The following is a 144179-nucleotide window of genomic DNA, read 5'->3' on the forward strand; positions in this document are numbered from 1 at the left end:
AGTAAGTTCGTCGTATTCATGATTTCCTCTTCAAAGTAACATACCATACTTATTATTTAACACAAAATGACATTAAAAATTTAAGTTATTCATGAGCAGCTAGTTGAGAATATGTATAAACTTCAAATGACACGACGAACCGTCTCGTTCTGCATATGGATTTAAACCCAGGTCATGCAGACTAAGCAAAGATTTCGTGACTGACGGAAACTAACAGTCATTCATGATTAGGCATACAGAGAGTGATATACCTCGATTTTAGACAGTATCAATTAGCAAATACCAACTTTAAATTACATAAGGCAAACATTTTTAACGGACGCGAATTCCTACCCAGCACCTATTGTCCCTGTTAACGAACTACGAGAGATGTTAAATATTGCTTCTTAACAAGCAACTTACTTGAAATGCCGTAAGGTAAAGCTTTGTGTTGGACAGGGATTCGAACCCAGAACCTAATAAGGTAGATATTGAAGCACATCGCATTTTCGCGGCAGTAGCTAGATGTTTTAACTGAAATGACGAGACGAAACATTAATTTTTTCCTTCCCAGGACTCCAACCCGGCACCTATCGCTGTTATATCCTAGAGAAAACGAACGTTAAATATGGGTTTGTTGCACCAGCAGCTACATGTGAGCATGTTTGAACTAGAAATAATATGACGAAGAGTTCAGTGCTGACTGGGAATAGGGCCCCACACATATCGTTGTCGACTACACACAAAGAGACGTCAGCTACCGAAATTTTCTCCACCAGCAGCTAGGAACAACATCTAGAACTTACAGTGATCTCGCAAATAGTTGGGAGTCAAAAACGTTAAATATCGTTAGTGTTGACAACGAATGAAAATACATTAAAAATCGAAATTATTATCCACCAGCAGATAAGTGTTCTCATGGTAGAGCTTGATAATACATAATGAAATCTTTAGTGCCGGGCCAGGATTCGAACCCATTTACGCGCAATATGTGGAGATGTTGAGGAATCTGCAGTTTTGAACAAACAACAAATTGTAGCCGAGCTGTATTGTCACGAAGGGAACAAATTCCGCGTTAAGGTTCAAAATGGCTGTGAGCACTATGGGACTTAACTGCTGAGGTCATCAGTCCCCTAGAACTTAGAACTACTTAAACCTAACTTACCTATGGACATCACACACATCCATGCCCGAGGCAGGATTCAAACATGCGACCGTAGCGGTCGTGCAGTTTTTTATTTTTATTTGTTTGTTGTGCTCGACTATCAGCGAGGCATGAAAACGTCTGTGAATGAGTTTCTTAGTTTTTAGTACACTTACGAAAGAAATATGAAAACAACTATGAGAGTCACTGATTTATGATGCTTAGTTTGTAGCCAGTTCTGAGTATTATTAGTAACTACACTCCAGTCCCTAAACCTAGTTCCAGAAATGCGAATCCGACGCATTACGTATTCCAGGCCGTAGCAGCCGCAACTTGGAGACACCAGCTATGGTCACTTCCCAGCCCGCTATAAGATCACATCGCTTCCTCTTCTTCCTGCTGGTATTGTAACTGAGATTTAGCAACAAGGCGATGTATGTTTGGCAACTCTGTGATTGACGAGTTACTTCCTGGTGTGCGCGGAATTAAGCCTCAAAGTTCACTTGATTTTACCTGTCATTTCCATTGAATAATCTGAGTTATTCTTGAGGTGTAACAAAAGATTGTAAATTTACGGTTTTCAGCCCAGGACAGTCGTTGCACGGGGAAATCGCAAATAATCCCATCCTTCAAATAGCGGTTTACGAGTTCTAGCCACTATTGGTGTCGTAAGAGGAAGCTAAGACACATACTTCTCCGCCAGCTCTGTGGTAACGTGCTGACCTGTGATTCTTCTTCATGTGCCGTCTCCTCTAAGAAGGTTGGCTGTCATCATGGCAATTTCTGATCTTGATTTGGCTGATCTAAGGAGTTCTGACGTTGAGCAGTTGTACCAATTTTTTAAATTGTCAATCCAGGATGTCCGTCTTCTACCCCTCGTTCTCTTCCCACAAATTTTCCCTTCTAGTATTATTTGCAATATTTTGTAATTTACTCCCCTAATAACATGGCCTAAATATTGTAGCTTCCTTACTTTAATAGTTTTAATTAATTCTTTTTCCTTTCCCATTCTTCTTAGGACATCTTGATTAGTAATCCTCGACACCCAACTAATTCTAAATATTCTTCTATATGCCCACATTTCAAAAGCTTCTAAACTGTTCATGTCCTTTTTTTTCAATGTCCACGCTTCCATTCCGTATAGTAATTTTGAGAATACATAGCATCTTAGCAACCTCATTTTTGTGTTTAAACAAATGTCTCTCGAACAGAATGCATTTTTCATCTTATTAAAGATACTTCTGGCCTGTCCTATTCTCGATTTAATTTCTTCTGAGCTTTCAATCTCCTCATTTACAATTGTTCCGAGATATTTAAATTTACGTACTTGATCGACTCTTTCCCTATTGATTGTAAGATTTTCTTGTTGGTGTGTTTTAGATATCACCATTAACTTAGTCTTGCTTACGTTAAGAGTCAAGCCAAATTCACTGACTGCAGCGTTTTTATCCTTCTGTGAAAGAGCTACAAACAGTCAGATCAAACATCGATAAGGAAATCGCAAGAAAATACTTTCGGCTCATAGTGCAATGGTGAAAAACTTACAATGCTGCACAACAGGTAACGCCCCTCTCCGCTGCTGACAAGCAAATTTTGGGTTTATAGGAATACATAACTTTATTTATGAAATGCCACATTTGCATACCTCTTGAGTATGACACAGAGGACCCAATAAAAATCTAAGTGAGTAGTATTTTACCAATTCGTGACAATAGAGGCACGCTTGTGTACAGATACTCAGTTTTATTAAAACAGACTTTCGTCGTAAGGTTATCGTGGGTAGTTTTATTTCATTTTTTATAATACAGTTCACAATTTTCGTAAGGTTTCCTTTAATGTTGTTAAAACTATAGCAAACATGAGAGAAATTAATCATCAACGATATATGCGAATTCTCTGATGTTATCTATAACTGTCTGAAAATGCACATGCAGTTTATTGATTACATGCATGTAGAAAACTTGTTCTGAGTTAAAGCTCTCAAACAAGGTTTTATGAAGAATAAAATGCCACTGCCGCACGACAGATAATGTAGAAAATACTTTTACGACGTATTCTGGCACGATGCGCTCTCCCCATACATGCATCTACTGTCTGGCTGTCTGTTAAACCTGAAATGAACAAAATGTCGCAGAAGTTAGCCCTTCTTCCACATACGACTATTTTGGGTTGAGAAGTGAAGGGAATTATGTTAAAAGTTCCATTAGATTGATAACTTAAGTAGACAGCAGAATTGAATTTTGAAAAATATAGCAGTCAATGTACTCGAGACATCTTATCTACCGCTCGTGATACTTAGCATCACGCTACTAAATGACACGTAGCTGTAACAACTCCAGCAGTCAACAACAATTCCTCCGAACTTCTGCATTCCACAGCGCTGTGGGATAATGCATATGGCGCCCGCATCTCGTGGTCGTGCGGTAGCGTTCTCGCTTCCCACGCCCGGGTTCCCGGGTTCGATTCCCGGCGGGGTCAGGGATTTTCTCTGCCTCGTGATGGCTGGGTGTTGTGTGCTGTCCTTAGGTTAGTTAGGTTTAAGTAGTTCCAAGTTCTAGGGGACTTATGACCACAGCAGCTGAGTCCCATAGTGCTCAGAGCCATAATGCATATGGCCAGGTCAATACTTATGAGAGACAAACAGTTATACATTTTCTTTTGCACTCCACGACGTTTTCAACAAACAGATAGAACAATAGAGTAGCTCAAGTGGAAAGGAACACTTTCTATCAAAATTTCTGCATCCTAGACTGTTGGCAGTTCTGTGTAGGTGACAGTTACGTGATTTTGTTTCGGTGATTACAAAATAAAGTTGAAAGTATGCACTGGGTAGCCGAGGCAGCTAGTTCATGGTGATTCGGTCAACCAAGTAAATGAATTTACTGAACATGCTGCTAATTGATACAGGGAGCCTGTGTGTCAGAATTCTCAGCCAGTGTGGCACAACAGCGTTATGATAAAAAAATGAGCGACGGGGGAGAGGATTTGGCGGTGTGTTGTGCTGATGATAAGTTCATATATCTATAGTCTGGGTTCGATTCCCACTTCGGTCAGTATTTTTAGATAGAGAGAGACAGATTCCATTCTCTTCTGGCTACACCAAGTGAAGAAGATATAATGGCATTGTGGTTTGAAATTCACTTTAAAAATGATATTCCTTCTCTACCAAATAGACGTTAGGTTGAGCCACAATAAAGTCTGGAGTAGCGACATGTAGAAACTTAATCACCGGTAACCTTTCTTATACTAGTTATTTATTTCTAGTGACGAAACAAACGCTATGTAGGCTCACAGGACACTTATTCCATCTTTTATCTGAGCTTCTGTATGTCGATAAAATTGGTTCTGAACTGGGAATGCAACTTTGACCGCCCTTAACGCGGAATTTGTTCCCTTCGTGACAATACAGCTCGGCTACAATTTGTTGTTTGTTCAAAACTGCAGATTCCTCAACATCTCCACATATTGCGCGTAAATGGGTTCGAATCCTGGCCCGGCACTAAAGATTTCATTATGTATTATCAAGCTCTACCATGAGAACACTTATCTGCTGGTGGATAATAATTTCGTTTTTTAATGTATTTTCATTCGTTGTCAACACTAACGATATTTAACGTTTTTGACTCCCAACTATTTGCGAGATCACTGTAAGTTCTAGATGTTGTTCCTAGCTGCTGGTGGAGAAAAATTCGGTAGCTGACGTCTCTTTGTGTGTAGTCGACAACGATATGTGTGGGGCCCTATTCCCAGTCAGCACTGAACTCTTCGTCATATTATTTCTAGTTCAAACATGCTCACATGTAGCTGCTGGTGCAACAAACCCATATTTAACGTTCGTTTTCTCTAGGATATAACAGCGATAGGTGCCGGGTTGGAGTCCTGGGAAGGAAAAAATTAATGTTTCGTCTCGTCATTTCAGTTAAAACATCTAGCTACTGCCGCGAAAATGCGATGTGCTTCAATATCTACCTTATTAGGTTCTGGGTTCGAATCCCTGTCCAACACAAAGCTTTACCTTACGGCATTTCAATTAAGTTACTTGTTAAGAAGCAATATTTAACATCTCTCGTAGTTCGTTAACAGGGACAATAGGTGCTGGGTAGGAATTCGCGTCCGTTAAAAATGTTTGCCTTATGTAATTTAAAGTTGGTATTTGCTAATTGATACTGTCTAAAATCGAGGTATATCACTCTCTGTATGCCTAATCATGAATGACTGTTGGTTTCCGTCAGTCACGAAATCTTTGCTTAGTCTGCATGACCTGGGTTTAAATCCATATGCAGAACGAGACGGTTCGTCGTGTCATTTGAAGTTTATACATATTCTCAACTAGCTGCTCATGAATAACTTAAATTTTTAATGTCATTTTGTGTTAAATAATAAGTATGGTATGTTACTTTGAAGAGGAAATCATGAATACGACGAACTTACTACGTGCATTACCTATCTGACGTAATAATGAGAGTGGTAACATTTCAGGTATGTCATTTATTGCAATAAATGTAAGCTTACAAGCTTATCTGTGATAATGTGTTCCCTGATATTTGTAGTATCGTAGTATTACTTTACATCTTGAGTTATTGCGATACAGAGCAGTGTTTTCTAGTGGCTACTTGATGGAACCATTTTCAATAGTCAAACGACTGTACCAAGGAGCGATTAGAGGACCTGCTAGACAGTTGCGTTATGTGGGTTGCATGCGAATCAGGTGAAATGCAATTCAGGTCTTTCGGATACTTTTGAGCATGACTGTACATCTAGTTTGGTCACATGCTTCATCTTCCTTTTGAATTTCATTTTGAGGTTTTCAAATAGTATAAGTCTGAACCTGGCTTTCTGAAATACCGGTAGTTATTTAGTTTCATGTTCAGTGTAGCATTTGCACAATAAATCGTAATTATATGGATCGAATCAGTTTAGATTAACATCAGTTTTTTCATAAATATGCCTCCATGCTGATCATTTGTTAGTTTTTTTTTAGTTTTTTAAATTAAAAACAGACAGATGTCAGTAATTCCTACCAATCATCATTTACACAGTACAGTAACAGGTACTCCTCTGCGGAATAGAAGGACTAACTAAAAGAGAAACATTTCCAGTTTAGTTTCAAATTTTACTTTGCTCTCTGTCAGTGAGTAAGTGTGTATGTGCTACAGACAACCTTGATGTGGTGTAATGAATGTCATTTTTTCTTCTGGTATTGTAGTCAGTATTCCCTTTGAAATGAAGTGGATTATTTCCAATTAAAATCATGAAGAAACAACTACACTGCGAAGCGGAGAGACTGTTACACCCCAGGCATTAGGCAGGCACGACGAAAAGAATTTTACAATGAAATGAACACCCTTAGCTGCTTACAGGCGTTGACACACGACCGGGACTCGAACCCGGTATCTCCTGCTTACATGGCAGACGCTCTATCCATCTGAGTCACCGAGGACAAAGAGAATAGCGCGACTGCAGGAATTTATCTCTGGCACGCCTCCGGCGAAACCCACATTTTCAACGTATTATCCCGCACTACATTCGTAGTGCCCCCGCCCATTATGCTCATTACTAGTGGCGCGTTGCCGATTCGCGTAAGAGTTCGGGCACTGTTTGTGCATTCGCACAGAAGAAGAAGATGGTCATGTGGCCGGTGATCCTTAACTATATATATGCTAACCATACCATCTTAATATAGAAAAGAATTTTGACGAATGTTTTCGGCCAAAGCCTTCTTCAGAAAGGAAGCAAAGCACGCACACATGCACAAGTTCATACAGTTATACACACAACACAACACAACTGGCACACACACACATACACACACACACACAAACACACACACACACACACACACACACACACACATATGACTGCTGTTTCCGGCTCTTCTAGCCAGAATCTTTCCTAAAGAGGGATAAACTGTGAACAATGAATAATTAGCGGCGGAAGGAATTTAGGGCACGAGATGCTGCACCAACAATCAGAGCGAGCACGTAACCGTGTGTTGTGCGGGGACGAGGCCGTTGGTACAGTGTAACCCTGATGTCTGAACGTTTACGGTTTGGAATGCAATGAAAAACATAGGAAAGTAGAGAAAGAACGGACACTGAGTAAAGTAAAAATTTAGAGGATGGTAACAAATGAAAAAACTGCCATGAAAAATAAAACAATGGGACGTCCAGTTTGGAATAATCGACAATATTCGCTGATTCTGGCTACAGCAGCCGGGGACAGCAGTCATGTGTGCGTGAGTTTTGTGTGTATGATCGTATGAATGTGTGTGTTGTGTTCTCGTTCCTTTCTGAAGAATTGGTTGGCAGAATGTTTGTGTGAATACTCTTTTCGTAGCGCCTGCATGCTGCTCGACGTGTCTTCTTTATGGTGAGTAGCACTCTATTCTTTTTCACAATACTGCTAATATTCCATCTTGTACTTTCTGTGATGATGATGATGATGTTTGGTTTGTGGGGCGCTCAACTGCGTGGCTATCAGCGCCCGTACAATTTCCCAACCTTTGCTCAGTCCAATTTCGCCACTTTCCTGGATGATGATGAAATGATGAGGACAACACAAACACCCAGTCATCTCGAGGCAGGTGAAAATCCCTGACCCCGCCGGGAATCGAACCCGGGACCCCGTGCTCGGGAAGTTGTACTTTCTCTTCCACTGTTTGATATACTGCAGAGAAGTAGTCAAATTGCCTAACATCTTACACAGATGTCTGCAAGATGATCGTTGGTGAACACCAAAACACCAAATCATGTTCTCGCAGGACGTTGTGGACCAATGAATATCTTCTTTCTTAGAGATACGTTACCCCAAGACGTTATTCCATACGCCAATACTGAATGGAAATATGCAAAATACGTCGACTCACTGATTTAACTTTTCCCAGGATGTGCAATGACTCCAAGTGCAAATGTGAGTGAACTAAAGATGTTTTAGAAGTTTCAAAATGTGTTATTTTCAGTTTAAATTCCTTTCCATTGGAAAACCTTAGAATTTTGAAGTTTTCATCCTGTCTATTACTTCCTCACTATGTTACACTTATCATTGAAGCAGTACCTCTAAATGTACAGGATTGAATGTCTTGTGTCTCTCCAAAATCGAGGGTGCTACCATTTCCAGCAAACTAGTCAGTTTATTATTTCTTCTGTTACTGTATGTATGCGTGGATTGATTATAATACTAGTGTCTTACTCAAAAAGAACTAGTTCTGCAACTATCTACATTTGATAAAGTTTTACAGGTGTCTGATGAATAAAATCAATTTTGATGCATAAAAATTGCTTTGTTGGACGGTATGTCATAAGTTCTAAGGACCATTTCCGAAATTTCATTTATACAAGATGCTAGTTTTTCCCAAAATGATATTCTAGAACACCCAAAAGATTGAAATTAATAGCAGTATAGTGCCACACAAAAAAATTCACCCGCAACTACTGAAACAATGTTTTACATTTATTCTTTGAAGTGAATATAATTCATCTGTTCTGGATAACAGGAAACAAAGGCAAGAACTCTTTATTAAGTTCTTTTACCAAATTAATTAATTCCACATAAATGCCGGCCGGTGTGGCCGTGCGGTTCTAGGCGCTTCAGTCTGGAACCGCGTGACCGCTACGGTCGCAGGTTCGAATCCTGCCTCGGGCATGGATGTGTGTGATGTCCTTAGGTTAGTTAGGTTTAAGTAGTTCTACGTTCTAGGGGAGTAATGACCACAGATGTTAAGTCCCATAGTGCTCAGAGCCATTTGAACCATTTTGAACCACACAAACGTAAATAGCATGAGCGACAACAAGGAAATGACATCACACATACCACAGTATATGACGAATGAGCTCCTCTCACAACCTGTCCAAGTACAATCAAAACTGGAAAGGTGGCTGTACTTTACGTAAGATGTAAGAACATCAAACAATGGAAGATCCTGGACGGAATATTGACAAGCAAGCAGGATACGATGCTGAACCCCCCCCCCCCTCCCCCTCCCCCTGCCCTCTGCCGAGAAGTGCTGGCAGAGTCGTGTAGCACAAGTTCCATGTTAGGCTGAAAGGTGACAATTTGGTTGCGAGTTTACCATTTTGTCTCATGTATCAGATTCACATATGGGAAAATATTATCAGCTATGAGAAGGAGAACACTGAAATTAACTGGCCCTTAAAAAGTACAAGTTTGGTTTAGTCTAACAATTTTTTTGCATGTAATGCATTTGTTGCACATTTTTGCAGAGTGTGTTTGCTGTGTCAGCAAGTATCTCTTGGCAGTCGCTTTGATCAAAGTACATGATTGTTTAATGGATGATGATCCTTCGTATGTCCACCGAATTCAATGAACACTGGTCTGAACAGAATATAGCCAAGTATCTCTGACATGCAGATTTTTTTCTGGGACTTTCCAATTTCCGGCACTGTCCTTTGTAAATGTTCTTTTTGCACAAAGACAAATGTCTACATCATTTGAAGGCGAAAGTAAACCACCTCTGTTCAGCCTGTGCGTAAGAGAGTGAACAGTATGACTGCCATCTCCTCGCAGCACTGATAAGCATAGCTCACACCGAAGTGTATTTTCTAAGTGCTGAACAACAAATTCTGCAATGTCATCATCGTCATCGTTTAAAACTTCCTGGCAGATTAAAACTGTGTGCCCGACCGAGACCCGAACTCGGGACCTTTGCCTTTCGCGGGCAAGTGCTCTACCATCTGAGCTACCGAAGCACGACTCACGCCCGGTCTCACAGCTTTACTTCTGCCAGTATCTCGTCTCCTATCTTTCAAACTTTACACAAGCTTTACAGCGTCCCTACTGCAAAAATAAGACCAATAGTACCTCGGTCCTTCCTGAATCAATGTTGTTCTTCCTCAAGCGAAGGTTCTACTATCTTTTTGAGTCTCAGTTCTATGATCTTTTATAACAGCTTCAGGTTGTGTGACAGCAGCGTGGTGCCTTCTGTAATTTCCAAATTTTCGTCGATTGATCTTTTTGAACGGACGGATGCTGCCTCCTTTAATCTTCTGGGATTTTATTTTCTTCCCAAATCACCGATAACACTCTATACAGCCAATTTAAACCAAATATTCCAGCTGCCTTTATCATGTTTGAGCTGAGATCATTCAAGCTTGTCGATTTTTCATTCCGCATGCTCTTTAATGCTGTTTCCACCTAACGCCATGTTAATGGATGCCTGTTGGTTAGGACTTCATTAATTACTCTACCGTCTTTGATGGCTGTTTTTTCCCCATCTCCATTTAGCAGCATGTTGAAGTACTTTTTCATTTCATCCCTGATCCTGCAATGTACACAACAATATAGGCCGCCACTTCAGAGAGAAACCACCAGATGCAACATGGTCATGATCACGAGTCATCAAGTGGCTCTCCACATCTACTAACTGTGAACGATCTGAAGTGACATTAATGTGTTCCACAATAAATCAGTATAGGAATTTCCTTCAGAATAGGAATTTCCTCCCGTGTTACACAGTTGCTTTTCTCCGACCCACGAATTTCAGTATGTGCTAACAGTCTCATGTAGGCGGACATGAAATGACTACGAATGGCACTGAAAAACGTTTCTAAATAGTCCTGAGAGTATTTGAGTGGGAAGAAATTTCATTACGGATGCAGAAGACTGAAGGTCAGCTAAGGTTGCGCAAAGGTGTAAAACAATTGAAATAAGGAAACCAACAAAGCCTGTCTTCCTGTTGGAGCCTACAACTCTTGGACCTTGAGGTAATGGAGACACTGTAAGGCTTTGACGCACTTCTGTGAATCCAACAAAAATCTTTCCACAAAACTAAAGTTTTGAACGGTCAAGAGCCGGTTCCACTGATTATGGATAAGGCTTCTCGAATTCAGCACGTGAAAACGGCGGTTGAATATGCGGATGAATTTGTTCGTTGTAAATGTATCGTTCAAACCAGGTACCTTCATGCCACAGCGATATTGCATTGAATCTGCGACAAAGTTACTGAGCAGGTGGGCTTTTCTGTTGTCTCAAAATCTAGTGTTTTTCCGATGTCGTGCGGTTTGCTGGGCCGCAATTGGCTCGCTGCTTAATATCTGCAAGAAATAACTTTTGTGATGTCGCGTACGCGTGGATAGTGAGTTTCGACATTAACATGTCTTCATAAGTTATTGTTTAACCGCGGTAACACCACCGGGTGCAGTTAATAAGCTCTAAGGAGCGAAGACGAAAAGTACGCATTCTGAACCAGCGAAAAACGCTCGAGAACCGAACTGTCATTCCTTCATTACAATTCAGATTAATGAAAAACTTGTGTTCTATTTTTAGTATCACTAGGAGATGCTGAATAAAAAACTAAAACCAAAACTTCTCTGCTATAAGGAACCATTCGAGTGCAGTATGGACGGTATGGCCTATCGGCGGCTTTCCAGACAGTGGAACTGCTACTTGTCTTTCAAGTACCTAAACTGACACCACGAGTCTGAAACAATCCCATCCCAATCCTCCTACCAACGAAAAATTCCTGTCAGTACCGTGAACTGAACCCGGGCGCTCCATATGGCAGTGAGACGCGTTGCTCACTCAGCTGTAGAGGCGGACAAGATCCGTTGGAATACATATCGAATATTGAGAAACAGAGCATAATTTCTTGCTCATAAAATAGCTACGTGAAGTTGAATGAAAGCTATGAGAAAACAGTGTATAATTCACACTTTTTCGAAATTATGACTTCACTTTTACTTTACAAAGCCCGTCAACATTTATTCACCTCGTAGCACTATTTAGTAAAGGCCTCACGATACGATTTCTTTTATATGCTGTTCATGGAAGCTTCGCTGGCAGACAGAGATGCGGAGAAGAACAAACGATGAACAAAAACGTCATCTTGACCTTTTTGGAAGAAAAAGAACGTTTTAATAAGATTTAATTGGATACTGAAATGTATAGATTCGGGATTCCTATTCTCAAGAGATACATATGTTTTGGCTGCACTATGGAAAGTTGTGTTCTCATGGATTATTTCGAAAAGCTTAGAGAATCCTTCTCCATCATTTCAGCATTTACCAAGTGCTTGTGGTGTGTCTTCAAGTGCAACAAATAAAGTGGTCACTCGAACAATACAACAAATTTACTGTTGTCAGTCACCGTTTATTTATATCTGCAACACGTTTCAAAGTGAACCATGTTAAACGGTTCGAGATTTCCGCTGGGATCGATAGACTGGTTTGTCTTCATAGAATGTCTTTGGTGGGGCGAGGCCATCGAGACACAGGCGCTCGCGGGGAAGGATGGCAAGTGGGTCGTGTGGAGCGGCTACCCGGTGCATGTGCTTTGGTGAGGCTGCTGGCCGCAAAGGAGCGTGCGTGTGGGAAGGAAGGCACATGCACAGTGTTTCTCTAGTTCGGAGGAAGAAGACAACACGCCATGGTAGCCATCTTACGTAAAATGATGATGAGTCGCGTTTGGAACTTTTGAAACTCTTAGCCATTGAAAACGAGGGAACCTATTTCGTTTTCACTCGGTGAAGTGGCCTTGTTCTAGAACCTCGTAGAACTGGGTTGTGAAGCTGATCTTCTAAGAGCGAAAATAAGTTGATTTGGTTTGGTGGAAATATGGCACGAACTGTAACCTGCTATGTGGTCGAGACGGACCAATTTTTCTGGTAGTCAGCCCTGAAAAGTGTGGCACGAGTAGCTCAAAGGCACGACAGATCCAAGGGGTGAGTAGATATTAAGTAATTTTAAGTAAAGTTAGTCTGTACTTTGAAAAAGGTTGTCTTTTTCAGTTAACTGTAACATCTCAGTATGTACGGTTATAAAGTACACTGGAATTTTTCTTAGGTCAGACTGGATTTTATTATCATCTTTTAATGAAAGAGAACGCTTGACTTCTTTTCCTTTGCAGTCATTTTATTTCTTCGTCTTATCAGGAGAGTAGAGGATAGAAATGATGCATTTGACGCTCTTCAGTTAAGTCATTTTGGAAATACACACGTACAAAATTAAAGTATTAAAAGGATGAAGAATTACATGGCTTCTCCAAATTATTTAAAAGAAAAGTTGTATACTGGAGATATCTAAAAATTATTTGCTACCCTTTAAAACAAATTCTGATGGCAGTTTTTGTAACATGAAAGAAGCACTTCACTAAACTGTAGGACCCACGCCAGAAAAGGATAAATTGAATGTAGGAGTATTAAGTGCTGCTACGAGGGATGAGTAGTAATGGAAAAGACCGCATCGTTATCAAAACTTGTAGGGCGACTCACTGCGTCTCGAGTGGGGAGATTGGTGATGTAGTCAAAGCGACATTTTTGTAACGGATAGCTATAAAACGAGCTCCGTTTGAATAAGAGCGCCGACTGTTGCACAGCAAATGAAGCAACGGTCGCACTGCCAATTGAACTGAAACGTGTTATTTATCGAATAAGGAAAAATCGTAATTTTTTTGTTTTATAGTTCTGTGGTGTTCTGTTTTCGGTTTTAAATTTTCTCATAAGCTTTCTATGAATAATGTAGCGGTTGGTTCCATGACCGAATAGCTTTCGCTCACATATTCCCATTAAAATGGATTAATATAAATTAAATGACAAAGGCAAGAGGAACTCTCATATTAACGATGTTTCTGTTGTCACTAGTCGAGTTATGCATGCCAAGCTATGTTACATATCGATCATCTGAGGACATTCTGTTGTTCCACCTACTACCCCCATCTATGACTCTCCAATCCAGATAGATAACCAGGCCTTCAACAACATGTAGACTTTCTTCTCCCCTTCCCCACCAACCCACAGATCTTACACCTACACGTTTTCCATACCCTGTTCCAACAGCACTGCCTACAGTCTCATCTTGAAATCCTGCGAGACATTTATCGTTTATCTAGATTTAACGAGAATCTCCTCCTCTCCACACCTGGGCTTCCTTAGTCTCACTCGTCTCTCCAACTGTTTGGTTTAGGGTCTTCTTTGAAACCATCCTCTTCTTTCCCTCTCTCAAACAATCTCTCGTTCCAACCAAACCACCCTTTATCCGTCTTTAAACTCACTACATCTACATACACACACTATATAAAAAAAAGACAGTGCATCTCGAAAGAATTATCCTAATGGGACACAAATCGATAATGTGATGTACATGTAAAGACAATTGATTACGATTTCAGAAAAATTGGATGATTTCTTCAAGAGGAAGAGGTTCACAAACTGAGTGAGTCAGTAAAGCGTTGATACAGCTCTGGCCCTTATGCAAGCAATTGTTCGGCGTGGCATTGATTGATAGAGTTGTTAGACTTTCCCCTGGGGATTACATATCAAATTCTGTCCAACTGGCACGTTAGATCGTCAAAATTCCGAGATGGTTGGAGGTTCCTCCTCATAATGCTCAAAACGTTCTCATCTGGGGAGACAGCCAGCGACGCTGCTAGCCAAGGAAGGGTTTAGCAAGCATGAAGACAAGCAGTAACAACTGTCGCCCTGTGCGGACAGGCATTATCTTGGTGAAATGTACACCCAGGATGGCTTGGCATTAACTGCAACCAAATGGGGCGCAGAATATCGTCGACGTACTGCTGTACTGTAAAGGTACCGGTGGTGACAACGAAGGGGGTCCTGATATATAATTAAATGGCACCCAAGACAATCAGTCCAGGTTGTCAGGCCATAGGGCTTCCGGTAGTCAGTTGGATATCCCACAGCTTTCTGGGGTGTCTCGAGACACGTCTTTGAAGGTAATCGGGTCTCATTTCGATGCGGGATTCATCACTGAAGACAACTCTGCTCCAGACAACGAGGTTCCAGGCCGGGGACGTGTCTAGCTCACGCTTCAGATGGCGGTGGGATATCAACCTGACTGTCTCCCGCTACACAGCCCAACAACGAGGGGTGATGGTCTGAGGTGCCGTTTCTTTTCACATTAGGACCCATTTGTTTGTTATTCGCAGCACCCTTACAACACAGCGATAGGTCGACGATGTTCTACGCCCCGTTTTGTTGCCCTTCATGGCAAGCTACCACGGGTTTACATTTCAGCAAGATAATGTCCAACTACACATTACCTTGGTCAGCAAGGTCGCCAAATGGTTCAAATGGCTCTGAGCACTATGGGACTTAACATCTTAGGTCATCAGTTCCCTAGAACTTAGAACTACTTAAACCTAACTAACCTAAGGACATCACACACATCCATGCCAGAGGCAGTATTCGAACTTGCGACCGTAGCAGTCCCGCGGTTCCGGACTGCAGCGTCTAGAACCGCATGACCACCGCGGCCGGCAGCAAGGTCACCAGATCTCTGCCCAGTTGAGAATGTCTGAGCATTGTGGGTACGGCAGTCTAACCATCTCAGGATTTTGACGATCTAACGCGCCAATTGGACAGAATTTGTCGCTGTATACCTGTGAAAGACATACAAAAGCTCTGTCAATCAATTCCAAGCCGAATAACTCCTTGCATAATGGACAGATGTGGACCAACGTGTTACTGAAATGCTAAATTTGTGAAGCTCTTTCTATTAAATAAATTTTTGTGAAATTGTAATCATTTGTTTGTATATGTACATCACATCTACCGATTTTCGCCCCATTTGGATAATTCTTTCGTGGTGCGTCTTATTTTTGTCTTAGATTGTACTTCGCAGACCACTATACATCTCCGGGTGGAGAGTATTTTCCTAAGATTCTTAGCGATTTTCCGTCCAATTCTATTTGCGTACAGAGAGGGACAAACGACTGCTTGTAGGCCTGTGTACGCGCTCTAATCTCTATTATTTGATTCTCATCAATGGAAGCAGAATTGTCACTCAATCTTCGTCGAATGACGTTTTCTATATCTACTCGTCAGGATTTCAAGAGCAGAAGAACGTCTTCAAAAAATGGCTCTAATCACTGTGGGACTTAACATCTGAAGTCCATCAGTCCCCTAGACTTAGAACTACTTAAACCTAACTAACCTAAGGACCTCACACACATCCATGCCCGGGACAAGATTCGAACCTGCGACCGTGGCAGCAGCGTGGTTCAAGACTGAAGCGCCTAGAACCGCTTGGCCACAATGGCCGGAAAGAACATCTTCTTTCTTCCAGACGTTATCGTAGTAGTTTCCTGAGAATCTTCATTACACTTTTGTATTGGACCTGTTCTGATCCTAGCCGCGCGCCACTGATTTCGTCCAGTTCCTGCTATCACGCGTGCTGGTAAAAACTCCGAACGATATAACAGTCATCTGTAATTTGTCACTCTCACCTCTTGTACGCAATTAACTTAGTGCTACACAGGAGTTTCTCCAATCTAAGTTTTCTATTCCTTTGAGTTCCTTGTTCATTCATTTTATGTTTTCAACCCAAGTTATGCTGCTCCTTAGTATTACCCTTAAGTATAAGACAGAGCGACTTATTGCAGATGTATGCAACTGCTTTGCTAAGGGGTTACTGTCAGGTTCTTCCAACCAAACCCCTCCCAAAAAATTCCTACAAAATGCCTCTAATTTTTCCATTCTATTCGTAAAGTTCATTATCATAATAAACGTGATATATATAAAATTACAAAATCATAGAAATTCCAAGTATGTTTCAAATAAATCACGAAAGTCCGCTCGTTTTGTTGATTACACCACCAAGTAAGTCATTTGCATTTTATATTTAGAGAATACATTTTAATATTCGCTTAAACCCCCGCTTCCACATTTATATATTTCAAATTGTTTGGACAGAGAACGGATACAAATGTTACCGTTGACAGCCCATTCTCAACTGACTGAACCTGACGAGGAATATTAAATGGATATATAGAAGAAATAATTAGCTATTATCAGGAAGAACCATCGAGTGTTTATAGTCCGAGACAAATACTGCATCTTCATAACTTCCGCAGCCAATATTCATAAACGCAGTATATGAATTAAAAAACGACAGGCGTTCAAATGCTGATGAAACTTAGACGATCAAAATGTACGACATTAGCAGTGACAATTGCTTCGGTTTAGACTGAATTATTGATTTAAATAATGAAAACCGCACCAGTTACATATTTTTTCATACTCAGCACGACGCATTTAGAGAATTTCTCATTGTCAAGAACATTTGTTTACATAAGTATTTTTTGTAATGTTTGTATGTGTTTTTCTGTCTCTCTTCCACTGCAGCCGTGTTATCGAGGTTGTACTACAATCGGAAAATCGGGCAAAATAAATCTTGGGATGATTTTTATATGCTAATGTTAGAAATAGTATTTTTGTCTGTCTTCTCCATTTCTCAGAATATCACAGACATGGAAACGATCACTGATACTGCTTATTTTTGTAATCAAAATATGTTACAGAAAAATTACGATAGTATTGTTTCACAAGGAGTTTGTATACAGAGGTGTTACCTTTTCTGTGAGTTATATTATTTGCAAAGAACTGTCAATTACAAAAGCTTTTTTTCCCATCAGTGACTACTACTGGCTTTTCTATCGCTTGTATGTAGTATTGTATTTTGTCTGAAATGTTGAAATGAGTCTATGAAGAAATGAAAATATTTATGGAAATTACTACAGTTACATACTGGAAAACATTTGAAAAATTTAAGTGGTTCGCTATCTAGTTTGTCACTGAGAATTTTTTTCCTTCCTCTTTGTGGTGTAAAAATATTTCCAGCTCCTAAATTACATCCATTATGAGAGATTTTTGGAAGTGTTGGAGTATCTTAAGATATTCATCTATTTTTTAAGTCGGTGTCCACTTTTTTTATGTGTGTTGCTATCGCTGATTTTGTGAATTGCTTATCTGTGTAACAGCTGATGTGTTCAATATATCTAACAAGAAAATTGCTGCCAGTCTGCCCCAGGCAGTAGCTTGAGACAGTTTTAGTGCGATTTTGTATATTCTTAGCTCTGAGAATTCTTTTTTTTTATTGTTTAAGGTGATCATAATTTCTGTTCTAATCTGTTGTTTGTGAAGAAAGCTACTTTCGCTTGATGTTATCTAAGTGGGTTTGCTATTTTTTGAGAAAGATTGCGTATATAAGATAAGGTGGCCATACATTTGATTGTATTGTTAATACCATCTAAAGAACCAGGAATTTCATTCTTTACTCGCATAACTAATTCACAACACACACAAAGAACACTGAACACCCATTCAAGAACATTGAGGAAGATCTTAAGATACTCCAACATTTCCAAAAATCACATACAATGAAGGAGATGGAAATTTTTGTACACCACAAAAAGCAAGGTGAAAAATTTCTCTGTGACAAGCTAGATAGCTAATCAGTTCATTTTGTTAAATGTTTTTTCCTGAACTGACAGTTTTATGCAACTTTTGTCACCAATAGAAAATGTAAGTCTTCTGTCTGAATACAAACTCTTTGTTAAACAATACTATCGTAATATCTCTGTACATGTTTTGACTACAAAAAAAACCAATGTAACTGAACATTTACACGTGTGTAAAATTCTGTGTAATGGTGAAGACAGAGAAAAGAACTCTTTCTAACATTAGCATGTAAAAATCATTCCAAGTTTTATTTTGCCCGATTTTTCGATTGCAGTATAACTGCTAAAAGACGACTACAGTGGAAAAGAGGCCGAAAATCACACATACAAACAGCGCAAATAAATACCTATGTAAACAAATGCACCATGCACCTGACAACTACTAGCACGACTATCCATCAGTCATCATGTCGTCCCATCAAGTGCAAAAAGGCAGCTAACAGGGCACGGTTACACTGGTTACATTGCATACTGCCTAAAAAGGAAGCCTTTTGACGAGAATACCGCACTATTCAGTATAGAGCGACAAAGAATGATTACAATAGTGATTTTGTGGAGAAGATCAATAAAGAAGTCCCCAATAAGGAAAGATCCGCTTGCTCTTTCCATTCGGCGGGCACTACTGGTTCAGCCACAATGTGAATTCAAAAATGGTTCAAAATGCTCTGGGTACTATGGGACTTAACATCTGAGTTTATCAGTCCCCTAGAACTTCGAAGTACTTAAACCTAACCAACCTAAGGACATCACACACATTCATGCCCGAGGCAGGATTCGAACCTGCGACCGTAGAAGTGGACTGAAGGGCCTCGGCCGGCATTGTGAATTCCATCTGATCAAAGTAGTGTCACGCCACCAGTATTCTTTACCCCAAGGAATGTTGGTAGTAGATAAGGGCATAGTGAAAAGGCCGGATACAATATACACTCCTGGAAATTGAAATAAGAACACCGTGAATTCATTGTCCCAGGAAGGGGAAACTTTATTGACACATTCCTGGGGTCAGATACATCACATGATCACACTGACAGAACCACAGGCACATAGACACAGGCAACAGAGCATGCACAATGTCGGCACTAGTACAGTCTATATCAACCTTTCGCAGCAATGCAGGCTGCTATTCTCCCATGGAGACGATCGTAGAGATGCTGGATGTAGTCCTGTGGAACGGCTTGCCATGCCATTTCCACCCGGCGCCTCAGTTGGACCAGCGTTCGTGCTGGACGTGCAGACCGCGTGAGACGACACTTCATCCAGTCCCAAACATGCTCAATGGGGAACAGATCCGGAGATCTTGCTGGCCAGGGTAGTTGACTTACACCTTCTAGAACACGTTGGGTGGCACGGGATACATGCGGACGTGCATTGTCCTGTTGGAACAGCAAGTTCCCTTGCCGGTCTAGGAATGGTAGAACGATGGGTTCGATGACGGTTTGGATGTACCGTGCACTATTCAGTGTCCCCTCGACGATCACCAGTGGTGTACGGCCAGTGTAGGAGATCGCTCCCCACACCATGATGCCGGGTGTTGGCCCTGTGTGCCTCGGTCGTATGCAGTCCTGATTGTGGCGCTCACCTGCACGGCGCCAAACACGCATACGACCATCATTGGCACCAAGGCAGAAGCGACTCTCATCGCACGTCTCCATTCGTCCCTCCATTCACGCCTGTCGCGACACCACTGGAGGCGGGCTGCACGATGTTGGGGCGTGAGCGGAAGACGGCCTAACGGTGTGCGGGACCGTAGCCAGCTTCATGGAGACGGTTGCGAATGGTCCTCGCCGATACCCCAGGAGCAACAGTGTCCCTAATTTGCTGGGAAGTGGCGGTGCGGTCCCCTACGGCACTGCGTAGGATCCTACGGTCTTGGCGTGCATCCGTGCGTCGCTGCGGTCCGGTCCCAGGTCGACGGGCACGTGCACCTTCCGCCGACCACTGGCGACAACATCGATGTACTGTGGAGACCTCACGCCCCACGTGTTGAGCAATTCGGCGGTACGTCCACCCGGCCTTCCGCATGCCCACTATACGCCCTCGCTCAAAGTCCGTCAACTGCACATACGGTTCACGTCCACGCTGTCGCGGCATGCTACCAGTGTTAAAGACTGCGATGGAGCTCCGTATGCCACGGCAAACTGGCTGACACTGACGGCGGCGGTGCACAAATGCTGCGCAGCTAGCGCCATTCGACGGCCAACACCGCGGTTCCTGGTGTGTCCGCTGTGCCGTGCGTGTGATCATTGCTTGTACAGCCCTCTCGCAGTGTCCGGAGCAAGTATGGTGGGTCTGACACACCGGTGTCAATGTGTTCTTTTTTCCATTTCCAGGAGTGTATATAAGGGCTCCGGGGCTTATGAGATTGTCTGCAATGACAGCCCCCAAAAATGTGCAAGTCAGACTGGAAGCAATATCAGCTATCTCAGTTCATCTAAAACAACGAGCCATTCTATTTCCAATACTGAGAAAAATTTGCATATTATATTAAAGGAAACAGAAAGAAATGTTTTAAATGCTTTGGAAGAAAGACGTCTGATGAAGGCATTAAAGCGAGCCCCAGGTTCAACTCTGAATAATCACGTTGAATCGAGACACTACAATATCCTATCGAATTTTTGTTATTTGAACTATCGCCAATAACTGTTAGGATGATTTTATTTCGCAAGAGAATAATACGCAAATATTACTCCATTGGTAATTTTATAATACTGAGGTACTGCTGAAAAGCAGATTACATTTTATTTTTCATTTCTACCTACAATAAACTACGGATTTTTAAAGTTATGTAATACGGTTCCCTTCCTTCGGTTGTTTTCCTACTCATGATTTCCTCCTTGCAGCTGATCCTGCGTGTACATTGGTTGCCTCTTAGTCAACGGGACTTGCCGCCTTCCAGTGTGTTGCTAGCCTCCACGGACTGCTTACACCTCATCGACGGTTATCAATACAGCGGAAGTTTGCGCATTACACGTGATTTTAAGTTTTACTTTACTGATTTTATACAGCTAGTGTCTACCGGATTTCGTAATACATCCTACATTGTGCTATTCGGTAAGCTACTTTCCAGATTTCTTCCATTCTTGACGTTTTGATTCCGTACTGGATTATTATTTTTGGTTTAATATTTCCACTGCATTATAGTACTATCCCTAAACGTTTGTTAGTTTCAGGCATTTAATTCCTGTTCACAGTAATGTTCCACTCATTATTAGTGTTTCACCCGCTTCTTTCTAGGCCTGGCTCGTTCAGTAGCCAGGCTTTGCGCATTTTGCAAGCATCTTTTGGTTCTATCCAATTTTATTGTGACATTCCACCATTGTGGTTTGACTTTTAACGTGGATAACTTCCCGAAAGCTGGGACTCTGTAATTATCCACTTACGTTATGGAAATATAACCATTGTGAACACTCGTCATTGTTTCTTGTCAAATGTCAATACTATGGTCCTTTATTTCTACCATTTAATAAAATTCACATATGATTTGTATTTTTGACAGATAAACCTGAAAATGCGTCTATTCTGACGTGAAACCGACATTTGCGAATAAAGCACCTTCATACAGCTATGCGGCCGGCCGCGGTGGTCTAGTGGTTCTAGGCGCGCAGTCCGGAACCGCGGGACTGCTACGGTCGCAGGTTCGAATCCTGCCTCGGGCATGGATGTGTGTGATGTCCTTAGGTTAGTTAGGTTTAAGTAGTTCTAAGTTCTAGGGGACTGATGACCACAGAAGTTAAGTCCCATAGTGCTCAGAGCCAGCCATACAGCTATGCGGCTTTTAGAAACACTTCATGATTGGTTCAAATGGCTCTGAGCTCTATGGGACTTAACATCTATGGTCATCAGTCCCCTAGAACTTAGAACTACTTAAACCTAACTAACCTAAGGACAGCACACAACACCCAGTCATCACGAGGCAGAGAAAATCCCTGACCCCGCCGGGAATCGAACCCGGGAACCCGGGCGTGGGAAGCGAGAAGGCTACCGCACGACCACGAGCTGCGGACACACTTAATGATTCTTGAATTTTTAATTGTTGTAATTTTTGTGATAAATTGAACGATTACTGAGTGTTGAATGTTTTTATTGTTACGCATTTAAAATACTATTTCGCCGTGTTTCTTACCGTATTGATGAGCAGACATGAAGTACATTTCGCATCTACATGTACAGGTCAGTTACATTGTCACCAAATTTTAACGTAATCGAGAAAATGGAAAAGCAGAAAGAGAAAGCGCAGCACTCACTGAGAAAAAAGATATCAAAAGGCTGCAATTTCATGAGCACTGAGCGTTTCACCCAGCGAAATTTCAAAGGACATTTTCGTCGTAGGCAAGTACAAGGTACAGCAAGATTAACGGTTCGACAGCAGAAGCATACACTGAGCTGACGTAAGTCATGGGACAGTGATATGCACATATACAGATGGCGGTAGTATCACCTGCACAGGGTATGAAAGGTAGTGCATTGGCGGAGCTTTCATTTGAACTCAGGTAATTAATGTGAAAAGGTTACCGAATCAATACGGCCGCATGACGGGAATTAACAGACTTTGAACGCGGAATGTTAGTTGAAACTAGGCGATGGGATATTTCATTTCGGAATTCGTCAGGGTATTCAATAATTTGTGGTCACAGCGACAAGAGTGCGCCGAGAATGCCACATTTTGTGCATTACCTTTCACCGCGAACAACGTAGTGGCCGACGCTCTTAACTTAGCGACCGAGAGCAGCGGCTTTTGCGTAGAGATGTCAGTGCAAACAGTGAAGCAAAACTCTGTGTAATAAATGCAGGAATCAAAGTGGGGCATACGACGAATCCATCAGGACAGTGTGGGGAAATTTTGTGTTAATGGGCTGTGGCAGCAGGCGACCGACGCGAGTGCAAGGCTAACAGCACATCTCCTCCAGCGCCTGTCTTGGGCTCGTCAACATAACGTTTGGACCTTAGACGACTGGAAAACCTTGGTCTGGTTCAAAATGGTTCAAATGGCTCTGAGCACTATGGGACTCAACATCTTAGGTCATAAGTCCCCTAGAACTTAGAACTACTTAAACCTAATTAACCTAAGGACATCACACACACCCATGCCCGAGGCAGGATTCGAACCTGTGACCGTAGCAGTCCCGCGGTTCCGGACTGCAGCGCCAGAACCGCCAGACCACCGCGGCCGGCCCTTGGTCTGGTCAGATGGGTCCCTATTTCTGTTGGTAAGAGCTGAAGGTAGGTTTCGAGTGTGATGCAGACCCCACTAACCCATGGACCCAAGTTGTCGACAAGGCTCTGTGCAACTGATGGTGGCTTCGTATTGGTGTGGGCTGTGTTTACATGGAATGGACTGGGTATTATGAACATTTGGTTATTTGGAGATCATTTGCAGCCATTCATGGATGTCATGTTTCCAAACAACGATAGAATTTTTATGGATGGAAATGTGTTGCATCGCAGGACCACAATTGTTTGCGATCGAGAAGTCGGTTCGCGCACAAAATCCTGCATCGGCAACTCTTTCGCAATTATGGACGGCTGTAGAGGCAGTATTGCTCAATATTTTTACAGAATACTTCTAATAAATTGAGTCCATGCCACGTCGAGTTACTGTACTACGTCGGGCAAAAGGATGTCTGACACGACTTTGCCACCGCAGTGTATTTGGTATAAACTATACTAGGAAATACACTGAGGTATGCAAGATAATTGTCTGTTAAGCTTACAGCTACTTCGGGATTTACACGATTCTGACACACTGTATACCGGAGGGTAAGTAATTGATCTGTGTGCCACACGTCTGACAGTTTGTGTCCCGATCAAGACAGACCAGAGGGGGCCCGCATGTTGTGGAGTTAACAACAAATAGACTGGACCAGCAAGAATGTAGAATTTAATGTCCACAGATGAATCAGACGAATCCAGCACTGGTTTCTCCTCTCTCAATTTCTGGCAGGGAAGTGGTAATCGGCAGGGTCACATGGACGTTATAAAATGAGATCAGTTTGTAGGTACGGGAGTCCTGGTAAGGAAAATATCATATTGGATGGACTTCACATTTTCGTTGACAGTCGTAGTAACACTGATAAGGTACAAGGCCGCAGATGAGAGATACAGTGAACATTTGTGCACCTATCGACAGAGTTACATAACCCAGACTACCTTCTCATGGAAGAAAATGCCGCCGGCCGCGGTGGCTGAGCGGTTCTAGGCGCTTCAGCCCTGAACCGTGCGACTGCTACGGTCGCAGGTTCGAATCCTGCCTTGGGCATGGATATGTGTGATTTCCTTAGGTTAGTTAGGTTTAAGTAGTTCTAACTTCTAGGGGACTGATGACCTCAGATGTTAAGTCCCATAGTGCTCAGAGCCATTTGAACCATTTTGAAGAAAATGCCAATCCTCATCGAACTGATCTGTTGGATGAATTCGTCGCTGATAAGAATAACCATCGCCTGCGAGGCGAAAATGTGGAATGCTTTGGTGATATGAATTCAAGCTCATCAGGCACCACAAGGGCGCTCCAGAACCTCTTTCTCAGCAACTGAATCGATTATTAGCAGAGTTCCTGATCCATCTCATTGCAGAGGCTTTGGTTGTGTTGACTTCTATGGTCATTGATGAGGACCTGTTCTTGTCAGGAATGCGATCGGCTCTCCCACGTATTCGTTGTGCGTTCTACGGGTTGGCGGAAAATCCGTCAGAGGAGAAGGCGGCTGCAGCTAGACAGACGGCCTTCAGGAAAACTCTCTATTGCTCCACTAAACTAGAGAAGATGCAGATGCACACAGTCCTATTGTGACGCAGCCTAGCGTTTACATGTGTTGCTGGTGGCAAGTGCGGTGACATGGCGCCGTCTGGTACCGGCGACCAGCTGAGGTCCAGCGCAGCTTACCTGCAGGCCGAGGTTAGCAGACCAGGTGTGTAGGCGCAGACTGCGTCGTGGAGGCAAGGTATCCTGAACTCGAACTCTGGTCCTCTCCGTAGGAGTGCCGGCTGGCGATGATGACGGCTGTCCAGCGGATGCCTCGTGGGGGGGGGGGGGGGGGGGGGGTGAGGGGCAGCAACACGGTGGCTGTATGGTTACGGTCGCTGGCGCGAATCTGCATGGCGGCTCGATTGGCGCGTATACGAGGGTTGTCCCCAAAGTAAGTTCCGATCGGTCGCGAAATAGAAACCACAGTGCATAGTCATCGCTCCGACTTCGAGTTTTGTCGTAGTGTTGTATCAACTTTCCAATATCCTCGTCATAGAAAGTAGCTGCTTGTGCTTTCGGCCAGCTATCTGCACTGGAAAAATTTTGTCTGCGTAGCCAGCGGTTCTTGTGAGCAGAGATGAAACTCACTATATTGTGGGTGATCAAACATTTCTCATCGGAAACGCTGCAGGAGCGTCTTCAGTGCCCCTGCAGTGTGCGGCCGAGAATTGGCATGAAGAAGGAACTGCTCGGCAGTTGTGTTACGTGGGATGCATGACACAGTCGAAATCTCTAACCAGGCTCTCATACTTGGCGGGAGACACTATTCCCTACGCCTCTTTATGTGCTCATTGTTCACTCAAAACTGAAAAGAACGGTGCTGCACGATCGACGGGCATACTAGAGACATTGCCCAACACATCTGTGCAAAGCTTTACCGGATTTTGCCAGTGGTTTCCATTTCGCGACCGATTGGAACTTACTTTCTGGACAACCTTCGTAAATAACGCCCCAGCGACCGTTTGCTCAGCTGCCTGGCAGCGAAGGCAGGCACCGTCAGTTGGTGCAATGCCGCATCGAGGAGTCGTTACGAGGGCTTGCTACTTGCCACACGTTGACGTATCGTGTGGAGCGCTCAGCAGATCGGCTCTGAAAATTTCTCGAACTGTTCGAAAAGTTCATATCATAGTTCGGGAAATCTCGTGTTCTATTCGATCTTTTGATCGGCCTGCGTTCTAGTGTCTTTTGTTGGTTTTTTTCAATGCTCTGTGGTTTTTTAATAATGAAAACAACTGTGAAGCACGGACTGAAATATCTTGTAGGTTGCAGGTTGCGAGTAACAACGATAACTAACAAATAAACACAAGCTTTTAATCGTGATTCTGTCCAGTTTTCGAACTTTCGGTCTAGTGATATCTAGCGCTACCATTGCCAAGACGGAGCTTGCTGCTGCAATTCATTATGTTGATGTTTGAGAGTTTCGATTAGCTTTCTTGATTGTTTCATCTGGATGATGCTGCCTTGTCTCAAACTGATTAAAGTCTGGTAACGTTATTACCTGTTGCTTTAAAACGTGAAAAGAGATGGAATTGCTCCTTTACATGCTACCTGATAAATCAATACCGTCACTCATAACAAAAATGGTTCAAATGGCTGTGAGCCTATGGGACTTAACATCTGAGGTCATCAGTCCCCTAGAACTTAGAACTACTCAAACCTAACCAACCTAAGGACATTACACACACCCATGCCCGAGGCAGGATTCGAACCTGCGACCGTAGCGGTCACTGGTTCCAGACTGAAGCGCCTAGAACAGCTCGGCCACAATGGCAGGCCACACATAACAAATAAAATACTAAAATACTGTACTGGGTTCAGTCAAGTAATATTTTTTGGAGAATATTTTCGTCTTTCTCTGTTAGTGTATGTCATCTCTATTGTAAATTTATTCAAACACAGCAGGAGTTTGTGCAGTGGTACGAATTATTGCTATTTCCTCCAGTGTGTCACGAAATTGTCAAATTTCAAATTTCAATCAAAGCCATGGCTTATTGTTATGGGTAGTTCGTAGTTTCTTGCGTATCCCCTGCGAGGCAGAAGTCACGTAATTGTTCGAAGAAGTTCGATACTGTATCGAACGCTACAGCGTATCGGGAGATTTCGAGCCCATTCGAACGCCAGTATCGTTCGTCCAACCCTAGTCGTCAACCGCTTGCGTTCTGGACGGTAAGTGCAACACCGTGTCCCAGATTTCCTCCTTGACATCGCGGTACTGCGTCTCTGTCCCAATGTAGAAAACATGTGACACCACTACAATAATGGTAACCAGGTACACTCCATTTGTTTTGCGATTTTAATTTCCCTGGTTGAGACTTTTATTACGTTGCATTTGTTTTCTAATTACATATGTAGGACACAGTAGTGATGCAAAAGTCTTTTGATTAAACCTCATCTTTTCCTGCAGCACTTTTGCTACCCTGTTCTGGAAATATACCCTCATTTTTTATCTTTTGGAGATGAATATACTATGAGCTGGTCAGAGGTTCTACATGAATAGATCATATTATGGGTTTTGAACGTAAAAATTCACGACATTACGGTAGAATGAACTTACAGTTTGAAGCGGCGGCTACTACACTCATGTATGAGAATGTGTAATGAGGTGTTGCTTAGTTTAGTGGCAGCCATTCTTACAACTTGACAAAGAGTGTAGATAATTGAAAGTTTATGGCTTTGTAAAATGCGGCATGCTATCGGTTGTTTCAGATTCAGTGTTGCGTTCGTGGCTGGCACTAACTAAATGATTTAGATACTGAACATTTCGTGGCGAGAGTGATAGCAACTATACGGGGTGACTCAGCTTCCCCTACTGCTGTCATTTTATGCAACCCGCAGTGATGTATCTGGTCTTCAAAAACCACATGTGAGATTTTCATACTGTCCCGCTCGCTATGCGCAAACTATTAGTTCTACAGAAAAAATTAGAGGGACCTTTTTTGTAAGAAATTTAATATAGTTAAATTTTGTACTGGGATTTTTAGTGTTTTATCTACGGCACTACCTCCTACTATTGTATAGAAATATGCGACTGCACGAAATGTTTCCCATATTCGACCGTTTTTAATATTCATTGACTAACCTTGTTACGCAACCGGCTCAGTCGAGCACTTACAAATTGTAAAACTGACGTCTGTGTAAATTTTACCTAACGATTTTGTGAGTTGTACTCGTCAGGCCTTCTGGCTACGAAACTATTGTTCTCGTAGGAGTTCAGTTTGGACAGAATTATCACCGTAATTAGTCTTAGCGTAACGTTTACGAAAGTCGTTTTTCTTTCTCATGGGCACGTTTAAATTAATAATGTTAACAAAATAGCCGAGTATGCTGCAGGTGTAATAGCCCAATCAACAGAGACCAGGAAAGGTCGAATGCTGGGTATAGCGCGGATAGTCGGAAGTTTTTATACAGTGGTACCAGGGAGTGTTAAGAAAACTATACGAGAAATCCTGATTGGTGAGGAATGAGTGTAGGATTGTAGGTGCACTTGAGAGTGACTTTTGTACGTTTTTCTTGAATAACTTGAAAACCGTGGCCTACATTAAATTTCCTACAAATAAAGGCCTCGTTCATTTTTCCTGTGGCGGGCGAGAGAATACGATAATCTCGAGAGTGATTTTCGGAGGTCAGATTTAACTCTGCAGGATGCATAAAACGAAAGCGGTAGGCGCAGCTAAATCAAAAATGTTTATGTTTACGGTCTCATTTATGTCATTCAACGGAGACAATTAAACTAAGAAATATTTCTATCACTGTTAATGTATCCTGCAGGAAATACTATGAGGCTGCTGATAGCTGTAATAAAAGCTCGAACCAATATTTCTCCAGAGACCATCCATCATGAGAGTATTTAGTTAATGACCAGAAGTGTCGCTGCATCTCATGGAACTGCAGAATGTGTTACACCATGTTGGGCACTTGCCTCAGGGATTTGTGTCAACCGGTTGATACCTGCGAAAGAAACGACAATTTCATTATTATATATCAGTGATCAACTAAAGTGAAGATACAGTTTTAAATTGACTCAACTGCAGTTACAATTTTTAAACCAGAGCTGAAACACGTCAAGTGATGACATACGTTTTATTTAATAATCAAAACATCGCTTTTTACTGATTGTTGTGACCGGTTTCGGACGGATTAAGCCATCTTCAGATTTTACAGTAGAATACAACACTGTTTTCAATTTCTCCATTTCGAATAGCAACGACTTCGCTTATTATATGGAAACTATATTTGTTGCTATGCGTTGTAAAAGAACACTAATATGTCGGAGCGAAGACAAATAGTTAGAGAAACACAGTTTTTGTGTAGAAAAATGGGGATAATGTAGACATTGCTAGTGATAATTCTCTTGTTTTTTTTAAAAAAAAAACCAAAAACGTTTAACTGTACAGTGAAAGTAATTGCAAATATTTTTTATACTTATAACTGCTATATGCTACAACTACTACGAACAACATAGTTAACGCCTTATTGTAGCCAAGACAGACACGAAGCCCACACCCACCAATGTAGTATAAGTCTATCTGCTAACTAACTCTGCAGACCATGAAGAGATAGAAGGAATTTATGATGAGGCAAAACAGATTATTCATATACTTAAGGGAGACGAAAATTTAATAGTGGTGGGGTACTGGAATTCGGCAGTAGGAACTGGAAGAGAAGGAAGAATAGTAGGTGAATATGGACTGGGGAAAAGAAATGAAAGAGAAAGCCGCCTCGTAGAATTCTGCACACAGCATAATTTAATCATCGCCAACGCTTGATTTAAGAATCAAGAAAGAAGGTTGTGTACTTGGAAGAGATGGAGACACCAGAAGGTCTCAGATTGATTATATAATGGTAAGACAGATTTCTGACACAGATTTTGAATTGTAATATAGTTCCAGGGGCAGAAGTGGACTCTGACTACAATTTATTGGTTATGAATTGTAGATTAAAACTGATAAAATTGCTAGAATGTAGGAAATTAAGAAGATGGGATCTGGAAAAAACTGAAAGAATGAGAGGTTTTTGAAAGTTTTAGAAGGAGGGTTAGGGAACGATTGACAAGAACAGCGGAAAGAAATACAGTAGAAGAAGAATGGGTAACTTTGAGAGACGAAATAGTAAAGGCAGCAAAGGATCAAATTGGCAAAAAGACGAGGCGTAGTAGAGATACTGAATTGATGAAAGGAAAAAAATATAAAAATGCAATAAATGAAGCAGGCGAAAGGGAATACAAACGTCTAAAAAATGAGATTGACAGGAAGGGCAAAATGGCTAAGCAGGAATGGTTGGAGGACAAACATAAGGATTTAGAAGCATGTATCAGTATGGGAAAGAAGGTTACAGCCTGCAGGAAAATTAGTCCTTTGGAGAAGAGAGAATGATCTGTATGAATATCAGTAGCTCGGATGGGTAACCAGTCCTAAGCAAAGAAAGGAACGCTGAAGGGTGGAAGGAGTACATAGAGGCTCTATACAAGGGAGACATTGTTGAGGACAGTATAATGGAGATGGAAGAGGACGTAGATAAAGCTGAGATGGTAGATATGATACTGCGAGAAGAACTTGACAGAGCACTGAAAGACCTAAGTGCAAACAAGGCCCCGGGAGTAGATGACATTCCATTAGAACTACTGATCGCTTCCCTAGATGCTACATAGTCTCGAATATATACAGTGATCCAGTACTGTCAAATGCTTTTTTATTCCAGTCTTTGATCGCAATATAAATTCCTTTGACGATGACCAGTTTCAGTCAGTCATGACAATTCAGGTCTGTTCTACACCATGTCCTAATGTGATAAAGCCGTAACAGCATCGTCAAATCATATAAATACACTCAGCACAGGACCGTCATGTAGATCTAAAATACACTCCTGGAAATTGAAATAAGAACACCGTGAATTCATTGTCCCAGGAAGGGGAAACTTTATTGACACATTCCTGGGGTCAGATACATCACATGATCACACTGACAGAACCACAGGCACATAGACACAGGCAACAGAGCATGCACAATGTCGGCACTAGTACAGTGTATATCCACCTTTCGCAGCAATGCAGGCTGCTATTCTCCTATGGAGACGATCGTAGAGATGCTGGATGTAGTCCTGTGGAACGGCTTGCCATGCCATTTCCACCTGGCGCCTCAGTTGGACCAGCGTTCGTGCTGGACGTGCAGACCGCGTGAGACGACGCTTCATCCAGTCCCAAACATGCTCAATGGGGGACAGATACGGAGATCTTGCTGGCCAGGGTAGTTGACTTACACCTTCCAGAGCACGTTGGGTGGCACGGGATACATGCGGACGTGCATTGTCCTGTTGGAACAGCAAGTTCCCTTGCCGGTCTAGGAATGGTAGAACGATGGGTTCGATGACGGTTTGGATGTACCGTGCACTATTCAGTGTCCCCTCGACGATCACCAGTGGTATACGGCCAGTGTAGGAGATCGCTCCCCACACCATGATGCCGGGTGTTGGCCCTGTGTGCCTCGGTCGTATGCAGTCCTGATTGTGGCGCTCACCTGCACGGCGCCAAACGCGCATACGACCATCATTGGCACCAAGGCAGAAGCGACTCTCATCGCTGAAGACGACACGTCTCCATTCGTCCCTCCATTCACGCCTGTCGCGACACCACTGGAAGCGGGCTGCACGATGTTGGGGCGTGAGCGGAAGACGGCCTAACGGTGTGCGGGACCGTAGCCCAGCTTCATGGAGACGGTTGCGAATGGTCCTCGCCGATACCCCAGGAGCAACAGTGTCCCTAATTTGCTGGGAAGTGGCGGTGCGGTCCCCTACGGCACTGCGTAGGATCCTACGGTCGTGGCGTGCATCCGTGCGTCGCTGCGGTCCGGTCCCAGGTCGACGGGCACGTGCACCTTCCGCCGACCACTGGCGACAACATCGATGTACTGTGGAGACCTCACGCCCCACGTGTTGAGCAATTCGGCGGTACGTCCACCCGGCCTCCCGCATGCCCACTATACGCCCTCGCTCAAAGTCCGTCAACTGCACATACGGTTCACGTCCACGCTGTCGCGGCATGCTACCAGTGTTAAAGACTGCGAAGGAGCTCCGTATGCCACGGCAAACTGGCTGACACTGACGGCGGCGGTGCACAAATGCTGCGCAGCTAGCGCCATTCGACGGCCAACACCGCGGTTCCTGGTGTGTCCGTTGTGCCGTGCGTGTGATCATTGCTTGTACAGCCCTCTCGCAGTGTCCGGAGCAAGTATGGTGGGTCTGACACACCGGTGTCAATGTGTTCTTTTTTCCATTTCCAGGAGTGTATGTTGTAAAACAGGCCACAACGTCCACACAGTCATTTTGCAACTGGCGATATTGTACAAAACCTACTGCACAGTACAAAACCTACTGCACTTCAGTAGGTTTTGTACAGTATCACCAGTTGTGCAAAATGACTGTGTGGACGTTGTGGCCTGTTTTACACCATATTTTAGATCTATATGACCATGCTGTGCTGAGTGTATATGTTTTGACGATGCCATTACGGCTTTATCACATTAGGACATGGTGTAGAACAGATCTGAAGATGGTCATTACTGAATGAAACCGGTCATCGTCAAAGGAATTTATATTGTGATCAAAGACCGGAATAAAAAACAATTGACTACTTATAACCTTGGAAGAGCCAGCCATGCCCACACTCTTCCAGTTCGTGAGCAAGATGTATGAAACAGGCGAAATACCCTCAGATTTCAAAAAGAATATAATAATTCCAATTTCTTTGGAAAGCAGGTGCTGATAGGTGTGAAAATTACCCAACTATCAGTGTAATAAATCATGGTTCCAAAACGCTAACACGAATTCTTTACAAAAGAATGGAAAATCTGGTAGAAGCCGACCATTGGGGAGACCAGTTTGGAATCCGGAGAAATGTAGGATCACGCAAGGCAATACTGACACTACGAATTCTCTTAGAAGACAGGCTGAGGAAAGGTAAACCTACTTTTATAGCATTAGTAGACCTAGAGAAAGCTTTTCACAATGTTGACTGGAATACACTCTTTGAAATTCTTAGGGTAGCAGGGCTAAAATACAGGTAGCGAAAGGCTATTTACGACTTGTACCGAAAACAGACGTCGGTTGTAAGAGTTGAGGGGTGTAACAATGATGCAGTGGTTGAGAAGTGGATGAGATAGGGTTGTAGCCTATTCCCGAAGTTATTCAATATGTACATTGAACGAGAAGTAAAAGAAACCAAAGAAAAATTCTAAGTAGGAATTAAAGTTCAGGGAGAAGAAATTAAAACTTCAAGATTTGCTGATGACATCGTAATTCTATCACAGACGGCAAAGGACTTGAAAGAGCAGTTGAACGGAATGGAAAGTGTTTTGAATGGAAAACAGTACATGAATATCAACAAAAGCAAAACAAGGATAATGGAATGTAGTCAAATTAAATCAAGGGCTGCTAATGGAATTAGATTAGTAAACTACGCACTTAAAGTAGTAAGTGAGTTTCGCTATTCGGGCAGTAAAATATCTGATGATGACCGAAGTAGAGGTGATATAAAATGTAGACTGGCAATGGCAAGATATGAGTTTCTGAAGATGAGAAATGTAACATCAAGCATAAATTTAAGAGTCAGAACGTCATTTCTGAAAGTATTAGTATGGAGTGTAGCTATGTATGAAGTGAAACATGGATAACAAGCAGTTTCGACAAGAAGAAGGTTTTGTAATGTTGTGCTACACAATAATGTTGAAGATTGTATGGGTAGATCACGTAACTAAAGAGGAAGTACTGAATGGAACTGGGGAGTAAGGAAATTTGTGGCATAACCTGACTAGAAGAAGAAATCGGTTGGTAGGACATATTTTGAAACTTCAAGGGACCACCAATTTAGCATTGGGGGGGGGGGGGGGGAGCATTTGAGTGGATGGGGGAGGGGGAGGAGGGGGGCGGGGAGTTAAATCGTAGATGGAGACCAAGAGATAAACACAACAAACTGATTCAGAAAGATATGGGTTGCAGAGGTTACTCGGGGATGAAGAGGCTTGCACAGGATAGAGTAGCATCGAGAGCTGCATCAAACCAGTCTTTGATCTGAACACCACTACCACGAAAACAACTTTTACGTATGGTCGTTCACCACATTATGTGCAGTTATTTTTATAACGTCGACACAGTCGGTTGAATTTCGAACACAGGTGATGCTAGTAGTACTTATTACATATTTAGAAAATTTTATGTAAGGCGTAAAGAGTTGTGAAGTCAATAAAAGTTAATATGATTTCAGTTTCTGTTTTATTATCTACTAACTGGCAAACCCTGCATTGTCCGGATATTCATTTTGCCAATTTTCTATTAGAAACTGTGTTTGTAGTGTCATAACGAGAAAAATTCGTTCCCTTGAATTCATGAAAATACCTTTGAAACTAAAAGTCGTGCAAAGAAATAAGCATAATGTACAGATGTGTAAGTACAGTACCCCCATTAAGAAACATAGTATTACTGTACGCTGGGTGCAGATACTTCGCGTGTCTACAACACGATTGTAAACATTTCTACGGCAACGTGCTTCATATTCTATAGACGGCCATTGTTTTCGTCTATAGCCATTTGCGCTTCGCAGTTGAAAGTTGTCAAAAGTGATTCCAGGTCTTAGGGGTTTCCGTAAGTTGACTCGACTGCAGGAGTGTCTTAGTAGTACAGAATAAATGTATGAAAACTTTTTGCATGGTGCGGCAATTTTTACGCATCTCAGTGTTTGTCATCACATCTCTTGAACTATGTGTCGTTGAATGATATATTTGTCTAGATACAACAAAGAAGTAATACATTTAAACGTTATATTTGATGCGGCAGTTTTTCGTGCATCTCATTGTTTATGACGTCCTATCTCCTGGTACATATAGTCATACAGTGATATAATTTTGTACGTACATTCAGCGGAATATGTAGTACTGTCTGCTAAATTTATTTCGAACAAAGTTTGCAGCCCAGAAGTAATAAATTTAAACGTCATCCATGAAGCGGCTGTTTTTCACGCATTGAAATCTTAATGACGTCATAGCTCATGAACTATGATTGGTAGGTTGTACTGACCTCATACACACACACACACACACACACACACACACACACACACACACACACATATATATATATATATATATATATATATATATATATATATGGATGCACTTCGTTCCATCGATGTATCCATGTTTGTATTGTATGATGATGAAGAAAGGGAAAGGGTGAAACCCGCTGTCGGGGCACAGCCTACTCCTCTTGATTAGCGCCAATGGCAGTGTCGAGCTTAACGGCATTTTATATAAATTAAGTAAACTACCTAACTGTCTCTTCCAAGTCCATTGCTGTCTCTGACAGAATTACAATCAACCTCAAAGTTTTTATTTCTTCTCCATGGATTTTAATACCTACTCCAAATTTTTCTTTTGTTTCCTTTACTGCTTGCTCAATATACAGATTGAATAACATCGGGGAGAGGCTACAACCCTGTCTTACTCCTTCCCAACCACTGCTTCCCTTTCATGTCCCTCGACTCTTATAACTGCCATCTGGTTTCTGTACAAATTGTAAATAGCCTTTCGCTCCCTGTATTTTACCCCTGCCACCTTTAGAATTTGAAAGAGAGTATTCCAGTCAACATTGTCAAAAGCTTTCTCTAAGTCTACAAATGCTAGAAACGTAGGTTTGCCTTTCCTTAATCTTTCTTCTAAGATAAGTCGTTAGGTCAGTATTGCCTCACGTGTTCCAGTATTTCTACGGAATCCAAACTGATCTTCCCCGAGGTCGGCTTCTACTAGTTTTTCCATTCGTCTGTAAAGAATTCGTGTTGGTATTTTGCAGCTGTGGCTTATTAAACTGATTGTTCGGTAATTTTCACATCTGTCAACACCAGCTTTCTTTGGGATTGGAATTATTATATTCTTCTTGAAGTCTGAGGGTATTTCGCCTGTTTCATACATCTTGCTCACCAGATGGTAGAGTTTTGTCAGGACTGGCTCTCCCAAGGCTGTCAGTAGTTCCAATGGAATGTTTGAAACGTCCCCTTAGAACAATTGTACACGACTGTGCTTAAACTGACACACAATATTTTTTAGCGCAACGCAATCTGACTTTCAAAAATCCCTGCAAAAGAATGGCCGTGACTAACATTAATCTATACCTTTCACAAATCACTTACCTCACCAAAAATCTCCGTTACTCGAACTACTGCAATACAGCGAGCGCCACTACTGCCAGCTAAATAAAAGATTCAAACTACGGAAGGCACTAACTACTAATAGGCATAGTTAGCAAATGAAAGATTTTGATAGAGAACAAACAATGTATTTACCTTAATAGTGTTGAAAAAGCATAATATACATAGCAGTTCATAATATCCATTCTGTACTCAAAAATCCGCCATCTCATTTCCCACATCCACCACTGCTGGCGGCTCACCTCGAACTGCGCAACGCTATGCGCTGTTCACATCCAGCTGCCGCTGCCCAACACTACAATGGCAGACAACAATGCAAACTAGCCACAGACTGCACACAGCACAGCCAGTGATTTTCATACAGAGAGCGCTACGTGGCGGCGGCGTTACCAATATAAGAACCTAAACAGCCTACTTACATAGCCTACTTACATGTTGTCTACTCCGGGGGCCTTGTTTCGACTCAGGTCTTTCAGTGCTCTGTCAAACTCTTCACGCAGTATCGTTATCTCCCATTTCATCTTCATCTACATCCTCTTCCATTACCATAATATTGTTCTCAAGTACATCGTCCTTGTATAGACCCTCTATATACTCCTTCCACCTTGCTGCTTTCCCTTCTTTGCTTAGAACTGGGTTTCCATCTGAGCTCTTGATGTTCATACAAGTGGTTCTCTTATCTCCAAAGGTCTCTTTAATTTTCCTGTAGGCAGTATCTATCTTACCCCTCGTGAGATACGCCTCTACATCCTTACATTTGTCCTCTAGCCATCCCTGCTTAGCCATTTTGCACTTCCTGTCGATCTCATTTTTGAGACGTTTGTATTCCTTTTTGCCTGCTTCATGTACTGCATTTTTATATTTTCTCCTTTCATCAATTAAATTCAGTATTTCTTCTGTTACCCAAGGATTTCTACTAGCCCTCGTCTTTTTACCCACTTGATCCTCTGCTGCCTTCACTATTTCATCCCTCAAAGCTACCCATTCTTCTTCTACTGTATGTCTTTCCCCCATTCCTGTCAATTGTTCCCTTATGCTCTCCCTGAAACTCTGTACAACCTCTGGTTCTTTTAGTTTATCCAGGTCCCATCTCCTTAAATTCCCACCTTTTTGCAGTTTCTTCAGTTTTAATCTGCAGGTCATAGCCAATAGATTGTGGTCAGAGTCCACATCTGCCCCTGGAAGTGTCTTACAATTTAAAACCTGGTTCCTAAATCTCTGTCTTACCATAATATAATCTATCTGATACCTTTTAGTGTCTCCAGGGTTCTTCCATGTATACAACCTTCTATCATGATTCTTAAACCAAGTGTTAGCTATGATAAAGTTGTGCTCTGTGCAAAATTCTACCAGGCGGCTTCCTCTTTCATTTCTTAGCCCCAATCCATATTCACCTACTACGTTTCCTTCTCTCCCTTTTCCTACACTCGAATTCCAGTCACCCATGACTATTAAATTTTCGTCTCCCTTCACTATCTGAATAATTTCTTTTATATCATCATACATTTCTTCAATTTCTTCGTCATCTGCAGAGCTAGTTGGCATATAAACTTGTACTACTGTAGTAGGCGTGGGGTTCGTGTCTATCTTGGCCACAATAATGCGTTCACTATGCTGTTTGTAGTAGCTTACCAGCATTCCTATTTTCCTATTCATTATTAAACCTACTCCTGCATTACCCCTATTTGACTTTGTATTTATAACCCTGTATTCGCCTGACCAGAAGTCTTGTTCCTTCTGCCACCGAACTTCACTGATTCCCACTATATCTAACTTTAACCTATCCATTTCCCTTTTTAAATTTTCTAACCTACCTGCCCGATTAAGGGATCTGACATTCCACGCTCCGATCCGTAGGACGCCAGTTTTCTTTCTTCTGATAACAACATCCTCTTGAGTAGTCCCCGCCCGGAGATCCGAATGGGGGACTATTTTACCTCCGGAATATTTTACCCAAGAGGACGCCATCATCATTTAATCATACAGTAAAGCTGCATGCCCTCGGGAAAAATTACGGCCGTAGTTTCCCCTTGCTTTCAGCCGTTCGCAGTACCAGCACAGCAAGGCCGTTTTGGTTATTGTTACAAGGCCAGATTAGTCAATCATCCAGACTGTTGCCCTTGCAACTACTGAAAAGGCTGCTGCCCCTCTTCAGGAACCACACGTTTGTCTGGCCTCTCAACAGATACCCCTCCGTTGTGGTTGTACCTACGGTACGGCTATCTGTATCGCTGAGGCACGCAAGCCTCCCCACCAACGGCAAGGTCCATGGTTCATGGGGGGGGGGGGGGGACTTGGAAGAGCAGTTGAACGGAATGGATAGTGTCATGAAGGGAGGATAATGGAATGTAGTCGAATTAAGTCGGGTGATGTTGAGGGTATTAGATTAGGAAATGAGACACTTAAAGTAGTAAAGGAGTTTTGCTATTTGGGGAGCAAAATAACTGATGATGGTCGAAGTAGAGAGGATATAAAATGTAGACTGGCAATGGCAAGGAAAGCGTTTCAGAAGAAGAGAAATTTGTTAACATCGAGTGTAGATTTAAGTGTCAGGAAGTCATTTCTGAAAGTATTTGTATGGAGTGTAGCCATGTATGGAAGTGAAACATGGACAGTAAATAGTTTGGATAAGAAGAGAATAGAAGCTTTCGAAATGTGTTGCTACAGAAGAATGCTGAAGATTAGATGGGTAGATCACATAACTAATGAGGAGGTATTGAATAGGATTGGGGAGAAGAGAAGTTTGTGGCACAACTTGACCAGAAGAAAGGATCGGTTGGTAGGACATGTTCTGAGGCATCAAGGGATCACCAATTTAGTATTGGAGGGCAGCGTGGAGGGTAAAAATCGTAGGGGGAGACCAAGAGATGAATACACTAAGCAGATTCAGAAGGATGTAGGTTGCAGTAGGTACTGGGAGATGTAGAAGCTTGCACAGGATAGAGTAGCATGGAGAGCTGCATCAAACCAGTCTCAGGACTGATGACCACAACAACAACAACCTAACAGTCAAAAGAGCGAGCCCGTACGAACCTCTCTAGAATACGAATTGTATGTTGTAATCACTGTGTCCTCTTTCAAGACTTTACTGGTTGATCTTAAATTGTAGCACACCATGAATAGTACTGTCACGGGATTGCGGCAATACTTAATTTTCGATTGCAAGGAACGATACCAGCTAACGTCATGTGCGATTCGGGGATCCGTGGCCAATTGAAATTAGCATTTTATCTATTAATGCTCCTGTAAACGATCAAAATTGTTTGTCGAATTCTCTGTTTCGTTTCCACGGGTTTGTCAAACAATCGCGCAGATGCACAGTACCAACAAAGTTTGACAGATTCAATCTCAGTTTTGTAGCAGCTGTCGCGAACTATTTTGTCAGTAGTGGAACTGACTATCAATGTCCTCTCTTTGCTACCAATGCAGACAGACTGTGTATAAAGAAGGAAAAAAACAAAGAGCTGGTCCAGAAAATGACTGAAATTGAGAGATAAAAATACCCGTGAAAACGTAACGAAAGTTCGTTAAATGACCACGACGCAGTAACATATACATTGTCCGTGGAAGAATCGGATACCTTCTATTTTTTTGATTTTTTTACAGTCTCGCTTGTATGTTCTGAATTTTAATTTTCTTAATGCTTCCTCCGTAAAATACGGCTGGGAAAGATGCAACACCTCTGTCAGTTTGGTATCTGCCAGTGCTCTTTTGTTTTTACTCTTAAAATCTTTTGCTCGTAGTTTTCACAATTATGGAAACTCACAGTGAGAGAGACTTTTTCTCGCTAAACATGTGCGACGAAACATCAACACAAACAATGTCCGACATCTTGTCTAATCTACCTTCAATAACAGTTTCTCTCGAACACGTCACTCATGCTCTGTGTATGAGAAGTACGTCAAATAAAGCAGCACACTGTAAAATAATTTTACAAATTAGTAAAGTGTCACAAATTGTTCGATCGTTTACAGGGGTCTTTAGACTGCTAAATTGGTTCGACGGAACCTGTCGTACCTCAAAGTGTATCCCGAATGTTACGTGTTGCTGACGTGTACTGGACGAATTAAGAGATGTATTCTGTTCGCAAACAAATATAAAATGATTGACATTTCACACGCTTCGCATGAGGGCTGTGCACACAGGTTTCCTCCATTAGATATAATAGCGAATAAATTACGTGCAAGCTGAGAGTGTGGTGTATCTAATGACCTGAATGCCAGTGAGACGTTAAAGAAGGATTTCATCTTGGAACGGACGTAACTAACCGGAGACTTTACGAGCACGATTTTCCAGAAGTTGTCCTTAGCGTGGTCCAGGAAAGTAGGGGAGGTGGCTCTTAGAGCGAAGTGCTACTTGGCGCCCAGCGGCACTTCGCCGACAAGATCGTTTATAATACATCAAGGGTTTCACCATCGAGCCGCTTGTATCTTGAGATCCATGCTCCTGCTAATGTATTCCGAGAAGGAGCACTCTTTCTAGATGAAACTGATATACACGACCAGGCGCTTCAGCAAGTGCTACTTTCTTCTTTCCTGTCTGCCGGATACAAAACTATAAGCAGCTTCAGTAGCAAAGTTAGTTTTATGATGTGACTGAGACTAAGGTACTGACTTTTTTCTAGTACGAGAGCAATACTGTTTGTGTTTCCAGTGATACTGTTAAATGAAGAATCAGTTAGCAGTAAAAGCATGAAACAGTACTGATACAAAAAATGGTCTCAGGTTTGTTGAACAAATTTCATTTCTATTTTTTGCTCCAAATAGATATTTGGGTGTAAATCCAAATATACAGGCGTTACAGATGGAAGTGAAGGTGAATGAATGTTCCCTAAACTGGTTTCGAAAGTTACTTATAAAAATGCGAGCATATTTCAGGAAAGCGAATAAGAACTGTACTCAAGTCCATTGTTGAACAGACTCTTCTTGCGCACGCCGTATCGTGAAACACTGATTTTCTTCAGAGTGAGGCTTGGTAAATGTCGATACGTTTGTAGAAGTTATTACTGAAATTATCTTGATCACAGAAATCACTAATAAGATTGACCGATTTAAACTGCTCCCCTGCCATCATCGGAACTAAAGAACAGAAAGGACAGAATACAAGTAGTTACTGTAAAATATAAGAAATAAAATGTAAATACATTATGTTTGTTACAGAATAACATGTCACAGTAATGATCACAACCTCAGAAACTGCCTGTCGTGCTTCTGTGTCGCGTTTGTAACAGCGAGGTGAACTGTACTAATAGAGAGCACAGATGCAAGCTCGGCTTGCATAGGCTAGGAAAAACATATATGTATATGTATACTGGTGGAAAAAAATTGCAGCACCAAGAACAGCTTGTGCTACAAAAACGAAAGTTGGTAGGCGTGTTTCTCCATCTGAAAGATGATGTCTATCAAAATATCGCGCCAGTCGCCTAAGAGTGACGCTAATAGCGCCAGTATTAAGACGAAAATCCGATTTTCTTTAAATACAAGTTGTAAGGTACGTGAGCGTCAGTTACCTTTGAGACTGGAGGCGTACAGACCATCTGATGATTTAAGTTTTAAGTTACATGATTTACTTGGACGTAAACGTGTATGGGCACTCCGTGCAACAATCTCTGCCGACTGAAGGGCTCTGATAGCTCTCCAGAGTGGAAATCGTCAGACTGGAAAAAAAGATACAACATTTGGCTGTGTATTCCGATGAAGGATATGTCGTGGAGGCAGACATGGCTTATCCTACCCATTTGCATGACGCCTGTAGTGACTTACCGCTCAGTTCAAGGCATCTAGTCGAACACAGTGGTTCCATTCCCCCAGCTGATCGTAACACTGAGGAATAAGCAGAGATAGTACATTCTGCACTACAAAAACCTACAACAACGTCTCAATTTAGGGATGAAGCTTATTAGTCACAGCACCATCCCTCTCAAGCAGTTACGCTAACTGTGTAGAATATTGACGTAAATACCAAAAGGAGGCCCGCATCTCGTGGTCGTGCGGTAGCGTTCTCGCTTCCCACGCCCGGGTTCCCGGGTTCGATTCCCGGCGGGGTCAGGGATTTTCTCTCCCTCGTGATGGCTGGGTGTTGTGTGCTGTCCTTAGGTTAGTTAGGTTTAAGTAGTACTAAGTTCTAGGGGACTTATGACCACAGCAGTTGAGTCCCATAGTGCTCAGAGCCATTTGAACCAAAAGGAGGGCTTTTGCGATGTCTGATTTTGAAAAATTTTTTTTTAATTTAATGAATAATCCTGTTTTCGGCAAAACCATGAACAAATCGGCGAGGTTGCTGGTGGAGACACTCACGTCCGTCGCATCTCGCTGTAGGTACCTGAAATACACTGTCCTGCGTCTCTCAGATGATGATGTTCCCTCTGCACAATAGAAGCACTTATAGTGGTTTCGCTAGACTCAGGATGTGGATTTATGGCTGTAACGGTACAGAATGATCTTAGTTGACTCGACTGCAGGAGTGTCTTAGTGGTCGAATAATAGCGTGCACGTTTTTTGAAGGGATTCCATTTTTAATTCTAGTAATTTCCTTTGTGATGGTTTACAAAACATGTTTATACAATTACTTATCATCCATATGCTCCATATGAGGATTACAACGGTCTTACAATCGTGTATCGAGCTAAAAAAATGACAATTCATTTAACAAACTCTAATCAGTGCCCTAATTTAACTGATAAGGCACATTGTAACGTGATCAGAAGGATCCACGCCCAGAACACAACCGCTTATCTCCGCTCTTTCTTCCCGATAGCTGCTTTGTTACCTTGACACAGGGTATGAATCTGCTTCCCTGTGGTTTCGGCCAATCAGAGCTTTCCACTTTGTTGCCTATATGTTGCCTTCTGGGATCCACCAACGGCCGTCTCCTTACGTGGCTGCCACTACGGACGCTATGCAAGACGTTCTCTGTCCCCAGTTTATTTGACCTGTCTCTCGCACAATCCAGTGGCAACGTATTGCCCAGCATTGCGTAGTCTTAGGTGTCACTCACTGAGTATAAATGCGACCAACAAACATTACGACACAGAATTACAAGAAGTACCTGCTCAAGGGCATTGGCAGTGCTCTACATATGGTGTGTCAAGTAGTCTTTTGATCGTGAGGCAGCTGATAGTCAACCTGTCGCATCATGGTGAAGAATGGTTCATCTGTGAGGATGGGATTGGGCTCCTCATGTTATCAAATTTTTCACTTGAATGATTGAGTGTGCAGATGTGTAGTTATTTGTAAATACTGGTTGTGTGTATGGAACACGTGGCTGAACCGCATGTCATAGGGGGTAGGCTGTATGCATATGTGTGGTTAGGGAACACACTATTCAGGGTTGTCCGCTGATCGTGACCGGGCCAAATATCTCACGAAATAAGCGTCAAAAGAAAAAATTACAAAGCACGAAACTTGTCTAGCTTGAAGGGGGGAAACCAGATGGCGCTATGGTTAGCCCGCTAGATGGCGCTACCATAGGTCAAATGGACATCAACTGCGTTTTTTAAAATAGGAACCCCCACTTTTTATTACATATTCGTGTAGTACATAAAGAAATACGAATGTTTAAGTTGGACCACTTTTTTCGCTTTGTGATAGATGGCGCTGTAATAGTCATAAACATACGGCTCACAATTTTAGACGAACAGTTGGTAACAGGTAGGATTTTTAAATTAAAATACAGAACTTAGGTACGTTTGAACATTTTATTTCAGTTGTTCCAATGTGATACATGTACCTTTGTGAACTTATCGTTTCTGAGGACGCATGCTGTTACAGCGTGATTACCTGTAAATACCACATTAATGCAATAAATGCTCAAAATTATGTCCGTCAACCTCAATGAATTTGGCAATACGTATAACGACATTCCTATCAACAGCGAGTAGTTAGCCTTCCGTAATGTCCGACATGCATTGACAATGCGCTGACGCATGTTGTCAGACGTTGTCTGTGGATCACGATGGCAAATATCCTTCAACTTTCTCCACAGACAGAAATCCGGGGACGTCATATCCGGTGAACGTGCGGGCCATGGTATGGTGCTTCGATGACCAATCCACCTGTCATGAAATATGCTATTCAATACCGCTTCAACCGCACGCGAGCTATGTGCCGGACATCCATCATGCTGGAAGTACATCGCCAATCTGTTATGCAGTGAAACATCTTGTAGTAACATCTGTAGAACATTACTTAGGAACTCAGCATACATTTCACCATTTAGAGTGCCATCGATAAAATGGAGGCCAATTATCCTTCCTCCCATAATGCCGCAGCATATATTAATCCGCCAAGGTCGCAGTCATCGGGGATTTTCGTTGCCCAATAGTGCATATTATACCGGTTTACGTTACCGCCATTGGTGAATGACGCTTAGTCGCTAAATAGAACGCGTGCAAAAAAATCTGTCATCGTCCCGTAATTTCTCTTGTGCCCAGTCACAGAACTGTACACGACGTTCAGAGTCGTCGCCATACAATTTCTGGTGCATAGAAATATGGTACGGGTGCAATCGACGTTTTTGAGATTCCCGATTCTCGCGCAATTTGTCTGCTACTGATGTGCGGATTAGCCGCGACAGCAGCTAAAACACCTACTTGGGCATCATCATTTGTTGCAGGTCGTGGTTGACGTTTCACATGTGGCTGAACACTTCCTGTTTCCTTAAATAACGTAACTATCCGGCGAAGGGTCCGGACACTTGGATGATGTCTTCCAGATTACCGAGCAGCGTACATAACACACGCCCGTTGGGCATTTTGATCACATTAGCTATGCATCAACACGATATCAATCTTTTCCGCAAGTGAGGCGTCGTTTAGCATTTACCACCCTGATGTGTGGCTTATGAGCAACCTCTCGACCATGAAATCCAAGTTTTCTCACCTACTGCCTAATTTCATAGTACTTGCAATGAATCCTGGCGCAGTTTGGAATTCCAGTTTGATGGTCTGGATAGATGTCTGCCTATTACACATTACACAACTGTAGGCGGTCTCTGTCAGTCAAGAGACGAGGTCGACCGGTATGCTTTTGTGCTGTACGTCCCACTTCACTGTCGCTTCTGAAGCAGTGGACCTAGGGATGTTTAGGAGTTTGGAAATCGCGCTTACAGACATATTACGCAAGTGACACCTAATCACCTGACCACGTTCGAAGTCCGCCCCATTCGGCTCTCTCACGACGTCCAATGACTACTGAGGTCGCTGATATGGAGTACCTGGCAGCAGGTGACAGCTCAATGCACCTAATATGAAAAACGTTTGTTTCTCTGGTAGTTCGGATGCTTTTGATCACATAGTGTACGTTCTGGGTGGTGGACGTCCGCTTCGATTAACTTTTGAAGGAGTTTACATTGAAATCTGATGGAAGACAGACCTGTCTGTGCTAATGTGGGTTATTCGATCAAAAGTGTAACTGATTCTGAGCGGTAACAACCGCTGTAGTACTTTTGTAAGGAATTAGTTTTCACGAGGACTGAATGTGCTCCAGTGCAGAACTCTAGCTTCTTCCGGTTGCACTACGGGATTGAGAACAGACAGAAATGAGTTTCTACTGGTTCTCTCTCAAGTGTTATTGTGTAAATTGCCATACTGAACTCTGAATTATTTTGAGTTGTTAATATTTCATGTCCTCTGATCACTTTTTCGCGCATCTTGGATGACAATTTAGCTAGTGGATTCTGTTGCTGTTCTCGTAGCCCTTTCAACTCAACTCCAGCGCATTTATAAAGCTACTTTCTGCCTATATTTTAATTTGATAATGTAGTAACATTTTCCACTTACTTGAAGGGGCATACACACTAGGCCAACTAAGGTCAACGAAGACTAAGGAAGACCATCGAACGTCAGTCGAACACTTTGTTGATCGAAATTTGTTTAGTATGTATGGGCGGCAAATGGGAACGAACGAAGCAGTTGGCCTTGATTGCGGTTCGGTCTGCTGGCGGTAACATGAAAGCGTTGGCAGCTGGGTGGCGTTGGGATCACTCTCCTAGTGTGGATTCCCGATCGAATGTTCGTTGGTTCAGTAGCGATTTGTCGTTTCTCTAGAACGGACGTGTACTTAAGTTTTTGAGGACAGCCACAAGTCGCACATAGTACATTCTATTTTAATTTAACAAGAGAATCATCAGAAAGTCTTAATTTACAGTTTAAAGTACAGTTATTGGCTGTTGAATTAAAGAGGGAAACCAGTCAATAAAATATATAGAACATACTGAGAACGACTTGTGGCTGTCCTGAAAAATATGATTTCAACGATCACTGGCAGGCAATGCCTGCTGTCGCCAAGTGTGCGTATTTATTGTATTTAAAAATACTAGAGTATAGAGTGGAATATGGAGAAAGCATCAAACCGGATAGAGTTTTATCGTGAACGGGAATGTTTGTGGATCCCTAAGGACTGCGACTATAAAAGCAAACTGAAAAGACTGGATTCAGCTATTAGAGAGTGATTTGCACGACGTGGAAAAGAAAATGTTGTCTTTATTAACATCATTTCGCCGTAAACGACAAAGAGAGAGAAACGAAAATGGGATTGACTATTAACATTCTGTCGCAGCTACAGCTTTCCTTAAAGAGAAATGGCTCTGAGCACTATGGGACTTAACATCTATGGTCATCAGTCCCCTAGAACTTAGAACTACTTAAACCTAACTTACCGAAGGACAGCACACAACACCCAGCCATCATCCTTAAAGAGATATTATCTTTGGAAATTTTAGAGCCTGCACAATTCAATAACAATCGAAATACGCTGCTTTCTTTAGGAAAAACATTATGAAATAGCCCATATTCCAATTGAGCTTTAAGGTCTGACATAAATTTTGTCCTATCACACTGCTCCCTATATTTTGAATGAGATGTCGTGCATTTGTGTCGTCTTTTCTTCTTCACTTTCTGATGACCGTATTCTTGCCGTAAAATAAATGCTGCACGTGCGACGACTGCTAAATCCTTCTCTCATAATATTATGATTAGATCACTACTTTATATCAATGACAAAAAGGGAACAACTTCAGTAAGTTATCAGAGCCAACTGCTATGTCACATGGCCGAATGCTTAGCCCCCAAGCCCATCGTTTGATGTGGATCAGAAGCCGAACACCAATGAATTGGCGACGAAAGTTCGATTGAGTCCAGTATCTGTCGTTCGTTGGCCTTGTCGCCCTAGTGTTTACGCGCCTTGAGATGTACTTTGTTGAATAAATATTATTTAACATAATTGTCTGCCACCTAAATCAATTACAGACGTTAGAAAAGAACCCTTTTCTTAATTATTCATTTACCTTTTATTTAATGTCCATATGTATATTATTAATTGTCAATTCTAGCGAACGCATAGACTATTCGACTGCAGGATCATAACGACAGGTTATTATTTGCTGCGTGTAGATTGCAAGATCCCCTCGCTTCTTAACTGATACTGTTATTACTCAGCTTAGCCACGAATCTGTAGAGGAAGGTATATGTGACGTACAGTATACTGGTCAGCATTTCCACGCGGAATTTGCGAGTGTAAGTCGGACCTTCCTTGGTCCGCCTTGGTGGGCCGTGTCGTCGGATTTCCTCCTACGTGGACGCGGTGCAACTCTCGTAAATGTGCAGGTTCTTCATTGGCGCATTGGATGTCTCTGTCGGCGGAAGCTAATTATCTGAAATTGCTGTCGATCAACTTCGGGGTATCTATTTACTCGAAATTAACATTCAGAATGCCGTAATATCATTTTTATTCCTATTAGATCAACAATGAAACACTCATGCCACAAACTACTCGTAACCGAGAGCATGGCTACCATGGAACAAGACAGGAAGAGCTCTTAACGCCCACTGCCGACTTTGGCGCGCAGTCCGTATCTCTTACTAGTTTCGTCACAGTTCGTGGATTTACGATCAAGTTCGTATTTACTAAGATATGCATTTGTTAATGAACGGGTGTGACTTTTAACGAGGCAAAATTATGATAAATAGTTTTAAACATCCAGAGGCTCCTCCTGGTATTCATGTTGTCATAAATGACTTTAATTGTTAAATATAAATAAACAAAATCGGTGACTTTGGCGCCAAGGTGGCGGTACTTCCCGTCATGTATGTTTCCCAGGCTGAGGCTTGTTGCTTCGGTCCAGCGGCGAGCCCCACCCCACTACGCGCGACATATGGTCGCTTCGTTACCTAGCCAGCCAGCGAGGGAAATGCTCTCCGACTCATGGCCGGCTAAGGACTACAGCACTTACTAAATATCGTGAATACATCAATAAGAGACAATTATTTATTAAAACTGGTAAAAATGTCTTCCTCACGTATGAGGCACCCTACAAGCTGCTGGGCATGAAACAAGACGTGTGCGGCTCGACCCTACGACATTATGGAGGTAATCTTTTTCAACAGAGCTCTACATAGCCCAATTACCTAAGGTGTGAGCAACATCAGATAGAGTCGCATATGGTTTGCTAGTATGAACCGCTGGTTAGACAGCCGCTACCCGACAGAAAATGACTAGGTAACGTCGCAACATTACCTGCACAGGACCAGTCTCCGTGCCGGCACTCTCTTACAGTCTGTCAGGAAATTTCAGTTCAAGTCCTCCTAAATACACTACTGGCCATTAAAATTGCTACACCACCAAGATGACGTGCTACAGACGAAAAATTTAACCGACAGGAAGGAGATGCTGTGATATGCATATGATTAGCTTTTCAGAACATTCACACAAGGTTGGCGCCGGTGGCGACACCTACAACGTGCTGACATGAGGTAAGTTTCCAACCGATTTCTCATACACAAACAGCAGTTGACCGGCGTTGCCTGGTGAAACGTTGTTGTGATGCCTCGTGTAAGGGGGAGAAATGCGTAACATTACGTTTCCGACTTTGATAATGGTCGGATTGTAGCCTATCGCGATTACGGTTTATCGTATCGCGACTTTGCTGCTCGCGTTGGTCGAGATCCAATGACTGTTAGCAGAATATGGAATCGGTGGGTTCAGCAGGGTAATACGGAACGCCGTGCTGGATCCAAACGGTCTCGTATTACTAGCAGTCGAGATGACAGGCATCTTACCCGCATGGCTGTAACGGATCGTGCAGCCACGTCTCGATCCCTGAGTCAAGAGATGGGGACGTTTGCAAGACAACAATCATAGTAATTGGATGTCTCTATAGTTCCCCTGGCTCAGCAGCTGTTGTGGCTGAGCACCTGAAGGAAAATTTGGAAAATATTTCGAGTAGATTTCCCCACCATGTTATAGTTCTGCGTGAAGATTTTAATTTGCCGGATACAGACTGGGAGACTCAAACGTTCATAACGGGTGGCAGGGACAAAGGAGCCAGTGAAATTTTTTAAAGTGCTTTATCTGAAAACTACCTTGAGCAGTTAAACAGAGAACCGACTCGTGGGGATAACATATTATGCCTGCTGGTGACAAACAGACCCGAACTATTCGAAACAGTTAACGCAGAACAGGGAGTCAGTGATCATAAAGCGGTTACTGCATCGATGATTTCAGCCGTAAATAGAAATATTAAAAAAGGTAGGAAGATTTTTCTGTTTAGCAAAGGTGACAAAAATCAGATTTCAGAGTACCCGACGGCTCAACACAAAAGTTTTGTCTCAAGTACAGATAGTGTTGAGGATCAGTGGACAAAGTTCAAAACCATCGTACAATATGCGTTAGATGAGTATGTGCCAAGCAAGATCGTAAGAGATGGAAAAGAGCCACCGTGGTACAACAGCCGAGTTAGAAAACTGCTGCGGAAGCAAAGGGAACTTCACAGCAAACATAAACATAGCCAAAGCCTTGCAGACAAACAAAAATTACGCGAAGCGAAATGTAGTGTGAGGAGGGCTATGCGAGAGGCGTTCAATGAATTCGAAAGTAAAGTTCTGTGTACTGACTTGGCAGAAAATCCTAAGAAATTTTGGTCTTATTTCAAAACGGTAGGTGGATCAAAACAAAATGTCCAGACACTCTGTGACCAAAATGGTACTGAAAGAGAGGATGACAGACTAAGGCCGAAATACTAAATGTCTTTTTCCAAAGCTGTTTCACAGAGGAAGACTGAACTGTAGTTCCTTCTCTAGATTGTTGCACAGATGACAAAATGGTAAATATCGAAATAGACGACAGAGGGATAGAGAAACAATTAAAATCGCTCAAAAGAGGAAAGGCCGCTGGACCTGATGGGATACCAGTTCGATTTTACACAGAGTACGCGAAGGAACTTGCCCCACTTCTTGCAGCGGTGTACCGTAGGTTTGTCATTAACAAATGACAAAAAGTGCACACGCACTGTAGTTCAGAACATATCAGCAAATCACAAAATGTATAGACAATGAGTACAAATCATATTAACAAATGACAAAAGTGCACACACACTGTATATACTTTTTTTACTATTTTACAAGAACTAGGATAGGAAAGGGAAGGATTGCATCATGGTTGTAGCACTTTAGGTTGCACGCAGCTGCACTGAAAGTCCATAACTTTCTACAGAAGCACAACACCAAGTGAGACAATCTGAAGTTCTTTTCCTTGAAGCATTAATCAGTGTAGCCAAGACACTGAAATGTCGTAGTAATATTCCATGTTATCATTTTGGTAGTACATTAGGTACACCAAACAGTGGGACCATAATAACATCTCCAACGCTCAAGGTGGTGGACAGCATGTCGTGTCAACACCACGTTCTTGTAAGGTACACCAACGTAGAATTAGTGCAAAAACCAAATACAGTGCTCCATGATCATGAGGATACACAGGACAAACGGATATTGCAGTAATTTCTGGTAATTAGGTCAGAAGGTGAAGGACATTAAGTCACATTCTAGTCTTCATTGAGAATTACACTAGTCAAACAACTGATTTGAGTAATTGGTGGCACTTATCGCTAAGTTACTGAACATTTATGTACCATGTATGAAGTATTACAGAATAATGTTCATAAATCATCTGATTACAGTAAACATTGGCACTCATTGGCCAGTTACAAACCATCAGAAGTCATCACTGAAAACAGGAGCTAATGAATGGCATAGTATTAACATAATTCACTTAGTTATAGTAATCATTGGCACTCATTGGCCAGTTACAAAACATCAGAAGTCATCATTCAAAACAGGAGCTAATGAATGGCATAGTATTAACATAATTCACTTAGTTATAGTAATCATTGGCACTCATTGGCCAGTTACAAAACATATAGCAAGTATTGAATAGTACAAAACATTTTTCATCATTCAAGTGACATACGACATATTTAAAATAATTATTGGCACTCATTGGCCAGTTACAAAGTATTCTTATATTTTTAAAAAACCTTATTCAGTATTATTCAGAAGTTATCATTCAAAATGAGAGTCAATTATTGGCATAACATTTATAGAGTATAACAAAATATTATTTACAGAAACTATTGGCATAGTATTTATGCATTATTACAAAGCATCATTCAGTATTACTCAGAACTCTCTTAAACTGGTAACATTATTTGGGACAGGTAATACTTTTTTTTGTGCTAGCAATGCATTGCGTTGGGATCGATAATTAATTAGTGGGGCATAACAATATTTGCATTTGACTTATTGCTGCAAATGAAGATGTGTAACGTCATTCGTCATGAGTCAGCTGTAGCAAGGTTATGAAACAAATAGAGTATATGTGATCACATTCATGAATGACACAGGTTTAATTATTAACTGCTTATAGCGTATTAATTTCGTGAATAGCTTCTCCTAGAAAAATACAAAATGGATTATTAAGCTGAAAGAAGAAACGTATATTATGCTGAAAAGTAGTGAACTTTGAATTAACAGGTAATGAAATGTGTACTCAATATGTATGTACCCTAGCTGTCCTTTCCAAAACCTTCAGACATCATACCGTGCGACATAAGACATACTGTCAAAACGAACTGCAACAAATACTTAAATAACTACATAGCATAAATACATAAACTTCAACATTATCCTCATCTGCACAGAAAAACTTCATTATCCATATCATCATAACTCCATTATTATCATCATCTGTAAAGAAAAACTTCATTATCCATAGTAGCATCATCATTATTTTCATCTGCAAAGAAAAACTTCATTATTCACAGTAGCATACTCTTCATCACTATTCATCGTCATTCATTATCATCTGCAAAAAAGTCACTTCATTATTCATTATACAACTATTCCTTATTTCTAGCATATTTCATCACTAAAACTAAGATGTGTAGTTCTGTCTGACAGCCTGCATCAATCGCCTCTTATTCTGAAAGAAAAAATTAGTTAAGACTGCTATTCTACGATGTGTATAGTATATTCTTGTTAATGCTTGTTAATTCTGATCTATTTACTCTTCGTGACGAGGTATTGCATCTTCTTTCGTTCATTCCGAAGGTGAAATTCCCATTTCATAGTAATCCACTGTGGTTTGTTTTATTTATTTCTTTTATACGTTATTGCTTTCTGAAAATGATGAATAATGGTTAATGTCTTGCATTTAAATCATATACCCATTAAATAAAAGCTGGTTTCTAGTGATATAATTGAGCATACAGCATAGCATGACGGAAAACGTAATATGTCAAAAACACAGACAGTGTGCAGGTGCAAAAATGTACACAGAGTATCACAATGTAGCAGCAAAAAAAAAAAAAAAAAAAAAAAAAAATGTAAAATGGTCATAAAATGTGTAAGTTCATCTGGAAAAATATGCACGGTCTGATGTGTAACGACAATAAAAGCGACCTGCTAACCTTACCTTGCCGGGCACTTGCCAAGAAAAAATAAGATAATCATCAGTAAGTGTTCATGTGAATATAATTGCATAAGTGGTCATAAAAAATAATTAGGAAATGGTATTACAGTGTGATAAATCATAAAGTATGTTCATTCAATAAAGGGTTTGATGTTGGGGACCTGGTGATTGCCCTAGCTTTTTCTGGTTCTCAAAGTTTCGACGTGTACTACATTGGGGTGAGGAATGCTGCGAATTCGATATGGACCTGCGTATAGAAATTCAAATTTACTGCATCTACTCTTTCCTCTGTTGGATAAATAGTGTGTACGTACTAATATCTTCTGTCCAATGTGAAAGTCACGGCGTGTACAAACCTGTTTTTGCTGTCTTCTCCGGCGCTCTGCGGCACGTTTGATGTTGTTCAGCGCAATGTCAATTATTTCATGCTGTCGTAGTCGACGAGATGTAGGAAAGGTTACTAATTCTTTAATTTTGTTAGGTGGTTCAACATTTTTCAGTATAACAGACGGAGATAGCATAGTAGATTCATTTGGTGTGGAATTAATTACATCCTGGAATGAGAGTATGTGTGTGCCCCAATCAATATGTTTTTTCATGCGCTACATGAAATAGAAAATGTTTTACAAATGCTTTCGAAACAGTTTTAGCAGTAGCTTTGCGTAACGGAGTGAAGGTAATAAATTTCGAAGTGAGTTCAACAGCGACAAAGATGTAGCAAAAACATCTATTAGATCTGGGAATTGGACCAAAAATATCTACAGCAGCCATGTGTCTCAATTTAACAGGTACAATGGGATGAAATTAAAGGAATATGTGAAGCCGTATCTGACTTAACTTTCTGGCAGATTTTACATGACGCTAAAACTCGTCGAATACGTTTCTCCATGTTGGTAAAATAACAGTTCTGTCTCAGTATAAGAAAACATTTTCTGGCTACGTAATGTGCGTAACTTAAATGAGTATACCAGATTAATTAGTTAACAAGCTCGTCAGGAATGCATAATAATCAATTGTTGCTGTCACGGTGAGAGCGGCGAAACAGAATGTCATTGCGTACAGTGTAATGGTTTCTAATGGTAACATTATTCCTATCTTGCCAAAGGTGTTTAATCTCTTTCATACGTTGTCTTTACTCTGCTCTTGTGCTATGTCTTGTAATGACGACGAAATGAAATTTTCAAATGCAACTTGTTGAATGTACATGACGCTGAAATTTGCTTTGCAGAAGTTGGTTGCGATGTCTTGCTGATTGTTGCTGAGAGAACGGGATAGTGCGTCTGCTACAATATTTTGTGTACCGGGAATGTGAACAATTGTAAAATTAAAATCCTGCAAATAAATTTCCATCTGCTTAACCTGTCGTGTGTAAATTTAGCGGAAAGTAAAAACTGTATCGCTCTATGGTCTGTGTAAACGGTGGTATGTCTTCCATAAAGAAAATGCCGAAATCTCGTAAATCCCCATACAACACATAATGTTTCAAGTTCTGTAACAGAATAATTGCGTTCAGCAGGTGACAGAATGCGACTCGCAAAGGCGATGTTTTTAATTACTGTAGGTAAGCGGTTTTAGAACTGTCGGTGGCAATGGAAAAATTTCTAGTAAGATCTGGGTGCGATAAAAGTGGTGCATTCAACAAAGCATATTTCAGGTTCATAAATTCAGAATGTGCTTGCTTATCCCAGGACCAAATAGTGTTTTTACCTGTCAATTGACATAATCTAGGGGTGTCTAAAGCAGAGTAATGAATAAATTTACGAAAAAAGTTAATTAAACCCAAAAAGCTGCGTAGTTGTTTCTTCGTCGTAGGAACAGTAATGTCACGTAAAGCTTGAAGTTTTTCCGGGTCAGGCGCAATGCCTTCTGCTGAAATTACATGTCCAAGAAATTTTATAGAAGTTTTGCCAAAGTGCGATTTACTGAGATTAACTGTGAGTCCTTGTGCACGAAAAGTTCGTAACAGTTGTTCAAGAATGAGATTGTGTTCAGACCAGTTAGCTTCTGCAATAAGAATGTCGTCTACATACGTTGTAATTCTGTCTTTAAATTCTGTCGGAAGTATTGTATTCAAACCGCGAATAAATGCTGCTGAAGAAATAGTTAAACCGAACGGTAATTTACAAAATTGATAACAGTCACCAAAACAAAAAAAAGCCGTGTACTTTCTGCAGTCCGGATGGAGTTGAATTTGCCAAAATCCCGATTTCAAATCTAATGTGGAATACCAACTCGTGAAGCTAACGTTTTAGACCTCATAGCAACAAATAGACCGGAACTTTTCGACTCCGTGAATGTTGAAGAGGGTATCAGTGATCATAAGTCAGTGGTTGCACCAATGACTACAAGTGTAATAAGAAATGGCAAGAAAGGAAGGAAAATATATTTGCTTAACAAGAGTGATAGGGCACAAATCGCAGACTATCTGAGTGACCACCATCAAACGTTCATTTCTGAGGAAGAGGATGTGGAACAAAAATGGAAAAAATTCAGAAACATCGTCCAGTACGCCTTAGATAAGTTCGTACCGACTAAGGTCCAAAGCGAGGGGAAAGATCCACCGTGGTATAACAATCATGTACGAAAGGTACTACGGAAACAAAGAAAGCTTCATCATAGGTTTAAGAGTAGTCGAATCATAGCTGATAAGGAAAAGCTGAACGAAGCGAAAAAGAGCGTAAAGAGAGCAATGAGAGAAGCATTCAACGAATTCGAACATAAAACATTGGCAAACAATCTAAACAAGAACCCTAAAAAGTTTTGGTCATATGTAAAATCGGTAAGCGGATCTAAATCCCCTATTCAGTCACTCGTTGACCACGATGGCACCGAAACAGAGGACGACCGAAGAAAGGCAGAAATACTGAATTCAGTGTTCCGAAACTGTTTCACTGCGGAAAATCGTAACACGGTCCCTGACTTCAGCCGTCGCACGGACGCCAAAATGGAAAATATTGAAATAAACGATATCGGAATTGAAAAACAACTGCTATCACTTAGTAGCGGAAAAGCATCCGGACCAGACGAGATACCCTTAAGATTCTACAGTGATTATGCTAAAGAACTTGCCCCCTTTCTATCAGCAATTTATCGTAGATCGCTGGAAGAACGTAAAGTACCTAGCGACTGGAAGAAAGCGCAGGTTGTTCCCATTTTCAAGAAGGGTCATAAATCAGATGCGAATAATTATAGGCCTATTTCGCTTACGTCAATCTGTTGTAGAATAATGGAACATGTTTTGTGTTCTCGTATTATGACGTTCTTAGATAATACAAATCTCCTTCATCATAACCAACATGGATTCCGCAAACAGAGATCATGTGAAACTCAGCTCGCCCTATTTGCCCAAGAAATTCACAGTGCCGTAGACACTGGCGAGCAGATTGATGCCGTATTCCTGGACTTCAGGAAGGCATTTGATACGGTTCCGCACTTACGAAAAAATGGCTCTGAGCACTATGGGACTTAACATCTATGGTCAGCAGTCCCCTAGAACTTAGAACTACTTAAACCTACCTAACCTAAGGACAGCACACAACACCCAGCCATCACGAGGCAGAGAAAATCCCTGACCCCGCCGGGAATCGAACCCGGGAACCCGGGCGTGGGAAGCGAGAACGCTACCGCACGGCCACGAGATGCGGGCTCCCGCACTTACGTTTAGTGAAAAAAATACGAGCTTACGGAATATCGGACCAGGTTTGTGATTGGATTCAGGATTTCCTAGAAGAAAGAACACAACATGTCATTCTTAACGGTTCAAAATCTGCAGATGTAGAGGTAATTTCGGGAGTACCGTAAGGAAGCGTGATAGGACCTTTATTGTTTACAATATACATAAATGACTTAGTTGACAACATCGGTAGCTCCGTGAGGCTATTTGCAGATGACACGGTTGTCTACAAGAAAGTAGCAACATCAGAAGACTCGTACGTACTCCAGGAAGACCTGCAGAGGATTAATGCATGGTGCGACAGCTGGCAGCTTTCCCTAAACGTAGATAAATGTAATATAATGCGCATACATAGGGGCAGAAATCCATTCCAGTACGATTATGCCATAGGTGGTAAATCATTGGAAGCGGTAACGACCGTAAAATACTTAGGAGTTACTATCCGGAGCGATCTGAAGTGGAATGATCACATAAAACAAATAGTGGGAAAAGCAGGCGCCAGGTTGAGATTCATAGGAAGAATTCTAAGAAAATGTGACTCATCGACGAAAGAAGTAGCTTACAAAACGCTTGTTCGTCCGATTCTTGAGTATTGCTCATCAGTATGGGACCCTTACCAGGTTGGATTAATAGAAGAGATAGACATGATCCAGCGAAAAGCAGCGCGATTCGTCATGGGGACATTTAGTCAGCGCGAGAGCGTTACGGAGATGCTGATCAAGCTCCAGTGGCGGACACTTCAAGAAAGGCGTTACGCAATACGGAGAGGTTTATTATCGAAATTACGAGAGAGCACATTCCGGGAAGAGATGGGCAACATATTACTACCGCCCACATATATCTCGCGTAATGATCACAACGAAAAGATCCGAGAAATTAGAGCAAATACGGAGACTTACAAGCAGTCGTTCTTCCCATGCACAATTCGTGAATGGAACAGGGAAGGGGGGATCAGATAGTGGTACAATAAGTACCCTCCGCCACACACCGTAAGGTGGCTCGCGGAGTATAGATGTAGATGTAGATGTAGATATCAGTACCATGAAATTTCTGTAGAAGTTCTTCTAGTGTCTGTGGGCGATCTGTTTCATTAATAATAATGTCATTAATGTGACGCGAATCAAGTACGAGGCGAAGTGAACCATACTTTTTCTTAACAATATGGAGTGGGTTTATGTACGGACTAACTGCCGGTTCAATAATTCCTTGGTCAAGCATAGCTTGCAATTCTTTCTTAACTTGTTCTCTGTGAATATACGGAATGGGATAATGTTTGGCTTTAAATGTGTCGTGTTGTTTAACTTGAAATTCATACATAAAACCGGACATAGTACCAGGAACGTTGTCAAAAACTGGAGCTTGCTGTAAAAGAATTTTGCGTAGTTGCGTGCGTTCGTCTGTATTTGCACTGCTCTGTTTAACTTTATCAGAAATCATCTGTATAACGTCATAGTCGGCTTCGTCTGGAGTATTATAGTTGTGTACGTACGTATCTGTGAACAATGTGGAATGACAGTCTATGTTACGTGATGCGGAAATGACCTCTGTACGATTAATTGTTTGTTCTTCTGCAGATAAAGAGTGCTGAAATTCTAAAGCCAGTTGTACATTTTCATCCTTTAACATTAAATAGGAGTTTTGAAAGGCAATAATTGCGTCGTGTTGTACCAGAAAATTCGTACCTAAAATAACGTCTGTTGTCAATAAGGGAACAATCCAAAAATTTGAGTGAAATGTATGACCTGCAATACAAAATGATAAATGTGTCTGTAATTTAACATCTACTCCTTTACCAGATACTGCTCCTTTTACTTTAGTTTTGCCTAATGGTAACGTAGGATAAGTATTCTCTTTGTTACACTCGTTGAAAGTTTCCTCATTTATGACTGACATAGGAGATCCAGAATCGAATACTGCTGAAAATTTCGATGATCCAACTTTTACTTCAATGACAGGGTGTGAAATGGTTTTTTGAATAACTGGTCTTTCCTGCAAAAGAGTGTCTCGGATGTCGTCAAAAGTAATAACATTTTCGTGAACAAGATTCTGCGTGTCAAAAGTAGTGCTTACGTTGCTGGAAGATGCAACCTGTACTGTATTTAGTCAAATTCTATCTGACGTGCTATTATTTTCGGGACGATGCTGTGGCATTTCCACTATTTGTACTGTTCTGTTATTTCTTCCTGATGTATTACGTTCGGGATGATATCTACTGTCTGGTTCATTCATGATAATTTGTTGTTGCGGATGATTTTGTTGTTGGTAAGACCGACTGTTATTAAACGTACGCTGAAAATTGTGTTCATTACTTTTACGTCTGTCATGATAGTCATTTCTATACGGTGCATTGCGATAGGAATTGAAATAGTGTGTTTTCTGTTGCCGTGCGTTACTATTTGTTGGAGCTGAAGCTATACGTGCAGGCGGCGAAACATTAAAGCTTGGTTGACCTTGTACATTACATTGTTGGTTAGGTATGCTAACCGGTTGGTTTTGTTGCTGTTGTTGGGAAAAACCTCTATTGTTACCAAAATGTGGTTCCTGTTGCTGATAATTTTACACATACTGATGATTAAATTTTTGTCAGGTATTAAAGTTCTCGTGGTTGTCATTTCTGGAGCGTCTAATGAAAACTGTCACTTTCGGTAAAACTTGTCTTATCAGGTTTTCTTTACACGTTTCTTAATCCTAGATAGATCGATAGTTGAAGAGCTGTTTTAATAGATATAAAGGATAGTAGAAGAGAAGGCAGCAGTGCAGAAAACTAAAGATGAAACAGCACTACTACGGCTCGGGGCCCTGTGCACGCTACGGCACATATTCATTAAAGCGTAATGAATCCCCTGAGGTCAATTACGTGCTGCAAATAAATTTTAGCTTCTGCGTTACAGGCAATGCTGATAAAAATAGAAAAGCTAATTGTCGTATCCAGTCCAAAGCGAGACTCTGTGTTCTCTCATTATTAAATACCTTAGATTTTCTCACGGATAGAAAATGTTTGTAATCAAAATTATCGTCTCTGTAAGTCTGAACAGGTTCAGGATTGTATGAGAATCTATTTGTCTGCGATTGTTCGGAATCTAAGTCACGTACTCTCTGTAGTTTACCTAAATTATACTGGCTGTGAGAGTGTGACAAATGTTCGGAATGTGGCGTACGCTGTGACGTGTTATTGACTGAAACATTTTTCATTTCTGTCACTTTGAAACGTTCGTAAATTTGGCTGTTCTGTTGTTCAAATTTCTTATCAACTTCCGTATCCAGAGTGCGTGAAAGTTCTGCTGACATTAAATTAAACTCGTCGCGTATCTGTGTTGCGTTTTCTGAACATTGTTCAGTGACTGCACTACTTTCATCTATAAGTAAATTCGTTGTGGCTGCTTGCGTATTACTTAATTCTTGTACAACAGATCTAATTTCTTCACTACTGTCCCTAGCACAAGCCTCAATTTCGTCACGTAATTGTTTTTTAGTATCATGACGTTGCACGGTAACGGCTGTAATCTGTTCACTAAGTTGTTTGTTCTGTTCATTAAGATTGTCGTGTTTTTCATTCGACTGTTTGGAATTGTTGTCTAGTTTTTCATTAAGTTGTTTGTAATTGTTGTCTTGTTCTTTCTTAGACTGTTTGAGATTTTCATTAAGTTGTTTGTAATCGTTTTTTAGTTTTTCATTCCACTGTTTGACATCTTCATTCATTTGTTGCAATAATTCCACAACTTGTTCCCAGCCAAAATTAGCGGCTGTATTCTCTGTACTGTGTGATGGTGTATCTGCATGTGTCACGTTTTGTGTAACCATTTGGTTATTCTGTGATTCTTGAAAAGGTTTACCAATCGGACGTGCACTGTTGGTCACTACACCGGAATCAAATAAATCTGACGTATTCCGACCACATTGTTCATCTTCGTGAGAAAAATTTATCTGTTCACTATGCAAATTTTGGAAACCGGGTGTGTCAAGCTGGGCAGCGTTCATTGTAACAGAACGTGCCGCGTCATCAATTGTCGTTAAATTGACAGACGACACAATTGACTTTTATTTGTTCATCATTAGGATCAAAATCATTACTAGTGGTCGGTACGCACTGATTGTCTACAATTAGGGGATTATCATCATTACACTGAGTCTCGCTAGTACTATCGGTCAAATTATTCGAGTCGGCTATTTCACTCATTGTACATCGCGATGGGCTGTTAACAGTTTTTCGCGGCATTTTTCACAAATCACAATTAAGCACAAAATGAAACAAAGACAATGCAAACTGCAACAAACACAATTACAACAGAGAGGAACAAATTGCCGATGATCTGTGAAAGCAATAGTGACAAATTAGTAAATGCGTTGCGCCAGATGCAAACTACATTTAACTAAATAAGAGCAGATATATGACTACTTAACAGAAGATTCACAAAGAAATACGATCCTGGGCGGATGTCGCCAAGTGTAACCTCCCCACAGAATTATCTTAAATTTAGAAACCAAGAACCAAGTGTAACTTCCTCACAAAACTTAATAATTAAATGAATTTTAAATAATGTAACCTCTGAACAAAATTGGCTCCCATTTATAATCTCTGTGCAGAAATGCATTCACATTTAATGTAACCACAAAATTCAATTCCTAAACACCGAAATAATAAAAAAAATTCAGTAACCTGGTAAATTTTATGACGACAGCAGCGCTGCGCCTCGGCTCTGAAAAAGGAAAAAATTCTTACCTCAATAAAAACTGCAAATATATCTGCTCTTACGTAAAAACTTTTCGGCACAGCTTCGTGCAATGCTGGGCTATATTTTTTTTTTTTTTTTTTTGATTCTTGGAAGGAATGATCATGCATTGGAAATATTCTTTAAATTGAAATGAATGCTTTTCTTAAAAAATTACTTTATATTATAAAATTTATTATTGGGCCACTTTTTTTAAAAAGAAATTAATGACAGTTAATATACATTACTAGATATGCGCAAGGCTGCTTCTTTACCTTCTACAATAATACTCATCCTCCAAAGTCCCGACCAGAGCAGACTGCCGACACGCGCAGGCACGCACCGACTACTGTCGACTACAGCAGTCTACTGCAGACTACTGCCGACTAGCGACAAGCAACAACTAACTACATACTACTCTCTGGTCAGAGACTCTGCCATGCCTCGCCCATCGCCGGCAACGCATACGTCTTACATCTTGACTTCCGCAAGGCGTTCGATACAGTTCCCCACAGTCGTTTAATGAACAAAGTAAGAGCATATGGACTATCAGAGCAATTGTGTAATTGGATTGAAGAGTTACTAGATAACAGAACGCAACATGCCATTCTCAATGGAGAAAAGTCTTCCGAAGTAAGAGTGATTTCAGGTGTGCCGCAGGGGAGTGTCGTAGGACCGTTGCTATTCACAATATACATAAATGACCTTGTGGATGACATCGGAGGTTCACTGAGGCCTTTTGTGGATGATGCTGTGGTATATCGAGGGATTGTAACAATGGAAAATTGTACTGAAATGCAGGATGATCTGCAGCGAATTGACGCATGGTGCAAGGAATGGCAACTGAATCTCAATGTAGGCAAGTGTAATGTGCTGCGAATACATAGAAAGAAAGATCCCTTATCATTTAGCTACAATATAGCAGGTCAGCAACTGGAAGCAGTTAATTCCATAAATTATCTGGGAGTAGGCATTAGGAGTGATTTAAAATGGAATGATCATATAAAGTTGATCGTCGGTAAAGCAGATGCCAGACTGAGATTCATTGGAAGAATCCTAAGGAAATGCAATCCGAAAACAAAGGAAGTAGGTTACAGTACACTTGTTCGCCCACTGCTTGAATGCTGCTCAGCGGTGTGGGATCCGTACCAGATAGCGTTGATAGAAGAGATAGAGAAGATCCAACGGAGAGCAGCGCGCTTCGTTACAGGATCATTTAGTAATCGCGAAAGCGTTACGGAGATGATAGATAGACTCCAGTGGAAGAGTCTGCAGGAGAGACGCTCAGTAGCTCGGCACGGGCTTTTGATGAAGTTTCGAGAACATACCTTCACCGAGGAGTCAAGCAGTATATTGCTCCCTCCTACGTATATCTCGCGAAGAGACCATGAGGATAAAATCAGAGAGATTAGAGCCCACACAGAGGCATACCGACAATCCTTCTTTCCACGAACAATGCGAGACTGGAGTAGAAGGGAGAACCGATAGAGGTACTCAAGGTACCCTCCGCCACACTCCATCAGGTGGCTTACGGAGTATGGAGTAGCTGTAGATGCACGAACAGTTCGATGACGTTTGCAGCAGCGTGGACTATCAGCTCGGAAACCATGGCTGCGGTTACCCTTGACGCTGCATCACAGACAGGAGCGCCTGCGATGGTGTACTCAACGACGAACCTGGGTGCACGAATGGCAAAACGTAATTTTTTCGGATGAATCCAGGTTCTGTTTACAGCATCATGATGGTCGCATCAGCGTTCGGCGACATCGGGGTGAACGCACATTGGAAGCGTGTATTCGTCATCGCCATATTGGCGTATCACCCGGCGTGATGATACGGGGTGCCATTGGTTACACGTCTCGGTCATCTCTTGTTCGCATTGACGGCACTTTGAACAGTGGACGTTACATTTCAGATGTGTTACGACCCGTGGCTCTACCCTTCATTCGATCCCTGCGAAAACATACATTTCAGGAGGATAATGCACGACCGCATGTTGCAGGTCCTGTACGGGCCTTTTTGGATACAGAAAATGTTCGACTTCTGCCCTGGCCAACACATTCTCCAGATCTCTCACCAATTGAAAACCTCTGGTCAATGGTGGCCGAGCAACTGGCTCGTCACAATACGCCAGTCACTACTCTTGATGAACTGTGGTATCGTGTTGAAGCCGCATGGGAAGCTTTACCTGTACACGCCATCCAAGCTCTGTTTGACTCAATACACAGGCGTATCAAGGCCGTTATTACGGCCAGTGGTGGTTGTTCTGGGTACTGATTTCTCAGGATCTATGCACCCAAATTGCGTGAAAATGTAATCACGTGTCAATTCTAGTATAATATATTTGTCCAATGAATATCCGTTTATCATCTGCATTTCTTCTTGATGTAGCAATTTTAATGGCAAATAGTGTAGAATCCAACTCATTTTATGCGTTAGCGTCTCGCACACTGCGTGAAATTTTCTCGCAAAGTGCTTTCAGCGACGCGTTTAGTGGTGCTGGACAGTGGCTAGACAGACGACGGTCTCCCCTGGCGCAGTGTCCTGCCCGCTGCCAGACGTCTCTCATTACGGCGAGTAACGTACGGGAAGAGTGGGAGAGGTGCCGGCGGTCGGCAGGGCGTTAAGCCGGCTGCGCGGCGGCGCGGCGTGACCCAGATGCGCGCGCTTCCTGTGTATGCAGCTCATAACGCGCGCCGCCCGGGTTATTACCTGCCGGACCGGCGCGGCTGCAGGCACTGCGCAGCTGCGGACACGGAGCCACGCCACGGAGTGCCACGCCGCGCCTCGCCATGCCACGCCGCCTGCTGCTCGTCGTGCTCGCAGGTCTGTGCCGCGGCACGCTACAGATACTACACCTGTCCCTTTTACGTCGCGTCCCCAAATCCTCTCATTCATCACGCCTTAATCCCACTCGTCTCGTGCCACGTCGCATTTAAAGGATCACCTCACCCTGAACCACTTGTCCTCACCATGTGTATGTGGTGTTTCCGTGACGATGGACAAACTTTGAGGGATTATGGAGACACACAAATGAATCAGTCTATCGTAAAGAACCCTGGGTCCGGACAAGACTGAGTCGAAAATCACGATGCCAAACAGGTTGTAGAGTAAGTTTCCCAACAAAAACGAGAACCTCAGAATCGTTGTGTGTTCGACGTAGCAAACCGATTTGCTTACGACACTACAGTGCACTGGAAAGCGACGTCTTTGAGCGACTGCAGAAGGTTCCCTCGTCAGACCAAAACGTTTCGAGAGTGGATTAATAAAAATATAGACAAGTTAATATGTTGGTTTTAATACTTCATGGCCGGCCGCAGTGACCGAGCGGTTCTAGGCGCTTCAGTCCGGAATCGCGCGACTACTACGGTCGCAGGTTCGAATCGTGCCTCGGGCATGGATGTGTGTGATGTCCTTAGGTTAGTTAAGTTTAAGTAGTTCTAAGTCTAGGGGACTGATGACCTCAGAAGTTAAGTCCCATAGTGCTCAGAGCCATTTGAACCGTTTGTACTTCATGTGTGTTGACAACACACAGAACTTTCATAAAACGACGTGAAACTATCAGGAAAGTCTTTCAACTCGCGCCTCACATAGGCTTGAATTTCGGTTATGCCGTCTTGATCTTTCATGTGATTTTCTGCACTTTCTCGTTTTGTGGTAGTTCGTATTGATAACACAAGGTCTAGTCACCGGTGATGGTTTCTTCAGAAAAGAATTGTCCCTCTTTTGCATTTCAGTCAAGTCGCGACAGGCGTCCAGGCGTTATTTTGTTTCGGTAGTCAAGTTGCACGGGAGAGACAGTGCACACACTTTGCTCTTCTTCAAAACATCACAAATGCCTGGAACATTTGATTGAGAGATCTTCTTGTTCCATTGAAATTAGCGACGCACAAACTTTGACACACTACGGTAGCACTTTCTTTGCTTAAGGAGGCCTGCTCATAGCTGACCGAATGGATATGCATCGGTTGTTTACAATTTTATTTCCACACATAACGTTCCTTACCCACAAGGAATAAAACCAGTCTCGGAACTCTTTGGACGGACGGTGCATGTAATGACTTGGATAGAATTTCTGTTTGGTGTGATGAATGACTGCTTGCTCTAAACGAGGAAAAACGTAAGGTAATACAGATGAGTAACATAAACAATCTCCTACGTTTCGAATACAAAATTAGTGGTAAGCTGCTTGTCAGTCACGTCCATTAAATACCTAGGCGTAATGTTGCAAAGAGATAGGAAATTGAACGAGAATATAAGGTCATTTGTAAGGAAGGCTAATGATAGACTTTGGTTTATTGGGAGAATTTTCGGAAAGTGTACCTCATCTATAAACATGGCAGGGAGCAGAACTTGTACGACTCATTCTAGCGTACTCTCTGAGTATTTTGCATCCCCAGCAGGACAATCCAGAAACAATCGAAGCAGTTCAGAGACGAGCTGCTAGATTTGTTACCGGCGGTATTCATCAACACGAGAACATTGCGTAAATGTTACGTGAACTCAAATAGGAAACCCTAGAGCGAAGACGTTATTTCCGCGTAGTGCTAATCAGAAAGATTAGAGAACCGGCATCTGCGATTAAGTGCAGAAAGATCATCTACCACCAACTGCTTAAGGACCACGAAGACAAGATAAGAGAAATCAGGGCTTGTGTTGAAGCACAATTGACAATCGTTTTTCCTTCGCCCCATCTGCTAGTGGAACAGGAAAGGGAATAACATACAGGGTACGTGGTATCCTCCCTCATTCACTGTGTGTTCGCTTGCGGAGTATGTATGTAGATCTAAAGATAGACACTAGTTGCTAACATTACAGAGCACGCAAACTCGACCAGCATGTAGGAGCACACAATGATTCGTAGCGACAAAAAGCTCCAATAATGCTCTGCAGAAGACCTGATACAGGAGTACGTATTTTCTTCCAACATTACATCTCACTTCTTTCGTGTTCTACTGTGTCAGACGTTTCATGAAAACTGGATAAAATGATGAAATCTTGTTTCGCACTTAACTCTTCTACCTGATCTGACACCATTAGATTTCTTTTTATAACATCGTTATGTAGGAGATGCGTGTTGGTACTGAAGAAGAAACATTCGACAGATTACTCGCGCCAGTGATAATTTCAAATAATACTGACGTACGGCAAAACTTTACACGTAGAAGTCACGCTTACACAGAAAATGGGGCACGTCTTGTTTTACACTACTTCTGTGCACTCAAGCTTTTAAGATAAGTAAAATGATTACAAAAATGTGTTTCATTTGATTTTTATTATCTTCCCAGCACTAGTGGTAAATCTGATTATTTACTATCGCTTATAGGTCCCGATTCATTCGTTTCCAGACGAGGGTTCCCTGAATCAAATTGTTACAGTTTGCCTGTCCCCCTCATCCTGAAAGTTTGGATAATAATGGAAAGATCGTGTGCATTGAGCATCTCGTTCATTCAAGAATTGACCATGTTAGCTTCCCGAATTGAGTGAGTCTGAATCAAAAAAATGTTCAAATGTGTGTGAAATCTTATGGGACTTATCTGCTAAGGTCATCAGTCCCTAAGCTTACACACTACTTAACCTAAATTATCCTACGGACAAACACACACATCCATGCCCGAGGGAGGACTCGAACCTCCGCCGGGACCAGCCGCACAGTCCATGACTGCAGCGCCTGAGACCGCTCGGCTAATCCCGCGCGGCGAGTCTGAATCATCCATGACAGCACATGAAATGTAAATTTCGTAGTTCGACTGTATGAGCTGCGCATATCAATCTTTTGCCGGAGTGTAACTGCACTGCAGACGGCCAAACTACAGACCTCCGTCATTGCGACAGTTCTGATAAAAAGCAATCAGCCGGCCTCCGTGATACGGGGGTGGTTTCACTGCCTCGTAAACAGTCGAGGCATCCGATTAGAGTCACGCCTTGGGCGTGGATGTGGATGTATAACGCTCCTTTACCGTATATGTCCTGTGTGTTCATTGGCGCAGAATTTATTATGTTCTTTGGAACTTCATGTGAGATACACTGGGGTGACAAAAGTCTTAGGATAGCGATATTCACATATATAGATGGCGATAGTAACGCGTTCACAGTGTATAAAAGTGCAATGCATTGATGGAGCTGTCATTTCTATTCAGGTGGTTCTTGTGGAAAAAGTTCCTGACGAGATTATAGCCGCACGACGACAAATTAACAGACTTTGAACGCGGAATGGTAGTTGGAGCTAGACGGATGGGACATTCTATTTCGAAAATCGTTAGGGAATTGAATATTCCGTGATCCAGAGTGTCAAAAGTGACGAGAATACCATATTTCAGGCATTTCAGGCATTACCTCTCACCACGGACAACACAGTGGCCAACGGCCTTCATTTAACTACCGAGAGCAGTGACGTTTTTGTAGGGTTGTCAATACTAACAGAAAATCAAAATTGCGTGAAATAACCGCAGAAATCAATGTGGGACGAACGACGAACGTATCCGTTAGGACAGCGCGGCGAAATTTGGCATCAGTGGGATGTGGCAGCAAATTATAGACGAAAAAACCTTTGTTGACAGCACGACGTCGCCTGCATCGCCTCTCCTGGATCTTATGACTATATCGGCTGGACCCTAGACGACTGGAAAACCTCAGTCTGGTCAAATGAGTCCCGATTCCTGTTGGTAAGAGCTGATGATAGGGTTCGAGTGTGGCACAGACCCCACGAAGACATGGACCCAAGTTGTCAACTGGGCAGTGTGCAATCTGGTGGTGGCTCCATAATAGTGTGGGCTGTGTTTACACGGAATGGACTGGGTTCTCTGTTCAAACCGAACCGATCATTGACAGTAAATGTTTATGTTCGGCTACTAGGACACCATTCACTGCATTCACGGACTTCATAAATCCAAACAACGATGTCATGTCACTCGGACACAGTTTTTCGCGACTGTATTGAAGAACATTCTGGACAATTCGTGCGCATTATTTGGCCACCCAGAACACCCAACGTGAATAAAAGGTTCAAATGGCTCTGAGCACTATGGGACTTAACTTCTGAGATCATCAGTCCCCTAGAACTTGCAACTACTTAAACCTAACTAACCTAAGGACATCACACACATCCATGCCCGAGGCAGGATTCGAACCTGCGACCGTAGCGTTCGCGCGGTTCCAGACTGTGGCGCCTAGAACCGCTCAGCCACTCCGGCCGGTCCCAACATGAATACCATCGAACATTTCTGAGACACAATCGGGAGGTCAGTTCGTGCACAACATCCTGAAGTGGCAACACTTTCACAATTATGAACGGCTATAGGGACAACATGGCTCAATATTTCTGCAGGGGACGTCCAAAGCCTTGTTGAGTCCATGTCACGTCGAATTGCTGTACTACGCCGCTCTAAAGGAGGTCCGATACGATATTAGGAGGTAGCCCGTTACTTCTTTGGCCATAATATGTTTTAACATGTAGCGAAAGGCCAAAATAACGATAAAAATGTAGTATGCTCTATAATACCCAGACGTATGCAGGGCGTGAAGTAAAAATTAGTCTCTCCTAGAGCACATCACGCTAATACCGTATATAACCGGCAGTAACCTTGATAATGATTTCAATTCGGTGACGAAGAGAGTCGACAAGTCTTATTATGTGTGCTGCATCTAGCTGAAGCTGATACTTAGATCGTTTGTAGCTACAAAATTTAAGAGATGTTGAACATAACATTTCACTCGCTGCTAGAAAGTGACACAGACCTTTTCTGTGGGGTTGAGACCAGGTTATGAAATGGGCCAATAGAGTGTTCCTGAAGCAAGGAACATATGCGTCCATCTCTGAGAATGCGCCTGTTGTAATCCTGAGAGATGGAAGTATCCACAGGATACTCGTTCTAAAGATGTAGAAAAAAGGGCAGCACATGGTCAGCGAATATTGTATCTAACGTTATGGTTCATGTTCACGGTCACCTGAATGAATGAGCCCACATCACGATATAAAACACCATCAAAACATCACATAACCATCTCTAGCCTGATCTACATCCTCTGTACACTGCTGGATAAATCACTCATTGGGACGTTGGTACACTGGACGCCTTGCGTTATTTGAAAAGAGGCAAAATTGCGAACTCTCGGACCGTACTACGTTCCTCCAATCAGTTACTGTGCAATTTCTGCGTTTTTTGGCCAGATGAAGATTTTCAGCTTTACATGCCACTGCGAACAACAGCCTTTTGAGGGATACTTGACACCGAAAATCCACTGCATGCTGCCTTCTTCTCAATTTTGCTCGGAAGCTGGTTGAGATGGAGCTGCATTCACTGACAACGATAGCGGTGCGGCCCTCGTATCCGGTTACTGTCGGTTAAGTTCATTTTACGATTATTGTCCTTTTGGCGTGTGACATGATTGCGAGTGGTACACGATTCATTGTGGAAGCGTTGAGCAGTCTGTATTGATACACTAACAAATATTAAATTTCCAGTATGGTCATGGGCACTGTGACACTCGATGGCTCCTTTCTGGCAATGTCGAGTCTCCAAGTCGACCACTCTTACGGCGCTCATTCCATGCAAAGGACTGCCACATATACACTACTAAACTGCCTCAATTTACGACAGCGATTGAGTGGCTCTACGTTATCTACAGTGCTCCAAAGTGACCAGCGTGCTCTTTTCAGAGGTTGCCAAATACTTTGTTGGGTGAGATTACGTAACGTCATCACGTCTGATAGGAGGAGCGTTCATGAAACACATTTTATTTTCTTGGCCAGTTTCTGCTGAAAATAAACGGAATTTTTTGTGGGACATCGTGGAATATACCCAGTTCAGCCCCTATAGTTTCATGAAGTTCCGATCGGTGGCGGCACTATACGTACCCTTCAATATGGCGTCTGTAATGGAGATGCGTTCCAATCAGTCAGCTGTCTTTAAGTTTCTTTTGGCAGAAAACCAGAGCATCACAGATATTCATAGGCACTTGCAGAATGCCTATGGAGCCCTGAGAGTGAAAAAAAGCATGGGGAATCGTTGGAAGAGGCGTCTGTCATCATCATCGCAGTAAAGTTGCGCATACCATTCCGATCTTCCGCGTGCTGGCCGGCCGCACTCAGCTGTGACTCTTGAAATGCTGGAACGTGAGGACACTCTCATTAGAGGTGATCGACGGATCACAAACAAACACCTTGCTGCACAACTGGACGTCCCGTTTGGTGGTGCTGACACACTCGTCCGCCAGTGGGGTACTCAAAGGTGTTTGTATCCGCTGGGTTCCTCACCGCCTAACAAAAGATCGTAAGGAACGACGAACGTCCATCTCTGCGGATTTGCTTGCTCGTTACGGGGGCTGATCGTAAGTACGTGGATGACGGGGAGGTTACTGATGTAGCAAGACGTTGGCTCCAACGTCGAGCAGTAGAATGGCACCACACTGACATAGACGCCCTCCCAGTAAGGTGGCGTAAGGCTGTTGCACTGAACAAAGATTGTGTTGAAAAATAGGGTTTTGTTGCCAAAAGAGCGAGGAATAATGTAATGTATTGGACTCTGAATAAAACAAATCTGCTTTCAGAAAAAAAGTGATGCATTACTTATTGAACGCCCTTCATAGTATAACGGAATGACAAGTATGCTGAACAGGCAGCATGGTACCTTTTGATTAATAACAGTCGCCTTCTTTTAGCGAAAAGATTAATTGGAAACCAGAAGTAACGTTACGTCCTATTCGAATTATTTCGTAAAAAATCATTATCCCATTAAAAAATAAGGTTAAGTTAAAACCATAGCGCAGAACAGTCGCATTATCACTTAAGATATTTCAATAATCTGAAACGTTTAGGAAACATTGGGAACATCTACGTTATGTCGGTCACAATGTTTTTAGAAGGGAAGAAGACGAATCTTAATTCAATATAATATAGTGGGTCACATGGAGTTCTATTTCGAATTCAGTATCAATTAGTGGTCACATGGGCTTCTATTACGAACATTACGATTCATTTCCACAAGTGACCTTGGAACAGATCGTAAAGAAGAAGCGTGAAAGTGTGTGTCCGTATCGTGTAGATAGTAGTGGTGACTCCTTGACTGTTATCTACATTTATAGAAATGACAGCAAAGAAGAAATGGAACCCGATGCCAACGTACAGCCTATTACTTTCCAGTAGCATCAAGGGGGCCAACGAGCTCACCGTCCCAAACCGCGTAAGATGCACTCACTTTAGGAGATGCTGCGAGATTTAAACCACTGCTGCACGTCCGTTAATAAAATCCTGTTCGATATCAGACAGTGTCATTCTGAAGAAGACCACTGCAAAGATGTCGACATGTCGGTTTCACCTTATTTTTGTTTTTAATATACATTACTACTCATACGCAAAAATATTTTTCGAGTATTTGTAGGGGCACCAACCAATTAGTGATCTCCGCTATGGTGGTGAGATTATTACCTAAAAACAGGCACTAGTAAATCGAAACAATCGAGAACGCGAAGACATGGGACGAACATTGTCAGTTCATCAACCGGCTCTAAAGCTCCTGAAAAACCCATTCATAAGCCTTTTGTTGTTGGAATGGAAACACGCCTTGCTGCGGTGTTTTTACGACATCCAACGAACTGGCACACGTTTTTCGTGTTTTCCCTTCCAAAAAAATATTTGACAGATTTATAAACTGACGTTCACTGACAAAATATGAACTTTAAGACCTTCTTATAGGATCTGAAGCAGAATAAGGAATTTTTCATAAGCAGAGTTGAGCTTTTGGGTGTATAGTGGTAAACAATATCGATCTTCATACTGAAGGAAACGCAACGGAACAGCTGATGCCTGCAGTAATTAAACATAGTAGAGAACGTGGCATATTCTCAAAGTCTGCTTACAGATGGTGGCGCAATGTTGGGAGGGGACGTTCCAATATTCATCTGAAAGATTACTTCCTAATTTTTATAATAAATAATTTCAAGTAAGCTGCAAATAGTTTAATTCGTGTTATTTTTAAAACACAAAACTATACGATCACACGTATGCACAAAGTAACTGCAAAATCCAGTTTAGTGACACACATCAAGAACATCGGAACTACAATATGAATAAAACAATAAATCAAGAACAAACTACGTTACAACGAAGAATTAAGCGAATAACTGTATGTAGCTCAATTAGCCTAAATAAGTCAGGCAGTAGTAGGTGACGGAGATACAAGCAGCACCAGGGAGAAACCGCTTTTGTGACAGTTACTAGTTCCTAACCAGGAGCGAATTTTATAATATCATCACTGTGCTTTAATAGTTTACTTACTTGAGTTTCTGCGTGTAAATTTAATATCTAATAGCCACAGTTCTCGCGTTATCGTTTGCGTCGGAAGGTAAACCGATTTTGTGACATTACAAGTTCGTCATCAGGGGCGAATTATCTAGTTTCACCTGAGTGCTGCGGTAGTTAGGTTTTTGAATATCTGCGTGTTATTAGACACAGTTCCTGCGTTTTCGTCAGGGTCTACAGTAGATTTCCGTAGCGCGAGTCGATAGTCCGTTAATCTGGATAGTTTAGTTTTCCATGGCCTTTAGTATGTACAGGGACTGCGATTGTTGTGTGCGGATGCTAGCCGACTTGGTGACACTTCGCTCTCAGCTTCAGGCTGTGATGGCATCGGTTACACAGCTTGAGGCTGCAGTGGATGGGCACCACTGTTGTGAGCCGGTCGTGGGGATCCGACGGTCGTCCAGTACGTCCGAGTCCTCCGATCGGTCCTCACCAGTGGCCAACCCAGTTACTGCTCGCACTGAGGTTGACTCCCCCTCACCCGTGGTCGAGTGGGAGGTTGCCCTGGGGCGAAGCAGGCAGCGAAAGACTTCCCAGGCGGCCGCGCGTAAGGCCTCCCCGGTTTGTCTGACAAACAGGTTCCAGGTGCTGTCTGTGGCTGTCACTGTCGCTGAGCCAGATGCTGTCGCCTGTCCTGTTCCAGAGGAAACCACTCAGCCTGCAAGATCCAGGCAATCACAGAGGGTGGGGTATTGGTAGTCGGGAGTTCCAATTAAGGCGCGTTATGGGGCCACTTATGGACATGGCTGCCAAGAAGGGAAAGAAAACCAATATGCACTCCGTTTGCATAACAGGTGGAGTCATTCCAGATGTGGAAAGGGGCCCCCGGGTGCCATAAAGAGCACAGGATGCAGGCAACTGCAGCTTGTTGCACACGTTGGTACCAATGATGTGTGTCACATTGGATCAGAAGAGATTCTCTCTGATTTCGAGGGGCTAACATAAGTGGTAAAGGCTGCCAGTCTTGCTTGCAAGATGAAAGCAGAGCTGACGATTTGCAGCATAGTCGACAGGACCGAGTGTGGACCTCTGGTACAGAGCCGAGTGGAGGGTCTGAATCAAAGGCTCAGACGGTTCTGCGACCGTGTAGGCTGCTGCTTCCTCGTCTTGCGGCAAAGGATGGTTGGGTTTCGGGTTCCGATGAATAGGTAAGGTGTCCATTATACGCAGGAGGCAGCTACTCGGGTAGCAGGGGCTTTGTGGCGTGGACTTGGCGGTTTTTTAGGTTCGAAGGTCTCGGGAAAACGCAAGAAGGGCTTCAGTCACAAAGGGAGCAGGCCAAAAACAGGACGAACGTAGATACAGGAACCTTTGGTATAACAGTTGTAAATTGTCTTATCTGTGTTGAGAAAGTACCAGAGCTCCAAGCGCTAATAGAAAGTACTGATGCTCAAATCGTTATAGGCACTGAAAGCTGGCTAAAGCCGGATATAAGGTCAGCCAAAATTTTTGCGAAGAACTTAACGGTGTTCCGAAAGGATAAGCTAAACACGGTTGGCGGTGGCGTGTTTGTTGCTGTTAGAAGTAGTCTAACTTGTAGCGAAACTGAAGTAGATAGTTCCTTTGAGTTAGTATGGGCAGAGATCATTGTTGGCAACCGGAATAAAATAATAATCGGATCCTTTTACCGACCTCCCGTTTCAGATGATACAGTTGCTGGAAGGTTCGAAGAAAACTTGAGTCTGGTTTCAAACACGTACACGGATCATACGATTATAGTTGGTGTTGACTTTAATTTATTCTCGATATGTTGGCGAATATACATGTTTGATTCCGGAGGTACGCATAAAATATCATCCGAAATTATGCTAAAAGCATTATCTGAAAATTATTTCGAGCAGTTAGTTCATGAACGGTTGTGAAAACACACTTGACCTCTTAGCAACAAGTAATCCTTAGTTAATATCGAACATCAAAACCGATACAGGTCTTAGTGAACACAGGGTTGTCGTAGCGAGACTGAATATTGTTATCCCCAAATCCTCCAAGAATAAACTAAAAATTTGCCTATTCAAAAAAGCAGATAAAAATTCACTTGACGCCTTCCTGAGAGACAATCCCCACTCATTCCAAATTAATAATATAAGTACAGACCAGATGTGGCTTGAATTCAAAGAAATAATATCGGCATAAGTTGATGGATTTATACCAAACAAATTAACAAACGACGGAGCTGATCCTCCTTGGTACACAAAACGGGATAGAACAATATTGCAGAAACAACGAAATAAACATGCCAAATTTAAACAGACGCAAAATCCCCAAGATTGGCGATCTTTTACAGAAGCTCGAAATGTAACGCGGACTTCAATGCGAGATGCCTATAACAGTTTCCAAAACGAAACGTTGCCTCGAAATCTGGCAGAAAATCCAAAGAGATTCTGGTCGTATGTGAAGTATGTTAGCGGCAAGAAACAATCAATGCCTTCTCTGCGCGATAGCAATGGAGATACTATCGAAGACAGTGCTGCCAAAGCTGAGTTACTAAACACAGTCTTCCGAAATGCCTTCACAAAAGAAGACGAAGTAAATATTCCAGAATTCGAATCAAGAACAGCTGCCAACATGAGTAACGTAGAGGTAAATATCCTCGGAGTAGTGAAGCAACTTTAATCACTTAATAAAAGCAAATCTTCTGGTCCAGACTGTAATCAATTACGTTCCTTTCGGAGTATGCTGATGCATTAGCTCCATTCTTAACAATCACATACAACCGTTCGCTCGAAGAAAGATCCGTACCAAAAGACTGGAAAGTTGCACAGGTCACACCAATATTCAAGAAAGGTGGTAGGAGTAATCCACTTAATTACAGGACCATATCGTTAACGTCGATATGCAGCAGGATTTTGAAACATATATTATGTTCGAACATTATGAATTACCTCGAAGAAAACTGTCTATTGCCACACAGTCAACATGGGTTTAGAAAACATCGTTCTTGTGAAACACCACTAGCTCTTTATTCACATGAAGTGTTGAGTGCTATTGATAAGGAATTTCAGATCGATTCCGTATTCTTGGATTTCCTGAAGGCTTTTGACACTGTACCACACAAGCGGCTTGTAGTGAAATTGCGTGCTTACGGAATATCGTCTCAGTTATGTGACTGGATTTGTGATATCCTGTCAGAGAGGTTGCAATTCGTAGTAACTGACGGAAAGTCATCGAGTTCAACAGAAGTGATTTCTGGCGTTCCCGAAGGTAGTGTTATAGGCCGTTTGCTTTTCCTTATCTATATAAACGAACTGGGGGACAATCTGAGCAGCCGTCTTCGGTTGTTTGTAGATGACGCTGTCATTTATCGACTAATAAAGTCATCAGAAGGTCAAAACAAACTGCAAAACGATTTAGAAAATATATCTGAAAGGTGCGAAAATTGACAGTTAACCGTAAATAAAGAAAAGTTTGAGGACATCCAGATGAGTACTAAAAGGAATCCGTTAAACTTCGGTTACACTATAAACCAGTCCAATCTAAAGACCATAAATTCAACTAAATACCTAGGAATTACTATTACGAACAACTTGAATTGGAAGGAACACATAGAAAATGTTGTGTGGAAGGCTAACCAAAGAAAGCGTTTTATTAGCAGGACACTTAGAAACGTAACTACGAAGACTGCCTACACTACGCTTCTCCGTCCTCTTTTAGAATACTGCTGCGCGGTGTGGGATCCTTACCAGGTAGGACTGGCGGAATACATCGAAAAAGTTCAAAGTAGGACAGCACGTTTTGCATTATCGCGAAATATGGGAGAATGTGTCACAGTGATACAGTATTCGGGCTGGACGTCATCAAAAGAAAGGCGCTTTTCATTGCGACGCAATCTTCTTACGAAATTCCAATGACCAACTTTCTCCTCCGAATGCAAAAATATTTTGTTGACACCGACCTACATAGGGAGAAACGATCACCATGATAAAATAAGTGAAATCAGAGCTCCTACGGAAAGATATAGGTGTACGTTCTTTCCGCCAGCTATACGAGATTGGAATAATAAAGAATTGTGAAGGTGGTTCGATGAACCCTCTGCAGGCACTTAAATGTGATTTGCAGAGTATCCATGTAGATGTAGATGTAATATTGTAAGATTATATCGCTAAAGTCGTAGATAGGTGTATATGGTACACCAGTCGACATATTCGTGTAACACGTGAAAGGAAATTTGATATGTTAATGCACACATAACTCCACAATGAAGAACCAACTCAAGAAATTTTACAACTTTTCTATTTTTATACGTTTATAAAAAATCTAACAAATAGCGAATTTACAGATGAAGAAATAAATCCGCTTAACAAAGGTCTGTAGTACAACACGGATCTAAAACTTCACAACAAATCCATTAAACACGTAATAGCTACAACGAAAGATGCCATTGGTATGTTAAAACTTCCAAGAAGAAAATAAGATGAACTGACAGTAAACTTGCAAAAGCAAAGACAAAAACAATACTAATTAAAATATTTGCAGTTTACCTGGAATTGTTCATTATAAAATGTCATATTATGACGTGTTCTACGCTGTGGGCCCGGTTGAAATGAAAATATTAGTACCTAATTTAATAACCGATAGTTGACGATGAGTATAAGCAAATGATCGGAAACTAGCAGTACTTAATGAAATTCTGAGACATTATTTGCTTACAGATTCAACAGCAAATAAATAGCTGGTCGCGCCAGTCAAAGTCGCGAATATTTAATTAATTCGCTGTGCGAATAACCGAATAAATGTCTGTTTGCTCTCTTAATTAAAGAAGGTAAATATAACTGAGGAGAAGGACGCCGTAGTTTGTTGCTGGTCCTCACCGAAAGTCGTAGCATGCAAACATATTCTTCCCTCCACAAACACCAGTACCAGAAGGTCTTTTCAGTGACAGATAATGTACCTCAGCTCAGTTTCTTGTTACAAACACTACAAATGATGAGCTCTGAATATGGAACATACGTGTTTATATAATTAACATTGGCCTGATTCGGTCTATTCGTATTAATATTCTGTGTTAAGCAGCAACATAATACAAAACCGTGAGATGTATTCCAGTCTGCAACAGAAGCGTCGAGTTTGACCACAGGCGCAAGCAATGTGATGCCACTGATATATCTCTACCGCTCTCAGAACTGCATTGTTTCGTAAATATATTTTTTGATGGTAATATACACGCACTGTTTTGGTTTGTATTAAAGTAGTTTGAGTCTTTTCTTATCCATAATTACAGGCGATTTCATACGGTCTCGTAAAAAGCCTATTGCTCTTTTGTGTCTTATATAAACTTATGCTGTGGAGACATTTCATTTATTCAGTACGGTTTTCCGATTTTTTTATGAGTATCTATTCTTTATTTACCGCTTCTTTTCGCCTGGGACTGTGGGAGCTGATCCTGGCATTTCCTCAAGTACTGATGAAAACCTGATGAAAACCTCCTCAGAACCCCAACAAGGATCTGTTCTGTTCTTGTTTGGTTGAGTTCTTCATTTTGTGTTTTATTCTGTGTTTGCCCTTGTTTTGTGTTTGTTAATTCCTTTTAGCTCTTTACCCTGTGCTTCGTTTTCTGTGTAGTACGTGCTATATCTTGCCCTCATCTATGTCTGTGGCGTCTACGTTAGCCGTGTACTAGGTGTCTTAATGCACGTTTTGATGATTTTAGGCGGATATGGAAATTTGTATTTAGGTTAGCAAAATTCTGTGTTGGCCTTCTAGACATCCTGTCCTGATTGTTTTAATTTTTGCGTTTCTGTAAACCATGTTTTTAGTAACTCTGAAGTTCATTTTCCTTGCTATTCTGTTGTAATTATTTTTTGAGCGTTGGGCGGCCTATAGGCCTACTAAGGTGGGCCGGCAAATGTTATGCAGATGTACACAATATTGTCGTTTTTTCCTCCATTTGTTCTGCCTCATAGCATTCGAAGTAGGTTTAGTCTTATTTTCGCTTTTGTTTTTATATATATGGTGTGCGTTTGTCTAGGGTGATCCCTAAGTGTTTCGGAGTGTTCTTTGCACTGACTTCCTCCATAATTTTTGTTTTCTTCTTTGGGTTTTTGTTTCGGATTTCGTGATTTGTCTTGTGTTTAAATAGTATTAATAGCGTTTTCGTTACATTAAGTTTAATTTTCCATTTGCTGATCCAGTGTTCCAAATGGCTTACGTAATCCTGAGTTTGCTGGTTTGTTTCCTCTGTCATTGGTGGGTGACACCAATAAGCAGTGTCGTCGGCGTAAAGCTTTAGTCCTTCATTAACTTATTTGGGCCTTGTATGTCTGACGTGAATGGCTACACTGCAGAGCTGCGAGGGGTAGCCGCGCGGTCAAAGGCGTCTTGTCACGGTCCGCGCGGCTCCCCCCGAAGGAGGTTCGAGTCCTCCCTCACGCATGGGTGTGTATGTCGTCCTTAGCGTAAGTTAGTTTAACTTAGATTAAGTAATGTGTAAGCTTAGCGACCTATGACCTCAGCAGTTAGGTCCCATAAGACGTTACTATAAATTTCCAAAATTTGCTACACAGCAAGGAAAGAAGTTGGCCCCCTGTTGTACACCTGACTCTGGCCTGAAGGGTTCGATTTGGTTTCATTAACGACTGTTCTGGAGGAGAGCTGTCTATAACATTCGACAAGAGTGACACACCGTGTCGAACGCCCTTTCTATGTGGAAGAATAGTGCAGATGTACAGTCCTGACTATTGAGACCTCTAGTCACGTCACTACAAAAGGTCACTAAAGGGTCGACGGTTGGGTGGTGCTTGCGGAATCCCGCTTGGCAGTCTGGCATGATGTTCGTTTTTTCGGCGAATGTCTTGAGTCTGTCGTTGATGATCTTCTGAAAATAGGCCAATATGATCGTGGATCATTAGGTGGCTTGCGTGGTTTTGGTAGTGTAATAGTTTTAGCCTGCTTTCACTGTTTTGGGGTGTAGCTTAACTTTGACTGAGTTGCGTAGTCTTTTTAGCCTTGTGATGATATTTTTCTTTGAATACTTGGGGCATTAAGTGCCGCCTTATGCCATATGCCATATACTCCTGGCACACTGTGCTTCGCTTTTAGTGTGGCTTCTTCTATTTCTGCACTTGTTATGTCGGCTGTGAGAGCTGCATTTTTCAGTGGTATCTCAGTAAGTTTTCTCTCTCTTGGCTTTCATTATTCACGGTGTCTCACATCTTTGAAAAGAAGGGAACAATTTATGCTTTTTTATGTTTGGGCCTACTCATTGATTAAGACTGTAATGTGGAGTACTTCTAGTCTAAATTGGATCTCAGTTTATTTGGCGTAGAAATGGATGTTGTTGCTGGTGTGAGTGCAGAGAGTCATTAAATCGATGACGATACTGCGAAATGATCTGAAGTTGGTTGTTCCCAAACATCTAGAGTATAACATTCTGTGTTTGAGCTATAGAGGTCAATTTCAGTTTGCGATACATTTATTATTCTCATTCTAAATTATTCGTGTTATTTGTATTCTATTCTCTTTTTGTTTACCAAATAGTTGAAAAACACCTACTGCGCTTGGTATTTATTTTGATTTGTTTTTAAGAACATTCCAGGTCACTCGAGAATATTCTGCAACACGATAAAAATTAATATTCAAAAAAATCGTAAGAAATGTTAGTACTGCACACTCAAAAATAGTTTCTAATGCTCACTAATACTCTTAAGTACATTTAAATCCAATAAAGTATTCTGTAATGCACACATTCGAAACAACGTAGACCCTACTCTGTCACTCACTTTTTCGTTCCCTTGTAGTACACTGTGGACATTCCAAAACATTCATAGATATTCGAGAACGTTAAAGAGTACTCTCTGGAACCTTTTAGAACATTGCAGAAAATTCTAAAACATTCATGGACCTTAGAAAACATTGAAGAATACTCCAGGATATTCTAGAACACTGTGGAGCGTAGTAGAACATTCGAAGAGAATACTTTAGAAGACTAGAAAGCATTCGTTAACAGAGAATAATATTCATAAAGGCTCGAGAACATTAGATTGATCTCCAGTTATTTCTCTTGAAATATACATTGATGGGAAAGAGACGAAATAAATCCTCGTGACCACCACAATATGATATCGACCACTTCAAACACTCACGTCTCCATAACCATGAGCACTATACAAGGCGCTGCAAATATTACGGAAATGAAAACTACTATTTATGTGCGGTTTTTACAGAATGGATTGATGTTCACAGGCTCGTACTGTTAGCCAAGCAAAAGGTTGTAATAATACTTCGATAGTCTATTTTTTGTGCAAAATACGCTTTTTAAGTGGAACAGTGACTATTGAAATTAAAAAACTAAAAGTAGGGAAAATTAGAATTTCAATGGTGTTTGTTGCAACAGTCTAGTGGTATTCGTTTACGAGGCAGTATATTTTTTGTTTGCACAAAAAATACACTTTCTAAGTATTAGTACAATCTGTTGATCGGCTAAAAATACCAGCCCCCGAATATCAATTCATTTTGTTAAAACTGCACATCGATGGCCCTTCCGCAAAATCTACGGTGCAAGTTTTAGGTGATTCACCCTGTACATACGAGTATGTATGTAGAATGGTGATCAGAACATCTTCTCATCTTGTGGGTCAAATATTGGCAATGAAAATTTGCCACCATTAGGATTCAAAAATGGTTCAAATGGCTCTGAGCACTATGGGACTTAACTTCTGAGGTCATCAGTCCGCTAGAACTTAGAACTACTTAAACCTAACTAACCTAAGGACATCACACACATCCATGCTCGAGGCAGGATTCGAACCTGCGACCGTAGCGGTCGCGCGGCTATAGATTGAGGCTGATGGTACTCTTAAACACTTGTATTTAGTTTACTGAATGGAAATTCTGCTTTACCTTCACTTTATTTCACACGTACTTCACTTATTCTGTTACAATATTTGCTTACGAACTAGCCTAAAATTCGAAAAACGCCTAGACCCAGAATCGAACGCTTTAACTCGAGAACTCGAATGCAAAACTCTATTCACAATTCTAACAAAGTAACACTTCTCGTAAGTGTGATTACACTATTGTCAAACTTCCTTCCTATGACGTTCGTTTTCTTCCTAAGCTATACGCGGGACGATATTTCGTAAACAACTTTTTTGCACAGTTAGTAGGCAAGGAATTGCGTTGTGGCGTCCGAGCGCTCGAATTTTGGTTCACCCTGCATAAATTCTTTGGTTTCCCACTCTAGGACAAGCCACTTGTAATTGAACGTTATAGAGATTTCAAATGCTACTTTTACTGGAAATCGCAGTCTTTTGCATTGAAACGGAAGTTCGGTAGATATGAGCGGAATTGTTTTTTCGTTATCATTTTCTGACATTATTTTTTCTTCAATTATATTGTTTGATAAGTGTTTCACGGTCATAATTTTTCCTTTAAAAGTCTTGGCAAATCTAAATTTCTCAAAAAAAATAATTTTTAATCTTATAACATGTAAAGGCATTCTTGACGGTTGCACTTAACTCAAAAATTCGTTGGGAAAATTAACAGTTTCGTAGGCACCAACCATTGAAGCAACTGATCTACATATTCTATTCTCGCCAGGCATATTATTTTGAATTTTTGAATTATTTTGTCAACTGCTTCATTTCTTACTGCTAAAATGGCTCTTTCAGGTATCCGATTTAAATTTGTGTAATTTTGAATGTGCTTCGAATAAGCTTTATCTACTGATTCATCTGGGCTGTTGCCAATGTTACACAAGTCATTTGTAAGTTCAGTTTGACTAGTTACACAGCCAACAGGGTGAGTGCATTCACCAACATGTAAGTGTTTTCTGGCAAAATATCTCGCTTTTTCATGAATGGAAAATTGGACTATCGTATTTGTTCTTAATTGTATTTTATTCATTGGAAAAAGAAGTTGGAAATTTGTGGTAAGTACTATGGGACCAAACTGCTGAGTTCATCGGTCTCTAGGCCTACGCACTACGTAATCTAACTTGAACTAAATTACGCTAAGGGCAACACATACACCCATGCCCGAGGGAGGACTCGAACCTCCGACGGGCCGACGGGTAGAGCCGAACCATGACAAGACGCATCAGTCCGCACAGCTACTCTGCGCGGCTTTTATTCATGCGAGGTGAAGAAAATAATTACTTAAAACATGCACTGCTGTCACTTGATGGAGTTGGTTTTGGAATAATTGGAAGCGTTTGCCGAAAACCCCAGAAAGTATAACTGATGCGCTTCCCACTAACTCTTAATTACCTCTGAGACATTGTGCTGTTCTGTCTCAGCTTCGTCTCAGATGAAATGAAATGATCGTACGGCATTATTGGCTGGGATACCCCATCTGAGGTTGTTCGGTAGCCTAGTACAAGTTTCTCTGTTTGACACCACTGCGGCGACTAGCGCGTCGATGACGATGAAACACTGATGAGGACAACGCAACACCCAGTCCCTGAGCGGATAAAATCTCTGACCTCTGGCCGAGAGTCGAACCTGAGCCTCACCTGTTTGTATTTTATAATGGCATAGATTCATTATTGCTGTGTTTCTTGTGTAATGACGTACCCATCGTTTTCGAAGTTTTCGGGAACTAAATAAGTTTGTTGTTAGAAAAAATATGGCAAAGAATTAAATATACACTTCTTGTTCTTGTCTCGAGAGTCTGATAGGGCTTCTAGCGAATGTGAAAGTCACGTGCCACTAAAACTGAGATCATTTCGTTTTTATATGATTAAAATAATTTAACGCGTCTTCTCGCCTATAAAACACACAAAGAAATGTAATAAGTGAAGTTAAAACCTATAATAGCAAATAATTAATAAGAGAAACCGGCTCTCTGGGAATATGAAGAGAGAATAATTTTTTCCGGTTTATGTTCTTGCTGTGAAATCTCCATAATTCTTGATTCAATACAATCTTTTTATATATGAGTTACTTCTAGGAATCTGGAACAGTTATTCGTAAAAGTTCTTTTTGTTGAAAGTAGATGGAGTTGGTATGCAACATATACACAGAACTCATACCTACTTTTGGTAGCGTCTGATATTAAGTAATGGCCTGAATGTCTCTTCGGCCAGTTATCGGAATTCCGTTTTGCGTTAGGGTATGGAACTGAGTCTGGATACAAAAAGTCATTAGGAGTAATGTACACTATGTGATCAAAAGTACCCGGGCACCTCCGACAATACACGTTTTTCACATTAGGTGCATTGTGCAGCCACTTACTGCCAGGTACTCGATATCAGCGACCTCAGTAGTTCTTAGACATCGTGAGAAAGTAGAGTGGGGCGCTCCGCGGATCTACCGACTTCGAACGTGGCCAGGCGATTGGGTGTCACTTGTGTCATACCTCTTTAAGCGAGATTTCCACATTCCTAAACACTCCTAGGTCCACTGTTTCCGATGTGACAGTGAAATGGAAACGTGAAGGGACACGTACAGCACAAAAGCGTACAGGCCGACCTCGTCTCTTGACTGACAGAAACAGAAGAGTTCAAGAGGGATGTAATGTGGAAGAGGCAGACATGTGTCCAGACCATCACACAGGAATTCCAAACAGCATCAGGATTCACTGCAAGTACTATGACAGCGATTCGGGAGGTGATAAATCTTGGATTACATGGTCGAGCGGCTGCTCATAAGCCACACATAACGCCGGTAAATGCCAAATGACGCCTCACTTAGTGTAAGGAGCGTAAACATTGGACGATTGAACAGTGGAAAAACGTTGAGTGGAGTGATGAATCACGGTACGCAATGTGCCGATCCGATGGCAGGGTGTGGGTGCGGCGAATGCCCGGTGAGCGTCATGTGCCAGCGTGCGTAGTGCCAACAGTGAAATTCGGAGGCGGTGGTGTTATGGTGTGGTCGTGTTTTTCATGGAGGGGGCTTGCACCCCTTGTTGTTTTGTATGGCACTATCACAGCACAGGCCCACATCGATGTTTTAAGCACCTTCTTGCTTCCCACTGTTAAAGAGCAATTCGGGGAATGCGATTGCATCTTTCAACACGATCGAGCACCTGTTCATAATGCACGACCTGTGGCGGGGTTGTTAGACGACAATAACATCCCTGTAATGGACTGTCCTGCACGGAGTACTGACCTGAATCCTATAGAACACCCCTGGGATGTTTTGGAAAGCCGACTTTGTGCCAGGCCTCACCGACCGACATCGTTACCTCTCCTCAGTGGAGCACGCCGTGAAGAATGGGCCACCATTCCCCGAGAAAACTTCCATCACCTGACTGAGCATATGCCTGCGAGTATGGAAGTTGTCATCAATGCTAAGGATAGGCGAACACCATATGGAATTCCAACAGTACCGATGGAGGGCACCACAAACTTGTAAGTAATTTTCAGTCAGGTGTCCGAATACTTTTGATCATATAGTGTAATTCGGGGAAGTTCTTGTGATGGTTGCCATCGTTTGTCGAATGAGAGTCCAGACATTTTCAATACTGGTGTACACAAAACGATGTTCTTCATCAACTAGTAGGTTGTACGTTACGCACAATGCTGAGTCCGCCACGTGCATGGTCTGAAGCTTTGAGTTGGTATTTTTCTGTCGACTGCTCGGTGCCAAGATGCTTTCACTATCGTTGGCAGATCACGGGATTGTATATTCTTCCAGAGTACTGGCCACCTGTAGTTTGGGTATTTTTGTTGGATAATGTTCCTGTTCTTGTTTCCCGTCAGCTTCCAATAAACTGTCTTCACCGTCGCGAGCTCCTTTTCTGCGATGTTTGACTTGCTGTCACTTACCTCAATTAAAAAGGTTTTGAGATGAAACAGTTCATTTGGAATATGTTGTACATTAATGGGAGGTTGCAGACTGGCTGTTTGTATGTGTTACACACATATAATGCTAGTGACTTGTTTTTAACACCTATCGTGTTTAAACTTGTGTCTCCTGCGGCCGATCTTAGCAATATTACTTGACTTTAAATATATATCTTCGTATGACAAAATGGCCTAAAGCTGACATGATTCGCTTCATCGTCTCTTGCGATATCGGCAACACTTATGCAACATAGTTCATCATTGACGTTATTTAGGAGTTGGCTAAGGGTACTTACTGTGTTTCATCAAGTTTCCTGATAGAGTGTATTAAAGACCTTCTGTATTAAATGCCTAGGCATTTTATTTTAGAGAGTGGTGTCAGCTGGCCGTGTTGCAGAGATAAGCAGCGTCCTGTATTGGTAATACCAAACTCCCTTTCATTCAGCTTCACTCCTGAGGCAAGTGCGTCTTTATTACGAGGGCAGTTCAATAAGTAATGCAACACATTTTTTTCTGAAACAGGGGTTGTTTTATTCAGCATTGAAATACACCAGGTTATTCCCCAATCTTTTAGCTACACAACACTATTTTTCAACGTAATCTCCATTCAATGCTACGGCCTTACGCCACCTTGAAATGAGGGCCTGTATGCCTGCACGGTACCATTCCACTGGTCGATGTCGGAGCCAACGTCGAACTGCATCAATAACTTCTTCATCATCCGCGTAGTGCCTCCCACGGATTGCGTCCTTCATTGGGCCAAAAATATGGAAATTCGACTGTGCGAGATCGGGGCTGTAGGGTGCATGAGGAAGAACAGTCCACTGAAGTTTTGTGAGCTCCTCTCGGGTGCGAAGACTTGTGTGAGGTCTTGCGTTGTCATGAAAAAGGAGAAGTTCGTTCAGATTTTTGTGCCTACGAACACGCTGAAGTCGTTTCTTCAATTTCTGAAGAGTAGCACAATACACTTCAGAGTTGATCGTTTGACCATGGGGAAAGACATCGAACAGAATAACCCCTTCAGCGTCCCAGAAGACTGTAACCATGACTTTAGTGGCTGAGGGTATGGCTTTAAACTTTTTCTTGGTAGGGGAGTGGGTGTGGCGCCACTCCATTGATTGCCGTTTTGTTTCAGGTTCGAAGTGATGAACCCATGTTTCATCGCCTGTAACAATCTTTGACAAGAAATTGTCACCCTCAGCCACATCACGAGCAAGCAATTTCGCACAGATGGTTCTCCTTTGCTCTTTATGGTGTTCGGTTAGACAACGAGGGACCCAGCGGGAACAAACCTTTGAATATCCCAACTGGTGAACAATTGTGACAGCACTACCAACAGAGATGTCAAGTTGAGCACTGAGTTGTTTGATGGTGATCCGTCGATCATCTCGAACGAGTGTGTTCGCACGCTCCGCCATTGCAGGAGTCACAGCTGTGCACGGCCGGCCCGCACGCGGGAGATCAGACAGTCTTGCTTGACCTTGCGGCGATGATGACACACGCTTTGCCCAACGACTCACCGTGCTTTTGTCCACTGCCAGATCACCGTAGACATTCTGCAAGCTCCTATGAATATCTGAGATGCACTGGTTTTCCGCCAAAAGAAACTCGATCACTGCCCGTTGTTTGCAACGCACATCCGTTACAGACGCCATTTTAACAGCTCCGTACAGCGCTGCCACCTGTCGGAAGTCAATGAAACTATACGAGACGAAGCGGGAATGTTTGAAAATATTCCACAAGAAATTTCCGGTTTTTTCAACCAAAATTGGCCGAGAAAAAAATGTGTTGCATTACTTATTGAACTGCCCTCGTAGTTATCTGAAGACCTTCGTGATCTTCTGTGCATAGACATTAAAAACAATCTTGTGTCCATTGATGGTTAAGCCTCGTAAACGTTAGGCCAATGTAGCAAGTAAAGGTTAAATGGTGATTGCAATTAGTGCCATCGATTTCGGACAACCCTCTCTTAACGAGGTGTTTATTTTAATTTCCTAAGTCAGCTGGCCATTAATCATTAGTGTTGTAACTCCTTTACTAAGATTTTCACGTATTAACTTAGTAAACTGTGGTGGAAATCCCGTAACATATTAGTTGTTAACTCTATCGAATGTCTTTGCAAAATCAAGTGATACTAAAGCACACTTGATCTTGCAAGCATCTGTAGTGGCAACGACATCCCTGTACTCGAATAAGTTGTGAATAATCTTTCTGTCAGTGACGGCGTACGTCTGATACCGACCGATAACTGTATGCATCAGTGTTTTAAGTCTGTGGGAAATAATTTGTGCTGTGATTTTAAGTCACTATTTAGTAAAGTAAGCGGTCTAAAATCATCAATGAAACTGCTTCTTGGGTGTTTAGTGATTAAAAAAAACAGTGATACCTGCCATGAGATCTTTAGGGCACTAAAATTCGGCAACAGTAATTCATTGCACATAAATAATAACTTAGGCTTCAATTGATCTTGGAAAACATAAAATTCTGACTTGAGACCGTCGGGTCCTGGTGATTTTTTTGAGGAGCACGACAGAACGTATTCAGGTTACACATCATCAGTTTCCTGCAGGAGGTTTTCGACTTCAGCAGCACTTAATCGTATTTGGAGGTTTTGCAGTAATTCTTGCTGCATTCCATAGTCGGCGTGTTTTACCGCCAGCAGCTCTGCCACGGGTTTATTGATTGAGGTTTAGATTTAGTTTTCTTTCAGGCGCGTGGTGACTTCACTTACCTTGATGTGTGTTATGATTTTTCTCTTCCCTCTTGTAATTTAAAGGATTGTGTCGAACATAGATAGTTCTTCTTGCTCTATCATATTCTGCGACCTAGACCTTACTTTACAGTTTTTTGACTGCTATGTCTTGAGTTTCAAAGTTTTGCTTTATTTTTTTCATTTGTAAGTAATTTTCTTTTACCGAGTCATCTAATTTGTGTAGGTGTATGGGACAAGCAAAATAAAATTAAGTTGTATGGAGTAAATCCTAGCATGATTTTCGTCTGTGTCGTCTATATAAGTGCACTTTGAAAACTATTGTCTCTTGGTATCCGTACTGAAATTCAGGTCGCGAACTGGCTTAATTCTGGCCAAAGATTTTGTTATTATGCATCTTAGAGGTCTCCTGAAACATATGTCAAGGGCAAGGTAGTGCTGTCTGACCATGTTTCCACAGCTGGAGACGTTCCGTTAACAAAATATCGAGCCTGAAATATTCCTTCTGAGCAACATGGCATAACTAGAGTTTTGCTTCGGAATATGAGATTAGCCCGAAAACTAAAATATTTTTCTAATTTTTGCATGCTGCTAACAAAGTTTTAAGATGAACTTGACCTATATTAGAACGAGTTAAATACGACACGTTTGAAATATTACCATTTCGGTCCATATTTTCCTTCTTTTATAGCTACTCAAAAGCTTTTCTAACTCAGTGCTGTCTTTACAGCTACCTCTAGCTACAGATTAAAACTACTACTGAAAACCGTGTGTAGAGTAGTTTTTGGAAGTATTTTAGTGAAAAATTGCGCTGCATGTATCTCGTACTAAAGCGGAATTGTGGTCTGCTGCTGACATTAAAATAACTTGTGTACATATATCTGTAATCGAATGGTTGTAGCTGATGCAGATACACTTATGGTAACCATCCCGCATTCGGATGAAAATGGAACTACCTTTTATTTAGGTATATCTTATTTATCAACATATCAGTAGGTACTTCCACAAAATTGGATGCCGGAACGTTTTAGTTAGCCATTGTTCCGCTTTCTTTATCAGTAATTAGTACATACGACCTTCTACAGTGCGTTTCTTACTTTGTTGATGTAAAGAATTGCTTGTATCTTTCAAATATTTTCTTTTGTTTTCTCAAACTTAGTTCTTGAGTTCGGAGACTCAAAGAAACTTTATCTAAATAGTGCAACAAATAGTCAGATTGTTTTCGCAGGTTTAGTAGACAGTTAGATTAGGAAATGTGACGCTTAAAGTAGTAATTAAGGTTTGCTATTTGGGGAGCAAAATAACTGATGATGGTCGAAATAGAGAGGATATAAAATGTAGACTGGTAATGGCAAGGAAAGCGTTTCTGAAGAAGAGAAATTTGTTAAAATCGAGTATATATTTAAGTGTCAGGAAATCGTTTCTGAAAGTATTTGTATGGGGTGTGGCCATGTATGGAAGTGAAACGTGTACGATAAATAGTTTGGACAAGAACATATTAGAAGCTTTAGAAATGTGCAACAGTGCAAACAAATAATTTTATAGTCTAAAGCGACTGTGACGTCATTTACAAAATTTTGCGTCACTGTGAATTTTAGTCAAAAGAAGTTGATCATGCAGTTTGGAGTTTTTGGTACGTTTACCTGAAGTTGATTGGCATCGGCAGAGAGAGATATACAATGTTTCTTCATTGCAAACCCTCTTTACTAAGACAAAAGCGCAAATTTGTATCAAAACATATCTCATGCGAATCGTAGTTACAGACTTTCCAGCATTTCAAGAAACACTAGCAACGAAATTTATCTGATGTTTGGTGAAATCCATTCGCAGCCGTTAAGCCAAACTGTGAGTGAAACTCACTCATAAAAAGTCACGGCTTCTACTGTGTTTCAAAACAACATTCATAGCGAAACTGTGTGAAGGTCGTAAATAGCAGATCGCGTGCGAATGACAGGATGCAACTGTATGTGGCTCAATGTCGTTCTGCGCCCTGCACACGACGATATCAGTTTTAACATTATCCGGATATACGGAACTCAGCCACGAAATAGTGGTGGCAGATTTTTTTATGTATGTAGTAATGGATCCTTAGAGAGCGATCCCTCATCTCGTTGTACGGTCGTGTGCAATCCGCTCATACAGCCACACGTGTTAGCACGGCATTTCTGGGGTTCAGGGAGCTGCGCCGTCCGCGGATCGAATGATTCGACGGTTTGACGACGAGGGACGGTCTGCTGGCCAGCTTGGGTGAGGTTTTTAGGCTGTTTTCCATATTCCACTAGGTGAATACCGGGTTGGTACTCATGTTTCACATCAGTTACACGATTCGCAAACACTAAGAAAACGTTCGTACTGTTTCAAATAGATAACGCCTACATTTACGCGTACATTTGGGATACACAAATTCCCTCCCGAGGGATAATGCGATGGCGACAGGAAGGGCAGCTAGCCACCCCTTAAATAAACCATACGAAATTCAGTAGTAACTGTGTCAAACCAGCTTAGATGGGAGACAAAAACGGAAGAACTAAATGTAGTTTAGTTGTCTGTAGTAAGTGCATTTTCTCTCAATGATACCATAGTAGTGAGAAAGTAACTAAGAATAATACTAATGCAAAAATGGGAATGTATGTCGTAATGTTCAGCAAAATAAATTTCTTTCGATGATTCAGATGATGCAGAACACGTAACTAGGCATAGACTGTGCGTAAATGATGATGGCAACTATTGCTTGTCACACACACCGGTCACTCCTTTCGATGTGCTTTCGAAAAAAGGCTCATTGTGAGATGAATCTCTGACGACAATAGTTGAGAAGTGGTCTTTCTACGAAGATAATGTTAAACACAAGAACAAAGAATGTTAGAGATATATTCTCTTGTTCTGAAAAAGAGGATGCACGTTTTGGACATGTAGAGCATTTTCAAAGAGATGTAATTTATGTTCTAGTTGCTTGTACAAAAACTGAGAAATAAATCTTCAAATTGTTGTTTCTGATTTTTAATTAACGTAGAGACTTCAGTTTTCAGAAGTAATTTTCTTCGCAAAGATATCGATTATCCCCCCCCCCCCTCCAAAAAAAGGCTTCTCTCTTCAGTTTCTCACCCACGTGCGAACGTTATCTGTGGTGACCTACCTATATATATTCCTCGACATAACATCTGGTAAACCTCCCTCCCTAATCGAAGTCACTAACGCACGTCTCAGCGCTGTGGGATGCTTGTTCAAATTTTCGAGGTGGAGGATATTATCACTTAGTTTCCCTATGTTTGCAGAGAGCCGCCGCTTCACTGAAGCCGGCCGCTGTGGCCGAGTGGTTCTAGGCGCTTCAGTCCGGAACCGCGCTGCTGCTACGATCGCAGGTTCGAATCCTGCCTCGGGCTTGGATGTGTGTGATGTTCTTAGGTTAGTTTGATTTAAGTAGTTCTAAGTCTAGCGGACTGATGACCTCAGATGTTAAGTTCCATAGTGCTCAGAGCCATTTGAACCATTTGAGCTTCACTGAAATTATGAACAACAGCTCCAACTGCTTATAAGTTCTTTATCTTATTGCAAGACCTATGTATAGTTTTATGCAGAAACTAATTTTTTGAGTCATCAGTCTTCTAACAGGTTTGATGCAGTCTGCCATTATTTCCTTTCCTGCGCCTACTTTTTCATCTCAGTGTTGAACATGCAATCTGTGTCTTCAATTACTGTCGTTCCAATACCTGTCTTACACTACGGTTCTTATCTTCTACAGTCGTCTCTAGTATCGTGGAGGTTATTTCCTCATGCCTTAACATATGTCCTACCAACCTATCCCTTGTTCTTTTCAGTGTTTTCCATACGTTCCTTTCTCCCCCGATTCTGCGGGGAACCACCTTATTCTTTATCTTACCAGTCAACCTAATTTTCAACAGTTCGATTCTCTTCTGTTCCGGTTTTCCCACCATACAGTGATGTGTTCCAAACGCAGGTTCTCAGAAATTACTTCCTCAAATAATTACTTGATATGTTTGATACCAGCAGACTTCTCTTGGCCAAGAATTCCTTCTTTACCTGTGTTAGGGTGCTTTTTTCTCCCTCTTGCTTCGTCCGTCATTGGTTTTTTGCTACCTATGTACCAGAATTCCTTAACTGCCTCTACGTTGTCATCACAAATTTTGATATTAAGTTTCTCGCTATTCTCATTTCTGCTACTTCACACTACTTTTATCTTTTTTCTGTTTACTCTCGATGCTAATGTACTAATTAGACTGTTCATTCAGTTCAACATGTCCCGCAATTCTTCTTCATGTCGTCAGCGAATTTATCATTGTTATCCTTTGACGTTGAATTTTAATCTCACTCTCGAACATTTCTTTTATTTCCATCATTGCTTCTTTGATGTATACACTGAGCAGTAGGAGTGATAGCGTGTATCCCTGTCTTACACCCTTTTTATTTCGAGCACTTCGTTCTTGGCCTTACAGTCTTATTGTTCCGTCTTGTTTCTTCCACATACTGGATATTACCAATCTTTCCCTGTAGTTTATTCCTGTTTTACCTGAATTTTGAACTTTACGCGTAATTTTACATTACCGAATACATGTTCTAGATCGACAAATCCTGTGAACTTGTCTTGTTTTCTTCAGTCCTGCTTCTATTATCAACCGCAACGTCAGAGGTGCCTCTCTGGTGCCTTTACATTTCCTATAGCCGAACAGATCGTCATGTAACAGACTCTCAGTTTTCGTTTCCATTTTTCTGTACATTATTCTTGTTAGCAACTTGCGTGCATGAGCTATTAAGCTGATTGTGCGATAATTCTCGCACTTGTCAGCTCTTGCTGTCTACGTAATTGTGTGAATAATAGTTTTCCGAAAGTCTACGGTATGTCACCAGTCTCATCGATTTTTACGCACTAACTTGAGTAGGCGTTTGGTCGCAACTTTCCTCAGTGATTTTAGAAAATCTGATGGAATGTTATCTATTCCTTCGGTCTTATTTGATCTCAATCCTTAGAAATCTCTTTTACCATCTGTTCCCAATACTGGATCCCCTATGACTCCAATATCTCCTTCAATCACGTCATCAGACAAGCGCTACTCCTCACAAAGGCCTCCAGTGTACCCTTTACACCCGTCCGCTCACACCTCTGCGTTTAACAGTGGAATTCCCTCAGCACTCTCAATGATACTGCCATTGCCTTTAACTTCACCGTAGCTTGTTTTGACTTTTCTATATGCTGAGTCAGGCTTTCCGAAGATCATTTCTATTTCGACTTCTTACCATTTTTCCTGAAACCATTTTGCCTCGCTGTCCTGCTGTTCCCATTTATGTCACTCCAAAGTGATTTACATTGCTGTATTCCCTCTCATTTCCTGAACGTCTTTGTGCTTCCTCCTTTATTTATTTATTTATTTATGCATTTATTTTACCTGGCAAGATTTCCCAAGATTTCTCCTCATTTACTTTGCTGGTGTTTGTGTTTGTCTTGCCAATATGTGTGACAGCCATTTTTAAGCGACGTCCACTCCTCTTCAATCAACCTGCCTACTGTCGTATTCCCTACTGCAGCATCCACTCCCTTAGCGACCTGCACGTCCGTCTCATTATTCCTCAGTACATCACTATCCCACTTCCTTCCAAAATTATTCTTCTGAATGATTCTCTTAAACGTCAGACTACTCTTCATCATAGTGAATTTTGACTGGAGTGTAAATCTGCTCCTAGATGCGCTTTACAACTAGAAATCTGATTTCGGAGTCTCTATCGGACCACGATGTAATCTAGCTGGAATCTTTCCGTGTCTCCGGTTCTTTCTCAAGTGTATTTCTTCCGCTTGTGCTTATTAAACAGAGTATTCACCATTACCATATGAAATTTATTGCAGAACTGTCTTTCACCGCTCTCTTCCCTACTATCCAGCTCATATTCCCCTGTAAATGTTCGTTCTGTTCCTTCCTGTACAATTGGATTCAAATCCACCATGATTATTCGATTTTCATCTCCCTTTACATACTGAAATACACAATCAGTATCTTCATATACTTTTTCTATCTCTTCATCTTCTCCTTACAGCGTAGACATATACTCCTGAATTACCGCTGCCGGCGCTGGTTTTCTGTCGAATCTGATGAGAAGAACCTTATTACTGAATTGTTCACAGAAACCCACTCTCTGCCCTACCTTCCTATTTATAACGAATCATACTTCCGTCATACCATTTTCTGCTACTGTTGATATTATCCTATATTCGCTTGACCAGAATTCTTCTCTTATTTCCCCCTTCACTTCACTGACCCACTCTGTATATAGGATGAGATTTAGCATTTCCCTTTGCAGATTTTCTAGCTTCCCTATTACATTCAAACTTATGACAGTCCATGCTCCGACCCTTAGAATGTTATTACTTCGTTGCTTATTCCATCTTTTTATCAAGATAAAATTCACCTTAGCAGTACCATCCCGGGGATCCGAATGGGGGACTAGGCCGGAATCTTTTGCCAATGGAGAGATCATCAAAAAGTCTTTTCAGTTACAAGCCACACATTATTCGTCCTTAATGCAGTAGCTTCCACTGACTTCTGTATGCTTAAGCCGTCAATCATTATGATTCATCCACCTGAAAGGGCAATTTCCCATCTCAAGTCAAGAGAGTGCCCTGACTGAACCTCTGTCCTATCCTTCGCCTCCTTAAAAAGGCAGTTGGCAGAACGGCGGTGACATCTTATGCCGGAAGTTTTCGACAGCTATTGCTGATGATTTTTACTGAAAATTTAAACAATGGTTGGTGTCGAATACGCGATCCAAGCCGTTTTGATTATTGGGTAAAGATGCTAGCCTTAGACACAGAGTCCACTAGAAAATACACACATCAAACAAAGTTTTGCATCACCTCGGTCCCGAGAGTTCCGGAACCTGTACAGAAAATTGGAATAGAGATCAACATAAACATCATTTCTGCCCTTTTCATTGCTCTTGAAAACCAGACATTGCATGTTATACCACCATACAACGAGACCTTCAGAGGTGGTGGTCCAGATTGCTGTACACACTGGTACCTCTAATACCCAGTAGCATGTCCTCTTGCATTGATGCATGCCTGTATTCGTCGTGACACTATCCACAAGTTCGTCAAAGCACTGTGGATCCATATTGTCCCACTCCTCAACGACGATTGGGCGAAGATCCCTCAGAGTGGTTGGTGGGTCACGCCATCCATAAACAGCCTTTTTAATGTGTGGAGAACATGCTGGTCACTTTAGTCGAATGATGTCGTTACCCCGAAGGAAGTCATTCACAAGATGTGCACGATGGAGGCGCGAATTGTCGTCCATGAAGACGAATGCCTCGCCAATATACTGCCGATATGGTTGCACTATCAGTCGGAGGATGGCATTCACGTATCGTCTGCAGTTGTGGCGCCCTCCATGACCACCAACAGCGTACGTCTGCCCCACATAATGTCACCCCAAAATGGCAGGGAACCTCAATCTTGCTGCACTCGCTGGGCAGTGTGTCTAAGGCGTTCAGCCTGACCGGATTACCTCCAAACACGTCTCCGACGACTGTCTGGTTGAAGGAATATGCGACACTCATCGGTGAAGAGAACGTGATGTCAATCCAGAGCGCTGCATTCGGCATGTTGTTGGGCCCATCTGTACCGCGCTGCACGGTGTCCTGGTTGCGAAGATGGACCTCGCCATTGACATCGGGAGTGAAGTTGCGCATCACGCAGCCTATCGCGCCCAGTTTGAATCGTAACATGACGTCCTGTGGCTTCACGAACAGCAGTATTTCAACATGGTGGCGTTACTGGCAGGGTTTCTCCGAGCCATAATTCGCAGGTAGCGGTCATCCATTGCAGTAGTAGCTCTTGGGCGGCCTGAGCGAGGCATGTCATCGACAGTTCCTGTCTCTCTGTGTCTCCTACATGTCTGAACAACATCGCTTAGGTTCATCCCAAGACGCCTGGACGCTTCCCTTGTTGAGAGCCCTTCCTGGCACAGAGTAACAATGCGGACGCGATCGAACCTCGGTATGGACCGTCTAAGCATGGCTGAACTACAGACAACAGGAGCCGTGTACCTCCTTCCTGGTTTAATGGCTGGAACTGATCGGCTGTCGGATCCCCTCCGTCTAATAGGCGCTGGTCATGCATGGTTGTTTACGTCTTTGGTCAGGTTTAGTGACATCTATGAATAATCAAAAGGACTGTGTCTCTGATACGAAATCCACAGTCAACGTCTATCTTCAGGAGTTCTGGGAACCGGACTGATGCAAAACATTTCTTGATGTGTGTATAAAATTAGGAAATGTAAAAGGAGGTTCCACTCTTGGAGTAAATTAGAAAGCTTTTTAGCCAACTGGAGCAGTTATACACCAATCAACGATTTTTTACTGTTGGTAATTGTCCGTCAAGGAGAGGATTTATGGTGGCGTAAAGTTCCTGATCATCAGACACTTCAGACGTTGGATAAATTTCCAGACCACTGTGCAGTGTCTCACGGAGTGAGGGCATGTGACATTATTGATGATGAAGCGTATATGTACATATATTTGCAGACATTCATAAGGGATGTATCCGCCCTTACCGGTCTGGACGGCTTTAAGTTTGCTGGGGACTCTTTCAATAATGTGTTTTGAGTGTCTGTAGAAGAGTCGTAGCCCATTCTTCCTCAAAGGCGTAACCAGAGAAGGTAGTGATGTTGGACACTGAGGTCTGTATTGAAGCTGACATTGTTACTTGCCCCAGAGGTGTTCCATTGCCTTCAGATCGTGACTCCGGGTCGGCTAGTCCATTTAAGGAACGGTATTGTCCACGAATCATTGTCTCACAGATGTTTTATGACAGGGTGGGTCTGGAATCGCGCGACCACTACGGTCGCAGGTTCGAATCCTGCCTCGGGCATGGATGTGTGTGATGTCCTTAGGTTAGTTAGGTTTAAGTAGTTCTAAGTTCTAGGGGACTGATGACCTCAGAAGTTAAGTCCCATAGTGCTCAGAGCCATTTTTTTGACAGAGTGGACTTTCATGCGGTCTCCAGATTGTTCTCTACTGTACACGATACACAACGCTGTATAATGTTTCCGTATCATCCATTTTAGCGTTTTCTTAAGCGTAAGAGGGGGACCACACCCTAATCACAAAAAGCACCCTCTTATCGTAACACAACCTCCACCGTACCTCACTGTTGGCACTAAACCAGATGGCAGGTAACAGTCTCCAGGCATTCGCGAAACCAGAACCTTTCCTTCGGATTCTCACACGTTAAAGCGTGATTCATCAGATTAAATCACCCGTATACAGTCATCCATTGTCCTCTAACGCCACTCTTGACATCACTTCAAGTATTACTTAGCTCTGACTACAGAAATATGTAGTTCATGAGGATTTGCTCGACCATTATACCCCATTTCTTTTAACTGATTACGCACAGTAATTGTGCTAGCTGTAATACTAGTAACACTTTGGAACTATCGAGTGATTCCCTTCACCGTTGTCACTGAATACCGTAACTCCTAAACACAATAAAAAATGAAAATATGTCTGTTCAGGGAAATAGATAAAAATTCGCTTGACGCCTTCCTCAGAGACGGTCTCCACTCCTTTCAGATTAACAATGTTGGTTGAATTCAAAGAAATAAGATCGACACCAATTGAATGATTTATACCAGATAAATTAATGAACAACTGAGCTGATCCCCCATGATACATAAAACAGGTCGGAACACTGTGGCAGAAACAACGAAAAAAGCATGCCATATTTAAACGAACACAAAACCTCCAACAATGTTTATCTCTTACAAATGGTTCAAATGGCTCTGAGCACTATGGGACTTAACATCTGAGGTCATCAGTCCCCTAGAACTTAGAACTACTTAAACCTAACTAACTTAAGGACATCACACACATCCATGCCCGAGGCAGGATTCGAACCTGCGACCGTAGCGGTCGCGCGGTTCCAGACTGTAGCGCCTAGAACCGCTCGGCCACCCGGCCGGCTGTCTTTTACAGAAGTAGAAAATTAAGCGGAATCTTCAATACGAGATGCTTATGATAGTTTCCGTAACGAAACTTGGTCTCAAAACTTTTCAGAAAAGTCAAAGGAATTCTGGTCGTATGTAAAGTATGCTAGCGGCAAGACACAGTCAATGTCTTTTCTGTGCGATAGCTATGGGAATCTATCAATGACAGTACTGCTAAAGAAAATTTACTAAACACAGCCGAAATTCCTTCACCATAGAAGACGAAGTAAATATTCCGGAATTTGAATTAAGATCAGCTGCCAACATGAGTAACTTACAGATCGATATCCTCGGAGAAGTGAAGCAACTTAAATAAAATAATAAAATCAAGTCTTCTGGTCCCGGTTGTATTAGAGTTAGGTTCCTTTCAGAATATGCTGATACAATAGCTCCATACTTAACGGTGATGTACACTGAAGAGCCAAAGAAACGGATTGTGTAGGGTCCCCGCGACTACGCAGAAGTGCCGCAATACAACGCGGCATGGACTCGACTTATGTCTGAAGTAGTACTCGAAGGACTTCACACCATGAATCTTGCAGTGCTGTCCATAAATCCGTTAGAGTACGAGAGAGTGGAGATCTCTTCTGGACAGTACGTTGCAAGGTATCCCAGATATGCTCAATAATGTTCATATCTGGGGAGTTTGTTGGCCAGCATAAGTGTTTAAACTCAGAAGAGTGTTCCTGGAGCCACTCTGTAGCAAATTCTGGACGTATGGGGTGTCGCATTGTCCTGCTGGGAAGGCCCAAGTCCGTCGGAATGCATGATGGACGTGAATGGATGCTTACGTACGTATCAGCTGTCAGAGTCGTATGTAAACGTATCAGGGGTCCCACACCATTAAAGAGCATCCATCAGCTTGAACAGTCCCCTGCTGACATGCAGGGTCCATGGATTCATCAGGTTGTCTCCATACCCGTACACGTCCATCCATTCGATGCAATTTGAAACGAGACTCCCCAGACCAGGCAACATGTTTCCAGTCGTCAACAGTCCAATGTCGGTATTGACGGGCCCAGGCGAGGCGTAACTCTTTGTGTCGTGCAGTCATCAAGGGTACACGCGTGAGCATTCGGCTCCGAAAGCCCATATCGATGATGTTTCGTTGAATGGTTCGAACGCTGACGCTTGTTGAAGGCCCAGTATTGAAATCTGCAGCAATTTGCGGAGGCTTGCCCTTCTGTCACGTTGAAAGATTCTCTTCAGTCGTCGTAGGTCTCGTTCTTGCAGGATCTTTTTCCGGCCGCAGCGATGTCGGAGATTTTTTGTTTTACCGTATTCCTGATTCGGTACACTCGTGCAACGGTCGCACGAGAAAATCCCAACTTCATCGCTACCTCGGAGATGCTGTGTCCCATCGCTCGTGCGCCGACTATAATATCACATTCAAACTCCCTTAAATCTTGATAACATGCCATTTTAGCAGCAGTAACCGATCTAACAACTGCGCCAGACTCTTGTTGTCTTATATAAGCGTTGCCGACCGCAGCGCCGATTCTGCCTGTTTACTTATATCGGTATTTGAATACGCATGCCTATACCAGTTTCTTTGGCGCTTCAGCGTACCACTGTTCGCTTGACGAAAGATCCTTACCCAAAGAGTGGAAAGTTACACAGGTCACACAAACATTCAAGAAAGGCAATAGGAGTAATCCACTAAATAACAGGCCCATATCATTAACGCCGATACGCAGTAGGATTTTGGAACATATATTGTGTTAGAATATTATGAATTACCTCTAAGACAACGGTATATTGATACTTAGTCAACACGGATTTAGAAAACATCGTTCTTGTGAAACACAACAAGCTCTTTACTCACACGAAGTTTGAGCGCTATCGACAAGGGATTTCAAATAGATTCCTCATTTCCAGATTTCCAGAAAGCTTTTGACACTGTACCTCACAAGCGGCTTGTAATCAAAATGCATGCCTACGGAATATCGTCTCAGTTATGTGACTGGATCGTGATTTCCTGTTAGAGAGATCACAGGTCATAGTAACTGAAGGAAAGTCATCGAGTGAAACAGGATTGATTTCTGGCTTTCCTCATGGACTGTTAGAGGCTGTCTGTTGTTCCTTATTTACACAAACAATGTGGGAGACAATCTGAGCAACAGTCTTAGGTTGTTTGGCGATGTCGTTCACCACCTAGTAAAGTCATGAGAAGATCAAAACCAAATGTAAAACAATTTAAAAAAGTTATCTTTATGGTGAGAAAATTGACAGTTAACCCTAAATAAGGAAAACTGAGGGGTCATCCACAGGAGTACTAAAAGGAATCAATTAAGCTTCTGTTACACGATAAATAAATTAAATCTATAGGCCACAAATTCAACTAAATACTTAGAAATTACAATTACGAACAACTTAAAGAACACATAGAAAATGTTTTGGGGAAGACGAACCAAATACTGTGTTTTACTGACAGAACACTTAGAAGATGCAACAGATTTACTAAAGACACTGCCTACACTACGGTTGTCCGGTGTCTTTTGGAGTACTGCTGCGCGATGAGAGATCCTTACCAGATGGAGGAGGATATTAGTGTTTAACGTCCCGTCGACAACGAGGTCATGAGAGACGGAGCGCAAGCTCGGGTGAGGGAAGGATGGGGAAGGAAATCGGCCGTGCCCTTTCAAAGGAACCATCCCGGCATTTGCCTGAAGCGATTTAGGGAAAGCACGGAAAACCTAAATCAGGATGGCCGGAGACGGGATTGAACCGTCGTCCTCCCGAATGCGAGTCCAGTGTGCTAACCACTGCGCCACCTCGCTCGGTATCCTTACCAGATAGGGTCAACGGAATACATCGAGGAGGTTCAAAGAAGGGCAGCACGTTTTGTATTGTCTAGGAACAGGAGAGAGAATGTCACGGATTTGGGGTGGACATCACTTAGAAAAAGGCGTTTCTCATTGAGGCGGGATCTTCCACGAAATCTGTAGCACCGACTCTCTCCTCCGAATGCGAAACTATTTTTTTCACGCCGACCTACACAGGGAGAAAGGATCATCATTGTAAAATAAGGGAAATGAGAGCTCGCACGGGAAGATTTAAGTGTTCGATTTTTCCGCGCACTGTTCGAGAGCGGACTAACAGAATTATTGTGAAGGTAGTTCGATGAACCCTCAGCCAGATACTTAAGTTTTATTGGCAGAGTTACCATGTAAATGCAGATGCAGATGTAGACGTAATGATGTCATTTCTTACAACCCCTTTCTCTATGGTCGACAGCCCTTGTCCGTCAGTACAATCAGATCCCTGTCGACGTACCGGTCCATTCTGTTGTTACTGTTTCTCTACTGACGTTACAAAATTCCTTGCCTCCATTTATACTGGTGGGTATGTCTGTCGTGACATCTAGTGGTCAGTTTCGCATTATATTGGGGTTTCCGTGTACTTTTGTTCAGACAGTCCATGCTGGAAACGGGTTCTCCCTCTCCCTTCCAACATCATCGTGAAACACGAACTTGACACTACACAACAGAAAAACACTCATTGCAGTCACCTACGCGTGTCACACAACTCTCACACTTGGCGAAAGAACGGTGGTATTGCGCACGATGAAGGTAATACGATTGGTGAGTTGAACCAAGCTCTTGTGGTGAATTTATGTGGACTCGCATGCGGAAGGTGCGGTGCAACTTCTGACCAGCTATCCTGATTTACATTTTCTGTGATTTCGCTGCATCAGTTAAGGTGTCAGCTCAGTCAGAACCAATCCTTCCTCCCGTTCTTCCACAAACGAGTCAGTACTCTGTCTGCGACTACGTTGAAGTAAACGAAGAAAGGAATATTACGTTTTAACAATCCGTCAAAGGCTATGTAATCAGATTAGATTAGTTACACTTGAAACATAAAGACCTAGAACAAGCTCGGATAGTCAAGGATAAAGAGGCAAATTGTCAGCGTCTTTTTCAAAGGGAACATCCAGATGTTTGCCTTACGCGATTTAGGTAACTGGAAAGTTTCGCGCTCATGCAGAAGCTTACCAACACAGATTTCTCTTGCGCACCATTCGCAATTGGGGCAGTAAATATTGTGGGGAGGGGGCGTGGGGGGAGGGTATGGTACACGAAATACAACCCGTTACACACAGTACAGTGGATCGCGGAGTCTATATTTTGATGCAGGAGAGACGTTGGAAAGCTAAATCATGATGATCGGAAGAGTATTTGAGAGCCATTCATCACGAATGCGAATGCATTGCTTTAACCACTGGATCTATGTCGAGATGGCAGACTGTGTTTTCCTTCTTGTTCATTGTTGTTCATTGCACCCAAGTTAATGCAAGTCGTCTCAATATTCCTCATACGGAGAAAAAGTATTCCGTCATTCAAAAAATGTAGTGCTGTGGATCGTGATACGCGTTTACTGTAATACTATCTCGGGTTTATCTGGATAATGAATAAACAAAAATGTGTATTAATCATGATTACAGATCTGAATGGAATTACGCGAAGAAGAAAATGATATGTTCTCTTGGCGGAAATAACGAATCTTTGACATATGTAACAACTGGAAGTAACATAGCCTAGCTGTATCAGTAATTTTAGTGTTCTACACCCGAAAGATATGACATTATCATGCTTACCTGATCTGTTTTCATGTACGCCTGAACCAGATACGACGTCAACAGATACCACGTGGGGCTTTCTATGCTTCCTGAACCCTAATCGAGGTAATAATGAAATCTTAACGATCGTCCCATTACATACAGGCAACAGGATCGAGAAAAGAAAGAAAGAAAGCGTCGTTCTGCGGTGTTGACGGGGGGGAGGGGGGGGGAGGGGGGGCATGAGGTAATGGGTTCAGCCACCTAATCAGAAACGGTTTTCTTCATCCACGCACAATGGCCGTTTTGTCCGCCTTATAATTGAGTTGTCAGCGTGACGGATTGCCGTCCTACGGGCCCGTGTTCGATTCCCGGCTGGGTTGGAGATTTTCTCCGCTCAGGGACTGGGTGTGCGTTGTCTTTATCTTCGTTTCATTCCCATCCGGCGCGCAGGTCGTCCAATGTTGCGTCGAATGTAATAAGACCTGCACCAAGGTTGCCGGACCTGCCCCGCAAGGGGCCTCCCGGCCAATGACGCCAAACGCTCATTTCCATTTCCAGTGGCCCTGCTGTGTGTGAGAGATCTTTCAGTTGATTAGGTGTGCGTAATGTGGTGTTACGTTAATGTTGTACGACGATAAGAAACGGAACAGGATGAGACCCGGTGCTGGCACATAGCCTACTCTTATCGAATATAATCTAGGACTTTGTGAGGTCAAAAATCTTCATGCTGCGGACGAAACAACAGTGTCAGGCACCATGGAGAAGTTTGGAATATAAAAATGGAGATGGACACGACTGCTTTGACCAGGAACCTTACGACGCCTCCTCTACTTCCCTTTCCGGCCACAATACTGACAGCGAAAATTTTTCCACAATCAGGTTTAGAACTGGCTACATCAGAGTCGAGCGCGGCCCCACGGGCGTGCAATAACCACTGTGTTGGTTTCCTCTGCTTGTCGACTCTAGAAAACTGAGTTGTTGCCATGATGCCTATTCTTCTGGACTCTGCTCAATTCTGGTAGTTCCTGAAGGTAATTGATATTTTGTCTTTGCACTATAAGGAGTGGTCAAATGAAAACGAGACAGATCTAAAATGTAAGTGTATTGGTGTATTGATTATTACTTCAAAAGTAATCACCATAAATGTTAATACATTTATCTCACTGTGAGATAAGACGATCACTGCCTTTATGGAAAAATGCTTGCAATTGCCTATGGCAACATGATTGTACGCAGGCGTGCACCTCTTCGTCCGAAGCAAATCGACGAATGTCGTTCCCCAGGGCTCCAAAAATATGAAAATCACATGGGGAGGGATCAGGAGTGTACGGAGGAAGTGTAATGACTTCCCAGAGAAACTTTTGCAATTTAGTCGAACAATAGGCACGCCAGTTCCGGAATAGTCATGATGACCTTTTCTTTGACGGCAAGGGCTTCATTTCCTTTTTGGTCACGGCTCCAAAATTAACGCACAGAGGTACGTGGACACTTTACAAAAACTAAAGGGCCCCACCAAATACAAACGCCTGGGAATGTTGACTGACGGCATCATTCTGTTTTGTTGTGGCGGGTGTGGAAGCCACGGTCGGATGCAGAGCGTGCGCCTACCGTCACATGTGTTCCGGGGACTTCCAGCTGCTTTCTGTGTTGGACAACATTTCCACTTTCACTCTTTTATCTCTCTCGCACCCCTTCTTGCTTCTGTCTCTTGTTTCCTCGGATACGGTCCGATTCATTGTGATTTTTCTTCTGTGGGAACTATAACCTCATTGACACAAAAAGGATTGAGAAACAAATGACCTCGCACTCTAGACCCTTTAACCCGATAAATCTATCCATTTCTTCTGCAATGCCAGAGTACTGAATACAATTTCTTGCACAAGAACACCTAATACGGAGATTTATTGCGCCATCCTTCCTATGATGTCCTATTGCCGGGACACTTACAGGACTCTGCTGATTCGCCAAGAGCTGGGTCGTTGTGCAACAAATAGTATAACAATGTAATAACAATACAGTAGTATGGGACTTTAGTTGCAAATCGTTTCAATGTTCAAATACACAATGTGATGAAATGTATTCGGACACTTGGCTGAAAATGGCTTACAATTTCTTGGCTCCCTCCATCGGTAATGCTGGAATTCAATATGGTGTGGGCCACCCTTAGCCTTGATGACAGCTTCCACTCTCGCAGGCATACGTTCAATCAGGTGCTGGAAGGGTTCTTGGGGAATGGCAGCCTATTCTTCACGGAGCGCTGCACTGAGGAGAGCTATCGACGTCGGTCGGTGAGGCCTGGCACGAAATCGGCGTTCCAAAACATCCCAAAGGTGTTGTGTAGGATTCAGGCCAGTACCCTGTGCTGGCCAGTCCATTACAGGGATGTTATTTCCATGTAACCATTCCTCAACAGGCCGTGCATTATGAACAGGTACTCGATCGTGTTGAAAGATGCAGTTGCCATCCACGAATTGCTCTTCAACAGTGGGAAGCAAGAAGGGGCTTAAAACGTCAATGTGGGCCTGTGCTGTGATAGTGCCATGCAAAGCAACAAGAGGTACAAGTCCCCTCCATGAAAAAGACGACCACACCATAACACCACTGCCTCCGAATTTTACTGTTGGCACTACAGACGCTGGCAGATGACGTCCACCGGGCATTCGCCATACCCACACCCTGACATCGAATCGCCACATTGAGTACCGCGACAACGTTTTCCCACTGTTCAATCGTCCTTGTTTACGCTCCTTACACCAAACGAGGCGTCGTTTTGCATTTACCGGCGTGATGTGTGGCTTATGAGCAGCCACTCGACCATCAAATCCTAGTTTTCTCACCTCCTGCCTAACTGTCATAGTACTTACAGTGGAACCTGATGTAGTTTGGAATTCCTGTGTGATGATCAGGATAGTCTGCCTTTTACACATTACGACCTTCTTCAACTGTCGGCGGTCTCTGTCAGTCAACAGACGAAGTCGGCCTTTACCCTTTTGCGCTGTGCGTGTCCCTTCACGTTTCCACTTCACTGTCACATCGGAAACAGTGGAGGTAGGAATGTTTAGGAGTGTGTAAATCTCGCATAGAGGCGTATGACACAAGTGACGCCCAATCACCTGACAACGTTCGAGGTCCGTGAGTTCCGCGGAGCGCCCCATTCTGCTCTCTGACGATGTCATAACCACTGAGGTCGCTGGTGTGGAGCACGTGACAGTAGGTGGCAGTACAATGCACCTAATGTGAAAAACGTACGTTTTTGGGCTACCCCGATACTTTTGATCACATAGTGTAACTTACGGTAATGCGGCCGGGTGGAATCGTTGACAACTACCGACATTTCGACAGGAGCGCACCCTGTCATTTTCAAAGCAAAACTGCAGCAAGTAAGCGCTGCGCAAGCGAATTTAACACCTCGGTTTTCACAGAAACTCCGTAAAGGTACATCTCACTCACTCACACACACACACACACACACACACACACACACACACACACACACACACACACACAGACAGACAATTTCTTAAACACTAGCGCCACCACAAACCAAAGACGACCGACGTCAGAAATTATTTATAGTCAAATTAATAATCAAGGTGTGAGGTAGGTTAAAACTCTGTCCCTCTGTGTTATCTTTACATAGCTTCTGGGAAAACCGAGGTTTTAAATTTCGTTGCACAGCTCTTACTTGCTGCAGTTTTGCCTTGAAAATGGCAGGGTGTGCTCCAGCGAAATGAAACCAGTTGTCGACGACGTCGCCCGGCCGCATTCCCATAATTTATTTGAACAACAATACAGCAGTATAAAATGTCCTACAGTATATCGAGTAAAATGGTGCAATTGTTAAGACTCTAAGCTCGCATTCTGGAGGAAATACTTCAAAGCCCCATCCGACCATCGATATTTAAGTTCTCCGGTGTCCCTTTAAGTCATTTAACATGAATGACAGGATGGTTTCTCAAAACAGATTAGCCCTATTTTCGTCGCTGGACTTGTCCAGGTATATGTTACCAGTTATGCCTCATGCTCTGCCTAATTCTTAGCTAAATTTGCTTATTGTGTTGTTAAAAAAAAAAGAAAAAGTTCAAATATGTGTGTAATCTTATGGGACTTAACTGCTAAGGTCATCAGTCTCTAAGCTTACACACTACTTAACCTAAATTATCCTAAGGACAAACACACACACCCATGCCCGAGGGAGGACTCGAACCTCCGTGTGGATCAGCCGCACAGTCCATGACTGCAGCGCCCTAGACCTCTCGGCTAGTCCCGCGCGCTATTGTGTTGTTCTGTCGTTTGTGATAACAGAAGTATAATGTATATTAAAAGAAAAAAAATTGACTAAACAGTAAACAAGCTTTAAGAAATAAGAGTACATCACTGACAAACTAACACCTTAATATGGAAACAAGTATGAAATCCATCACGATGCTTTCTCAAACTGACTTAGGCTGCTATTGTGAATCTCGAACTATCAAAAGAAGAAATAGAAGCAATAGGAATTTGAATATAGGGGAGACTCTGGAAAGTATCTCTATGAGCAATCATTTTTAGAAATTAACGGGAAAAGGATAATTAACTCTATACCAAAACATATGGTCTGACCTTTAAAAAGATTCTCGAAGAAAAAATCCGAAGAAAAATCTCTAGAGGTCCAGAACTTCTATGCTGAAATGTGCGGTCAGTGGTAAGAACTGCAACAATCACAATTATATAAATAGTGTTAGTAAAGAACAGCAACAATGAATGAATGAAGATGTTATTTATCAGAATTGAGAATATGTTCTGCATCTAATGTGCTCAGCATCGACTGGCCGTAAAAATCTGATCTTCATTTATTTCTTTTCTGGCTAACAGTAGTTATAGGAACGTACGTTTATCAGGAAAGCAGTGATCTGGCCCATGAGTTCTTCCACGCGACGCTTTCCAGAATGTTGAGAGCAGCGTCTGTATTATGCTCCAGTTACACATGATAGTACGAGGTGTTTTGTTGATAAAACGAGGAGGAGGGAGTTAGATATTTTACTGCAAAATACTAGTAAGTGTGGATGAATATAACTTGTCTTGAACACAGCACACACTCTGATGTCTTGCAACTATCCTATTACCATACTGTATCGCTTATTTTCCTTACTCTGATCTGAAAGCTGAGTCACCTTATAGACATCTAGCAACCTAAAGATGTGGGGCCCAAAAGTTTCATTTACACTGTAAAATATCTGAAACAGAAAGCCAAGTTGTTAGAAAAACTGGGAATCGAACTCCGAATTTTTTGACGCTATTCTATACCCCACAATGAAACCTTAGGTCCGAAATATCCATGTGAAGTCTGAGTGTGTGCTCTTACCCAGTGTTACTGAAAGCTTTAGTTACGCATGTCTATATTCAGTCGTAAGTAGGTTAATTAAACAATATTGGGGGAATTCCTCCAGGGTCGCAAGTGCATTTAATGAGCGTTTACGTAACTCCACTTCTGGGGATTTGGTTTATCGATACAACTAATGAACTGGAAGGGTGTTTCATTTTACTTGTGTAGGCTCTGTAAAGCGCTGCGTACTTCGCTAATCTGATCACATTACAACAAACGAAGTTAGTTGACAGAGTGAAACGGATGAAGGAAACCTTAACAATATCGCAAAAAATGTGGAATATTACTGAGCACACGTTTTAGGGTTTCTCAAAATTTTGATACGAATATTTTGAGTCAAAAGTGGCAAAGCTTTAGTTTTAGAGTTATTTTGTGAAGTAGCAATGTCACTATTCTGCAGACTGTGTTCGCTTTTCTTTTCCTGCTTCTAGATTCACCTGATCGACTCTAACGATATTAGTCTTTGTAAATTGTTGACTATTTCAATCGGAAAGCGCAGGTGTAATCAACTTCATGATCATTGAAACAGCGCTGCTGCTTTAGAGCGTACACAAGATAAAGTAGTATGTTAAGGAGAAAATATCTGGGCTTTCGATTTAGTTGGGAGAAACCAACATTAATTTCGATGAGCAGACCAGCTAATGGAGTCTCCAGTAAAATAAATCTGTCAACCGGAATATTGTGAACTCCCGTCTTGTGTGGAAATTACCGTTTCTAACAACGAAGGAGGGCTTCGCCCGTTGTAAAATAGACGTATATCAGACCCTCTAGTAATGGTTAATCAATCTTAACTCCATTTACAGATAATGAGAATTGCTGAGTTAAGCGGTTCTGAAAATTGTATGACGTCTAGGAACAATCTATATTAATAAGCGACTCTCTCGGAAACCAGAACCTGGTTAGAGTTGCCAGTTGCCTATCTGACGGTTTCCAGGAGGCAACGAAAATTAGATTTTCAGTACTTCGCATAATTATTGAGCGAATTTAAAAATTTAAAATGTTGTCTTAAGATGTTATATTAAAAGTTTAACACAATAAGGCAAGTATTAGTTTTAGAAACTGTGTTTGTCTTGAGCCAGCGTTACTGGCGACGAGCAAGTATCAATACTTCATTCATACAGTATTTGAGAACGAGATCACTTAGCGACTGCCAACAAACTTTACACATAAATTTAAAAGTTTACTAAATTTTTTTCTCTCTGACATTCTCCACAAAATGACGAAAGGAAGAAAGTTTACCGCTCATTACATTTTCACTATTCATGCAGTAAAACTTTAGCAACTAGTAATGGCGTTTTAATTTATTGATTCTTTACTGCCGACTCTATCAGCAACACAGTTTTCAGACAGTATCCACATATACCCTGAATGTGCTTGCAAAATGACATCATTGTCAGACACATAGTTGAAGAGGTGTGACGTCAGTAAAACTTCAACATCAGGACGACATTTTATTGTACTTCTTCTTTGGTACTAATTTTGCTCGCAACATACTTTGCAGAAAATATCCACATACATCACTCAGTGTATGCACCTGCAAATTATATCACTGTACGCCACGTAGTTCAAGAGATATGATGTCGATAATATTAAGGTATGTGAAAAACTTGCTTTTGCTTGAAATGGAGTGCTAAATATCCAGAGTATATTTATAAAAAAATATGTTCAAATGTATGTGAAATCTTACGAGACTTAACTGCTAAGGTCATCAGTCCCTAAGCTTACACACTACTTAAACTAAATTATCCTAAGGACAAATACACACACCCATGCCCGAGGGAGGACTCGAACCTCCGCCGGGACCAACCGCACAGTTCATGACTGCGGCGCCTGAGACTGATCGGCTAATGCCGCGTGGCAGTATATTTATCCAGTACTTCATAATGAGTGCACCTAGCACCTTCCAACAAATGATACAAAGGAAAAGAAGACATTAGCTGCCATGGGGAAATGAAATATATCAATGGGGAAAGTTGAAAATTTGGGTCACACCGGGATATATATATATATATATATTTCTTTAGTTAGCTTAAGGAAGTAGAGCTGTCAGCTTCAGACTGATGGAGACAAGGTGGGCAGAGGTAGGAACAGAAGTTTGACCACAGTGCCTCTCTGTCGCCGTCCTGGACCGCGCCATCCGATTTTGTGTAACTGGGTGTTAGAAACACAGGTTAAAAGAAATATCTTTTCGTATAGTTGTTCCCTTCTAGGGGTAAAAAAAGTATACAAACAGCAAAAAGAACATTAAGGCACAAATACAACGTAAAGGGCCCCTTCCGGCGGAACCAGAGTTAGACACAACACCCGCGGCTACTAGCGACAAGACGTTCTGAGATCCTGCTAACCTGCCAGGTACGTCTTCACAAAGCAAGCTCCCATATGGTTTTGACACTTGTTCCAGTCCGTGAGATTAACTTATCATACCCAGCGCACTCCAACTGAGGGCAGGGTTCCAGATAATTTGCAGAATATTGGCGGATGGCGTCGGAGACGAGTGAATTGTTTCAACAGGAAGATTCAAAAAACGAGAAAGTGCTTATTCCGTCCAGATAAAACCCTAGATCCATGTCACTGCATGCATCTTAGTAAGTGGATAAAGCGTCATATCCGGGAAGAGAAGGGAGGACGGAATCACTGCAGTTGGGGCCATGAACTGAATGAGGGCCAACCTCCACACTTGCACGGCAGAACCACAGTTCAGATGGTGTTAATCAGCACATGGTAAATGGAACTGGAGACATAATGAAGACTCTATCATACATAGTGAATGGATCTCTGTCGAGTGATGTATTTGTGGTTTACCGCCAAATACCAGGGGTCTTACACTCGGATCGGGGATAGCGTTGTGCAATGAACGCTAAACCATTCACCAAGTAACCGAGGGAAGATGCCTTTTAGTTGGACACAGTGATGGACTCGCATTATCACTGGTGAAGCAACCAAATACTACCTCTAGACTGTATGCTTATTGTCTTTGGCGCTTAGAGACGATGACCTAAGCCACCCACTGGACCGTGTTCAAAAGCTGCAGAAAGTTGCTGTGGACATCCATACAGATGCCTTGAAGGAGGCGAGTAGTATAAGTAAGGTGGGCCATCCATTAACTGTCACTCTTAAAGATGACTCCCAAACATTTGACCATAGCCTGGAGACAAGGTGGGCCTTCTGCGAGGCCACTACCGATAACCAGCGCACCAGAGTCTCCAGATTCACACAGTTTCTGGCTATGACACCCTACTGGACAATCCAGTACAGTGATCGTTGGACTTTGTCTGGCATACACACTGAAAACACCAGATCGTCCACATACACGTGACAGACGAAGGTACGTTCTCTCAACGTAAGTCCCTGCAGCTGGCACCATAGTCTGTGTGACAGCAGTTCCCTGGCAAGGTCATGCTAACCATCGACAAGAGGTAACCTTGCCTCACAAAATGGGTGATAATGTACGTCCATTGATCGTAACCTGTGAAGTCGCACCACACAGAAGGCATATTACGATGTTAATGAAGTACTGGGAAAGGCCAGCCATCGCAGCACCTTCTGAAGATAGTCATGGGATACCCTATCGAAATCGTAATCACAGTCTATTAACACCAATGCCCTGAGAACACGACACGCCACCAGTGTAATAGATCAACAGGTACCATCTAAGTGCTGCCGTTACCACAGCTGTTCTCTCCTGATCTGTTGCTGACTGCATGTGTGCGCGAGTGTGGCTTCGAGACGGCGTCATATAAGTGTAGTGAACTTCAATTGCAATCGCCGAACCTCAGCCTGACGTCCTGGCGATGGCAGTTTGGCGGACATCTTCCGTAGTAGCATAAAATGGTATTCCATTATGTGCCATTGTCAAAACATTGCCTCTCGATTCCATCGCACACTGCACAGGAGGTTTTGTGCTATCGAGCCACCTCTGGATCGTCGAAAGAAGTGGCGGACGCCGCATCTCACGGTTCCTCCACATCTTCATTATCTCTGGATCCTCGAGGAATGCAGCATTCATCTTCGATGAGCTCCCGCTCCGCCACACGTCTCTGCCATATGTCCATGGGGGAGACAGGCTCAGTCAAGGCGACTCGTCGAAAGTCTTGTAATGTAAGTGTAATCCTGTCTGACGCAGTGAATACTCCGCCAGGTTTTGAAGAGAACTCAACTGAGGTCGCTCCCTCGGATAATAGGATCGTTATGTCCCTCGTTAGGGTGGCGATTGCTTGATGCAATGTTGCTTACTGCTTGATCTGAGATATCCCTCTAACCTGCAACTTGATCACGTCTTCGGCTGACCATCGTAAATTACGATGACACAGCAATCGCCTATATTGAAATTGAATGGGAGATGTTCAGTATGTGCACCTGACACAGCCTCTTCAGAACTTGGTATATGGTAAACTGCATTTTTCCGCTGTGTGGTCTCAACACTGCGATCATCATCTCTGCTGGCACCTCAGACAGCAGCTCGAACAAACGGAACATACTCTGGCCGAGACCTGCATGTTCTGCTTTCACGGGATCAATGGGTCCATGCGAATGTCTGAAGGCCACTCTTCTTGTTGAGGATCCTTTCAGGAGCTGCGTCATCCACCAGTTTCACGTATACCACGCTACTCACAATGGAGAATTGAAACGCTACTAGCTCGTGATAATCGATGCTTATGTCAGTTCATAAACATTGTTCAGTTTACAATGCATTTTGTCGCGCATACTTGGTAATAAAACTGATATTTACTATCGATTTTCGTTGTGAAAATGTCATGGTGCATTGAAGGAAGTAAGTTGCACCCGGGCGACTGTAAACCACAGCGCTTGTGCGCGCTGTTGCGGCATGGATGTAAACAGGACGTCCGAAAGAACTGACACCGTATATACATATACACACACATACACACATACGCACGCACGCCCGCACACACACACACACACACACACACACACACACACACACACACACACAAAATGGTTCAAATGGCTCTGAGCACTATGAGACTCAACTGGTGAGGTCATAAGTCCCCTAGAACTTAGAACTACTTAAACCTAACTAACCTAAGGACATCACACACATCCATGCCCGAGGCAGGATTCGAACCTGCGACCGTAGCGGTCGCGCGGTTCCAGACTGTAGCGCCTAGAACAGCTCGGCCACTCCGGCCGGCCACACACACACACACACACACACACACACACACACACACACACGCACACGCATCCCTATCGCAAAGTATGTGGCTGTACAGGTATGAGCAGCCCTTAGAGGCTCGCGTTCACATATTCTTTTTGAATTTTTGTGACTAAAGCCCTTCTGGCTTGTTATTTATGTTATACTTGACATGTGAGTACTGTCTCTGTCTGGTATTGTTAGTCAGTCCTTACACCTTTTTTATGTATATATAAAATTTTCTTCCATAAATTTGTAATTATATTATAAACCACTTTGTTTGCCTAAATTCTGATGAAGGCACTCTTAGAAGTGTAGAAACCCGGTCAATAAGACTAAAAATTGTGACCGAGGGCTCATTTGTTTCATTTTCAATATATAGGGCGGTATGGACCAGTAATACTTTCTGTGTAGATGCACAACACGCTTATGGGAATGAACGATTCGCTGTAAGTAGAGCGGGTGATGGGCAGCGGCACTACGTAAGTAGTGTGTGTATAAGTTGGCAATTTGAATCGGTCAAGGACTGTGTAAAGATGACCGTGGTGATCAAGGCAACCGTTCGCGAGAAAGATAAAAAATCCGGATTCGAATACAGGTCCAACACAAATTTTCAACTTTCCCCATTGAAGTATTTCAATGACCAGTGGCAGCTAGAGTCTTCCTTTACATTGCATCGCGTTTATACATGGCTGTAGGCTCAAAAATACCCAGTTCTGAGCAGGGTGTATCACGTGCACATATTTACTTCCAACAAACTTGAAGCGTAATTTCAAATTTGTTCTTAACTTTTTCTCATTTACAAGCTTAAGTATCTAACAGCGTAACTTATTTGGAGAATAATCAGATATTTGAAGCTGTTTTGTACATGGGAGTTCTATTTTTTTAAGGAGCCGGGGATTTAATGGTTAACAAAGAAATGATAAGAATTGTGGATTTTCTAGTACTGTTGTCAGTAACAGCCAGTGAAATCAGGCGAGTGACTGTACAGCCGCCAGTTATTGACGAAGTACATTGAATTCTTCTGGGAACGTAATTTTGGAGGCATGTATCTCCTGTTAAAGAGAAAAAGAAAACGTCAAGAACAACTGGCAACGAGGAGAAACACGTTTGAAGGCACAAGCATTTCGTATCGTACAATTAATAGCGTATTGTTTGCAGATGGGGAGACGACGGTACAAGTTTGTCCTGATTAATATGGGAAATTTCTAGGAGTTAGCGAGAAATTTTATCAAGCTGCATATCAGCTGATATACGTGATTTCTTTATCGCCTAGGTTCAGTATTTAAAAAGATACATCGATCAGTTATTTATTTGCAGCTTACCTAATTAACAGGGGTCACATCTTTTTCGAAATAGGTCAGCACAAATGTCGTGCAACGATGAACATTCGTTACGTTGACGATGCATTTATGATCTGGCCACATGGCGCAGAAGCTGTCGAACAATTCATGGAACACATGAACAGCATACAGTCGAACATCCAGTTCACTGTCGAGATTGAGAAGGAAGGGAGACTGCCTTTCTTAGACGTTTTAGTACGACGACAGGCGGACGGGCGTCTTTGCCACTCTGTATACCGTAAGCCGACGCCTACCGATTTATACCTGAATGCACAGAGTTTCCATCATCCTGCTCAGAAGAGAGCCGTTTGGAACATGTTGGTATATAGAGCAAAAAATGTTTCTGACAAGGACCACTTAAGGTCCGAGATTGACCATCTGAAGCACACATTCCGAAAGAATGGCTATGGTGCACGAGATATAAAGGCAGCGTTCTCCAAGAAAAGGAAACGTGAAAATGCTGCACACTCACAGGATGAAACAGCGATTGAGATTCTTCATTTTTGTGGCGCGATTTCCAGCAAAATAGGAAGAGTCCTGCGTAGACGAGGTATAAGAGCGCTTTTTCGTCCTAAGAAAATTAAGGAGATGATGCGCCCTGTTAAGGACAATCTCGGCCTCAGGGTCCCTGGAGTTTATAATATCTCCTGTGAGTGTGGAAGCAATTACATAGGTCAGACGATTCGTACCGTTTCCGACCGCTGTGCAGAACACCAACGCCATATTAAAAATAGAGAACTGGAGAAATCGGCAACTGCGGAGCACAGCCTCACGAACAAAACATAAAATATTGTTCGATGAAACAAAAATTCTGTCCCATACCTCCACGTAATGGGATTCTGTTATTAAAGAGGCTGTTGAAATAAGAATGAGCCAAAAGAACTTTAACCTCGATACCGAATACCATCTGAGCTGTGCATGGAAACGAGCGCTTGATGCAGAGAAGCAGCAGAGGCGTTCCTTCCAAGGTTTACGTTCGCCGGCCGCAGTGGTCTAGCGGTTCTGGCGCTGCAGTCCGGCACCGCGGGACTGCTACGGTCTCAGGTTCGAATCCTGCCTCGGGCAAGGGTGTGTGTGATGTCCTTAGGTTAGTTAGGTTTAAGTAGTTCTAAGTTCTAGGGGACTTATGACCTAAGATGTTAAGTCCCATAGTGCTCAGAGCCATTTGACCCATTTGGTTTACGTTCCAACGGAGGCGGTGGCGCCACCGGCGCACACATTGACACCGTCTGCGACAGCAGTAGGTAATCGCCGACCAATCATAAGCCGACCAATCAGAAACCCTCCACGGGCTATAAAAAAGGCTACCACAGAAGCAGTAAAGACAGTCAGTTGCTCCTGACTATGACGATGGAGGTAATCGTCGAAAGCTTGAGATTTTATCCATAACTGACGCGGCAAGAAAACTGAGAATGTTTTACATATGTACTGAAGGATGCATACATATTATAAACATTGATGTGTGTATGTACGCGTGTAGAAACGTGTGTTCCACATCTGCTCCTAAACCACTGGACCAATTTCGATCAAATTTGGTACACATACCCTTTAGTAACAGGCAGCAATCATTGTTGGGGGAAAACTACCTACCCATCATAGGAGATATGACGTCATAATGAGATACGTGAAATAATTCCGCATAGTGTACTACGGTCAAATTTATTACTTCTGTGATACTAACTTTATTCGAAATAAATTTCGCCCCAGGCTGTGACTAAGCCATGTCTCCGCAATATCCTTTCTTTCTGGAGTGCTAGTTCTGCAAGGTTCGCAGGAGAGCTTCTGTGAAGTTTGGAAGGTAGGAGACGAGATACTGGCAGAAGTAAAGCTGTGAGGACGGGGCGTGAGTCGTGCTTGGGTAGCTCAGTCGTAGAGCACTTGCCCGCGAAAGGCAAAGGTCCCGAGTTCGAGTCTCGGTCCGGCACACAGTTTTAATCTGCCAGGAAGTTTCAGTATCCAAATATGCCGCTAAATGGACTTACAAAATTATATCATGGTACCAGAAGATATGACGCCATAAACACTGAGATGCGTGAAAAACTGCCGCATCATGCATAGAGTTTAAATTTCTTTCTTCTTTGCTATCAATCGTAAACGCAACGTATTTCGCAGTGTCCACATATGCTGCTAAATAAATCATAGTACGATACATAGTCAATAGATATGACGTTATAAACACTGAGATGCGTGAGAAAATACCGATCATGTACGAAGTTTTCATACATATATTCTTTACTACTATGACGTTCCTACAGTTGAGTTAACTTAAGGAAATCCTTGAGTTCTGGCAGGGCTTTTGACAGCTTTCAACTGCAAACCGCAAACAGTTTTAAGCGAAAACAATAGTCGTCTATAGAGCTATGAAGAGGCGTTGCCATAGAGATGTTTACAAAATCGGGTTGTAGACACACGAAGCAGCCGTTCTTAAGCATTTGTGCATTATAAATATGGATGTAGATGTAGATGTACTTTGGAAAGAAGAGTGCGTAGTTGCCTTGCACCTTCAACATCGCCGCGCTGTCTAGGGCGCCTTGCCATGGTTCGCGCGGCACCCCCCGTCCGAGGTTCGAGTCCTCCCTCGGGCATGTGTGTATTGTCCTTAGAGTAAGTTGGTTTAATTTAGATTAAGTATAGTGTAAGCCTAGGAACCGATGACCTCAGCAGTATGGTCCCTTAGGAATTTAGCACCACCATCTTAAGCATCGTTACCTGTACTTGGAGCTACTGTGCAGGATTCTGAGGTGACTGGAAGCTGTTTTGAATGCCGAAAGTTTTCTTACACCGTATTAGGCATCTGTTGTGTTTTTGATGTTTCCATATTTTCGTTCACCCGCTTTATATTCACCAAGACACAGCATCTCATAAATTCCAGGATGTGTCAGAGTGATCTGAAGAACATTCTACGTACATGAAGGTGGGGTCATGCTACTTTAATCATACTGGGTATTTATGGGAAGCTATGGAGCTAGATATGCACACCTTCGACAAACTTTCACTGTTATCAGGTCAAAATGAGTTCTGCTCGCTAATAGATACTTGTAACCAATTACTCGGAAACTTTTAATGGTTATAAAACTTAGGTAAGTCGAAGAGAACCACAAAAGTAGTAGTTACTCATTTGCTTATGTGTTGGATTTGATAAAACGTGGCCGAAGTGTAGAGGATATGACCTGTGCCACTGCAAAGTGTCGTTCACGTGAAAACTGGTGAAAAGTGCGTAAGTTTACATTTTATACCACCTTCCTGACGCATTTTGCACATAGAACTCCATTGTTTCCGGTGACTGTAGCAAAAGTAGGTCTTAGTTGGTACATGGCGCGTAAGGTCAATCCTCACATGAACACTTCTGTAGAAACTGGCACAGTCTTTAAGCTACACGATGACTGTCGTGTAAACTGTGCTCGATCCGTCTCCAGTCTGCCAATGATTCTGTATCGCTGTCTGTTGACTGTCTGTTGTACAAACGACGGCACTTCGCCATTAGACGAAACCTATCCACCTTAATTATAGCACCCATCTCTTTTCTCTCAAACATGCATTCGCTATGCCAGGATGACACATTTTGATTAGCAGCGTCAATAGTTTGCCTGATGTAGTTTTGTACAATGCTGCTTTCTCGCCAACTCATTTATGTTTCGCGGGTTATTGATGTCTTGGTAATTAATACCACATTTGGCGAAACCGTAGCATGTTGACTGAAATTTCCTTAATTGCTTAAAAAGTTTGGCAGTCCTTCCGAGGTGGTCAATAAGTGCTCGTTTAGCTTAGCTCTCTTTCTATTCAGAGAGTTGTTAACATTCTCCACCGTACTCATTCGAGCTGACAAACCTAAGAAGTGCATTTCCCTTCGGCATTATATCCTAAACTGGAGAATAGTGGAAAGTAAACAATAGCTACAGCAGATGACGAAAGTTATGTCATTCAAGACATTACATTCAACCGCTGACGAGAACTTTGTCTTGTATTGTTGGGCCTAATTCAGATAAAGCGAAAGCCGTCGGCGCACGGACCGTGTTGTTGAACGTCAACGTTGAGAGTGCTAAATTCAACGTGCTGCTGAACGCTCAGAAACGACGCGACTTGTGCATACGGTACGGGGGCCCCAACGCGGTATACTCGATCGCAACGCACTCCAGTGGCAGTTGCGTGATGTTTCTAGTTCCTAAATCACACTGTTTACTTAAACGGGCGCGCGTAAAATTCCCACATTAGCTCTATTAAAACACAAATTTCCTCCATTGTGCATATGCTAGTCACGTTGTTCTATATGCAATATACACAAATAAAAACTTCAATATCTATGTATACTTTTTAAGACGAAAAGCACCATGTCCAATCAGTAAGGACACAGGCTTGTAAAACTTCCTTTACAAACAATGCGATACAAATTTGCAAGGTCCTTCTTACTTGATCACTGTTCCTACCCAGAAGCAGAATCTTTGTAACACGAAACTTAAAAGAAAAAGGAGCAAAATCTCTTTATACAATCACCGCATGCTGTCCTGTAGGTTGAGCCAATTGAACTAACTCATTCCTGAAAAAAAACGGTGAAATTATTTTTACATAACACCAAATATTATAGTATATACTTATATTAATATATTAAACTAATAATAAAGCATCAGAACTTATTAAAAACGCGAATGTTAGGAAAAAAATTGAGTGTTGCGAGACGCGAACCAACGGCATAGCTTGTATTTCGTTGGAATCTGTAAGGCTGTTCACTACACTACACCGACGACAAAACTTGGAGTAACCAACTACACACTACACTAAACCGACATATTTTGGATAACCAAAATTAGTATGTTTCCACTTCTTAAAACTTTAATCGTAGCTATGTTACTAATTGAAAATTAATTATAACAAATTGTACCAAGAAGAATGAGTTTTTGGTGGATCCTCAGTGTGTCGTTGCCTTAAAATGGCATAATTTCATAATACGCAAGTTATAATAATTCTTTTGCCACGAATATGATGTTTCTCATTATTTTATTGCAACAAATCACACAGTTAACAACGGGTTTTCGAGTGATTCTCAATCTGCTGGTGCTCAGAAACGGCATATATATACGTATAGGCTTGAACTGAATGCCAATATGGCGCCTCACAGCTTTGTGCTGAAGGGAAATGGTGTGCATGTAAAGTAGGTGGCGTTGTGCTATCTCATTGGTCAACGCTCAGACGCACGCTCAGAATATCTGACACGCTAGAAATTGCTCTGCACTTTCGGAAAGACACCCGAACGTGCTATTCCACGCTATGACGTCAGCAACTCGGCACGCTCAACGCTTAACGTTCGGATGCACTGTCCGTGTGCCGACGGCTGAATGCCGCAGTGATTGCCACGCAGATACCACGGCGGAATTCTTGTCTCGACCTTGCTTTGCCCTTTCATCTCTCATATCGCAATCTTTTGACAGCATTTGAACTCACATTCTCATCTGCAAAACATTCGTGTCGCCTTGCATTAAGGTAATGGCAGCTGACAGAGCCACTGATCTGGAGTCCAGCAAGGCGGCCACGCAGAACGAGTAGGAACACTGGGTCCGGCCGCTGGTCCCCGTTAGCCGCAGACAATGGTCCACGCGGTCACGCGGCAGCTAGCACGCACCGCGCTTGGCACCGTTCCCCACCTGCCCTCACGGTCCACTGCACCTGCAAAGCCTGCAAAGCCCGTGCCTCTCTGACTGCCTACGTACCGTTCATAGCAAAGCTCCAGCACAAAAGAACTACGATTTACTATACATTGTACTTTAAAAGTCCTTATAGCCGAGAACGTCCTCGTGATGACATTATCACTCCATGAACGCAATTGCCGAAACCAGTTTACAATGCAGCCGACTTCTCTCGTATTAACCTATTGTTTAACAGAGGTTGAGACGCCCTGGTAAACCTGCAGGACAGGGCAGGTGGTTTAAAGGAGCTAGGACGTCAAACAGGCCGACTTGGAGCAGGAGAGTCACCACAGGACATTTTAATTTCTACTGTCTATACTTTTACAAATAAATTCATAAAACTTTGTCACCATGACCAGAAAGGATTGAGGACTCACACTCATCGCAGTGGAAGTTAAAAAACGTTGCAAAATACCTTTTTTTAAATGTGAAATTTCATCATTTATTCACTTATTACTGGCTGCGTTTGTTGCTATAGGTACACTTTTCTTCCTAAGTAAGAGAGATTCTTCGATGAATTTTTCTTAGCATACAAACAGTAGTTACAGGTGTATGAAACTTTAGAATTTTCCAAATTTATTACAAAACTGTGGAAAAAATTGAGAAAATTAACTATACAACTTGAGTTTTTTTTCTTAACATGAAGTTTAAAATGTAACAAAAAAAAAATGGCTCTGAGCACTATGGGACTCAACTGCGGAGGTCATTAGTCCCCTAGAACTTAGAACTAGTTAAACCTAACTAACCTAAGGACATCACAAACATCCATGCCCGAGGCAGGATTCGAACCTGCGACCGTAGCGGTCTTGCGGTTCCAGACTGCAGCGCCTTTAACCGCACGGCCACTTCGGCCGGCTAAAATGTAACAGTTCATTCATTTTTTCATAAATGAAATAACTTCTAGAGTTTCATACACCTGTAACTATGGTTTGTATGCTGTGCAAAAGTCATGGAATGATCTCTATTACTTAGGAAGAAAAGTGTACCTATAGCAACAAACTGACTGACAGTCAACGCACCCACAGACAAGCTAACCTCCGCTTCACCCGACAGCACACAACAGGGAGTTCAATGGAACAACGTAGAAGGTATTGGCGGCCACAACCAACTATACATTGAGCTGTCAAACCACACACTGTGCTAGATAGTGACAAGACGATGAAGAAAATACACTGGCTGAATTTACGTCAACGGCCAAGGCAGAAGATTCCGCTGGTGCACTTCAGTTCAAATAAGCAAGTACAGTTAAACGCCACCGGAGGGTGGCTAAAATTTGCCAACTTGAAAACACACGTTATTGCTCGCGGGAATATCCCAACAGCCGACAACGAACTCCAACATCACAATGTGAACAGTCGTGACTTGCAGGTAGATTAAGTCAAAACTCAACTTTCAGGTCCAGGATCGGTGAGCCACGAACCTCGTAGCAATGGGAACAGCACCACACACTCCGACACCGCATAGAGGCCACCAGCGGGCCCGGCCAAGCAACGCACCGCAGAGATTTCCTGGCTGCTCCACGCCAACCGACCAAATCCCGCACACAGCCCGCCTGGAAACTATAAGCGCCAGGCCAAAGATAGTCCAAGGTGCGGATATCGATAAACACCGCTGCTGCCACCCGTGGACAGAGAGGATAACAGCATAATCGCGATAACCGCGGGAGACTAAATACAGAATAGCAACCAAGGTTTAATCCAACGCAAAGCATGAGCCAGCCACGGCTCAGTGGTCACTATAAGAGAATACTCTTTTTAGGTCGATTCACTTGATTACTAGTGATACGATAGATTAAACATGACGCTGTAGCGACTGGAGGATTGTTAATCGTAGGGACGTAAAACAGTCTTACTGTGGTCGAGGGAATCGGCACGTTTGCGGCGACTGCGATTAAAGATTGGTAAATGATTTCTCACCTCTTTCCTGTCAGACAGAGAGGTAGTCACACACCTGATGATCTTCTATCCTTTGACTGCGTAGGCATCCGTATTATTCTCCAACTGGCAGAGGGGTTGGTTTTCTAAACGTTGACAGTGTTAATAAAAACAGAATTCAGTTAAAGGTCTCTTAAAACGGTAATCTGAAAAAAAAACGTAGGCGTTCAATAAGCAATGCAACACATATTTTTCTTAAATAAAGTTGGTTTTATTCAGGGTAATATGGTTATTATTCCCCACACTTTTCGCTACCAAACCATATTATTCAACATAATCTCCATTAAATTTATTATAATAAAAAAGATCCAACCGCATAAAGATGTTTATATATTTACTGGCGACCGGTTTCGACCACTGCTCTGGTCATCACGAGACAGCTTACTCCTTGGGAGTTTCCTGAAGCTGCTAAGGAACAGACGCCACTCATGGAGGCATATAACCAGTGTGGGTTATACGCTCATTGAGTGGCGCCAGTTCCTCGACAGACTCCCTTGGAGTAAAAAAATAAACATGTTTATGCGGTTGTGACTATATTATTACAATAAAGAAATTAACATTTGTTACAATCGCTGACCTTTCAATTGTAAAAAGGTAAAATATTTCAAAAAATTATAATCTCCGTTCAGTACGACGGCCTTATTCCATATTACTGGGAGAGCCTATATGCCCACACAGTGCCACTCTACCGGTCGACATCGGAGCCAACGTTTTGTCGCATCAACAACCTTCCCATCATCCACGTACTTCTTCTCGCGAAGTGCAAATGGCTCTGAGCACTTTGGGACTTAACTTCTAAGTGATCAGTCCCCTAGAACTTAGAACTACTTAAACCTAGCTAACCTAAGGACATCACACACATCCATGCCCGAGGCAGGATTCGAACCTGCGACCGTAGTGGTCGCGCGGTTCCAGACTGAAGCGCCTAGGACCGCTCGGCCACCCCGGCCGGCTCGCGAAGTGCAGCCTTCATCGGGCCAAACAAATTGCTGTAGGGTGGATGAAGAAGAAGAGTCCAATGAAGTTTTGTAAGCTCCTCTATGATGCGCAGACTTGAGTGGAGTTTTGCGGTATCACGGAGAAGGAGAACTCCGTCTGCATTTTATTGACAACGAACAAGCTGAAGTCGCTTCTTAAGTTTTCTGAGGGTAGTGAAACAAACTTCAGAGCTGATTGTTGCACCATGAGGGAGGACATGAAACAGTATAAACCATTCAGAGTCCTAGAAGACCGTCGCCAAATATTACAGGCTGAGGCTGCGGCTTTGAACTTTTTCTTCGGAGGAGAGGTCGTGTGGCGCCATTCCATAGATACCGTTTTGTTTGCTTTCAGAATGATGAACCCGTGCTTAATCGCTTGTGACAATGTTTTATTAAAATTTGTCACAATCAGCCTAGAACGCTCAAGCAATTCTGCACAAACGGTTTTTCGTTGCTCTTTATGGTCTTCTGTTAGGCGGCGAGGAACCCAGCGGGTACACACCTTTGAGTAACCCCAACTGGTGCCCTCCCGGTTGGCCGTGCGGTCTAACGCACGGCTTTCCGAGAGGGCTGGAGCGCCTGGTCCCCGACACGAATCCACCAGGCGGATTTGTGTCGAAGTCTGGTACACCGGCTAGTCTGTGGATGGTTTTTAGGCCGTTTTCCATCTGCCTCGGCGAATGCGGGCTGGTTCCTCTTATTCCATCTCAGTTACACTATGTCGGCGATTGCTGCGCAAACAAGTTCTCCGCGTATGCGTACACCACCATTACTCTACCACGCAAACATAGGGGTTACACTCGTCTGGTGTGAGACGTTCCCTAAGGGGTGTCTACCAGGGGCCGAACCGCACAATAACCCCGGGTTCCGTGTGGGGCGGCGGAGTTGTGAAGTGGACTCCGGTAGTCGTCGTGGGGTTGTGGACCATTGCGGGTGCGGCGGGGACGGAGCCTCTCCGTCGTTTCTAGGTTCCCGGTTAACATACAATACAATACAATACGCCAACTGGTGGAGGAGTGTGTCAGCGCCACCAACGGGGATGTCCAGCTGTGCAGCGAGGTGTTTGATTGTGATCCGTCGACCTCTTCCAATGAGAGTGTCCGCACGTTCCAACATTGCAGGAGTCACAGCTGCGTCTCGCCGGCAAGTACGCAGGAGATCGGACAGATTTGCGCGACCTCGATGCGATGATGACAGACGGCTCGCTCAAAGGCTCATAGCGTTTTTGTTCCGTGTCAGTTCTCTTAGTCATTCTGCAAGCGCGTGTGAAAATCTGCGAAGCTCTCGTTTTCCTCCAAAAGCTCAGTGACAGCTCTCGGCTTGGAACGCACGTCCGCTACAGACGCCATTTTGAAGGCTAGGTATAGCGTCGCCACCTATCGAAAATTCATGAAACCTCAGGAGCCGAAGCAAGAATGTTCCACTATGTCCCACAACAAATTCCTCAATATTTCAACCGGAACTGGCGGAAAAAATTTTGTTGTATTAATTGGTGAACGCCCCTCGTTTATTTCAACCATCACGAATGCTGACAGAAATGGCGAGCTTCCATGCCAGTGAATGCCAGGTAATGTACAAGACAGATACATAAGAACGTCAATGAAACGATGAAATCGAGGTGTAATCAGTGGAGGGAGAAAGGGAGATTACGAGAATTATACCTCGACCATTGTAAAAGCCAACCGCGTGAGTTTGGGTGTGACAGCAGATATAAGGTTCAAAATGGCTCTGAGCACTATGGGACTTAACATCTGAGGTCATCAGTCCCCTAGAACTTAGAACTACTTAAACCTAACTAACCTAAGGACATAACACACATTCAAGCCCGAGGCAGGATTCGAACCTGCGACCGTAGCGGCCGCGCGGTTCCAAACTGAAGCACCTAGAACCGCTCAGCCACAGCGGCCGGCCAGAAATAAGGGGTGGTTCGTTGTAACTTACATCAATGCTGAGGGGCTCACAGTACAAGACGCGAGCGTGACATTTCGTGTAACAGCGCATGAGCAACCACCGTAATTGCTGTAAGCTCCAATCGGTAATCTCTATACTCGACAGCAACAGAATGTCACTCGAGGCTGCTTCCAAAGTGGTAGACAATCGGCCTTCAACTAAGAGAGCTGCAACTTCGGTGTTACGGCTACTCACGAAGCGACATGTCTAGCATAGTCAGGCAACTGTCTACGATTGGAGCTGGGGACTTTTGTTACCTCGGACACCTCTCCACAGTGCACCTCCACGGCAATGAAAAGGCGCGTGAACCAACATAACTGGAAGGGAAGATGCTAACAGCTCCTGTCTCCACGGACTGGAGGCGCGTGTCAGCCGGTTGAACGTTAGGTGACGGGGTGTGCTTGGGCGCAAACTCTCCAAAGCGTGCAGTGAACTGTTGTTCACTGGTCGACCGCGTGCCCTCTGGTCATATTTGAACCTAACAGCTCAAAATTTTAAGACAGCTTGCAACGTATCCACATTCTCGGTAATTAAATAAAATGTGTATCGCATTCTCCTGTAGTTTTTAGGAAAGGCTTCTGTTCCTAAGAATTTTGTACCGAAAAAATGCGAATAAGTTTACAATTGGAAGTTACTGTGGCAACGAAACACGTCGCGATAATAGCGATAGAAACCATAAAATTTATAATTACACAAATTGATTTTGAGTACTTAACGTGAATGTTAGTAATTTTGAACTGAAGTTTAGCAAAACTGTAAATGTTTTATGAAATAATACGGTCGCCAGCTCATGGGTGCAAAAATTAGGAAACTGATTATGTTGTAGGAAAATATGAATTTACGTAACAAATACTGAAATTTCTATAGGCACTAATGGCCACTGAATGACCGAAACTCGGATGGAAATGAGAAACGTTATTAAATAATTGAAAGTTAATTAACATGACAATGAATAGTTTGCAGTTGTTCAGAATAAAAAATTATTTACTCGTTATGATACGTAATGCGAATATGATAGAGAAACTTACTTCACTAAAAGGCTTGCTATCTTCAAGATTCAATAATCATTGCTTTATCGGACACACAAAAACTCATTGCTAGAAACACGATAAATGAGCACGGAGTACGTCAAAATCATCAGCAATCGAAACAGGAAACGTCGCAAATATAAAAGCTAAGAATAGATAAACGCAAATTTGCATAACACTGTTACTTCTCATTGAGGTAACAGACTTTAAGATTACAGTATGGCCCTTCCATAAATTTAAAACACAAGTCTTTTCATTTATGTGACACTTAGTTTCTTCAATACTGGGAACAAGAGTCTATTGTTGGTAGTGATTTTTCGGGATAATTATTGACACTGCCAAAATTTGATGTTAACCATATATTACACACACTGAGTGAGGTGACGAAATTCATGAGGTAACGATATGCAGATTTAGGGATGGTCGTAGTGTCGCATAAACAAGGTACAAAAGGGCAATGCATTGGCGGAGCTGTTATTTGTTCTCAGGTGATCAATGTGACAATGTTCCCGACGCGATTATGACCGCACGACGGGAATTAGCAGACTTTGGAATAAAAGTGATAATTGGAGCTAGACACATGGGACATTTCGGAAATCGATAGGAATTCAATATTCCGGAGTCCACAGTGTGAAGAGTGTGACGAGAATACCAAATTCCAGACATTACTTCTCACCACAGACAACGCAATGGCCGATTGCCTTCACTTCGATATCAGTGGCGTTTGCGTAGAGTTGTGAGTGCCAACAGACAATCAACACTGGGTCAGGTAACCACAGAAATCAATCTGGGACGTACGACGAACGTATCCATCAGATTAGTGCGGCAAAGTTTGGCGTCATTGGCCTATAGCGGCAGACGACCGACGTGAGTGCCTTTGCTAACAGCACGACATCGTCTGCACTGTCTGTAATGGTCTCGTGACTACACAGGCGTCCAAAATTAAAACAACAAACGGAAGTTTTGCAAGATCGCTTTTATTTTGGCACAAAACAGTATAAACAGGTGCTAGTAAAGTCGAAACAACGTTAAGCATACAGAACGTAAACAACTGCAACATGGATAGCGGTAGACAAAAATGTACGTTTTTTTCCAACTTAACGGATTTGCACACACATTCCGACAACTAGTTAATGTTCCCAGTAAGCGGTGTGACCACCTCTGGCAGCAATACAGGCCTGACAAGGACGGGGCGTGCTGTGAATTATGTCACCAGTCTCGTGTTGAGGAAAAAACGCCCATTTTTTCTGCAGAGCTGCTCTTGAAGAGCTGTTGGTGACTGCTGACATAATGCAAGCCATCTCCCTAGTTCATCCCAGACATGCTGTCACGCCCTTACAGCGAAATAACGATCCTCTCTTCTGAAATCAGACGTGATCAGCACTGACCTGATCTTCGGGATACAGTTTCGGTATTAATACACTGTCGCTACATCCGAGAAACAACAGAGCGATTCACACTAAGCCATCGGCCCACATCAGTTTGCGACTGTCCTGCTTCCTTTCTTTCTCTGACCCTCCACCGCAGAGAGCTTTGTAGGCATCTTCTCTGCACCATACTGCACGTCTGTGACTGTGTACATAGCGATTGTGGATGTGGGGCTACCTGGCATCGTTGTCCATTGACCGGGATGCCATCTTCCGTGCAGAACACTATCGTACGGACATCTGGTTGACAGTTTGTAAGATTATTTCGTGAATTAGGACATAGCGGTTTGTTGCTTTGAAGACTGTATATCGGTTCGATCCTACATGACTGGAAACCATGCCCTGATCAAATGAGTTTCAATCTCAGTTGGGAGGAGCTGATGGTAGGGTTCGAGTGTGGCACAGACCCTATACAGCCATGGACCCAAGTTGATAACGAGGCACTATGAAAGCTGGTAGTGGCTCCATAATGGTGTGAACTGTCTTTACATGGAATGGACTGGGCTCCCTCGTCCAACTGAACTGATCACTGACTGGAAAAGATTATGTTCGGCTTCTTGGAAATCACTTGCAACCATTCATGGACTTAATATTCCCTAACAACGATGACATTTTTATGAATGATAATGCGCCATGTTACAGGGCCAGAATTGCTCTTGAGTGATTTGAATAACGTTCTGGATAGTTCAAGCGAATGATTTGGCCATCCGGATCGCCTGATATCAACCCCATCAAACACTTCTGGGGCATAATCAGTTCATGCACAAAATCCTGCACCGGCAATAGAGACTATAGAGGCAGCATTGTTCAGTATTTCTGCAGAGGACTTTCAACGACTTGTTAAGTTCATGCCACAGCAAGTTCCTCCACTACGCTGGGCGAGAGCATTGATCCTACGACTTTTCGTCAGCTCTATGTACTATCCAGCTGCTGGTTGTAATACGTTGGCAAGTTCTTTACATTTACAAATTTCTGAAATGGCACAGTCTTACTTTGATGTGGAGTTGCTGTATGCACAGTGTGACAATTTGATGATGACAGTCATTAGGCAACAGGTGTTTTCCTTTCATTTACAAGGTGGATTAAATACACTTGGCCACGCAGTACTATTATTTCATTAATAATCTCGAAATTCTTCTAAAATAATTATTGTATTGTGGCTCATACTATTGCCTGTTGTTTTCACAATGCCTTTCCCAAGCTTTTTTTTCTTTTTTTTCTTTTTACAGCAGAGATCAAATACAAATTTTTGCACACACTTTTGCCATTACTTACGCCCAGTCTCTCTTGATGCCATCTTACAACTCCTGTGTGCTTGCTCTCATGTACCAGCTTCTTACCCTTCTTCAACAATTGTTTAAGCCGTTTTGCAATACCCGCAGATCCCTTCCTGAATTTCCTATAATAATTTGTTAGAGCCAGAAAAGATTGCAACTCCTTGGTTGTCCCTGATACTGGAAAATCTTGTACTGCTTGCACTAATCTCGAACCAGGTCTTACACCATCCTTACTAATCACATGACGTAAATAGTTTACGTCTTCTAATGCAAGTGACATTTCTCAGCACTTGCTGTCAATACTTCCCTCAGTTGATGTATGTGCAGCTGCGTGTTCCGTGGATAGACTATTATGTTGTCGAGATACACTAGACAGTGACACAATTTCAATCCCTTCTGCATCACATCCAATAAACGCTGGAATGTTGGGGGTGCATTTTTTTGTCCCAAACGGCATGCGTCTATATTTAGTGCCCCCAAGGTGCTGAAAACAGCGTTTCCAGTTTACACTCCAGAGCAACTCTTAATTGATGGTATCCATTTTTCACGTCCATTGTTGAGAAGTACCTGTATTGCTCTGGATTATCCCTCATTTCTGTGAGATTTGGAATTGAGTAGGCATCTGTCGAAGTCTCGCTACTCAAATAGCAGTAATCAAAACAAAAGTGATACTTCTTTGAGCCACCTATAGACTTCTTGGACATAATTGCAATTTCTGCCCTCAGGGGCTACTAATCTCTTCTGTTATTCTATCAGCCAGTTGTTGATTTACACATTCCTCCAAAGCTGGTTGTAGTGATCATGGTATTCTTACAGTCTCCGATACGCTGGTTCTTTGTTCCCTGTCGGAATCCTGTGTTGTGATACTGGTGTAACAGGCAATGGCCCATGTGGAAAAAACAGATCCTGAAATTCTAGCAACAGGTCCTCCATCTGTGTGCTTTCTGTCCACTTTAAAAGCTTCAGTTTCTCATGAAATGCAGTCATAGCAGACATCCTGTGTCCTCTTGTGGCTAACAGCCTCTGCATGACAATCTACCTCATGTGAATTCTCCAACAATGGTCCCTTCAACATTGTAACGCCCTTGACGCCAAAATTATCCACAGCGATGGATACTACTTTGCCTCTATCCCTATGTTGTATGCGTACAACACTACGTTTCACCAGACAACACGATGCACCCATTATCTCACTACCCTTCAGCGATTCCACTATATACAACATATCAGTTTGCAAGTCAGGATACACATACACTCATAGGACTTTCTGATGCCACTCAACACACACCCATATGAATTAAAACATAATGTCGTTGCTCACAGTCTAACTGGATTGTTGCGTGGACTAGATGTTTCTCGTGACAAGGTCAACATTGACAACAGCTTTCACTAGCAGGAATGTCTTCCCACAAAGATCCACTACACATCGGCGAAGGTCAATGAGGCAAGACTGACGCAGAAAGTCTAATCCTGGGATCATGCTGTAGCCCTCGGTTACATGAGACAACACATGCTGAATAAATATGGTTGTTTCAAACGAAAAGTTCAGCATTACCGACTACACTGGTCATATCACTATCCCCTAATCCACGAAAATTGTAACATGGTGGTTTCGAAACCCTCACTCCCACTAACTCTCTTGAGGCCACTGACACATGTGCCCCTGTGTCCAACAAAAATTTATGTTTCCTACCATCTATTACACCTCCTATGGCACGTTCTACCTCTGCATTCGTTCCTGCTGGATTTATTTTTACTGGAAAGTCCTTCCAGTGGATCTAGTGTTCTCTCCTGTGTTCAACGAATACTTGTTACCCCCAAAACCAACTTTCTTATTAGCCCTACATCCCTGCCGTTGATCCATACCACTCCTACTTATACTACCATTGTTGAGAGTCCACGCCATCCCTTATTACCCCTCTGTGGCTAGTAGCATTGCCCCTGCATATGCTCTGCACGTCCACAATTAAGCATTTTACATTCGAAGCATACACGTATCTTCATCCACTTACATCTATTGACACATCAGTGTTCTCATACTCCAATGCTAATTTAACCGTTGCATGTAGGTCTTGAGACATTTCAGTGTGAAGCTTCCTCAACATCTCTGGTACCACACATCTCAGAAAAGTACAAAACCCATGTTACTCGACTTCCTGTAGCAAGACTTTGTTCACCTCTTCACTCTGCGTTAACTCATAAATATGTACATTTTAAGTTTCCTAATCGTATCAGAAAAACCTTCAAAAGCTTCAGTATGCCTTTTGAAAACTATACTCAGCTGCTCATGGAAAACCGTGCACTGTTCTCTTTCCTTTACCTTTCGTGTAATCCTTACCTGACTTGATCGAAATACTATGGTTTGCGTGGCACCTCTTCACACTGTACAAATGACTTTGATTGTCCTTTTAAATGTAATCTTACTATTCGCAATAATTGCTTAGTTGAGCAACCCCATATGTTAGCTAATGACCTGAGATCCTCGACGTATACTAACACATCCATGACGTACCAGAAATTGGAGAAACAAGTTTAGCAATAGCTGGATCCAGTCCTTGAGCCTATGACCTTAACACCCCTATTTCCTCCTTTTTCTTCACTAGTTTATCATCTGAAACTACCCGCTCTTAATTGGGCTACCTCATTCACCAATGACTGTATAACCTTCTCACTGCTGACACCTTGTGTCTCTGATTTTGCCACTGCTTCACCGTTATTCATCTTCACAAGTCGGAATTAATGCTCCAAAATGACATAAAATAATAACCCACCAATAACCGAGATGATATAGTCGGCAGCTACTTAACCTACTTCTTTTGTCTAATCATGAGATACCTGGACTCTATATACTGTCTAGCCAAGTTCTGAAAATGATTACACATAAAGCAAACAACAGCTACAGACTCGGCACAACGGTCGGAATGCCCAAGGAAATTGCACTGCGTACAACGCACGGATACTAACCACTCATCTGAGGAATTTCCCTTAAACTGCGATACGTCAGCTGGTTCTTTCGGTTTTTCAAAAGTAACCCTACTGTTACCATGTCCCTTAGTCCACAAACCCACGATTGGTACTACAAAAGAACAAAATAGTCTCACTTAACCCAAATGACGATACTGTAGGCTGTGGCTTGGACACTTCAATACACGACGTGTCAAAGCTCAGCAAGACAAATACGCCTCTTCCTGCTGTCCCTGGCTGGCGCTGAAGTATGGGTGGCAGTTTCAATGCTGCATGCTGATGGCAGGCCCATGGTAGGCCGGCAGCCTTTGGAGGCTATGGTCATTGAAGTCAGAGGCGTCCTACTTCCCTTTGTGGCGTGGAGCCTTGGCGGCTCCTCAGCTCCTCATACGTCTTCGTGCTGGTTTATGGAGACGGCAGCGTGCAGGATTTGACTCACTGTCCTCTGGTAGGAGTTGGACAGTGGCTGGTGCTGATGCACCAAGTACCACTAGGAACTCAACATTGGCGGCAGCAGCCACGGATTGCCGGCCGGCGGTGCTGTGGCATCAAGTTATCATCAAGAATTTAGTGCCGATGGCGGCTGGTGCAGCTCAGTGTCGAATACATGGCTGTGTGAGAGGTAGTTTTATATTTTTTTCTTCTCTTGACTCCAAGGAGGGGAGGGGGGGGGGCTACAGGCATCGATAAAACGTATACATATGTTGATGGTGTTGAGACAACAACCAGCCACAAATTTATTTTAAGTTCTTTTATTTAAAAGGTACCGTTACCTGTTTCGAATCATTACAATTAATCGTCAGACGGCTTTCATGCTTTCATTACAACATGTGCTGCGTTTTCTAATGATTAGTTATCCTAAAACATAAATAAATAATAATTATAAGCATGTCACAAACATGGTTGAGTTACAGATTTTCATTGGGATGTGACTCGTGTGAAATGTCGGTTTGGAATACTTGTATTCATAGTTTTCGTGTAGCAGACAACGTTTGTAGTTTTCGCAGCATTCACATCATTGCACACATAAACTTGCATATTTTAGCGCTTCAGATTTGTCACTGAATGCATTTACACCACATTTCTATTGTTGCACACGTAAATTTGTATCACTGAGAACTTCAGCTTAGCCACAGAACAGACTTCTAACATGTACAGCATGTTTTGATAGATACGTAGTGTTCTCAAACATATTAATGTCAAAGATGCTATGATCTATCGTAATATTACAAAGATGCTACATGTTTGGAAAAAGATCATATATTCACTTATTCAACTGAATCGCCTTTTACACCAGTACAGACAGATATTTATTTCGTGAATGTTAGAGCGAATACTGCTACACGAATAATAAAAATCTTCCATGTCAAAGCTTTTTTTTATATGGGTAACGCAATACATTATTCATTTACATTTAGCACCATGAGAATTGTAGTAACAGATAAATTTGCTACTTGATCTGCAGATAGGTGTAGGAATACTATTTACTTTGGAGGGTGGAAATAACCTTTTGGGAATTTTTCAGGAAAGAGGTGATAGCCAGGTCATTTTGTTCATTAAGAATATAGTCTGAGGTGCTGTTTTTGTGTGTGTATATTTCTATTTCTTTCAATATATTCATACTGGCTCCCTTTACTGCTAGATGTAAAACTTTTAAGTTGTTCTCAATGTTTCTCACTGAATGGTTTTCTTCAGCAATATGGGCTACAAATGCAGATTTATTCAAGTTGCTAAGCCTTACAGCATCAATGTGTTCGTTGTATCTAACTTCAGAACTTCTGCCTGTCTGTCCAATGTAGAATTTAGGACATGTATCATATGTGAGCTTGTATATTCTTTATTTACTGTAGGGACTCTTGGAGGTGTTTACATCATGGATTACTTTTTGTTGTAATTTGTTATTTGTGGAAAAGCTGATTGTGATATTTTTCTTTTTAAATAAGTTTGCTATTTGGTATAATATTGGGCCTATGTATGAGAGAGCGGAATGTTTAGGTTTGGGCTCTGTGGCACACTGATTTGGCTTGGAGTGCATGTTGTGTGGATTGCTGTTTAGTGGAGCTGTGTTTTTTGTTTGCATTTTGTTGTGGAGTTTTCCTACTATTGTCGGTTTATATCCATTCTTATGAGTAACTGTACTAATTATATTGATTTCATTTTGTTGGTCTGTGTCCCTCATTGGTACTTTTTTTAATTCGATGTACCATGGCTCTGAAATATGCCAGTTTTTGTTGGAGAGGGTGGCACGATGAGTTGTCAATACTGACATCTGTGGTGGTAGTTTTTCTGTAAAAAACACAGCACTTGTTCTAATGACAGCATGAAAGCCGTCTGACGGTGAATCGTAATGATTGGAAACCGGTAACGGTACCTTTAGAATACAAGAACTGAAAATAAATTTGTGGCTGTCTTCAAATAACAGCCACAGTCTCCAACCATGTCATAATATGACAAAATCGCTGTATATAAATGTGCCCTACAAAACTGTGATGAGGGAATCGACGAATGTTAAAGGAAACGCAGTTGATAATAACATTGGCTTATTAGAATAAAATGAATCTGAAACAGTAGCAACATGTGACAATATTAACAATATAAAATCATACACAAATAAATAACTGAATGGCTACCTGTGGCAACTTTAACATCCTTCGTATAACTGACATGGGGATTGGTGGGTGTGTGGGGGCAGGGGGGTGGGGGTGGGGGTGGGGGGGTGGGGGTAGGGGGTAAAAAGGGCGGGAGCTAAATACCTCGCAAGAAACTTATGTATAATCGCAGAATGCCTAGTGACTGTTATAAGATCCATAGAAGTACCTCTTGTTACAGAAAGGAAAAGCACCTCACCTGTGGGTGAAACCGACAAAATGCAAGTCTTCAGAGTGAAGCTTGAAATAATTGGATTACGAGAAAATGACTTCACAACACCTCATCTTGAAGCTGCAGCATTATCTCAACATAGTTCAAATGGCTCTACGCACTATGGGACTTAACATCTGAGGTCATCAGTCCCCTAGACTTAGAACTACTTAAACCTAACTAACCTGATGACATCACACACAGCCATGTCCGAGGCAGGATTCGTACCTGCGACCGTAGCAGCAGCGCGATTCCGGAATGAAGCGCCTAGAGCCGCTCGGCCACAGCGAGCGGCTCTCAACATAGTATTGCAGGTGGTGGTTCAAATGGCTGTAGAATCGATAACTGGTGGAACCAACGACCCTCGCCAGTGGCTAAACTCACATTAGCCGAAAATGTTTCTGCCCCTCTGCATCAGCTTGGAGGACGCTGTGGTGACTCTGTCTCGAAGTCGGACGATGGAGACTACGGATCTTGATCTCAGAATTCTATCCTCCCACCTAATTTCCAAATTGAATGTGAAGAAAGAGGAGACCTTGCACTGATACATTTTCCATCTCTCACAGTAAATTAAATGGCTCTAAGCACTACGGGACTTAACATCTGAGATCATCAGTCCCCTAGGCTTAGAACTACTTTAAGCTAAGTAACCTAAGGACATCACACACATCCTTGCCCGAGGCAGACTGGTTAACCAGTGACTTGTGTCCTACCACACACTATCTGAAAAACACACATCACTCTTCTCCCTTTGTCTCTTTCTTTGGCCAATGAGGTGCTCTGTCTCATCACTGTCTGGTATCTATTCCTAACTTAGAGTTTGTTTATGCTAGCCAATAGCGACAGTCTTCATTTTAAATAAACACTGTGTTCTAGAAAGCCAGTGCATTTTGTTGTTTCCAACAGTTTCAAAGGCCCAGGACCAAATGTACCCTACCCACCATTGAGATATCTTTAGTTTTATGTGGTTTTCTGAAGAAACGCCGAGATTTCGACATATTATTTACAAAGGTGTGTTGCAGCTTAAGACACCGAGTTCTCATCCCATTTCCTGCTAGTAAACCATTTTCACCAGGCGTTTCTCCATGGGAGATGCTGTCTGCGTTTCTGTACAATGGCTCGACTTCTTGCGGCGTTTCTGCACATTAACACTCTCTGTTTGTGGCCAGTGAGCTCCCGGACCACCTTCGGCAGCGTTTCCAAGAACTTGTCCCTGGGGTGCGATTCTCTTGCAGATTCGGCCTGTGCTCGGCCCTACTCATTGTCTCGTGGAACTTTAAACATTTTCCATTGCTAAATTGAAAGCAAATATGAATTAAGAACAAGAGGACAGCAAGATTACATTAGTTATCTACTGGCAGTCACCAGTACTGTAGTACATCAATTTTATCAATGTATTTGCTCGAGATTATTTCACACAGGGAGAGATCTAGACAGACTTGAAAATAGAAGTAAGAAACTTCAAAATTTCATGTTCGCTTTAGTAGAGTATTCATTCAGATTGCTGACTCTGCCAAATTATGTTGCCGTCTTCGGATCGTATGCTCTACACTTCAGAGAATCTTGACAGATTAAATAGGAGTTTCATTACCGATGCGCAAATGTGGCGAGACTTTCCGAAAAACTGTCCCATCACAGTTGCTGCTGGTGATGCCTAGTCGTCTAGCTGTCGGACGTAGCCTGAGTGTCGAGGTGGTGCCGTTGGAGTCCGACGATGAGAACTGCGCCCTTCTTCAAAATTCAGACTTCCTTATGCGCCTCTGAAGCGCATTTTTTTTTACTGAAACTCAGCACCCAGTAACGTTGCCTATAGCAAGGGACTTGCCCTGGAGTGGTGACACCGACCCACTCATTACTGTTACTGGGTTGCAGTTTTACGCCAAGAGCCGCTAGCCTAGTCTCACAATGCCCTTGTGTTTGTTATTCTCAACCATAAGTCGCCACACTGTGGCTGCCTGCCTGCAGCTGCTAATGCAATACTTCACAGCGGCCTCCTCACTACTTCTTATTACTTTTCCATAAGACATTACTTTTGCTCAAAGACTGGGTAGCGACATTACACATTAGACTTACAATTATAAATAATAATTTTACTTATGTGTGGAGCCACAGTGAAATACATCTTTTGAAAGATGTAAACGCCATTTGACTGTACAACAGGTTTTATTCCACAATCTACATTAACAAGTGTTACAAGAGTGAAAAGCATTACACTCAAGATGAACACAAGTCACGGTCAAAATATATGTCTTTGGTTATATAAACCAATTTTGTTAAAAGTAATGCGAGAAAACTTGTGGAATACCCTAATTTACTGGTAATTAGCATGCCTTCTTACATGGTTGTAAAACAAAATAGGCAACTAAATAACAGCCTCTCTGCATAGACACAGTGTAGCAAAATGATGTCTTAACAGATGTCCTATCATCTTGTTCTCTCATATTGTCGATGTTATCCATGTGTTTTTTCATCACCGATTCTAAGGAGAACTACTCATTCTTTACCTTACCAGTACATCTGATTTTCAAACATTCTTATGTAGCACCACATGTCACATGTTCCGATTCCCTTCTGTACTGGGTTTCCCACATCCCGTGTTTCATTATCACATAGAGCTGTGATCCGAACGTACACTTGACAGCAAAAAAAGTGGGTCACTGCCGAATACAACCAACTTAATGTAGCTGTCTTGCAGGTCCTCTAAACACCAAAACCCCGCGGGGTACAGTTGTTTGACTACACACAATGGGTACCGCAAGAGACTACTAAGAGACCAAAGATCTTTATGGCAGTCAGTCTAAGTGTCAACTAATATCGTCATACAAAACATATTAGAAAACACGTTCTTAGCGATGAGACACCCCATAACACTCATAATCTAACCTTAATTACAACAAGTGACATTCCAAAAGTTCTGAGAAAACAGATTATTTTACATGTATCGTACAGTAATCCTTAGTCAAAATTAAATACTTGAGACAATATATGGAGTTACACAGCTGTACGGTAATTGTAAAAACGTTTTTCGCTCTAAAAGGTTTTCCATCCGCGTGCTGAAGGTCGCTCAACGGCGAGTGGCTCTGGAAACTGGATATTGGACGAACCAGTAGAAAAACGCGATTAACGGCAAGAAGCACTCTAAGGAAATCTCAACATTAACAGCGAATCACCAGTAATATCATTGTTCTCGTAACACATCAACAGCTACGTGTACACAAATTTGAACTTCCAATGACATGACCAAAGACGTCGTTCTGGACCCGGATTCAAACCCAACACCTATAGCCGTTGCTAACTAAGCTAAGCTTTGTTTGTGCCTTATTGAGACCCGATCACTAGGCATAAAGAGAAGTGAAGAATGGACGTTTGCACCAGTATCAGTTATTAATTCAGATCCTGAAAATAAAGACGAAAATGTTTGTACTGAACTGGGAATCATGTCATAACAGTTACGGTCCTAGGAACTACCCCCAATGATGTTTAATATGGTGTCATTCACAAGGAATGAGGTATGCACATGTTTAAAATTGAAATTCCGTCATATAAAGCTTGTGACAGGGATGCGAACCCAGCACCTAATCGGATTGTTAACGAAGAACAGTCATGTTCAAAAGTATCCGAACGACCTGGATTGAATTTCGCCTCATTCCCATGCAACCCACATAACGCAGCTGTCTAGCAGGTCCTCTAAACGCTCCTTGATACAGTCGTTTGACTATTGAAAATGGTTCCAACAAGTTACCACTAGAAAACACTGCTCTGTATCGCAATAACTCAAGATATAAAGTAATACCACGATACTACAAATATCAGGGAACACCTCATCACAGATACGACTGTCCCTAAGGCTTGTAAACTCGCATTTATTGCAATAACTGACATACCTGAAATGTAAGCACTCTCATTATTACGTCAGATAGATAATGCACGTAGTAAGTTCGTCGTATTCATGATTTCCTCTTCAAAGTAACATACCATACTTGTTATCAAAAACAAAATGTCATTAAAAATTTACGTTATTCACGAGCAGCTAGTTGAAAATATTATGAGTTTCAAATGACACGACGAACCGACTCGTTCTGCATATGGATTCAGACCCAGGTCATGCAAACTAAGATTTCGTGACTGACGGAAATTATCAGTCATTCCTGACTAGGCATAAAGAGGGTGATATACCTCGATTTTAGACAGTATCAGTTAGCAAATATCAACTGTAAATTACATAACGTAAATATTTTTAACGGTCGCGAATTCCTACCCAGCATCTACTGTCCCTGTTAACGAACTACAAGAGATGTTAAATACTGCTTCTTCACATGTAACTTACTTGAAATGCAGTGAGGTAAAGCTTCGTGTTCGACAGGGATTCGAACCCAGAACCTAATTGGATTGTTATCGAAGCACAATCAACTTTGACATATCGGATTTTCTCGGCAGTAGCTAGATGTATTAACTGAAATGGCGAGACGAAACATTAATTTTTTCCTTCCCAGGACTCCAACCCGGCACATATCGCTGTAATATTCTAGAGAAAAGGATCGTTAAGTATGGGTTTGTTACACCAGCAGTGACATGTGAGGATGTTTGAACTAGAAATAATATGACAAAGAGTTCAGTGCTGACTAGGAATCGAACCCCACACATATCGTTGTTGACTACACGCAAAGAGACGTCAACTACCGAATTTTTCTCCACCAGCAGCTCGGAATAACATCCTTGAACTTACAGTGATCTCGCAAATAGTTCTGCGTCTCACTGGGAGTAAAAAAACGTCAGATATCGTTAGTGTTGACAACGAATGAAAATGCATTAAAAATAAAAATTATTATCCACCAGCAGATAGGTGTTCTCATGCTAGAGCTTGACAATACATAGTGAAAAGTTTAGTGCTGGGCCAGGATTCCAACCCATTCATGCGCAGTATGTGGAGATGTTGAGGAATCTGCAGTTTTGAACAAACAACAAGTTGTAGTCGAGCTGTATTGTCGCGAAGGGACCAAATTCCGCGTTAAGGGCGGTCTGAGTTGCATTACCAGTTCAGAACCAATTTTATCGACATACAGAAGCTCAAATAAAAGATGGAATAAGTGTCCTGTGACCATACACAGGGTTTGTTTCGTCACTAGCAATAAATAACTAGTATAAGAAAGGTTACTGGTGATAGAGTTTCTACATGTCGCCACTCCTTACTTTATTGTCGTTTCACCTAACATCTACTTGGTAGAGAAGGAATATCAAGTTTAATGTGATTTTCAGACCACAATGCCATTATACCTTCTTCATTTGGCGTAGCCAGAAGAGAATAGAATCTACCTCTCCCTATCAAAAATAAATCGGCAGAAGTTGGAATCGAGCCGAGACCACCATCATATGAAACTATCATCAGTCCAACAGACCACCAAACCCTCTCCACTACGACCATTTCTCTATCACAGCACCGTTGCGGCACACAAGATGAGAATTCTGAAACACAGGCTCCCTGTAGTGGTCTGCAGGATGTTCAGTACATTCATTTACTTGGTTGACCGAATCGCCATGAACTAGCTGCCTTGGCTTCCCAGTGCATACATTCGACTCTATTTTGTAATCACCGAAATAAAATAACGTAACTGCCAACTACACAGAACTGCCAAAAGTGTAGGATGCAGAAATTTAAATAGGAAGTGTTGCTTTCCATTTGAGCTACTCTATTGCGCTATCTGCTTGTTGAAACCATCGTGCAGTGCAAAAGAAATGCTGTAACTGTCTGTCTCTCAGAAGTCTAGATCCGGCCATATGCATTATCTCACACCACTGTGGAATGCCGAAGTTCTGGAGGAACTGTTGTTTACTTCCAGAGGGGCTGCAGCTACGTCACAGCTAGTAGCGTAACGGTAAGCGTCGCGCACTGTTGATAAAACGTCGCGTGTTCTGTTACATTCGCTACTACATTTTTTTAAAAACGCAATTCTGCTGTCTGCTGAAGTTATCAATTTAATGGAACTTTGAACATAATCCTCTTCACTTCTCAACCCAAAATAGTCGCATGTGGGAAACAGGCTAACTTCTGCCTCATTTTGTTCTTTTCAGGTTTAATAGACAGCCAGGCAGCAGATGCGTCTCGAAGCTTTTATATTACATATGGGGAGAGCGCATCGTGCCAAAATAGTCAGAAAAGTATTTTCTGCTTTATCTGTCGTCTGGTTGTGGCATTTTATTCTTCTTCAAACCTTGTTTGACAGCTTTAACTCAGAACAAGATTTCTACATGCATGTAATCAATAAACTGCATGTGCTTTGTCAGACTGTTATAGGTAACATCAGAGAATTCGCATATATCGTTGATGATTAATTTCTCTCTCATGTTTAGTATTGTTTTAACAACACTAAAAGAAACCTTACAAAAACTGTGCACTGTATTATAAGAAACGAAAAAAAATTACCCACGATAACCTTACGACGAAAGTCTGTTTTAACAAAACTGGGTATCTGTACACAAGTGTTCCTCTATCTGCACGAATTAGTAAAATGCTACTCACTTAGATTTCGATTGGGTCTGTGTTTAAATGATATGCTGTGTCAAACCCAACAGGTATGCAAACGTGGCATTTCATAAATAAAGTTACGTATTCCTGGAAAGCCAAAATTTGCTTGTCAGCAGTGGAAAGAGGCGTTACCTGTAGTGCTGCATAGTAAGTTTTTCACCATTGCACTATGAGCTGAAAGTATTTTCTTACGATTGACTTATCGATGTTTCATCTGACTGCTTGCAGCTCTTACACAGAAGGGATAAAAAAGTTAATCTGTGCAAGACTGGAACCGCGAACCATAACAGTCGCGTTTCCACAGGTCAGCACGTCAACACACAACTAGCGGATAGATATGGTTTGCGCCTTCCTCTTACGAGGCCAATAGTGGCTATAACTCGTAAACCGCTATTTACAGGACGAGATTAGTTGCGATTGACAAGTTTAATGACTTTGCTGGGCTGAAAACCGTAAATTTACATTCTTCTGTTACACCTCAAGCGATAAAAACTCAGGTTATTCAATGGAAATGACACGAGAAATCAAGTGAACTTTGAGGCTTAATTCCATGCACACCAGGAAGTAACTCGTCGATCACAGAGTTGCCAAACATACCTTGCGTTGTTGCCAAATCTCAGTTACATTACCAGCAGGAAGAAGACGAACCGATGTGATCCTACAGCGGGCTGGGAAGTGACCATAGCTGGCGCCTCAAAGACGCAGCTGCTACGGCCTGGAATACGTAATGCGTCTGATTCGCATTTCTGTAACTAGGTTTAGGGACTGGAGCTTAGTTACTGGTAATACTCAGAACTGACTACTACTAAGCATCATAAATCAGTTGTTTTTATATTTCGTTCATAACTGTACTCGAAACTAAGAAACTCATTCACGGACGTTTTCGTGCCTCGCCGATAGTCGAGCACAACAAAGAAATAAAAATAAAAAGAGAATGTGGTTGTTTGTTTGTGTGTGTGTGTGTGTGTGTGTGTGTGTGTGTGTGTGTGTGAGAGAGAGAGAGAGAGAGAGAGAGGGAGAGAAAGAGAGCGGGGGGAGGGGAGGGTGGTAAAAATTTTTGTAAAGAAATTGAATACTGGTATGTAAAGAAATCTTTCATTAAAATGACTCGTTCCACATCATTACGAAATGTCGTATTCATGATCTATGGAACAAGTATTAATCTAATCTAATCTAATCATATCATATTGCTGACTATCCATGAAGAGTCATGAAGTACCGAAATTTTCACCTATATCAGTAACCAAATCTAAACTTGAAAATAAAAGACGACAGTTTTTGTAATAAACCGGGACTCCTTTCAAGACCATTTCATCCCTGTTAACTAACCATGAAAGATGTCTGATATACCACAATTCATAAATAACGAAGTGTGTATGCATTTAAAGATGAAGTGCATGATGTGAAGTTCTGCGACGGAGATACGAGCCCAAGACGTAATCGGATTGTTAACTAAGTAAAATCAAATGTTACGTATCGGTGTTTCTTGCCAGCTGCTAGGTGTTTTAATCTAAAATAATTACACAAATTTTTGTGCCTGAGCGACAATCGAACCGCACTCCTATCGTTCTTCTTTATTGTTCACGAATATTGCTTAAGTATCAGTTGCTTACTCACCAACAGTAAGATGAGTGTGTGTGTTTGTCCAGAAATTGTTGGCAACATGAACAGCCATTAAAAATGCACGTTAATTTTCACTAGCAGGCCGGTGTGCACGTGATAGGGCTTGAAATGAAATTATGAATATTTTTGTACTGGATCAGGATTCGGACCCACATATTTACCTGTGGAGGAGATCTAGAGAAAACTGCAGTCTTGGGAAAAGGAATGAAATGATTGAACTATACTGTTTCGAGAGATTCAGATCCTCGAAAGAGGAGATACTAATTCGAATTACAGTCCAGCAACAAATTTTTCAACATCTCTAGTTCAATCAAGTACAAGTAAAATAAGAGCCCTGTTCCTTTAGATGGCTATCAGTTCATCAAATAAAATAAAATTTTCTAATGTAAGTAAGTTTACTGGTGACAGTATTTCTGTTTTCCCTGACCTCCACCTATGTCATTTTCCAACGTAAACCGGCTCTGCCCAGTTTGGAATGAAGGAACGTGATGTTTAATGCGGATCCTGGATTATAACAGCTTTATCTTGAGGTTACCAGAGGTGAAGTAAATATATGTGTGCCTCTTAAAAGCAAATGCCTGAACCCACGCATTGCGTCCGCCGCTCGTGGTCGTGCGGTAGCGTTCTCGCTTCCCACGCCCGGGTTCCCGGGTTCGATTCCCGGCGGGGTCAGAGATTTTCTCTGCCTCGTGATGACTGGGTGTTGTGTGATATCCTTAGGTTAGTTAGGTTTAAGTAGTTCTAAGTTCTAGGGGACTGATGACCATAGATGTTAAGTCCCATAGTGCTCAGAGCCATTTGAACCATTGTTTGAACCCACGCATTGCACTTGTGATAGTTCGTTCCACCAGACCATTGTGGCCACATTTCCCAGCCCCAGGATTGTGCTATAATGGATGATGTGCTTAGCTTACTAAACTAGTCTCGGTGGGAAATAACGCGAATCTATTAAATGGTTAAGTAGAAGCAAGCTTCTGACGTGGAGATTATGCTATTCTCATGTCAGCAGGATGTAAAGACTCTTCTAGGCGTCATAGCCTCGATTTGAAGCCATTTTGAAATTTTCACTAATTCAGGAAATTTCTTAGTTCGAGAAAATCCACTGTGAAGTGTGAAGTTACCGGATAATTCGATTATAACCGTCATTATTACTATCATTTTCTTCATACCGCTGCTGGAACACATGAGCTTGAAGATCATTTAAGTCCTTTTGGTCATTATAGAAGTAGTTGTCCAAGAACAGTTTCTTTCCCTGTCTACGGAATTCTTTTTATGTTAATATCAAACATCAACAATTACTCGTAGTTTACATTAAAACTGAAGTAATTGATGAAGATGTCACTTGGTAACAAAATGCAGTCTTTCTTCATTTACCTGCGCCTAGAAATGGCTGTCGAAAACT

Source organism: Schistocerca cancellata, chromosome 1 (genome assembly GCF_023864275.1).
Source record: "Schistocerca cancellata isolate TAMUIC-IGC-003103 chromosome 1, iqSchCanc2.1, whole genome shotgun sequence".
NCBI lineage: Eukaryota > Metazoa > Arthropoda > Insecta > Orthoptera > Acrididae > Schistocerca > Schistocerca cancellata.